At 44.4% G+C, this 121,896-nt stretch overlaps 3 protein-coding genes and 2 non-coding genes across 10 annotated transcripts in view; 2 read left to right on the forward strand and 3 right to left on the reverse strand.

The window, feature by feature from the left end:
• syt3 (synaptotagmin III) overlaps positions 1 to 16,940 on the reverse strand; it is a 38,718-nt gene extending 21,778 nt beyond the window's left edge. Inside the window, exons 1-4 of the mRNA XM_086184664.1 lie at positions 16,629 to 16,940; positions 9,727 to 10,008; positions 7,419 to 7,818; positions 558 to 953 (exon numbers count right to left, since the gene is read on the reverse strand). Coding sequence (XP_086040790.1) covers positions 558 to 953; positions 7,419 to 7,566 — 544 coding nt within the window. The 5' untranslated portion in view covers positions 7,567 to 7,818; positions 9,727 to 10,008; positions 16,629 to 16,940. The remainder of the gene's footprint in view (positions 1 to 557; positions 954 to 7,418; positions 7,819 to 9,726; positions 10,009 to 16,628) is intronic.
• A 21,764-nt stretch (positions 16,941 to 38,704) lies between these two features.
• Positions 38,705 to 56,458, reverse strand: LOC147244738 (protein kinase C and casein kinase substrate in neurons protein 3). 6 transcript variants are annotated; one of them, XM_086185150.1, is made up of 12 exons: positions 56,420 to 56,458; positions 56,250 to 56,328; positions 54,901 to 55,024; positions 51,274 to 51,341; positions 42,584 to 42,740; positions 41,769 to 42,004; positions 41,312 to 41,467; positions 40,994 to 41,169; positions 40,530 to 40,650; positions 40,295 to 40,365; positions 40,124 to 40,203; positions 38,705 to 40,053 (listed from the first exon to the last, which is right to left on the reverse strand). In XM_086185150.1, the coding sequence occupies exons 4-12, from the start codon at positions 51,331 to 51,333 to the stop codon at positions 39,944 to 39,946; spliced, it is 1,167 nt and encodes a 388-aa protein (XP_086041276.1). In that variant the 5' UTR covers positions 51,334 to 51,341; positions 54,901 to 55,024; positions 56,250 to 56,328; positions 56,420 to 56,458; the 3' UTR covers positions 38,705 to 39,943. The 6 variants fall into 6 exon arrangements, with proteins under 6 accessions (XP_086041276.1, XP_086041275.1, XP_086041278.1 ...); XM_086185149.1 differs by having other exon boundaries at positions 56,250 to 56,425; XM_086185152.1 differs by lacking the exons at positions 54,901 to 55,024; positions 56,250 to 56,328; positions 56,420 to 56,458 and adding an exon at positions 53,653 to 53,873.
• Positions 56,459 to 57,295: 837 nt separating this feature from the next.
• Positions 57,296 to 57,386, forward strand: LOC147244739 (small nucleolar RNA SNORD88). Its single transcript, XR_015110279.1, has one exon. It is a non-coding gene; the product is annotated as a small nucleolar RNA SNORD88 (small nucleolar RNA).
• Positions 57,387 to 57,657: 271 nt separating this feature from the next.
• Positions 57,658 to 57,747, forward strand: LOC147244740 (small nucleolar RNA SNORD88). The gene has a single exon (XR_015110280.1). It is a non-coding gene; the product is annotated as a small nucleolar RNA SNORD88 (small nucleolar RNA).
• Positions 57,748 to 61,042: 3,295 nt separating this feature from the next.
• Positions 61,043 to 118,774, reverse strand: shank1 (SH3 and multiple ankyrin repeat domains 1). Its single transcript, XM_086183867.1, has 26 exons — positions 118,229 to 118,774; positions 105,013 to 105,216; positions 103,810 to 103,881; positions 103,425 to 103,533; positions 100,624 to 100,778; positions 99,793 to 99,960; positions 97,626 to 97,742; positions 97,017 to 97,094; positions 96,398 to 96,464; positions 95,355 to 95,524; positions 94,734 to 94,855; positions 94,272 to 94,420; positions 91,440 to 91,553; positions 90,124 to 90,199; positions 76,191 to 76,273; positions 75,880 to 76,004; positions 75,098 to 75,233; positions 74,919 to 74,999; positions 71,694 to 71,702; positions 70,927 to 70,953; positions 70,788 to 70,844; positions 70,472 to 70,587; positions 69,020 to 69,143; positions 64,771 to 68,305; positions 63,388 to 64,278; positions 61,043 to 62,975 (listed from the first exon to the last, which is right to left on the reverse strand). The coding sequence occupies exons 1-26, from the start codon at positions 118,724 to 118,726 to the stop codon at positions 62,888 to 62,890; spliced, it is 7,371 nt and encodes a 2,456-aa protein (XP_086039993.1). The 5' UTR covers positions 118,727 to 118,774; the 3' UTR covers positions 61,043 to 62,887.
• Positions 118,775 to 121,896: the final 3,122 nt, after the last annotated feature.

Below are 121,896 nucleotides of genomic sequence, written 5' to 3' on the forward strand. Positions count from 1 at the left end.
TAGGGTTGCAGTGGTAGGGAACCTTCTACAAATGTTCAAAGGGGAATTTAAATCTTTTATTTTGGCAACAGAGTTCAAAAATTTAATATGGGCATTAATGGGAATTTTTGGGAATTAACAAGAATATATAGGATTTAATGGGTATATATGGGAATTTGTGGCAATTAACAGGAATAAACTGGACGTATGGGGGTAAGTTGCACTTTTCAACCCTGCACTGGGCATTTGTCCATCACATGCGCAAATAATTAGCATCTTGCACATTATAGCAGAGCTTTTGAGGCCATATTACCACATTGGACCCCAAGGACTAAAAGCTTTGTCTGAGCTAATTACATTTATGAAGCTAACTGGCAAATACTAAATCTTTATATAGTTTCTGATCGATTTCCTATGTTAGGATTTGTGTTTGATGTAGCACGCTTGAATTATGATTCCTGTTACTTTTCATATACTTCTGTTAATTCCCATGTTAAGTTTCCCATTTGGAATATTCCTGGAATTTTGCAAAACGTCTCTCGAAGTGTCCAACATCCGTGAGATCAAACTGAACTCACCAGCATTGTTGGGGTAAGAGTCCATGTCCAGGTAGGAGTGCTCCTGGGTCTCATGTGGCCCCCCAATCACGCCACCGACCTCCCCCCTCTCCAGCCCCACCAGGTCAGAGAAATGGGGGTGATGCTGGCCCGGCTGGCCGAGGGTGGGGTAGAGCGAGGATGAGGAGTGGCCCTCCTTCCTCTGTAACAGTGGGGGTAAGAATGAGGAGCCCCCGGCGCCTCCGAGGCTTCCCACACCAGCGCTTCCTGGCAGCAACCCTGATGTCAGGCTCAAGCCTCCGCCCTCCTTGTCCCGCCATGGCAGCCAGCAGAGCTTCCAGGAGACGAAGAGGGAGACCGAGAGGAGGACGATGCCGCAGAATGTCACGATGACTGACAGCAGACTGACAGAGATCTCTACCAAGTAGGAACAAAGAGGAGAGGAAGAGCAGAGGATTTAGCAAACAGAAGCCATCAAGACATCTCCACAGGAGGATGCACCTTTTCTCATTTTAAAGCGGTTTAAAGAACATGTTTTGAGACGAGTAACACCTTCACACATTTTTGGATGCCCTCAGACTGACCTGATAGGACGCAAACGCTAGCAGCACTCAACAAACCATATTTATACTGAGTTCTCTAGTCTACCTGAAGAACACTGCTGGTCTAAGCTTGCTATTGGGGGACGTCTTCAGTTAGCATTCGCCGCCTTTTCTGCTTTTCCCAATTCTTAAGCCCCCCCCCCCCCCCCCCCCCCACCATGTGCAACAGCAGCAAGCTCAAAGCTAGCAAGCTAGTAGCAACCGACACTATGAAAACAGATGATGAGGCAGGGCTGTTGGGCTCTGTCAGCGTAACAAGTTTCCAAAGTAGACCATGGTTTACCCCCAACATTATTTTGCGAGGGCACCGTCCTGGGTTTTGCACCGCCCACAACCATTATGGTAGTATTACAAGCATACACACAAGCCTGAGCTGATTCTTCTTCTGTCGCAGAATCATGCAGGGTGATGCTAAAAGTGCTCCGCCAGACGTTTCTTCTGTCTCTGGAGGAAATGTCTGATTACACCACGATAAGTGTCAGATGCCCTCTAGTGGTTGGAGTAAATATGACAGATGACAGTGTCAGGGTGCAAAGGTCAACAAAGCACATTGGAACAGAAACGATTTCAGCTCTGATTTTTGCACTCGCTCCAGATCAGATCTGCCTCAAATATTGGCAATCATGTGCAGTACGAACTGTAGAAGGCTCGCCGACCTCCTAAATATCACTCAGCAACGAGCGTCAGAGAGCCAATGAGGGAGCAAGACATGGTGGGAGGGGCAACTAGAGCATCTGTTGTTTCTTTGTGTTCTTTTGCGTTGCACTGGAAGACACCGGCTGTAAAATGTGGTCCAACATCCTAATCCATGCTCTCTTCTTTTTTGGTGGCTCGCTGCAAATCAGCACAAAAGCAACTTGGATCGCTGGTTTCTGTGGGACATCTATTTTTAGAACAAAAGATCCTGTCTCACGCATGGTTTCACGTCATCTCCAGTATCACTCCTCGGGTGTGTTTTTGTGACAAAACATCACTTTGAGACCGGAGAGACTCATCTGGGACTCCTCCTGCTGCATGATCTCATAATGTATGACCCTCTGTCGCCACTCAGTCTGTAAACCGCAGTGACTTGACGATTCCCAGCTGAGGAGAGCAAGTTGTGAGTGTGAATGAGACCTTGAACTCAGCATTTACGCAGCACAAAATGCAAATTCGCCCAACAGGCTTACGTGCGAGAAAACAACCGACTGTACATGATGGTTTGGGTTAGAATCTCCATCCAGTGGCATCACCAGCATCAGCGCAGTATTTACAATGACACATCACGGGGCAGAAGAGGAAACCCACTGTGGGCGTAAATTATGAAACATCCTCTGAAAATCACATCACACATTCTAAGCTTAAAATGGGGGCAAACGTTAGCTTACTGGATATTCTTAGGGGAAGAAAAGAGGCGAGAGGGAGGGATGGAGGGAAGGCAAACAATTAAACGGAAAAAAAAACACCCACAGTGATCTCTCCATGCAATGTCATCACGCATTTCCTCTCGGTTATAAACCTTTTAATCTGTGACGGCTCAAGGATTGCATATAGGGAGCTGGCAGGGGGTGGCTGTAATGGGTGAGGATTTGGTTGATGGGGAGGGTGGAGTACAATTTATCTGACTGGAAACTGCAGGGTGAATAGAGAAGTGCCGTTTCAAACTGGTTGACGGTTCCGGCAAGAGTTAATCTGAGAATCTCTCCAGGAGTCCTGAGCTTGTGCTCAGAAGAGCATGTCAGAGCTTGTGACATTCATGATGAATTCATAAATTAGTTAAGACCCTATTAAAATACCATGCATATTTATATATAAATAGACTAAATATACAATGAATATTTATAATTATTCCGAACCATTTGAAGTCTTTCTATTAATAGCCTATTTTGGTCTTATGGCTGTCTTACAAAAGGACCAATCAGTGAAACCCTTTACATAAAAATTCATACTCTATAAGTAGTCTAAGGAGACTTGATATGATATAGAAGGTAGACTTCAGTTCATGGAGAGCACAAATCCACCTTCCTCGCCATTGAAAGTGCCGTCCAGGCCAGAAGGTCACCGGTGCCATTGCCCCCCCCCCCCCCCCCCCCTCGCAGTGAATATCCATGTATACACAGGTTTTTTTAAACCCAGGTAAATCCACTAAAGCCGACTGATTAAAGCCCTTGTCATATGTGAGTCTGAGATCCGAGGAGCTGGAAGCAGGCAGAAAATTATTATGTTCACACGATTTTTGTCTCTTCATCAATGCCGATCAGAGCCAGATGAATATCGCCGTCTCCTGCATGGATATTTTACCCGGCGGTGAATACTGCAAAAGCAGCAGCCAGATGTTAGCGGTTGTTAGCGGCTTTGTTTGGCCAGAGGGAGATGGGTTCAATCCTGTCTTATCCAGGAGAAAAATGTCTCCCAGCTTTTTATACAGACCCACAAAAAAGGCCTGAACCAATTCTGCTAATAAATTCAGAGTGGCTTCATGGGCATGACAAAGATATAAAGAATGTTAAATCACACAAAAGGGGATTTGATTTTATCTGTAACAGGGTGAAATCGAGACAACAGCAGCCAATCCTCCAGCCTTCGGGTACATCATCTTCTGGAATTTGGTTTGCCACTTGTCGCCACCTGTTTTTCCCTCGCTCTCTCTCTCTCTCTCTCTCTCTCCTTCTCTATATCCTCTGTATAATCCCCTCAACCACGACTCATTCGCTGCTGTTACTCCTTCTCCCATGCTGCCTGCCTCGGCGTGATTTGACTTTATTCCTCTCCTCAACAGCAGCCTCTTTGTTCGTCACCCCTACCTTCTCTCCTTGCTTCTCCCTGCCTGTCTTGCCTCTCCTTCTCTCGCGGTGGTGAATTATTCATCAGTCTGTGTATGTCATTAATCAGCACTTGTTCAAAAGATATGATTGGGGGGCCTTGGAGGTGGGGGGATGGGCGAGGCGACATCGATCTGACGCGGCGGTGAACAAATCAGAGCAAGGGATGGAAAGAGAGGGGGGATTCACATAAAGTGGCAAGTATGACGATGGAGATCAGCCAATAAATGAGGGCAAGGGAAGGTAGGATGAGGTGGAGAACATCAGGAAAAAGAGGGACAATGCTGATAGGAGGGTGGAGAGGGAGGAACAGAAGAAAGTGTTGAAAACAGATTGGCTCACACGATGAAACAGACATATACGCTGACTACGTCTATTCCTCCTTTTCATTTCCAGGAGGAAGAGGAGAGCAGGGGGGGAGGTTGATAAAGTCGATGCCACTACCACGCCATGTGTGAAAGAGTGGAAACCAAAGAGGCAATGATAGAGAGAGAAAGAGCGACGGAAAGAGAAAGATGGAAGAACACAAGGTGACAATGATTTAGAGCAATACCTAAAGAGAGGAGGGGTTTTAAGGATGAGAAAGGTTAATGTATTGATCTGGAGGGGGAAAAAACAAAGCCAGGCGGCGGAGGAGTAGGTTGTGTGCGGTTGGCAGATCAGGGCGCGCTGATAACGCTGTGATCAAATGTGCGCGGCGACTGTCGGGGGCCAAACCGCTCGCCTCCATTTGTGTCTCTTTAGGGTAGTCGCTGTACCTTCCTGATCCTGCCAAAGATCCAACGCTAATCCACAAAGCAAAAACAGCAAGTCAGTGGGTGGGTAGGTGGGTGGGTAAGAGGCATCTGAAGTGCACCACGAAGAGGGACCAAGACTCTCTGTCAATCAGCGACTGATGCAAACCCACTGGGAGTCGTACATTGCTCCACATCAAACACATCTCTGCTGCTTACACAAGCCATTCGCTGACAGCTTTCGGCGGTTGTGGTCCTAAGAGGACTCTGAGACTTCCGTCAGCGAACACCAAAAAATCACAGCTGGTAAGCGAAAGGAAGGGGGGGGGGGGCGGGGGGCTATGCCTAAAACCATGGTGTGACATTTCTTCACAGAGCCGTCCAAATCTCCCAAGGCAACACGCAGCCAATCCAGGCTAATCTACACTGAGCCACAGATATCCATGCTAATCTGCATAACAGCACATTGCACTTGCAAATGTTTCAATGGGAGCCCACATACAATACACTGCACACAATACTCGCTGCAGCACGATGCACCTACTCAGTTTGGTAACAAAATGAATATCTTTGAATCCGGCGCTGTGATAACAATCACAGAATTCCTGCGAGACTCTTTTGGGGCTCGTAAAAGAAATGGGATGGACTTGTAGCGTAGCCGTTTCAATCTAGCAGATGAATATTTCATGGTTTGTTGTTCTGAGTGTACACTACCTTTGCCCGTCTTCTTTAAACATGAGCACTCTTTTTAACATTTTCCTTCTCGTATCTTAAAGTCCAACATCTGTCACGTTGCTGTTCAGGTCTCCGTCAGGAGCCAGCGCCGGACTGAAGAGTCTACATTTACATACCGACCACTCTGAGAGCTCTACAAAGCGTTCACCCATTCACACACGGTTGGCAGCGGCTGCCGTGAAAGGTGCCAACTTGCTATAACATCCTCTCAAATTCATGCACTGATGGTGAAGGCATCAGGAGTGGTCGGGGGTTTGCTGTCTTTCTCAAGGATACTTCAACACAACCAGCACATGGTTTATGTCACAGAACCATCCAAGAAGAAACGATTTGGAAAAGGGTCAACGCTTTAAAAAACACTTGTCAGGGAATACAGCAGCATCTACGCCAACATCTTGAGAAGAAGCCTCCGTGCAAACAGTCCTGCTGTTGTCAAACCTCTTCCACGCTGACAGGAGTTCCACCCGAGAGCGCTGACTGGCCGTACAAGCACAAAACCTAAAGCTTGTCGAGATGGATTCTCATGATCTCGCAAATCCAGCTGACCGGTAAACTTCTGAAGATCGAAGGACGGCTGACTAGACAACCCAAACGCATCCCCAGGATCAAAGTCTGCCCAGTTTTTTATTTGCCACCGCGAAAAGCCTTATTTTGACCATGATGAAATGATAAAGACCTTAAATTATAGCCATATTAACCCAATTATTTTTGAGAGGTTGATACATTATTCAAACAAGCCAAATCCTCTTCAGTAAGACCTTCCTCTGCAGGCTTGAGAGTTTCCTCCTACACAGGGAGCAGCAGCTGTTTTCATGACACTGAGCATTTATCGTGCAGGAGATTCTTCCTCTAGAAAGCTCATCGGAGAACGTTTACAGGAGAACTTATTACAGCCGTCCACGTTTTCTACTCTGTGTGAAGGAGATAACAAGCCAACTTTCAAGCCATGGGGGGGGGGCTTTTTGATGTTACAAGGGTGCATTTGGGGGAGGTACCCACATGGGAGGAGACTTTCTAGGGACCTTGCATAATAGTCTCCAAGGGTGAAAAATGTTTCAAGCCCTTCACGGAACATTGGTCACACTCCGGAAACAACTTCTTCTAGGGTAGAACGTGCTGCACTTCAAAAGTTCTTAATATATAATCAGAACATTTGCAATGTCCCCTGTGAGACTTTAGTGGATCGTTCCATTTTGGTAATTTAAGTGTCACATTGCAACATTAAGGATATAAAAAAGCTATCATATTGGTGTCATATGAGAACGTTTGCTGTAAAAGAACTCCGTATTGTGACCATTTGGGAACATTCTGTCAAGGTACAATTTCTGGATCGGGTTTGCTTTAAAGTGATACTTCTCACAAAAAATATAATTTGCCCTTTAATAACACACACTTAGGTGTGTTGAACTCAGGTGGATATTATTTTCCCCTCACATTACTTCTTGGTGACTTAAGAAATTCAGAAAACCTCAGCTGCATGAAGCAAACGGAAACCGACAAATAAAACTGCGCAAACACGTATTGATTTGAGCAAAGTCACACTAAAAAGGAAGTGTTCCAGTTTCATTTGTCTCAAGCTAAAGCGCCTGTGGATTATTCATCAAACATCTGGTTTTACAAGAATTTTTAAGGAGAGTCCAGAGGGGTGACAATGAGGTCGTGCGTCTGCGGTGTTGTTTGTTCGTAGCCTCACGTTAGCCTAATGTTAGCTTTTTGGTGTTGTGAGGGTTACCTCCCTGAACACGATGTGTCAGTCTCATCGAATAATTTTCTGCAATCATTTAAAATCCAAAGAAAAATCCTTTTGTCTTTTGTTCAAGGGGACCCACGGTGATGCTAACTCAGCCTGCAAAAATGTCTCATCCCTGCAGCCCACTTTTAGGTAAAGCGTCAATCTGAGACTTCTTGACAGAGAAGAGAAGTGTTGTTTCTCCTCTCACGTGAGGGTAAAGTCAATGTTGGCATATGAATAGAAGCTGATTATTAGCAAGCTCCGGGTCAGCGGGTTACCTGTCTCCAGCGACCTGTTGCCTCTCAGCAGGTAGCTGAACTCCTGGCAGCGTTCACTCTGGCTGTAACCTCTCGGTGATTTGAAGCACAGCTCCTCCACCAACACCAGCGCCTTTTTACACAGGTCTTCATCCCAGTCCCCCGACATCCTCCAATCTGCATCGCACTCTCACCAGCAGTCAGCCAATGACAGCGCTGCCCTCGCCGCCCTCAACTGTCGGACGGCGCACGGGTGAGTAGAATTTTAGCCCGGCCACCTTTTAAAAGATGTGGACTGAGAGAGGAGGCAGAGGAAGCTGAGGGGCGAGGGGTACAAGGGGCTCTGCTGGGTGTCCTGGGCTGGATGACCAGGCAGACGTGCCCGTGTTTGAGTGAGCGACACCCACCCCTCTCAATTTCCCTGAAAGAAAGAAACTGTAAAAGGTAAGTACAAGGACATAAAAGTGTACAAATCAACTTCTTGGCAGATTGGTCACCTTACCCATTAAGTACAAGCACTGATGCCAAAACCATCAGTGTGTCCTTGATAGATCATTGGCTTCAGTGATACAAGATATTTCTTTAGTATACATTATGAAGAGTTACACTTTGCCAGCAGCATCATAAAAAAAGTCAGGACGTCTGATCATGTTGCAGCCAAATGCAAAGATTCCCGGTGTGCAAGTTATGAAAAATATAGATTTTCCTTCTTATCTAGCCGCTAGCCACACACACACTTCTACCGCAAACCACAGACCACACTGTTGTTAATGTTTACATTTTGGTTAGGTAGAAAATACCTCCAGATAAACAGCTCTTATCAGCAGGGTCTGTGGATGAGGCTGATTTAACTCCTCGGTGGGCACAGTGGCTTACCAGAGCCAGGGGTTGATTCTCAGCGAGTTTGTCACCACCAGTGACTTTTTCAGATTTCACTCCATGTTATTCGAGTTAACATAGCCTGGGCTGTAAAATAAATACTTCTAAAAATAGAGTGGCGTAGGAATGAGTCCCGATACCTGGATGTAGATTAGCATTTTTCCTTGATCTGGAGATCAGTGGGATTATTTAATGGGTTCTCTGTTAAATGGCCAAAATACTGGGACGTTCCAACAAGCCCCAGATATTTGAATGTTTTTTGGTTTTTTTTTTTTGTCTACGGTGAAAAAGAAATCAATACAGTACAGCACTCGATTGTGTGCCCTAAAAATGGTGGCAAAAAAAGGAGCTAAACAAGAAGACGAGAAGAACTTATCTTCTGCAATAATTCAAAACCCAGTTTAAACAAAAAAAATCCATTGGCATTTGGTCGAGGTAACCATAGCGACCATAAAGTCTGGGTTGGCCTACAAGTTGTGTCACCTATCTGTCGCTCTATGATGCAGAATAACGAGGGAAACAGGGACACAAAAACAAACTGTTCATTACACAACCACATTATTTTATTTTTGGTTCCATAAGGAAACAGATGTCGTAGATGCTGAGTGAATCACCCTCACTGTGATTGGGTAGAAAAGACTACAAGCGCTAGCCGGCACAGATGACAACAAAACGCATCTGCGTCTGTGTTTATTAATGTTATTTATTCATATCAGGTCGGTGCGTATCTGCATTTTGGTGTCATTTACTGGGGATGTGTTGTTTTTTTTCCTTTTCTCCTTAATGCACACAACAAAACCGAAAAGCATCATCAAAAATCCCAACTGCTGGGGCGCTGACCTGCTGCGGCTCTCGCGGGAAATGTGCTTTTAGTGTTTCAAGGCCACACTGAAAATATTGAGATAATATGCGTTTGTAAAATTAATAGAGACAGTGCGCCTTCATTTTTTCCTTCCTTTTTTGTTACTTAAATGCCAATGTTATTACAATCAAAATGTCAATGTTCATTCAACAAATGTCAGACCTAATTGCATGGAAGCGTATGTTCAATTATCTCAGTGTCTAAAACTGACCGACGCGTCAATCATCTTGAAACTGTTTTAAAGCAAAACACTCTTCTCTGCAATTTCGGAGTAATTTAGATAATTAGGAGCTCTTTTGTGCTGAGTCCCCTGAACACAGATGTACTGAAGGACCCATAAACACTTGGAGAGATAAGGCTCCCCTACTTGTTTGTGAAGCTGAATTTTTAAAAACATGCAACAAAATTCACTCGTGCGAAAAGTAAATATCCTGCCAAGATCAGATGACCAAAAAAAAAAAAAAAAAGTCTCTTGGCTGGAGGAAACAGCAGCCATAACTACTTTAACTTCATATTTTTATACCATACTCAATGCAGATTAAAGCATTTCATAGGCTTTAATAATGTAATAAAGTTGTGGTGTTTTACCTTTAGTGGACTTGATTTTCCAGGTTCTGGGCCATGTTGAATTTGACGAGCCAGAGTGAACATGTAGAACAGTCTTTGTGAGCACAGTTGGCTGAGGAAAGCAGAGTTTTGCCTTAAGTGCATGTGTAACATTTAGTTTTTCCTAGTTTTCCTAAAGGGAACCTGCAGACAAGCGGCTGAAGCACTTAGTCCTCTATCTCCGGCAGGAATCTGAGGCGGGCATCGGTGTCTGTGGTCTCTCCAACACATCAGCACTGAGTTGAGTGACTCCCAAACATCAACCTGGAACAAAAAAAACAAAAACCAAAAAAAAAGCATAAAAAGTCAATCAATAAGTTGCATGAAGACAAATGCAAGAACAAGGACACACAAGTATGCAGGACTTCAAAGTCTTGTAAAACAATGTCAGGGTATTTTTAGATGTATTAAGTCTGGCTTCCTTTTGTGTGTGAGCTCCTTGTCCTTTCAACCAAAAGTAGCTCCTTTATTTTTGAGCTCATTCTGTCTAAATAAAAGCAGGTTGATGCCCAAACTCCAGTTTCTCACAATCTCAAGAGACTCTAACTGGGGAGAATTTATGCAAAGATGTATCTATTAATACGCAGCTGTTGCAAAACGCTACCGAGCATGTCCTGCCAAAAAAATACTGTTCTGCCTGTGTGGCTGGACAATAAGTCACTGGCAAAACAATGCTCATGGCAAGAGGTCAGGCCAGCTGTCCTTGTGAAACACGGGACCTATTTTACTCGCAAGGTGACTTGTCAGAGAGAAAGGACTATTGATCATTTGATGTATGTTCTTCTGTGAGATGTCAGCGTCAGTCTTTGTGCACTGAGTAGCAAAAACCCTGGCAGAAGTCTCCTTGTGTGTCCATCTGTCTCACAGCCATCAATCAGTCACTGCATTAGGCAAAGACATACCTCACTTCAAACAAGATCCCAAACAAGGAAATGCCTCCTTAGAGGTTTGACTGTCTCATCTTGAAGACACTTTTGCCCACTCTCATTCGACCTTTGTCTCTTTTGAAAAAGCTGATTGCCACATTAGGACAGTCCGTCCCCCTCGTAGAACCTCAGATAGTGCCCAGTCTATTTATCTGTTCATCTCAGTGCAGACGAAAGCAGAAATGAATCCAAAATTAGCAAATCAAAAAGGCATCCAGACCCAACATCTCCCCCCAGCCACTCCTCTGACCCCCCCCCCCATCCCTCTCCTCCATGCTCCCCCATTAAGATAGTAAATCTGTCTGAGTGACTTTAAAACCCAGGATATCTCAATCTGAGGAATGGCTGTCTGGCACGAAACTGGCCGCTGCAAATGCCAGCGAGAGCATCAGGAGTGAGGGAGAGGCGAAGAAGAAATGGAGGAGACAGACGGACAGAGAGAGAGAAAGAGCGATTGTGTAGCGAGACACAGAGGAGGAAGGAGAGGGAGGGATAAGAGAGATGCTGACATTGACTTGGACCCAAGACAGCTAAAGAGGAAAAGAAAGGGGGGAAAAAAATGCAGAGAAAACACAGGGAGCTGTCGGCGAGGGTGACACAGCAACAACGGTAATGAAAGGTTGGTGAATGCAATTTACAACGAGCAAAATATTTACAGACACTGGTAATTCACAGCTGAACATGCCTTCAGAAACATGTCGACGAGTCATTCGGAGAACGCCATGCCCAGAAATGCACATTCCTAGTGTACAGAGCAACAGTAAACCTCCCACAGACACTCCATTGACTGCTTTGCTGCCTGGGATCAATACGCTCAGGGAACCAATACGCCACAACACAGACCAGTCGAGCAGTAAGGTCACTGTCCGGCTGGACAGAGGAAGCAGGACGGCATGCAAGGTCACAGTCTAATCACACAACAGAGGAAGGACAATCAGAGTACGTCGCTCCTGTCCAATCACATGACAGCGACTACTCACATGCGCTCACATATCTCCGTCGAGATCCGTGAAATATTTCCAGAGATACCAACGACGGCGTCCAAAATTCCATACGTTGGGGCAAACAGAGCTAAGGCGAGGATGTTGTACGGTCGCATTCATGCTCATTACTCAAAGTACACAATGACGCAATGTTTTTTCCACAGGAACATAAATTCAGATATACATAAGATTGACAAAAATATCAGTCAATACAACTAAGAGCTGGGGGGGGGGGGGGGTTCAACTGCGGTTAAAGGCTGTATGCTGATGCTAACTGCTGAGAAGCCCCTTTGAAAACCTGGCTTCGGGGCTGTGTCCATCAAAGCAACTTAAAAAAATCAACAACCTTTTTTTTTGGTTGCGGACAGTAGAAAAATATTCAGATTCAGGTTAAACACGCTGCTTGTACCTGTTACTTTATACTTAGTCTGGTCCTTTCAAAGTTCCCCTCACTATGTAACGCAGCAAACATATGCTAAGCTATCCAGCTCTAGCAGCCTACACGATGAAAATGTATTGATAAAGATGTGGATCATAGAAAAAGCCAGCTCTGCTTGGTTCTTCTTTGTGAATAACTGCAAGGCTGTACAGCAAATATGCATATATACCAGATAAAAGTGACGTTATTGTGCAAGGGAACCACTGCTCAATCTTGGGTTCAACGATAATGACGACTGTTCTACAGAAACACAAATGAGTCGGACTGCTTTTTCCACTTTTGCAGAATAATGGACTGAGCGAGACAGTGACGTTAGCACACTTCTGTTTAGGCGGTTTAGCTTCCAGAATCTGTAGTTACTCCTGTGTATCAAATAGATAAAGTTCAGGAAGTTGTCACAGAGTCGTCCGTCATTAGCAGCAGCGGTCAATCTTCCAGTCATAGCACTATCAACTGCACCTTCTCCATTGCACTACTGTACATAACTGTAATTATACCATCATAACTGTAATCATACAAAAGTATCGTAGTCATAGCCTGTATCTATAGTATTTATTCCATAACTTTATCCTTGCACTTTCCACTGTATTTACCTGTATCTACAGTATTATTCCATAACTTCATCCTGCACCTTCTGCTGCATTTACCTGTATCGATAGTACTTATTACTTAACTTCATTCTTGCACCTTTACTGTGTTTATACTGTACATAATTGTATTATTACTGCTAATGCACTTCTGGTTAGATGCTAACTGCATTTCGTTGACTGTACTATGACATGTGCAACGACAATAAAGTTGAATCTAATCTAATGAACAAACCTTTGGTATTGTTGGACGGTTTTGAGGTTTTGTTGTGTCAAATCACTGGACCCAATCAGGAAAGTAATTCAGTGTCAAATTATTTTCAGTGTGAATGTTATAAACAACTCTTGTTCAACTAATGCGGACCCATTTTATTAATCCTAGGCTGTTCTTGATTAAAGTCTATTTGGTGACTTTTGAAAGAGCTAACGTACAAAGCCAAACCATTCACTGTGCTAAGCTAACGGTCAGCTGGTCTCTGAGGGTCTCAGCTCCATGCAGCACAGAGGAGGGAAGGGGATCCGTCTTCCTCTCCTTAATCTAGACCTCTGCCTGTCTTTGTAGCAATGAAGTTTTTCCTCACAAATTCAGTTTATAATCAGATGCATTAGCATCTTCTGTGATCGGACACTGTCCTCTTCGAGATCCCTTCCAATTACCTCTGCTAAGGCAGTTCTGTTGGTGCTGGTTGTCTGAAAAACTACCCGGACAAATATCATGGAAGAGCCCATTACATTCATTTAAACGGTATTTCAAAAACTTTTTTTTTTTTTAACCACATGGTTTTACCTGAATTATTCAAACTGTCTTTGTATTCATTGTCTTAATTTTATCTAAAATTTTAAATCATAAGGGAACACGCCAACTTTTTAAGGGAAATATGCTTATTGTCCAACTTCCTCGAGGTCAGACAAGACGATTAAAGAGGGGGAACTAGAGGAAGTCCCATCACGGAAGAAGCTAATCAAACTGATTAGAAGATGCGTTTTTGAGAGACAGAAAAAAAAGTTAGTTGCAACAAAGACAGCGAGTAAAAGAGAAGAGCCCATCAGCAGAGACGGCTTCAAGGCTGCAATTTCAATCCTGCTCAGGTCTCCTTGAGCAAGGCAATAAACCCCTCCATCAATAGCAGCTAAATGTCTCATATTTAATAGCTCTGTCTGGCAGCCTTGACATCCTTGATCTAGCTGGTAGGCGATAAAGCAGATGAGGCGTTTATGTTTGTATCCCCTTATAATGAAGGGATCATTCTTGTATTTGTGCAAGGCGGACAGATTTGGATCCTCGGACCCTCGGGTGAGGCTGGAAGAAGGAAAAAAAATCCAACAAATCCAGAACAAACAAGAGCAGGAAAGCACCGCTACAACGTGAGGGAATAAAGCAACACGACACAGCAGACATGACTGCCATTTCTTATTGCTTCAGCATACATCAATAAAGATTTATCTAATATTGAAGATGCTCCCTCACTCTCTCTTTTTTTTTTTTTTTTTTTTTTTGCCAGTATGGGATTTCTTATATTTTGGCTCAGCTCCTCACTAAGAGGAATTCTAGTGGTTTTCCCCTTCGCTCAGGAAGTCCAATGAAAACAGCTACAAACAAACAGAAATCCCAGAGAAGGGGAATTTGATAAAAACCCAAGGGGCAGGTTTTTCAGGGATTATCTTAGAGAGCATGACTGAAATCTGGATGTGGGATCTGTCTCTGAGGGATGAATCACACACCTCGGCTGGGTTTAGGAATTACGGCGATACGGTGTTGGAAACACTGGCTGTCTGATGAATAATAAGGAGGAGGCATGCTTACTGCAAACCTGTGATTTATTGCAACTCCGTGTCATCATTTGGCATTACATTTTCCAGTCATATACTGTAGTTGTCGGCGTGCTGAATAAATAATGTAGAATGTGAGCCTGCGATATTTTTTTATTTTCCCGTTAAGTAGATCTGGGTCAATATTATTAGATGTTGCAGTAGAAACAGTAGTAACACCTTCAGGTTTCCTCAATCTTTTTTGTTTCTGAATTGCATTCTCTTCACCTCCTCGAAGTTTAACCTTAATAGAAATGTTTATTGCATAAATGTCCAACAATTTTTGATGGGCAGAAAATGAGCACCTTAATAATTCAGCATTAACTGAGAAAAGTCAGACCCCTTTGAGAACATAATTCATGTGTAGACAAAGGAGACTAATCCATTTGATATACTTAATAGGATGTTTCATTCACTGAACCAGCTTTCAGGCCTTTCTATCTGCCGCCGTGCTCCTTCTTTTGTTTTCATCCGTACCTGGAAGTCATCTTTAATGGAATGTCTCATCATTAACCCAAAATGCTTTTGCTGTTAATACAAATGGAGGTGAATTTCACGGTGATTCGACTAAAAACATGTCACCTCCAGTGGGCTGACAGGCGTGTGACTTGGCCCTGTGACCTGCTCCCCTCCGCTGCACACTTTTGATGCTGTCTGCTCTGCTGTACCTCTGCTGGGTCGTATCATGTTGTGCACCGCCTCAAATCGATGTACTTGTGTATCCTTAGATCATCCACCATTGTCAGGACTATCCCGGATTCATAGAGGTCGTGAACCCTCTCCACCGGCGCCGGCATAACCTCTTTTTTTTTGTTTTGCATCACTTCCTTTCAAGGCCAAAAGGATGTCTGTCTGAGACACTGCTATCATTGTGCCTCTCTGCTCATTTGGCCGTGACGGATTGATGCACAAGGGTAAACAGGGCTACTACATCTTTTGGGTTACTCCAGAGGAGCGGTACTGTGTCTCAGCGGGACAGAGGAGGCGCCGTATGAGACCAAGATTGAGCATGGGGATATTAATGTCTATTGACTAGAGGTAATAGCTTTTGCTGAGCCTCAGCCTCGAGGTTGTTCCAATTTAGCCTGTCCCATAATAGCTCCCGGACATCCTTTCAGCAAATAAATAACATAAGGTGGGAAATAGAAGGCCTTGATATCTACTTACCACCATATATCTTTATATAAACATGTAATCAAGGCACCCCTTCACATCCATGCAGACACCGACTCCTTTTATCTCTACCTATTTTTGTCCCACGTTCACACATATGCAAGGTTTCCGTTCACAGCTCTGCACCACTCTTGGTTCCAGCCGTGTGAATTATCTATAACGTGGACCAGGAAATAGAGGAGCAAGCGGCCCGGCCAGGAACCCTGGGATAGTGGTGCTGCTCTTCCTGTCTCTTGTAGAGCCAGTGGAGCTGCAGACCTATTTACAGACAGGGAGTGTTGTCTCACACACACACACACACACACACACACAGCAGCCCCTCACTTCATTTTTCACCTACCGCTATGTGGTGAGTCAGTGTGTCTCAGTGGTTGGGGTGCTTCTCTGCCATTTGCATAAATATGGTTCTCTGTGGTGGAGAGGCAGAGTGCCTTTGATGGTAAGGGAGGGGGGGTAGGGTGTGGGTGGAGGGGGGAATTACGCACGTCTTACGCACGTCAACCTGTCTTCTGTCTTTGGCGTGCTTGTGCGCGTAACCCCCCCCCCCCCCCCCCCCATGTCTGTTCGCCTAATTATAATAGCTTTTATGTGAGAAAGAGAGGGGAAGAAAAAAGTTGAACCATCATGATCAGGGAGGATAGCTGCAACTGATACACTTGTAATAACAGCCCGCATAAGCTAGTAGCGCCTGCATGCGTCCACACTACAGGAGCTGGTAACACAGAACGGCTGGTTGCAATATGGAAGGGTGATGCACAAATAATCTGCATTAAAAATTTATAGAAAACAGACACATGCTGTCAGATTCGGGGCATCTTCAGCAGAGCTCAGTGCGGGATGCAGGATCAAAGGATTCGAGCAGCCGAACATCGTGGATAACACAGATGCTCCCCCCCCCCCCCCCCCCACCACCACCACCACCACAACCACACCACCCCCTCTTACAGGAGTAAGAATCGCCTCCTACCTTGCAGGAACCGCCGTCTCCCTCTCCGTCCAGTTTCCTATTTAGCTTCTCGGATGTTTAAGTCAGATGCGACGCTTGTAAAGGGGCATTCCGCCCTCTTTCGCTCGGTCCATCCCCCTCCTCTCTCTCTCGCTCTCTCTCTCTCTCTAAAAACCGAGAATGGAACCCCGCAACCGAGACCAAGATATATGATACCTTCCCTCTTTTCCCTCCCGGTCCCTGTGTTCTTCACTTAAATTTTTCTCCCCTCCTTGTGCATTTCCATCCTCTCTCTTTCACTATCCCCTCCCTCTTTCTCACTCACTCTCTCTCTCTCGGTTGCTCGCTCTCCTTTTTCCCTCCCTGTGCTCTGAATACTAATACTCTGTCTCTCCTCTCACTGCCTCTACAGTCCGGCCAGTGCTAAAGACATACTGATGTATGTGAGGTAGATGGATAGGCTGTGTGTGTGTGTGTGTGTGTGTGTGTGTGTGTGTGTGTGTGTGTGTGTGTGTGTGTTAGTCCACTTTCAGGGACACAAAAGTGTGTCCCTAATTAAAACACTGATTTTTGGGTCAGTGATTAAGGTTAATTTCCACAATTTAAAAAAAAAGTCTATAAACAAACGTGTGTGTGTGTGTGTGTGTGTGTGTGTGTGTGTGTGTGTGTGTGTGTGTGTGTGTGTGTGTGAAGCGTCGATAAGCTGGGGGGAGGGGGGGTGCCTGGTGATGAGGAGGGTAATGACCACTCTCTGCCCAGAGGGTACATGAATGGTTTAGAGGAGCCCAGGATCTTATTTGTTCTTATTAGAGCTGTGATTAGATAATAATACTCCTGCAGATGCCCCCAGAGATAAGGTGGCGTGGGTGGGGGGGCATGTGAAATGCTGCTTTTTTCTAATGGTGGCAACAACTGGAGGAGGTGGGGATGGGGGAGTGTGAGTAGGAGGTGTTGCTTAGACGTCAGGCAGTGGAGATGGAAAGGAGGGCCGATGTTCGGATGCGAGCCAAGAAAAAGGACACGGCTCCTGGCTTGTTTGTGTGCAGGTGATAATGTGTGTGTGTGTGTGTGTGTGTGTGTGTGTGTGTGTGTGTGTGTGTGTGTGTGTGTGTGTGTGTGTAAACCACGGCTAGCAGCAGAGGTATACAGGGGCCATGATCTAGTTAGAATGAGACACAGTCTTATTGGAGTTATGATTTGATTATGATATTCCTGCAGGCCTCGCATGAGTAGAGAGGAGGCACATAAAAATGTTCCTCTGTTTTATGGTAACATCAGTGGCGGGATAATGAGGACCCTCCATGCTTGCACAGGAATAGATTTAGACATTGCATGAAAGTGGTTGCACTTAAAATGGTGTCCCTCAGGGTACCCTTTGTGTTCCTTGACTTATTTCTAGAGGCGAGCCACACAGCAATTTTAGGAAAACTGTAATGCAATTATCATTTGATTTGTAGATCAGCCAGTGAGAAAAAGATAGCCCTCCCCAGAAAAAAAACAACCATGAATATCGTCAATGCGAGCACAGACAACAGCTTATATTGATGTTTAAATGGCACATGAGATGTAGTGGCGCTCGTATTTATGACCACTGGAGATAAACAAATCAGTCGACATCAATATATGGCGAAGAGGGGGGGACCGTGTGGTGGATGAGTCATATAAACACCAGACTTTATTACAGGAGATTGCTGTTTTGTTTTTTTGTTTTTTTTTCATTGCAAGATTTTAAAAAGTATGAACCCAATCCCCCACCCAAGGGACTTGCATATCCCAAACCAGACCGTAACCATAGTGTTTACACACCAATGTGATGAATATTCATTTGTAATGGCAGCGCAAGGATGCAGCATCAGTCTGCTGACAAAATTTGGCTGAGCAGTTTTTTTGTTTTTTTGTTTTTTTTTACAAGAGCACATGCAGGTCCCAGTGCATGCCACACCCGCCCCTGGGACCGTCAGAGAAGGCCGAGAGGGCAGGCAAGGTCATTAGAGCACTTCTCAACAAAAACAAAGTAATAGTGGACCGACTGCACACTACGGGGTCGCTTACAGCAACTACACGAGCCTAAACTGATAAAGTTAAAGTTACGGACTGTTAAGTTTGAGGGTCTACATCAGGGGTTTTAACAAAGAGCCACCTCAGAAAAACCTGACTGTCTAAGTCACCCTGTTATGAGCAAAATTCAAACTGCAGTAGTGTAACCTGCTCAAGGAAGCTCAGCTTTATTCTCTTTATTTTGTCGACCATTGTCAGCCATCGTGTGCAAAGGAGTAGCGCTCGACATTTACTGCATAACAAGATGTCAGACACAGACCTGATTATCAAGAACCGACAAATGATCTCAAAAGAAGAGATCTGATGGACTAAACTGCTCAGCCCATGCCTAAACTAAATATGACAGTGTCGGAACAGGTTTCTGCTTGAGACCTTTAGGTACAGTTATTTGGATGCTTGTATCATTTCAATATGTTGAAAGTGTAAAAAGGTAGTCTAAGAAACAAATCTAAATCTAATGATGTCATTTCCCCTTGGCAGAGGTATTTACGGATGCATAGAACCTTGTACAGCATCAACCCCTTTACATCAACCTTTACACTTTGGCATTTGTCTTTTTCTGTCCTTTATTATTCATTTCATTTAAACCCCTCTCTTCCCATCTTAATTTTTTTTTCCATAATCAGATTATTTTCCACTTGAGCACTGACATTTCATTGTGAATCTGCTTGGAGAAAGCGGGAGGTGACCATGGTCATGTTGGCTTCTCTAGCATTCATCGTCCTCCGCTTATCCAGTTGGTCCGGGTCACGGGGGCAGCAGCCTCAGCAAGGAAGCCCCGACTGTCCTCACCCAAGCCACTTCCACCAGCTCTTCCAGGGGAATCCCGAGGTGCTCCCAGGCCAGCCAAGAGATATAATCCCTCCAGCGTGTTCTGGGTCGGCCCAATGCCTCCTCCCAGTCTGACTTGCCTGGAACACCTCCCGAGGGAGGCGTCCAGGGCGCATCCTCACCAGATGCCTGAACCACCTCAACTGACTCCTCTCGACATGGAGGAGCAGCGGCTCTACTCTGAGTCCCTCCTGAATGACTGAGCCTCTCACCCTGTCTCTAAGGGAGAGCCCAGCCACCCTGCGGAGGAAACTCATTTTGGCCGCTTGTATTGCGATCTTGTTCTTTCGGTCATTACCCAAAGCTCATGACCACAGGTGAGGGTTGGACCGTAGATTGACCGGTAAATCGAGAGCCTGGCCTTTTGGCTTAGCTCCTTCTTCACCACAACCAGTCGGTTTAGTGCCCACATCGCTGCAGACGCCGCCCCAATCCACCTGTCAATCTCCCGCTCCATCCTACCCTCACTTGTGAACAAGATCCCAAGATACTTAAACTCCTCCCCCCCGACCTGGAGTCAGCAGGCCACCCTTTTCCGGCTGAGGACTTGGAGGTGCTGACACTCATCCCAGCCGCTTCACATTCAGCTGCGAACTGTCCCAGGAAGAGCTGGAGGTCGTGGCCTGATGAAGCTAAGAGGACCACATCATCCGCAAAAAGCAGAGACCACATCCTCCTGCCACCAAACTCCATCCAGCTCTGCCGAGAAATTCTGTCCACAAAAGTTATGAACAGAACCGATGGCAAAGGGCAGCCTTGGTTGAGTCCAACCCTCACTGGGAACAAGTCCGACTTACTGCCGGCAATGTAAACCAGACTCTCACGCCTCCAGTAGAGAGACTGAATGGCCCTTTGTAAGGGGCCATCCACCCCATACTTGCGGAGTACCCCAACAGGGTGCTCCTGGGAACAAGGTCATAAGTGGACTGGTTAGGCAAACTCCCATGCCCCCTCCAGCACCCTAGCGAGGGTGAAGAGCTGATCCACGGTTCCACGGCTGGGACAAAAACCACATTGTTCCTCCTCGATCTGAGGTTCGACTATTGCCCTGACCCTCCTCTCCAGTACCCTGGTGTAGACCTCTCTGGGGAGGCTGAGGTGTGTGATCCCCTAATAGTTGGAACACACCCTCTGGTCCCCTTTCTCAAAGATGGGGACCACCACCCAAAAGCCACCGTCCACGCAATGTTGCTTCCCTGGCATATTTGCCAGAATTACTAGGGCAAGTTTGAGGTTATGTGTCGTATAGGAAAAATGCTTGTGACAAGTAGGAGGATATAGCCTTTTGTGCAGTGGCGAGGAAACTTAATTGGAATGTCAGCAGGATACTCAGCGATGTCCAGCTCTCTCACAAATCACATCTATCAACAAAATCTCATTGAATCTATCAGACAAAATAATTAGGGGGTGGTCTGTTGTCTAATGGGGATGTAATCCATTGGGCTAATGAGTTGAAAACGTGTGATCGCCTGCATCAGGTTTCCTGTCTGCTGGCGGCTGAGACACAGCCAACTTCGGTGGTTATATAAGGAAAGTCGTTCCTCTGCCCCTCAAGATGTTCGTTGCATATGGGCTTGCTGCCATAAGAAATTAACATGATGAACAGTGTGTACTTTTGAATCGTCTTCTCAGCGTGATGTATAGCTGAGTCTTCAAGGTCGTCATTGCTGTCTCCGGGCATGCTTTTTCCCATTCTCACACTCTCTGTCTCTGCAGATATTTGTCCTTCAGACTACAGATGTCGTATTATTGCACTGCAGAGAAATTAGGACATTTATGGTTAAAAACTGAATGCCTTAATCGCTTTAAGCCGAGGAAGTCCTCCTGCTGTGAGTTCTGTTGTCAGGATGGAGGCAGGCACCTTCATATTTAAAGACAGCACACTGATGAATTAATCATCCTCCCAGTCTGTGCTAAAACAACACCTAATGCACAGCTCAGAGAACATCTTGGCCTTATTATAACTTTTAGTATGGCAACTGTGCATGCAAAAATCATTCAGGATTTTTTGTTTTTTTTAAAGAAATACAACACTAAGTGAATCCAAATATTGTGCATTTTATCCTGCTAATGGAAAGCAAAGATAAAGATTTCTAGATTGGTCCAGAAGCCACATTTAAAAGTGGTCACACTAATGGAGCTCTCAGGTCTAATGTTCCTGCTGAGCATTCAGCCATCACTCCAAAGATTTTATCACACTAGAAAAAAAAGAAATTAAAAAAATCTTGGTCAATCTTTATATCGAGCAATCTACCAGATGGATAAAACATCTCAGAGGTACTTTTACTTAATGATTGATTACACTGACCACTTAATAATATCCCTGCCCCATTACTTTTAATAAAATTATAACTTATGACATATTTCCCTCACAAGTTAATCAGGAAATTATATTAAAGAAAACACATCCCACCTCTTACACCTCATGATGAAATGTTCGTCTTCCAACAGTCGTTCAACACACGTTTCTTGACACCTTCTACCCTTTCCTCGCAAATGTAAACACTGAATTCAACTTTGAAACCACATTCACAAATATCCAGACTCCTTTCATCAACCAGACATGCTGTCAGATTTTTACACGTATCAGAAAAAAAAAAATGAGAACACCCTGTTAAAGGTGCGTAGCTCCACAAAAAGAAGCTCATGGTTTACATAAATAAAAGTTCACATTTTTAAAAAATAAATGTGAAATATTTCAGAATTAAGTGGTTTGAACTCTGACTCTACAAAATTAAGTCCTGAAAAAACACATTGGGAACGTAATTTGGAGACTGGCTTCCGCGCTCACGGTTTTGAGACGTGGGTGGAAGGTTTCAAATGTGTCTCGCCTCAGTGTTGAGGCGTGGTGTCTAAGCTATGACAGCTAAGCTAGACTTATGTTTAACGCTTGCTTCCTGTGCTTAGCGTTTTATGATAAGAGTGCTTAGACTTCTACAGAAAGGGTCAATGAAATCTGCAAATTGTGTCTTCCAAAGGTGAGAATTGTTTATGATTTTTTTTCCCCAAACAATCTATTCATAAACTGGGTTTAAGGCATATTTGGCTCAGAAAATGAGCTTTAATGTTTTAGCAATTCAGAAATCCAGCAAACATGTTGTACATCCCATCTATTCAACAGATTTACACCTCATGATGTAATGTTATCTTCCCTGTCATCATTCTGGAAACAGTAATAGTAATCGAAGGATGCAGGATGGAAAAATAGCTGTGTTTGGAACCCTGCAGCGAGCGATGATTGACTGATAAATGAGAGTAAACAGTGACCTCTGTTAACTGTCACAGCAGAGCACAGAGAAAGGCTGAGACGCCCAACAGAAGAGGACAGGGACCCATAGAGAGGAGACGGAACAACGGAGAGGAGAAGAGAGGAGAGTTAAACAAACAGGATTAAGAGAGGAAAGTAAAAGCTTGGCCAGCGGCAGCAGTCCCTGTCAGACCACAGACGTCGTTTCCTTTACGACATGCGCTGGCATGACATTATCTGGCTTATGTGGGGCAAATTATCCACTCCTGCAAGTGCACACGTAACTCACTGAGACAATTGCTATCACACATGCATGATATACAACAGCTGAAGTACATACATACATTTGAAGACGCAGGGAAGGAAAGTGATGCCGCGGGGGGAAGAGCCTGCAGAAAGACAGGAGCAGGAGAGTGAGTAAGACTAAGGTCATGTAGTTGGGCAAAATGTGTCGCAGTCCAAGTTTTAATGTAATGTGTTTATGAATACACATTAGAGCAGCTGCGCCTTGGGATGTAGAGCAGGTCAGCCAGATTTTTTTTTTATTTATTTTTTTTTATTACAGCCCTCAGTCTTCAAACGACCTGCAGGCAAGACTTAATCAAGACTCCCTGATCTCTGGAACCAGTTTTAAACTGCAATTAACAGTTAAAGCTACAGTCCATCATATTTTCATACAAATGAACATTCCTGACATTCAAGCTGTCGCCAAATAAATCCACTCAATGCTCAGGAAGCTCATTGCAGCCGAGTAAATCTCTGCATTTCACAAACCAGGTGGCAACATCCCTGCCCTGCCGGGAGCAGGCATATTTCACAGCAGAGCTGGCTACTTTCAGTTAGCGTTTCGCTAACTTGATTGTGGATGAATGATTTAACTGTGGTCCTCTTGTCTTACTTCTCAACTGCGTGGGACTAAATTCCCATGAAGAAAGAAGTTATTTCGTGGGAGTTGCATGACGTGACCTGGAGCAATTTATCCACCGTTATTGTGCCTGGAACAATAACAACCGAGTGGACGACAGCCAGGATGACTACCTCCAGCTAGCTTTTCCCAACTTGAACGTGGATAAAGAACTCAATCACCGACCTCTTACAACTCAACAAACGTTATCACAACAAATGGATCATATCTTGACAGTGATGCGAGTCGTTTTGCAGAGATTGTGTGACATTCTTTACAATCATCCACATTTTTATAGCTGAAGCATTAACGTTGGAGTAGCCGCGAGGGGAACATTAATCACTATACGTTAAAGAATTGACTCTTCAGGCCTTTTTGTCTGTTTGTGTTATCTGCAACAAGTCCTCCCATCCATACGGCTACAGAAATGTTTCGACCCCCTGAAATAGCACGATTAGATTTAAACCCAAAACACAAAAGGGTCACGTTCAAGTCCCCCTTATGCAAGGCACTGAAACTCTAACCACTTCTAAGTTCTTTGGCCATCGTTATTTGAACACGAATGAATGAGTGGATGTGTGGGAAAGTGCTTTGAATGGTCACAAATTGTGACTTTATTAATGTAACGAAAAGAAAAATAGCACTGAAAGAATCATTCAGGGCCGGTGGTTCCTACAGGCTTTCTTCGAATAATTAATCACATTGACACACCAGAAGCACGCTCAAAGAGCACAGACTTCCGCCAAGGTTCAGGCAATATTTCCTGAAATATTGATAAAAATGTCTGGAGATGTTTTTATTTTTATGAATATTAATATATCTGGACCCAATGTTTGATTGACATTTTTTTTAGCACACTATGTTATAAATGATGCCGACTCACCGCTCAAATATTCCATGAAGAAACAAAACAGACACAAATAGAAGTCAGAAGACAGAAGTGTTAGTCAAGTGTTCTGCAGACACCAACAGAAGGGAATCGACAGCGATGCTCCACCTGCAGTGAGAGCCGATGCTAACTGCTTAGTCCAGTTTTAAGGATTCAGCAAACTCTTGAACTCCAGCTCGTGTCTTACAAATTATGCGTGTAATTAACTCAATTTTAACGTTACGAGAGACACAAGACTGCTGAGAGGTTAGTGCCTGTGTTCTAAAGGAGTCCATTTTATTTCTGAACCCATGCAGTGTTAAATGTGGGTGGGTTTTTTTTTTTGTCTGCAGGCGCACTCGTGATTCCTTGCATTAATTTGGGAAGAAAAAAAAAAAAACTCCCCCGGGAACATATTTGAGTGGACCCCTCGTGGGTTTGGACTGAGTCCTGAATGTCTACAATGCTAATTGCTTTACCATCATTGTCATGGGTTTAATGACCAATCCAAATCGACTTAAAGACGACCAATTACCACGGCTGGTTTGAGAGATTTCCATTCTCCTCTGCTGAATTACTTGGGTCCTGCGTCCCTCTTGGCAAGGCAAGACAGAAGAGACGGACACAGACATCATTTTTTAAGGTGTCTCTGTCCGTCTTCTCTGTCTTGTCTGGCCAAAGGCGACAGACTTTCGAAGTTTAACTGTCTCAGCACGACCAATAAAATAAATTCCTGCGGCAAACCAAGAGAAAGGGTGCTGTCCAACAAAGATTTAAAAGCAAATTAGTTAACAACCTTTTTTTTGCTAATGGCCAAGCATCACTCGACCCTAAAGGTCAAGAAACACAAGCCGTCAGATGACCGTCCAGGCTGTAAAGCAGCAGCCAAATGAGATACGTGGTTGTGTTTGTGTCACAGAAGCTATGGCAGTGCCTTCATACAGTAAACAACACAATTAATTACCATAGCAACCATGGCCCAGGCAGACCCCAGAGATCTGTGTGTCACGCAGCAGGGTCTCCCCAGTGAGTCTTTATCAAGGTAAACCATGAGTGTCCTGTGAGCCAGTGACACAATGTGGGTAGACTGTTGTCATGGAAACTGTTCTACGTCGATAATAAGGAGATTGTTTATTCTCGGCAAGCCGCCAGTATTATTAGATGTTAAAACAGGGTTATGTGTTGGTTCTGAAAAATGTTATTTTTGACACAGACTCATTTGGATGGCTCACTATGATATTTGGCTGGTTATAAGTTGTATAGTCGTCCAAGAACCAGAGAAGTTTGTCCTGGTTCAAAGTTGGCATCCGGGCGGGTTGGCGCCAGCCGCAGGAGTCACGCAACAGACGGCGTTTCTGAACCTGACCCAAGTGTTTTACCTTCTTAATCCAGATCTTAACTGCAAAGACACATCGTTGAACATTATTCTGAATTTCATAGCAGGAAAATGCTGTCAATGAATAATGAAAAAGTTTTCTACACTACAAAACAACACTGACTACTGCCCAGAGGCTCCATGGAACAGCCACACACACACACGCACACACACACACACACACGCACACACACACACATGCACACTCATCAACAAAGGTTCAAGGACCCTCTCATCACTGTTTGCAGCTTCTAATGAAAGAACCAGGGGCTTAAGGTTCACCTTGACTTCTACTTTGGACTTGTATGTCTTCTAGAACTGTAAGAACCACGGTCATCCTGTTTTTGACAACACAAACTCACCTCCTCACACTGCTGCACGGCGTCAGGCGGATGGATACCAGTGTGAGCACCTGGTTCCTCAACCCCTCAGTCTTTATGAATCCCACTCCGACACCCCAGCCTGGAGAAAAGTCATGAGCCAGCTGAATACTTGAGCGCAGTTTGGCTGTGGGAGTCGGCTGCACCCTCCCTCCATCGACTCCTCGTCCTTCAGAAGCTTCACGTGGAGGGTTCGCCTTATTAAGAGCCGTCCCGAAGTAATTAGAGGGACTGAAACAGCCGGAAGTCCAACGAGACTAAACAGTTCGTGCCAGCCCTGCATGTTCAGAAGGAAAACTAATTAATAAAATAATTCATCAAATGTGTCAAAGGTTCAAAACTTTCCTGAATATGGACACAGATAAACAGATATGATGGCCATAACTAACACTTCTGAAAGCATGTTGGATCAAATATTTGTATTTATTTATTTATCTATTTATTTTTAGTCTAGTTATGAGTTACTGTTTCAAAGGGACCACTGAAACCATTATACCGAAATTGCCTCGGAGCCCAGTGCGATTCCCAAAGGCTCCAACTGAAACATTTCATGAATGGACAAAGTCTGAAATGTTACTCAGTGGCAGACAAAATGTTGCCGTTCTGTTAGAAAAGAGGTGATGGCATTTGATAATAAACAAAGAAGAAGTTTAAGCCCGATAAAACAATATTTCTCTCTACAGTCGATTCCCTGAACTTCGGCTTAATCTGAATATATAAATTAGTCATTGGACAAATTTAAAGTTTAAAACTGGAAAACTTTGCATTAATTTCCGTCACGTCGTTCACTCTGACTCACTCACTCTGTATCGGCATCTCGTGTCTGATGTAATTAAGCATCTTCTGTGTGTGTTTGCACTTTCTTTCTGAAAGTCTTTTCTGATCACTCTCAACCTCATCATGATCACTTGTTACCATGACAACCCTCTCTCATAGGACCAATCACCCACCTCGTTCTTTCTTTTTCTCTTCCGCCAGCTTTCTCTCTCTCTCTCTCTCTCTCTCTCTTTCTTCTGTTGCTCTTCATTTTCTTTGTCGTGACTCCTCATCACCCATTTTACTTCTACACATCAGAGTGTTCCACTTTTTCTTCATTTCTTCCTATCGTCCATATTTTCCTCTTACTGAGTACGTTCAGTGGAGGAAGGCGAAGTTGTTACTTCTCCCCGGAGCATCCAAGCATGGACGAACCACTGAGCTGACTGGGCAGGGGCCCGGGGGCCTCTGACCTCAGAGGGCCTCTGAAGCATCTGCCTCTTTTCTTTAAAAAAAAAAAACAACAACAAAAAAACCAAAACTAAGATTCTAGATAACTTCTAACCTTTCTGTGAATGGAATGAAACAACAAATCATTTTGGGGGGGCGTTTTTGGCCCAAAAAATCTACATACAGAGTCCCCAAACACTGACGGGACAGTTTGGTCAACAACGACAGCGAAACCCAGCCTCACCCGAAAGGCAGCAGCCTTCTCTCCACCCCCTCAACCCCCTGGGTTGAGCTTCTGAGAGATGAACCCGGCGCCATCAATCAACGCGAATCGGTTTAGTGTTCAGTTTGTGCAGATTTTCGTGCCCCAGGCTCTCGGGTACACATTCATCCAGCGTTCACGAAGACAGAAGACAGAGAACGTGACTGAGACTGTGGGGAAGGCAGAGAGGGGCGTTACTGAACAGGCCAAAGAAACTGGTACACTGCTTTTAATGACCCTGAGTACAAACATCCCCCTGGACGCGATGGTGACCTGACTTGGGGTCAAAGGTGAAGGTGATTGGCACATTTTACAGATTTATCTTTTTAAAGTAAAGCAGAATGTAACTTGTTTGGAAGGAGCTGCGGATTTTTTTTTTTTTTTTCCTTCGGTGTGAGACTTCTAATTTCCATGTTTGGGTTACGCGTCATGCAACACCTGGCCTGAAGTTGAGAATGTTTTTTTTAACGTAGCTGTCATTGAAGAACAAGAAAAGTAATTTGAAAATGACTTAAAGAGAGGATAACTTCAATATTACAGCTCCTGTAAATTGCAGCTCGGCCCTTTTTTCCATGTCGGTGCTTTGGTAGAAGAACTCACTGTGTGTTTTGTCTGCGCTCCTACTTTTTTCATCATGGCCACTTGAAATGCTCTTTGAGAAGAAAAAAAAAAAAAAAGAAGAAAAAAAAAAGTGAGCAGAGCGCCCTGGAGGGGTTTTCCAACCCCTCTGCCCTTCGCCTGGAGCAGTTTGGACAGGCCCCATGTGGAGGCTGTGTTAAGGTCAGGAACCAAAATGTCTTCGGGTGAAACCCAGAGGCAGGAACTCGTGGGTGAGGTTTAAGAGGATTCTCGCACAGGCGGCTGCGTCTGAGTGCACGGAGCTGTGACCACGCCACACTTGCAATATTTTGGGATGGGGTATGAATATCATGTTTTGGGACACATGTGATTGCAGGCTTTCTGCATGACATCGTTATCCCGTCGTGAAGAGATGGTGGACCAGCAGGACAACACGAGCAGCCTTGTGCTCGTGACAAAAAAGTGCTCTGACAGGACTCGTGACTTCCTATTTCTTTGCAGAGAAAAACCAACATGTGAATTTTATTCCCTGCGACATTCTCTCTACTGTGAGTCAGGGAGGACTAAATGAGGTGAAGTGACCTGAAAAAGAGACGAGAAGGTGTCGTGATAGCACGTGAAATGACTTGCGAAATTGGTGTGTTATTCACTTTTGGTGACACCAGGCTCTTCCTGGCTTGGCTTGGAGTGTTCTTGGGCGGCGTGATCTGTTTTTACGCTGTTATTATTTTTTTTTATTTTTTATTTTTTGGCCCACCGTGGTTCTGTGCAATGGGTATTGCATTGTTGAATTTCATGTGTCCAAGTTGGCCGTTTACAACAGGAACATTTGGTGAGGAAGCAAGGAGTTCCTGTGCTCCTAAAACTTTTGGAGCAGACAACCAGACTGGAGCATAAATCAGCAGGACGAAGTCGTTTGATATGAACTATCAGGACACATTCTGGGACACGTGACTTCCCCAACACTGATATGTAGTTAGCATGTGCTCACTAGCGCCACTTAGCAGATGCAGGAAGTCATCTTTGCAACACCGGCAATTTCAAATTGTAAGTTCCTTTGCAATTCCGACCCGAGCGCTGAAGGGCTGGGGCCAAAAGGTCATCTGGGTGGAGGTGTGAGCTCCCTGACTGCTTTCTGCTTTTATTCTTTGTATCACCATGTTTGACTCTTTTTTTTTTTCAACTAAATTCTTATATGTTAGTGTCCATCCTTTTGATTTATTTTTGTCTTTCAAACTTCTAAATTGTATTACAGAAGTTACTTCATTTATTTGATTGATTGGTTGCGTTGACCTTCTGGAACTCAGCACGCTCTCTGCATGCCTCTCCCTCTCCCTCTCAGTCTGGACGACGTATATTTCTGTCTCATTTCTGAATATTTGGAGGTTGCAAACATCGATACGTTGGGTGGGAGAAGAGGGTCTGACTCATCACATAGGCTACAAAGTAGATTTCGCCGCTATTTTGAGCTATGCACCTCTTTTTTCTCCCTCCTCCATCTGTCTCACTCATGTGTTTACTGATCTGTGATTCCTCATGTTACATCTCCAGCACTGGTAATGCCTCATCCCATCCTGTCTCATGGGATTGCGGCAGCCAGAGCCAGCAGACTAATCCCATCCTTTAGATGTAATGTAAATAATTTTCATGGCCCATCACATGGATTGTGTGTGGGCACGAGTGGATGTGTGTGTGTGTGTGTGTGTGTACGTTAGCGAGTAATGTACATTCCAGCTGAACACTCTTTCTAGTGTTTCTCCAACATCCTCCCCTTCTACGCGTTTTCTTTGGTCTACGCGTTATATTTCATGTCACTCCAACTAAACTGCTCCGCTGTTGAGATGTCCACTTTAAAGCTCGATGCACTCCTTGTGTATGGACTTGGCCGCTGTGCCAGCAAAGCACTCTGCCTTGAGAGAGGAATTAAACCCATGAGGTTTTTCTAAGATAGATTAAACAGGGGGTGGGGGGGGTGGGGGGCTGAGGAGGCTGGGCTCCAGGGAGGGGCACTACCCAAATATAGAGAGCCTGCCAAATGCCAACAGGGAGTGGGCAAGTTGGATGGCCTTTCTGATGTGTCTGTGCATGCGGGTGGGTGTTTGCATGCATTATTGGGATTTGTAGGATGTGTGTAGAACAGTAAAAATGGCCGCAACTCTGTGTGTGTGTGTTTTATAGGGGTGCAGATGAGAGTGGCAGAGGATGATTCAGGGGCCTTCACTTGTGCTGAAAGCAAGGAGAAAAAAAAAGAGGAATGACTGTGTGAGTTTCAAGGTTGTTTTAAGCTGAACACGTGAGAACGTGAGACTGTGTGTTGACTTGCAGTGGACTTACTCATCCGTGCCTTTCAGATGTCTTCCAGTTTGGAGTGAGTGAAGCAACAAACTGATAAATGAAGCGATAAACATAGGTAAGTGATTCGCAGAGAGAGCAGGGGAAGCAGGGACCGGGATGACTTGGAATGGGAATTGCAAACACGCAGCACAGGGGAGAGTAAGAGTTGGAGGAAGGTTTTTGTTACGTCTCAGATGTTTGGTTACTCAAGCTAATGAGCAGCAATTAGACAACAGCCAATTAACTCTGGCCATCAGACTGAGACCGGGGGAAATGGAAAGAGGAGGAGCGAGGAAGAGAGAGAAAGAGAGAGAGAGAGAGAGTTGGGGAAGAGGAGGGGGTGGATGGGTAAATGACCTGGGAATCACAAGTGCTGCTCTCTGACGGAGATGTTCATGTGTGCATTTGCATGCAAATGAGTTTTGTGTGTGTGTGTGTGTGTGTGTGTGTGTGTGTGTGTGTGTGTGTGTGTGTGCGTGTGTGTGTTCCAGCAGGGGGAGCTGTGTAGGCACATGTCAGTGTAGATGCTCTACATGACCATCTGGCTCTGGCTGTCAGACTGGATGCTGAACTTCAAGTTAACTCTTTCCCTGCCGGCGTCTCTGTCGTACCATTATAGGAACTGGTGTCAAACTATTTCACTTCCCTTTCTCCCAGTTGACTCCCAGTTCTGTGGTAATTTCATTCATTATAACCAGTTTACTGATCACCTGTGTGTCACGTGACCTCGAGATGTCAAATCAGAATCAGATATGAGTCCTCACTGGAATATTCAAATTTACTACCTCTAAAATTATAGATGAGATTTTTGATAAGTTTTTATTGTTTTTCAACATTTTCTTTTGTAAGTCCTCCCCTGCCTTCTCTGACTCGTTTACATGGTGAGTTTTGACCCGGTTCTGACCCAGGGACCATTATCCTGCACTATTTCAACTTTTATCACATCAGGTATGTTTGCATGAATCTGACTATTCACAGACACTAAATAATTCCCTCAGCGGAAATTTCTTAAGAAAATAGTTCGTCTCACAGTAGGACTCTCCTGGGACCCCCAGGACCTGAAGAAGTTGAGAAAAGTGAGCTTCAGCTGCGTCCTGTATTTTGCTGAGGACCCCCTGGAAGCCCCCTGCAGGTCCCTGGACCCCAGTGTTAGATTGATAAAAGATGCCAGGCTGGTTTCACTTGACATTCATAGGTAAACATGTGGGTGCCCGGCATCATTCGTCCTGAGTGGCTAACTGAGCTGTTCAGCAGCTTGATGGAGGCGCTGGGCGGCTCCCCGTCTTCTCGGTGCGCGCAGCAGATTGTTCTGCTTCAGGCTGTGGAAGGAAGAAAGTAAATGGTTAATTTCTCATTCTGACTGCTGATGCAGAGTTCCAGCTGAACCCCTTAGAGAGTCTCCCTCACGCTCGTACACACACGCACACACACACGCACACACACACACACACACCTACAAATACATGCTGGAGTGTGGTGCTAGCCACTCTTCTGAGTAGCCTGCTGCCCTCTCTTTAATTAGGCTAATTGGAATGCGAGAATAACCATTTTCCTGATTGCTCACTATTTGGGGCGGTTTGAAATGAAAAAGCATGCTTACACACACACACACACACACACACACACACACACCCAGAGGCTAAAGTCGGTGGTCCTTCCTCTCTCCTTGCATGAACCTGTGTTGTGGAGTGAGGTTGGCCCCTGTAAGCTGAGGGTCTTCTTGTCTCTGTAGGACTCAGCAAACCATTTCTGCAGCAAACAAAAGTTTCTAATACTTAAACGCACTGTTCAGCAGGATAATGGGTGACATTAATGCACATTACAATGTCCTCAACAGCGGCTCCTCAGTCCATTTTAGCCACTTGTGAGCAACTTTACTGACATGTTCTAATTGTCGTAGAGCAGAATGTACCTTCAGCTTGTGTGCAGTACAGACCCGTATTTCAGGGATACAACAAAAACCCACAAAAATGCCTGTTGCCTCTGAAACAAGTCTTCAACTTCCCTCCAGGTTTAAGGACTTCTGCCTGCACCCCTTTATGGAGTCCCGCCTGGCCCTGGCTGGGGTTTACTTGGCTGAAGTCTGCCTGCTTGCTGGCTCTCCTGGTCACAGGCTCGCCTTCACCCCCTCAGCCGATGGTCGTAGCGCAGTTTAAACAAGGGAGTCTAGTGGGATTTTTCCAGACATCCTTGAGACAAATTGGAGATGGTTTGTGCTCTTGGTGTGTCTAAAGCTTGGATGTTTTGTTTTGTTTTTTCCCTTGTGCTCCTGGCCACTCTGTAAAGCCCTGAGCTGGCCCTCTCTCGCCCCTCAGCTGTGACAGGAGGCTCCCCAGGGTGGCCTGTGTTTATGGAGAGGCTTGAGAAGGAGGCAAAAAGAGAGATGCCAAAGTACATCTGGAACAAGGAGCTGGGGATTATGTGTGTGTGTGTGTGTGTGTGTGTGTGTGTGTGTGTGTGTGTGTGTGTGTGTGTGTGTGTGTGTGAGACAGCCTGAGAAAATGCTCATATGTTGTGTGTCTAAATGACAAGGAGGTGAGTCATTCCCCCAGCTCAGTCACACACACACAGACAAACACACACACACACACACACACACACACACACACACACACACACACACACACACACACCCAAGCATGCACACACACTCCCAACCGGACTACATGGGGGCAGATCAGAGGCTCATCATTAGCTTGGCCGAAGCAGCTGCAGCAGGACCAGTCGCCGCGTGATGTTACTTCAAACATTCATCATATGTGCACATTCTACACACGCAGAGAGATTTGCCTTCGAGGAGCTGCACGACTTCCTCATTAACTTCTGGAAATATAATGACTCATTGAACCAAGTTCTGTGGCTCTGTTAATTATGGCCCTGCTTCACCAGCGCTCTCCATGGCAACCTAAAGTTCTGCCTGTCACCGCAAGAGAGAGATGAGAGAATGAAGACATTTTCCCATCTCTGCTGCCACCCCCAGCGTGCAGACGGGGTGGGGTGGGGGGCTGCCGAGCTGCTGATCTTCTAGCGCCCTCTGCTGGGTGACTTCAAGCTGGCTACCCTCTCCACTCGACAAGAAAGCCATTAAGAGTTCACCCGCCGATGACTTAGCAGCATCAGTAGTCATTTGTTGGTGAACAATTACAAAGTGTTAATAAGCCTACACGGAGGGCGGGAGACTACATGTTGACCTCACCGCTGATGGAACATTTGTGTTTGAGAGCTTAGTGCTATCAAATTGAATATTATGTGGCTATTAGTGTGCAAATGAGCAGTTTACAAGTGTAATTGTACTGACGAACAAGTATCTGTTGATGTGTTTGTACTACACCCACAGTTTGACACCAGCCGGCTGATGAATGTGGATGACTGGAATTCAAAATGATCTACGCTGTGGGTGAAAGTCAGAATGAATGCGAGTGAAGAACGTTAAAAGAAGTTTGGGGTTTGGAGCAAATTCTTCTTCTTCTTCTTCTTCTTTTATTCCACTCGAACGCTCTCATCGCTCCCTTGTAAGATGACTAAAAACACCTTTTCATCTCCCGCTGAGGCTGAGAACTCACGACAAGATAATTTGGATGATTTGGAGTCTCATACATCACTCCTCACTATCGAGGGTGTCTTCTCACATCAGATTATCTGATAATCAGATGATCTGCCCAGTGATCCTGTAAAGTGAGGTTTAATTTTCCTGACTCGCCCAAAACTGAGTCGTGGATATCAAACACGTTTGATATCCACGACTCCTGCAGCGTGACATTAGCAGCGCGTAGAGCTGCGCAGGAAGGAGCCCTGGTTCCTGGAAATTAATCAGTACCGTTGAATGTTGGGTTTCTTTGTCATGAAGCCACAGAGTTCTGTGCCTCACATAAACTTAAGACATTGTAAAGTCCTGCTGCATGGCCTAAAACAAGCACAGCGCTCGTTCTGAAGTGTCTGTACCTCTTAAGAACAGCGGTTCCTGGCAGGTTGCTAAGCAAGACTACAAAAATGTCAAAAAAAGAAGCTAGTTTTAGTGATGGACTTATTTTGACAGTATGACATTCGTGTGTCGTGTACTTGTGCTTTGAAAATCCTGAAAGGACTCATTTGCTGATATCCCTCTGAACAAAAATGTATAAATTTCGACGGGGAATTTTGGCTGAAATCCTCTGTTTTGGCTCTCTTCCACCTCAGCTTCCAAATTTTTTGTTTTTAGATCCGCAGCTGTGTTTAGATTTTGTGAAGGCGGGATGTTCTAGTTCACGGTTACTGGGTAGCGCCCGACGCATATGAGCAGGATTGTTTACAAATGTCTCAGATGTTCTGGGTCAGCTGACTCAACCTCCTCTCACGGCGAACCTCGTACGTCTGTGGCGGGCGTCCAGTAAAGTGGTCCAGCGTCAGCCGTCTCTGAGTCTCCAGTGCGTCTCTTGTGTCCGACCACTTCCTTCATCTCACAAAATTCCTCCACAAACTCCATAATCTTGTCACAGAGATTATTATCAGCAATGATCTAAAATTCCCATGTTAAAAAAAAATCCCACAATTCCTTAGCCATCGGTCTAGGGAATCCATAGCGATGCTAACTTCCAGGTTTCTTTCCCCACCTTTTTCTTCTTTTTCTGTTCAAAACATTTCCAAAAAAAAAAAAAAAGGGAGCAGCTTGTTCACTGCGACTGCCGGTCCCTCAGCGCGCCACTCACAGAAAGTCAAACACGGAGGCTGAACGCCAAGTGTGTGGTCCTGTGTCAATTTTGAGATTAAACAATGGAACACGTTTAAATCTGCCCTTACGCCGGCCGCCTGCCGTGTTTTTAAAACCAGAAAACCTTCTGTACAACAGGCGTAGCGTGATGAAGGAAGCCATCGATCACTATGCACATCGGACCCCGGCGCCATCAATTGCAAGCGCCTGTGATTGGTCCACGCGGCTGGCAGCTGGAACAGACACTTTATTTGTTTTCCCGTCGTGTGTTTGTTTGCATTAACTTTACAATAATGAGAGTTTGGCTGAAGGACGGCTCCTTCCTGAAAGTCCAAGGCCCCCCCCCCCTCCCCCAAACAAAGAAATAGCCTTTGAACATGAGAGTGATCTCTCAGATTTTATGGTAATAACCTTTTTCTTTAAGGGGTTTGGTGGACTGGAGCCAAGACGTAATACAGTCCGCACTGTATCAGAGTTGGCAGAACACTTCGCTGCAGAGAACAAGCTCTCAGGTCATGGACTCGCTTTGTCGACCCCCATAAATGGACTCTTTCGCTTGCTGGAAACGAGATGAGGGATGACTCGTGACAAAGTGACTTCTCCCCCACTTGTCACTTGACGACTGCCTGTGGCCTATGTGCTCTCGAGAAAGTGCGTTTTTAGGTGTCAAGAGGGGTTTACTCATTGGTAAACCTCTTCTTGATGGATTGTCCTGGGTAGAATGGCCTGTGTGCCGGAGCTATCAGTCACCGCTGTGCGCTACAGTGAAGCACCAGGGACAAAGGACACACAGACTCTTTGTTTCATTGAGCAGACGAACCGAGCGGGTGTGCATGACAACTTAGCACTCGACTTAATTTGTTCTCACTTTGATGCAGCTTGCTTTTTGCTTTTTGAAATCTTACACTCAGATGTAGCTTACAACTTGTTACTTTGCAAGTTACCGATTTGATTTACATACAAATCAACATCCATGAACACTGGAGCCAAAACAGGTTGACACACAATGCTGGTGACGCCGATCACCAGCGGATCAATCTCTCCCTCTCTCTTTATTTCACGGTTAACTGCGCTTCGAAATGTTCTGCGCGGTAGATCCATCCGGCCCAGTAACGGCTGGAGTGCCAGCGGTTCTAAGTGATCAACAAAGGGAAACAGTTATTCCACTCTGGGTCAGTCCAAGACTGAGTGAGCACCGTCCATGTCAAGGTCAGAAGTGCTTGCTCTTGTCAAAATACAGAGCTTCCCTATTACGACGAACCAGATCCTTCACACGGAGTGTCACTGGAGGACGTTCCTCACTAAAAGGTCTGGGACACCCTTGCCGTTCCACCCAAGAAAACAGGAAGAAGACGTGTTTGGCCAGATTATCTTTTTGGCAAAAACATGTCTTGGCGCTTGGCTCTTGGTTTGCTGAGGGCTCCAGTCTTCCCGATCGCCGTCGCAACAACAGTGAGAGGCACGACAACGGAACTTGAATTCCATGAAGTTTGCGCCCTCTCTCAAGTGTCTCTGTGCCAAGCGGCAGCGGCGTAGACGGGGTCGGCTCCGATGAACACTCGCTGATGCAGGATGGTGGACCCTTGGCGACTGACTAGCCAGCTGGCCTGTTTCCTGTCGCTAACAGCTGCTCTCTGATTGGTGGACAGGGCTGAGTGTCACCCCTGCACCTGCAGGACATTCAAACTTCAAGGAAGAAAATGCAGTGTGTGCCTCGAAAGGTCTTTGGACTGCGGCAACAAAACGATGCTCCGCAGTCGATGGGAGCTTTCACAGGTGACCTTTGGGACACACGCTTGACGAGGGCATTTACAGCCTGATGAATAGGGGGAACACAAAAGCACATTAAGATAATTGTTGTTTCAAGGGTGAAGGGACCTGCTGCAGACGGAGGAGAGGTCATCTCATCAGCTGCACTCACTGCCCTGATCTGAAGTCAGTACATGGCAGCAACAACATCTGTACAAAAGGCAGTAGGATGTAAAACATAACCAGAAAGTTTATCTTTGTTGAAATATTCTCCATAACATCGACTCTCGGAATAACAATCAGAGCCCGTCAGTTTCTAAAACAAGCGCTTTTGGAGGACAGATGCTGACAAATGTCCCATGACGTCAATTTCACACTTGCTGGTTAGCGCTCTTGCACAAGATTGAACTGTTTCCAGTCATTTTGGTTTTTATCAAACTTTCAGACTCCCAAAATAGGCCCAAGGTTTACAAAAAAAATAAATAAAAATCTAATTTATCTTCTAGAGAAATGAGGGGAAGCAACACGACGGAGCTGATTGTTAGGCGACATCTGCAGTGAGGAAATAAACCTCAGAATCGGAAAAAAAAAAAAAAGGTTTCTGGAGTGGAAGCTTCTAGGAAAAAAAAAAAAAAAAGCACCTTGGAATTCAGAGGAGGAATCACTGTCAAAAAGGGAACAGATAATAGTTTTGTACCATTCTAGCTTTTCCTAATTGGATTGCGCTGAAGGGACTTAAGGCCCCGAGTCAGGTTGGTATTCGTAAAAACACATCTTTGTGGTGGAAAATGGGCTTCAAAAAGATCATTACCTCAACTGGCATCACCTGCCCCCCCCCCCCCTTCTGTCTTTATTTGTAAATTCAAAGAAAGGCGGGTGAGGGGGAGATGTGGGCGGAGCTCAGCTGTCAACCATACAGTAGATGTATCACACGGATTTAGGTGGTGATGTCCCCTTGACCGCGAACGCTCTTCCATTCCCTGAACCTGCCTCGCGCTTCGCCAACTTCTTAAGCTTAAAGGATTCAACTCAGAACGTAGAACAACTCCCCAACCCTGCAGGGAATCGTTGCTCAGCGGTTCCCCATCTTTCGAGTTCTTTCCCCGTCGAGTCAGAGGTGAAGTCGTGTCAGCTGAGATAGTCCTCGTGATTACGGACGCGTTCGTGTCTGCATGAAAACTCATCAGGTGAGGAAATTCCTTCCAGAGTGACATCACCATCTCCAGCATGGAAACAGAAATTCCTCCGGCCCGCCAGCGTTTGCTGTCAGAGTGTGAGGATTGGAACAACACACCAGGATTCATCGCCGCACTCCTCGCTCGCAAACGCGAGGCCTTTTCTTTGGCTGACGGCCATACGTTGATGTCGGGCCACGCGTGACTCCATAAAGAGCAACGTTTGACCTGAACGCATCGCTCTTGACACAAGCACAAGCCGCACAAGTGACTGTGAGTGTTTACGTGTGCCTTTGACAGCCCTGCACATGAAATAACAGCCACGGGCCGGACTCTGGGAGGATGATGGCACGATGACTCACAAGCTACCACGCTCACACACACAAACGCTCTCAAACACACACATTCTTTCATCCTTTTCACTTCAAACTCAGTTGTTGTTGTTGTTTTGTTTGTTTTAAACAGTTTTATTCTCAAAAGGTAGGCATTTTGCATAAATGTATAGTTTTTTTTGGAGCAAATACGTAGCTTTTACATAAAAAGAGTGTTTACACAGATACTAAAGGTATAAAGCGAAAGGCAAGAGCAAGGCAAACCAAGGAGCTCCGGGAAGACGTTACTTTGGTGGGCATCGTACGCACAAATAGCAACAGAGGTTTCATATTGGAGATAGAAAAGCTACTTGTTCCCCGCTAAGTGTCTTAAAGGAACATTCTGATGTTCTACATGTTTGGCATCAAACCAAGAATCTCACAGAGCGACATTAGTTTCGTCTCTTATTTAGCCGGCTGATGTGAAAGCTCACGTCAAGTGAAGCCAAAAGATTGCGATTGCCCTCTGGTGGCTGGTTGAAGTATCGTCTGTAATATAAATCTATATATAAATCCCATTGAGGCATCAAATCCACGTTTTTCAATATTTTTCTCTGTCCTGTTAGGTGGTTCTTATCACACAGATATATTGTTTTAGTTATCGGATGCCAAAGAAAGGAGGTGTCACATCAGCTGGAAGGGAAGACCTGGATTATACCAGACGAGGCGCTTGAGAGTTTGTAAACAGATCATTTTTTGGGACAATTTTGCTATTATTAGCCATCAGGCTCCGTTAGCTTCAAGCTACATTTACATAGCTGGCTCTTCCTGCATTCTGGAGACACAAAGAAGGGACGCAGGAGGAAAATGCTTCATTCTGTCTCGATCCAACACTGGAATAGTACGAAAACAGTGTCAATCAGCATCGCTTTCTTCATATCTTTTGAACATTTTAAGAGCCATGCGTTGAGATGAAGGAAAAAAAAAAAGAAAAAAAAAAAAGAAGCAGTCCTGTGTAGCGATTTTAGCACCAAATGGTTAATTATAGTGTACCTCTACAGTCCAGCATCTTCTCACTTTCACATTAAAGCTTTGCTGATCGTATGGCTTCAATCCAAGTACAAGAGTACTAGCATTCTGTATATATTAAAACATTTGTCCTTCAGGAGATTAAACAATGTGGGAAGTTTAGAAAATTCTGTGTGCTAAAATATCCCCCTTGGTGTGATGGCGCTCACAGATCTTTGGCTAACAGCTACGAGGTGCTGCTGCTCCGACAGCATCGGTTTGATGTTTCTGACACTTTTAACCTCCACAGTGACATTAATTATGTGACTTTAATTAGATCTTTCTTTTTATACACGCGGGAGCTACACAACCTCGACATAGTTGGCTGGGTAAAGCCCCTCCCAACCTCTGTCCTTCATCCCCCGACACCAACCCTGGTCGTCCTCATCCTCGATCTTCAAGAACTCCTCACCTGTGAAAGAAACCTTTATTACTCGCGACTGAAACCGTTAAATGATTAAAAACAACAGATCGATGTTTACCTGCTTTAAAGGAGAGTTCGTCCGTCTCCTGACCAACATAATCATACAGAGCTCTTACTCTCACCCCTCCGATCATCATGCTGACGGGAAAAACGTTACAGAACAAGAAAAAGATTATTGACAAATCGGAGACTTGAGCATGATCGTCTCCTGAGAGCTAAATCCACTCACCTCTTCTCTATTGTTCCAGTCTTTTCAACTTCTTTCTTCCCTTTTTTGGTTTTCTTTTCAGGCATCCATTCCTAAAAAAAAAAAAAAAAAGGCAACATAATCGATCTATCACGACGTGTTGAACTGCTGACTGTAATTAGAGAAGCGGGGGAATGCGGAATTCCAAAAATACATCACCCCCGCGGATTCATCTGTAATCTCACATCAATCTGATTTACAGAAATGGGTGAAACACCTGGAAGTGAGGCCAGTCGGTGGGCATGCCCGGCCCGTAGGTGTTCTTCCACCAGCGAAGGTCCTCCTGCTCGTCAATGGCCATCAGTGTGTTGTGGAGCTCGTTGTACACGGCCCTCACACTGTGGGGAGGTAAGAGAAGCAATGGAAACAAGAGTGATGCAGCTTCCACCGACGGTGACACAAACCCACCGTTACTCATCAAGGAGAGTTTTGCCACCGACGATGAAATGTTGTGTGAGATGAGTTCCTGGTTTGATATCAGCGACAGAAACAAAGCGGTGGATCGGCCGTTGTCAGCGCTAAATTTAGTCCACTCGTTGGTTTTAGCGCCTCATAATTAGCAAGACTGAGGTGACGGCCTGAACACCCCCTCCAACCCTCAGCAAGCAGACAGAGACAGCAGTTGGGGCTTGAAGGGGGGCTTCTGTCCCCCCCCCCCCCCCTTTCCCCGCATTGGTTTACCTCTCGTTGTTGGTGATGTCCAGGTGTGTGTGCATGGACAGGAAGGCCTGCTTAAGGAAGACGATCCTCTTGCGCTCCTCATCCTGTGCCTGGTCAAAGATGGACTCCATCTCCTCCATGTAGCGAGGAGCGTAGCGGTTCACCTCCTCGAGGACCTTCTCATAGCGGGCACGAACCTGCGAACATCAGTAGAAATACAATCCCACTTTTACGAGCTGCTCAGGGACTCCTTGGATTTCCATTCACACCTACTCTGGGTTTACAGCACGCCGAGATGGCGAACAACTCGACCCTGATGAGCTGAGATGTGCTGCTTACCTTGTCGGCCTCCTGCTGAGCCAGCTCCCTCTCCTCCTGGATCTTCTTCTGTTTGTCGATGGCAACGTCCGGGTTTCCTTGAGCGTGAGCCTCTCGCTCCTTGGCTGCCTGTTCCTTACGACTCACCTTGTGGTACGCCCGTCTGGCTTTATCCAGCTGTGGACAAGACAGACATTCACCAGGCCTGGAGAAATGTCTCTTATATAACTTCTATAAAGAGAACTGTTGAGTTTCATATAATTTTACTTTTGGCCGTGTTTGGATGGGCCTGTTAGCGTGTGGATACGTTGGTCGCCAAGATGACATTGAGTCCGTATGCGCAAATGCAAATTGATTTCCAAATGAACGGATATTTCCTGGGTCTTTTCCAGCAAAATCGGAATTTCAGACCATGATCATCATCATCATCTGGTTTTAAAACAGAAACACGGGGGAATGTTTGCATTAGATGACTCGCCTTCTTCAGGCGTTTGGCCCAGGGCTTCTGAGCTCGTGCGAAGCCCGTATCAGTGTCCTGGGACTCCTTGAAGCCTCCGAATAACTTCTTGTGGAAGGTGTCCTTCTGCCAGGTCCTGACCCGGTCTCCATCCTCCGACACCAGGGAGCGACAGATGGAGGCGTGTAAGGAGGCCAGCCGGTCAGTGGAGGACAGGAAACACTGCCAAGCCTTCAGAAGAGATCCGTACAGGGGACCTGAGGGGGGACGAGAAGGACGAGGACCCATCACACATCCGTGAACTTTTCAGGGAGAAACTATGGCATTTTTTTATATATCTTTTACAGTACTCATTTATTCTAAGATACTCCATACCTGGGGTTGTGAAATTTTTCATGGTTTTATGTCAAGCTGACGCTCAGGAAGCTGAGATGGTTTTGCTCACCAGACATTTTTGTTGATGCTTTTTGCAAGAGCACAAGAAATCTGATCCGGGGTCAGACAAAAAAAATCTCAAAAAATAAGAACTATAACTTGCAGATTTAAAAGTTTTGCCTGTTATTGACAACAAACTAAGAAACAATTAGTGAAGTTGACTTTATTTAAAAAAAAAAAAACATGGCAGAGAGTCATGAGTAAATTAGCCAGGAAATTGGAGAGAGGAAATGTCTATGAATAATGATCCGAAGTATATATATAAGATGACGCTGTGCGGGATTTCATTTGATTTAAATGCTCTGCAAGCATTTAAATCAAATGACATTTTGCTGAGAACCCCTGGGGGGTCCCCGGACCTGACTTTGAGAACCCCTGTACTATAGTACTACTCCACTCACTGGAATCCACCACTGGCTTCCACTTGTTGCTCCATTCACTGAGCTGCTGGGCGTACTGCCGCTCCACGCGAGCTCGCTCTTGGAAACACGCCACGATGTCATTACAAGCCTGGAAGGCGTCTTCGGTCCGCTTCACAGTGCGCTGATAGTTCCCAGGCTGCCGGAACACAGAGAGGAAGATCAACTTCACATAAGAGAAACGGTGAGGAGGAGGAGGAGGAGGAGGAGGAGGAGGAGGGGGGGGGGGGGGGGGGGCTCAGTAGCTGATACCAAAGACCGCACTGTTGCCTTGAATGGTCTTTTAATTAGTTTTGCTTTGGTTTATCCGTTTCTGTTCAGGTTCATTGTCTAATTTAGTTAACGCCGACCATAAAGCGAATTAGATTCAGCAGCTGAACTGAAGCCTGAAATGGTCCCACCCAGCACGAGATGGTAACCAGTGCTGCCTCCTTCACATCTACTGGTACCATTAGCGTGTCCTTGTCCTATGTGTACCACCACTCATCAATGCTGCCACTTGTTGTGATACTATCATTACGAAGCCTCGTGTTGCTAATAACATTACTGCTCCTTCTTCCAGTGAGTAAACTTGCTAATGACCTCACAACAATCTTTGCTTAGAACTGAGTGAACGGAGGCCACCCAGAGACCCTGCTCTCACCCTCCTGATATTAGTGCAATACTAAAGATGGAAACAAGCACGGACTTTGATATTTTCCTCCACTTATCTTTGGAAAAGTACAAACTTGTTAATCAGGAGGTAGCCCCTCCCTAAACTTCTTGGAAACCATAAAAGGTTTATTGAAACGTTCAACATAAATTGGTCCAACAAAGCTACCTTACACTGTGGCACAGCAAATAATGGAGGAGTTACCATGCAAACAAAAACATTCAGTTCCTGCCTAAATAGAATCCAGATTCGGTTCTGTGAATGGTGTGGAGCGCAGCTTGGTGCTCTCAAACCAAACGCCACAAGACTCCAAACTGGAGCGGAACCTTGAGACGAGACTCGCAGCTCTTGTTGGACTCCTAATATGCTTCAGATAGATGAGGAATTTCTCTTCCTCTGGGCTCTGGCCGGGTAAAGGTTGAGAACTCCTGCCCTGAAGGATCTCGCTCCATGTTTTATGTATCTCACTCTAAACTGGACTCTAAATATTGAGGAAGATGGGGAAAACGGTCCCTGCAGAATTCACTCAAGTCGTAACTTTACTTTGGTATCCAGTAGTCGCCCCCTACTGGAAATTACAGAGAATGCAGATCAGGGCACAGGCCTTGTCCATCAATTATGCAGTCTATGGTTGTTGGATACACTTTTTTTTTTTTTAATGTAAATGAATGTTACGGGTTGATGTGTGTTCAGGTCAGTTTTACAGGCCACCATCTGTCCTGTGGTCCGTCTCAACTGGCTTCATCTTGCACTCACATAAAGTCTCAGCGCTGCAGCCGTCTGGGGTCAAGGCCACGTGCCGCCGATGACTCTTAACTGGCATTAAGTTTCCTGCGGTAAACTTTAGAGGCGTGGGGTGTGGTCAGTGGACACGAGGACAAGGACTGGACATAAAAATCCAGATGGATCAGGAGGACAAGGGGGCAGCAGAGACCTTACGGCCCCGAGTGTAACAGAGTATCAGAAGTGTGTTGTTTGTGGATGTGGAATTTGGAAATCTCTCTGATTTTCCTGGCAGCCTCCCTCAGGTCCTACTCAGCAGTTACGTCTCCTCTCGTTTCGCACTCTGTCTCTACCCGGCCTGCTGCTCGTCGTCGCTGACACTTTCAGACAGCTGGTAGTGTTGACTCCTCTCTCTCCCGGCGTTATCATCCGAGAGTAAAGACGAGTGGAACATGATCCGGTCGCTGATCAGCCGGACAGCGCACTCACGTAAATCCGCAAACACAAGGAAATGAAATCTGAGTACGTGTGGGAAGGTGTGGTTTCTGATGCAACAAAGAAGAATTTAAAATCAAAGACCTTTATGCGTGCCGAGACTGAAACGTGTCATCTTTCACGTCAATGAAAACCGGATCTAAAATGATCGTTATCTTAATTTGTTGGATTTTACATCGCAATTTGCGTTTGTCAGTTTTATAAACCCTCTCTCTGATCGAAGTTTGAAAAAAATAAAAATACCGCATGTGTGAAAATACCAGCAACAAAAATAAAGAACTAAAAATATCGCTCAGGAAAAGACCAGGGGAGCATGTTGCCTCGCCGGGGCTTACGAGGAAAGCTAACTGGGACGGAGCCGTCATAGTCCCACTTGCACGTTTATTGCCGTGGCATTTTAATTCTTTAATAAGAAACAATACAACTATAATTCGATAACTGGGTTCTGCTCTCTGCTTGTTTTCCATGCAGAATGAATATAATAGAGACAACATGTATCCTGCTCGGCCTCGGTGTTACTTTAATATTTCATTGCTCAGGGTGACGCTGGGTTAAATCTAAACTGAACAATATTAAAACCAGCAAATGATGATGTCATCAGCCGGTGGACTGCTGCTCAACGTACGACTGGTTGATGCTGTGTTCTTGGACTGATGACAACAGTTGAGCCAGCAGTTTGTTTGTTTTTCCCCTCTCCCCTCTGAGCAGATCTTTGCTTACTACAGGGACGTATTTTGGTCTGATTATCCCACCGAGAACGTAAATCTATATTCAGTATTTAATGACAAACGAAGCGGCATTTACATCCCGATTAGACTTTGTTGAAGACTAATTAATTCTCACATCGAGCCGAATCACAACAAAAGCTTTCAGCACATCTAGAGCAACACTCATGAATTGATTCAGTCTGGAGGGACTCAACAACACCCAGTGAGCAAGCCGATCGGACACAGACAAAAACTGACTTTTAACAGGAAGAGACATGGAGCAGGGCCAGGCGGCCATCTGCCTCGACCAGTCAGGGTGAAGGAGTGCAGGAAAGAGCCAGAGACAGAGAAATGAGACAGAGGTAGAGAGAGAGAGAGAGAGAGAGAGAGAGACACTGATGGACAGATAGAAGCAGATAAACTGAGAGAGAGAGAGAGAGAGAGAGAGAGGATGAAGACACTTAGAAATAAAACAACAAAGAACAGCAATAGCAGCTATAATGATATAAAATAGCCAATAACGAATAAAAGAACAATAAAATCTACCAATAACAACATCTCCTAACTACCACATACTGGAGCAGCGTACAGGTCTCAGTGCTGATACAGAACTAGTTCTGATCCTAGTACAAATGAAATATTAAAATGGCTAATATTCATACAGTAATGATGCTGTATAGTACAAATAATGCTAATACTAATAGTAGCAGCAACAGCAGTACTGCAGCAGCAGTAGTAGTTGTGACTGTCCTCTAGTAAGGTGGTGGTGGTGGGGGGGGGGGGGGGGGCGGCACTGGAAAGGTCAGGTCTGTTTCTGTCGCAGCCCAAGCAGCAAATATAATATAAGCAGCATGGCTACCAACAGTGTACTGATCCTGAGTATTTCTGATGCTGGTACTGATATGAGCAGTACTATGTAGTATTCAGTAGACAGTTCTGCAAGCAACTCATGAGTCTCAGTAGCTGAGGCTGATCGAGAGCGTGTAGCTTGTCCTCACAACACTGGCGGCCTCTTTTGTGGGATCAATAACTTCATTGACACCGTGACACAGATCAACCGGACCCTGATTCATGGAGCCTGCTTTGTTTTCCAGGACAGAGCTTCCCCGCTGAGCTAAAGAGACGGCACCGGAACACACGAGACTCTTGAGGCCTCACCAGCTGAAGCCAGACTTGACACTGCCGTGTTTACCTCTCGTCTCGTTGTGCGGCCTTTCATTTTTGTCCCCCGTTACCTTCATATTACATGAAGGAAAGAAACTTTCCAGGGCCGGCTGGGGCCGCAAGGAAATTGGCAAACAAAAACAATGTGAATCTAAGTGTCAATGGGTCGCTACAAATGTAGCGAGGTTTAAATACTCAGAACATCGTCAGAAGATGCTCTACAATCAGTCTTTGTACCACAATCAAAGATTTAAAGGAAGTACTTCCCATCAGTGCCCCCACGTCTCTCCCCATAATTTCTCTCAGTCCTCTTTACTTTCTGCCTCTCTGCCTCTGTTGTGGTTTGCACTACCTCTCCTCACTTGTCTGAAAATTAAACAGAAACAGCTGAGGAATCCAGTTTGAGGCCAACGGAAACACTGCAGAGACCTAGTTGGCCAATCTCAGAGGCAGATGCAAATCCAGCGACTGGAGGATCCATCCAAGCAAGGAAATGCAATATCAGAGAAAATGGCCATGGCCCCCCAGCTTAAAAAAATCTAATTTCAGGTATACATCTAATCTCATCCAGACTACAGAGCATGTCGGTGCACACGGAACGTTCCGTGCATCACGAGCGTTTCTCTCTGGATTTGGAGGAGAGTTAGAACGAAACAACGGTCGGCTTCCTTTTACTTTCCAGACTTGTCAACTTTAAGCTCGACGTTCATTTGGCGGATGGATTTATCCGAAGTGACTTTCCACTGTTTCCAGTCTGAGAGTTTTGCTAAACTAGCTGGCTACTTCTGACATATGCCGTGACACAGGCACAAATAGTTGTAGTAAAAGTACTGTAGTAATACGTGTGTGTGTTTGTGTGTGTGTGTGTGTGTGTGTGGGGGGGGGGGGGGGCGGCGGCAGAGACACACATCCAAACTGTTACAGAACAGTGGGAATCTTCTTCAAACACACACTTGTGTTTATAAAAGTCCTGCAGACCAAAGTTCTCTAAATACGTTCTATTTCTTAAAAATTGTGAGAAAATGTTCCCCTATGGCTCTTTTCAGACGTTATCCGGTAATTCTCTTTTTCTAAGAAGAAAAAGTTCCCCATCTACATACCCTGTGTTCCCACAATGCCCCAGGGGCAGCAGAGGGTTGCAACATTCCCACACTTCTTTAAAGGGTAAGGGGACATCATTTTGGCAGACGTTCCTGCAACATTCAGGATGTTCTGGGAATACTTTAGGGAGTGTATGACTTCCTTCTACACAGTCACAATTGAAAATACCAGACAAGAACAGTTGTGAACTATACTGTTACCTAGAAGTTAAAGTATTTATACTCTTTTAGGTACACTTCTATTTTTGAGTGTCTCTTCACTGTGTTCCCAGAGGGTTTTGCAGAACCCATGATGATACCACAGGAACCTTTTATAGAGCCAATCAGTCATGGTCACTTTTGGGTTCTTGAACAACTTTCAAGTGACAAAGATCAAGAGGTCCCATAAACGTTCCTCATACAATATTCCATTCATATTCTGTAAATAATCCATAATCCAAGACATCCTCAGAGCGTTCTGGCAATGTGGCGTTTCTAGCTATCGCCATTCGAAGCCATTTAAAAAAAAAGAAAAGGAAAAAAAAGGTCACCACTCTAAACAAATTCACGATTGACTGGACGCACTTGAAAACAGAAGTGTTACTAATATAAAGAGAGTCATCAATCCAGATTCCAGGCTAACGTTTACAGGCTGTTGCAGACCTAAAAACACAAAGATCTTTTGTTTGCACTCGCTGAAACAGCCAGCAGGATAAACTCAGACAAGCGACTCCACATTGTCAGTGGTCACATGGCGTCTAATGTAATTGTTACTGAGTAATGGTAGCAGTAAGTGTAATATGGGATACAGGACCGGGTCCAAAGTGTCACAGCAGTATCTACTCGCATGAATGGCCTACTTGTATGCTTGTACTTGTGAGCAAATACGAAACAGAAGAGCTCCAGTTCACAATGAAAAAAAAAAAAAAAAAACAGACGACACTCGAGCGAGGTGGCGGGATGACACAGACGGGAACTGGCCTGGAAACAAGTCCAACACAACAGGACGCTGCCAAAATTACAAGAGGGGGAAAGATGAAAGTGGGGCAGCCCATTAAGGCCGACGGGAGACAAAGCCAATATTAAAGCAGTAGCACACTCAGTCAGTGTTTACAGCTTTAAACATGGAGTGCAGAGAAGAATCCAGAACTGCGGAGGAGTTCGCCATAAAATCCACAAGCCAGGATTTACATGAGCTGCATGGTAAAATGTTTAAATCAATCAAATCAGTCCAGGTCAGAACAGTGGCGCTTTCGTGGGCGGTATCTGCGCCGCATGTTGTCACTACACCACACCTCACTTGTTACTGTCATGTGATGTTATTCGAGAAATAAATATGACGCGAAGAGCAGAAACACCTGAAATTAGCCGAGGAGTGCGGCGTCACTCATCGCTCTTTGTGGTCAGCGAGTCAGAAGCAAACTAGAAACACCGTGCCGCGGCTGTTTGTGTGTCTGTCAAACTGGTCTTGACCTTTGACCACCAAAAAAACTTCTCATGTCATCCATCAGTCCCAGTGGGACGTTTGAGCGACGTTTCAAGAAGCTCCTCCAGGCGTTTGTGAAATATCACATTAACGGGAATAAGGCGGACCATTAATTTTTCATTCATTGCGGCCATGTTGGCAGCTGTAATTAATAACATTGATTAAGGCCCTGTTCCATTTAGGTGGACCAGGTTCCTGCTGGCTCCCTGTAATTGCTGTGACACACTAAATAGGAGAGAGCCGTCATTAATCCTGCCAGTGACACCTGTACCCTGCTGTGACGTGTGAAACTAGCTGCTTGCTCTCTGGTGTCCCCTGTCTCACCTCCAGATTGTCCCAAACTCTGCTGCCAGGACTTTAACTCAGCCGAGGAAATCATATTTCACCGATCCCGTCTTCTCTTCGGTGGCTACCTGACACTTCCAGGGTAGATTTTAAGATGTTATTGATTCGGTACAAAGCCTTGAGAGGTCTGGCTCCCAGCTATCCATCACATCTGTTACTGCCTCTGTCCCTTCCTTCGCCTTGCGAACATCAAATGGGTGCTGCCGGCACGCTCCAACTCACGCAGGGCATTTCCTAATCATGATAGTACAAGTGCTTTACAATAAAACAGGACACATTTGCAACCTAATAAAGTGATTAAAAACAAGCAAAATATAAGGACAAATAAAACTGCGTGAATCAGAACAAGATCGGCGAAAGGCATTTTGAAACATGAGATTTTCTGACAGAGTTGGCAGCCCTGATATCCTCTTAGTCCAGCAGCCCCAAACACAAAGGCTCTGGTTCCTCTATGCGCTAATCTGGACCTCATAATACAGGCCATGTGTTCAAGTTCTTTACATTTTTGAGAGGCAGTGTGCCAGGGGGTGTTTCTGCTCGGCGTCTTGACCACAGAGCAAAATGCGAGTTTAACCTCGGTCCTTTTCGTTACGACTGGAGAGCAGTTAACAGTATTTCACCAGTAAAACTCTGCAGCCTGTGTCTGGCTCTGACGCTCATTGACAACCAGCCAATATGTGTCTTTGACTGCAACAGTACAATTGAGACTTTGGAGGTTTTGTCTCTCGCCTCCGTTTGTCCTTTAGCAGGATGACACCAAAACCACTGCACCGACGTTAGTAAAACTCGGGCCTTGCAAGAGGCCGTTACATCCTGGGGCAGATCTGAATCACAGGGTGGACACAACAGTTATTTCTTCTTTTGTCAACATTGCAAAATAGGCCCTTTAACTGACAAAATATTAAAGAGGCCGGAGAGAAGCGAAGGTGTCGCCCTACTTTTGGACAGAATGTAGGCAGGCTCACACAGTGAAATACTCTGAGCAGAAACAACGCCAGGACCTTAAGGAGAGAGACGAAGAATGAATTGTACGGCCTACATTGTACCTGTCCCTCACACACAAACAACTTAGATCGCTGCATTCAGAAGAGTCTCATGTCTCTCACGGTATGAAAATGAGGTGATAGCGGTTACAGTCTTTGAGGAATGAGCCAGAACTTAACAATATTTTTGTGCTTAAAAATCCTGAAATAAGGTCCGTGGGTGACACAAGCATTGAACGCGTCCTACAGCATAAAATCCCTCTGGAGAATTCTGAAGTGTTTATGTTTGGATGCTCACAAACTGCAACCAGAGGTTGTCCGGGACTTTAAACGTCATCATGACAAACCGAGGAGGGCGGAGTCAGTTGTAGTGACATCACGCGTCCTCGTGTAGCTCGTTCATTGTTTAACGTTAGTTTTTACTCCTAAAGGTCGTATGTACGCTTCAGAAACCACGATGGCGGTTTTCATTCGTGCAGATTATCTTGCTGAACCGAAGGTGTGGTAGCATAAACTTGTGTTTGATGCAGCGCAAACGTTCTGCACAGTCCAAAAATCCGGGGTAAAAAAATCCCGTCGCCTCTTGGTTGGCGGAAACCACGAGGATGCAAAAATACGTCAGCCACATTACGAGGAAATCCAGAGTCTCTGTTCATAGCTAAAAGCCAAACCTTAACATTGAACCTCCCCCAGTACAAGACACAAAAGTAACATGTCCGAGAGGCAGAGGAACCCATGACCTCTCAACTGAACAGTTTCACAAAAACCTCCTGAGCACATTTAACCCCAAACAAGGGCACAATGGTCACTATTCAGGTTTTTAAATGAAAGCACAGCCTTGTGTGCACTGATAGGCCGCCTGAACGACTAAACTCTCCCATCTGTTTTGACTGGAAGGCCAGTGAGACTTGACAGACCAAGGAGAAAGCTATCTGGTGTATCTGCCTGTCCCAGCAGCAGATAACGAGGCAAACAGACACACACACACGCCCGCGCGCACACGTACAAACACACTCACACACACACACAAGCGCTTACCATCCAGAAGCTGCGATTGTTAGCATCTTCAGAGCTGTTTTCTGACGGCTGCGTCGACATCCTGTTCTCTGAGAGGGGAAAGAAAATGAGATTAGCGAGGAGTGCAGAGTCACTCTGCCTTTTTATCGTGCACTCCTGTCTTTAATCAGCTCTCACATGCATGTCACCGAGGAAGAGGCACCCTGAGAGAAATGATCCCAGTCAAAGATCGCTTGTAATTACAGATTTGATTGTCATTGATTGTGTCTGGGTCCCACATCGTTAGGACCAAGCCTGCAGGAGTCAGCTACAACACGAAATCCTTGGAAATGAAGGTCTAGCTTGTGTCAGTCGCAAAAATGAGGGTCTGCAGAGCCGTTAGGGAGCTGGATCAGTTGAGTGTGATGTGGGTCAGAACCAGGACAAGTGAGGAAAATCAAAGACAACATCAGACAGGATCCTCTCGGCTTTGAAACGGGGGCCATCCTGAAATAAATGGGGGGTAAAGGTCAACATGCCCTCACTTTCACCTACGCTGGTGGCCTTTTTCTCTTCTCTTAGTACTGATGAGGTCCTGTCTTCAGTGGTGTTTGTCCCCCTGTGAGGTTACACCCGGTGCAGGGGTGTCGTATGACTCAGGGAGGAACCCAGTGCATCTGAGGACAGATTAGTCGTAGCGCCTCCTGGTGGCAACAGGAAATGACATGGGTGTGTTAACACTTCCATGTACTCCCCCTAGTGGGTCATCCGGATCCAGGTTTCAAATTTGGTCGGAACACTGCGAACAGCGTTACCGTGGCGAAGCAGCCATGTCTGATACTTCGACACTGAACAGGAAACTGTAGTCACTGGAGTCCACAACGTCAAACGTAGACGTCTAAGAGCTGGATTTAAGTCACAGCTCCACCTAGTGGCTGCTGGATGGACATCAGGTGAGTTGCATCAGCATAAATAAAGCTGAAAGCAGGCGTGTCTTCTAGCGCCACCTATTGGACACAGGAAGTGATATTTGCACCGGAGTGCAGCTCCTCTTACTAAATATGATCAGGTTTCACCCCCACCCCCCCTCTCTGACGTTTGCTTTGGGTCCGGCTCACCCTGGCGGAGGTGTTCCCTCTCCTACCTTCAGCTTATTTGTAACACGTGCACTCACACCAGCAGCAGGCACAGAATAAGACTCAGCATCAAGTGAGCCACAGACAGCATTTGAGATCTTTAAATGTCGCTTTATGGTTTCCGCTTTCCAAAAAAGAAACTTTTCCAGTTTAAATATTTTAGTAAGCAGTTTTGCCTTCTGGTGTATCAAACCCTGGATGCGCCCGCAGCTCAACTCCACCCAGACTGAGTCTCATGCCTCTTCTCCCTCCGTGCAGTCATCGCTCCTCATGGCTCTTTGAGGTGCACAATTAGATTCAATGATTTTCCCTGAAATTCTGCCGTTCACGGGGCATCACATGCTCCAGTGAGAGCATCGCCTCGCCCTGTCTGAACCCTCCTCAGTCTGCTTGGCTGAGGTGACGATTACACAACTGGAGATGTGCAGGGAGACACAAAACTAATGAATCGCCTTCCTTTTACCGCGTGACCTCCACTTCCTGTCCCCTCACTGGCTGGCTGTCCCCGGGGGTATGTCTGAGCCGTCAGAGGGGTGGGGGTGGGGGGCTCGCTGCCCCTGAAGTATCAAATAAAACCTGCATTCCTGCAGCTTTTTTACTAGGTAGCCTCCATTAGACAGACTTTTGCTGCATTTAGTGGCGCAAGAAATCATTTGTGGCGGTGAAACGTAAGGATTAACAGCATCCGTCACAGCGTTTTCTGAGGATCTTTTGAGACCAAAGGTGGCAAAGGTTGGAGAAAGTGCGTGGCACGGGCAACGTTGGTGCCCTCAGAACGATGACGTGAACGAAATCGTCATTTGACGGACAAAAGTGTCCACACAGATTTCAATCTGAAACCAAAACGGAGCAAAAAAGGAGGAGGCAAATGTTTAGCTTGGCAAGGAAGCTCAAGGGGGGGACTTACAACAAAGTAAGCCGGCGAGGTTGCTAGGCAGAGGAAACCCTGCAAGAGTTAATCCGCTTGCATGCCTTTCAAATATGATTTCATACTCTTCATGCACATTGTGATTCTCTGCTAGAAAGAAAGTTGCACATTTGATGACACCAGAGGCCTTCAAAAATCACCAATAATCAACTTTGAGTGGGTTCAGATGGATCCTAACTCTGAATGACTCGGAAAAGCTTGACTCTAGCTTCCACTTGATCGCTCATATATGGCTGAGGTATATCTGTGTATTTCTAACTCTGTGTTTTTGGTGAACATTCAGAGAATGTGTACTTACATTTGCATGCTGATGAATTGTACTATAAGTAGGCTGTGCAACTTACCACCTACACGCACCGAATATCCAGTTTCACCATGAGTCTCCCACAGGATTAATAAAGTCCTGGCAGCTCGGATAGGAAATTTACTCCTCAAATCCTTCAGTGATCCAGTAACTTGACGAAACTCTTTAAAACTAGAAAACTTCACTCAAGTAACTCAAACTTAAACTTGGTTTTAAGAGCCCATCTGGAGCTTTGAAGCGAGCAACTCTTTCAACCCTGTATCCTGCAACCGCACATTCACTCCTCCCCCTGTCCCCGTTTCATCTGTCAGACATAACTCAACACACACACACACACACACACACACACACACACACACACACACACACACACACACACAGGCATTGCATAGAGGAAATATATAGTAACAAATGAACTCAGAGCAGAAATAGGATCTCAATCACGCCAGCATCATGATCATCTCCCTGAAATGCAACCATAAAGCCAAGTCAACCGCGCCACGTCCAGCTTCTTACTTTGATAAAGGTGGAGGCCCTCTCAGCAGCAGCTTCTTCTTCTTTTTCTTCTTCTTCCTCTCCTTCTTTGATTGTCAATCCAAACTTTGTACCGACTTTCTTTGCACTGCCCCTCTCCAACTTTGATTTTCCACTCGTTCGGAGCAGGGCCGCTCCTGCTCTTCCCCTTTCTTTGGCCCACTGTTTGTATCAGATGAGTTGGCTTCTTTTTTTCCCTCCCACCCTCCCTCTTTCTTTCTTTCTCTCTCTCGCTCTACCTCCCCCCCTCTCTAAAACAGCTGCAGAAAACTTATCTTCTTGTTCTTAAGTCCTTCACCTCTTTGTCTGACTTATTTCTTCTTGACTCGCTTCACCTCCCTAAGAGGAGTGTTAATGAAGTGTGATACATTGCGTGTGAGTGTGTGTTTGTGTGTGTGCGTCTAGGTGAGGCGCCTGATGGATGACTCACTAACTGTATATCTGTGTGCGTGTGTGTGTGTGTGCGTGCGTGTGTGTCTGTTAACAAAGTTTTACTGTTTTGTAAAGAAGCAGCATGACCAGATTTGGGAAAATCCATCCCTCTCTCACCCCCCCTCAAGATTCCCTCAGGATTGTTAGGTCAGCCTGCCTCCACAGCTGGAGGACACATCCGGTGTGTGTGTGTGTGTGTGTGTGAGAGAGAGAGAGAGAGAAGAGAGAGAGAGAGAGAGAGAGAGAGAGAGAGAGAAGGTGTTTGTGTTGTAGGCACTTTGAAGTGGGAGAAGAATCATCCACATTCACATACGCAGGTCTCCGTGACATATTACCTCACGCTATGCTGAACTGGTGGAGCCTGGCCATGCCGGAACATGTGTGGAGAACTAGACAGCTGTTGTGCGTTGCAACAACAGCCAGCGGCAACCTGCTCTCGGGAAGCCCTGATCCTGTAATCTGGAGAGCAGACAGACAACATGACATCACCATCCTGTAATTAGAATGACGAAGAGACAACAAATGTCAACAAGTGGAATACGGTGCACTATATACTGTATACATCTAGTGATTCTACCTTTACAACCCTCTCCTACTTCTCATCAGTTTGCGTATGAACCGAATAGAAAGACTCCTGGAATGTTTACGCGGCCGGAGCAGACGGGTGTTTACTTTGTTAAATGCACTCATGGAAGTGCCATCTTTACATTTTCCTAAAGAAATATACCATCACTTACATCACAAAGGGACTTTCTTGTGTTTGTCTTTGTTTGGGGAAAACGGAGAAGACAAATGTAAAAGCGCTCTGTACAAACTGAAACGATCTGGTGAATTAAAGCGATGAACATACTTACACTGATGTTATTAAATATTAATAACACCCCCCCCCCAAAGTTTAATGTGAAATAAATTAGTTAAATGTTCAAAGTATTTGTGGAGCTTAGGCCAAGTTCACAAAACATATTGATTTCTAAAAATAGATAAATAAATAATCATGTTTTTACTTCCAGATATGACGCGCAGTATGACGCTCGGAAACGTAAAGGACTTAAAGGTCAGTTCTTTAGAAGTGACAGTGACATCTAATGGCCAAACTAGGGGACTGCACTTGTACAGGAGGATTAAGCTCGAAGTAAGTAGGGGGAAATAAGTCTTTTTATTAAAATCAACATTTCTGGAGGGAAAAAGATCAAAAACTGGGAGCAGATTTTGTGTAGGGGGCCATCCAGAATGATCTGGTGTTCCTCCACCTAAAACTAAACAAAATAGTTTGAACGACCTTCACCTGCAGCCTCTACGGCAAAAACATGGTGGTGCACACTGATGCTTCAGTATGAATGGTGTAACATAAATAATATACCATCATAAAAAAATCAAAAAATACCCCAGTATATTTACTTCAGACTTTTACAGTTGTGTGTAATTTGAAAGTTTTATTTTCTAAGTAATTACCAAAAGTGCCAATAAAATCAACAGATGTAGTTACAAAAATTGACCACAGGGTGGCAGCATATATTGATGACGATTAAAAAGGAAACATAAAATAAGGCAATTTGTAAATGTATGTGAGTCATGCTAGATGTGTAAACAAAATGAAATAAATTTCTATTTCAGACAGTACTGTTGTGGCCTCCAGTGACAATAACCTAGCTAAGCTACAACGCTAGCTATTTGATTTACTCACCGGTGAATTCGGTTGCTTCTACTTGAGTTGAAAAATCCGTTACACTTTCGTGAGACTTTCCTACAGCTGATTTGAAATCCTGAGAAATGAATAAATATTATTTTAGTCACTAAGACGCACAGGCGGGAACGTTCAAGTCCGGTGTGCTTCCGGACGGTCCGTGGTCCTACCGGTGTATTGCCATCGCACTCCAGGCCAGCAGGTGGCGGTATCGGCGCTGCTGGGAGGAACCGGAAGTATAAATAGTTGAGGCGGCGCAGCAGACCCAGCCTTGGCTGCGTCTCCCAGTTGTGTGGCGTATCTCTCTGAACGGTAAGATAATTTGTCGAAAAATAACATTGTCTTGTGGATATGTTCACGACAGCAGCTATTACACTTGACTATACTGGAGTTACGAGTGAATACAGACAGTTAACTTTAGTTCTTTCCACTTTTTTGTGCCACAAAATGGCTGTGTAAATTGCCGGAATTCAACTTGGTACCATGAGCTGACTGAGCTTAGGTTTCTTAAATGTCAGATCTAACAACACTTCTTAAGCCACTCGTGTTCCATCTGTGAAAACACAATTATTTACAGCCACGTCTGCCGCCGGGCTCGTCACGGCTGCACGTGGCTCATGTAAACGTAACGGTTTCATTTATAATTTAATGTCGTCTGTTGCAGAGCCAAGCAGCATTTAAGCGATTCCCGTGATTATTACTTTTAAATGAATGGTAATTACCCGGCATCTTGTAATTCTTATGTTATAACCGAAGTAACCGTGAGGCCCCAGTACACGTGGTTAGCCTCACGGAAGCTAACAGCTAATACTGTTGCTCCGCGACATAAATACGTTCATCTGTGCCCCATGGAGGTAATAAACAGAATCAGCACATGAGGTCATTTACCTGTTGTAAGTAAACATGCTGAGTCATAATAATGCCCCATGTGAGCATTTAGATGGAGGAATGCTTAACTCCTCCTGCTAGAGGGTGACGGCCACATTAACAAGGGCTCAATGGAGCTGCAATCGGTGGACACTGTTTGCTGTAAATGAGAGTCGAGGAGCCTCCCCTGATGACCTGCACTGGGCTCTGAGTATGTATGGAGACATCGTGCAGCTTTGGCCCTGACAAGCCAGAGTTCCTGAGGAGAAAATAATGAGTGCAACTGATCCAAAGAAGCTTGGTGATCAGAACATTGACATCATCTTTGTTTTCTGTTGTCAGGTCTTAAGAGAAGGGAACTCTCCTTGGCTGGACTCTCACCAGGTTGGTTTTAAGACTCCATGTTGCTCAGGGACATTCAGAATGGTGTCCCAATCAAAGTGCAACATTTAAATGTGCTAGTAGAGCTGGAAGTGGTACAGTAAATATTGCATGTGGTTAGATTGAACATCCCTACCACGGTGTAAATATCAGTCACGCAGATCTCTTGTGATGTTTTGCACTGGGCTCAGAACACGCGTGTTGACACAAGTGCAGCTCTGCCCCTGACAAGGCCGAGTCTGAAGAGACGGACACTAGAACGCGAGAACATTAGGATTCGTAGTTTCTCACTTCTGACTGCTTGCTTTGTTCCTTGTTTCCAGGCGCTGGACCCCCCCGAATACACAAACACACTTTTAAGAGTGATGCTCCTTTTTGTTTAACAATAAATTGTTTCTGAATTAAAATCAATCTGGTTCTCATTATTTCATCCCGCAAACCAACATTTTAAAGGGCCTGGGTCATGGGACTCCAAAGAAATGCCTGAGATGAACCCGGGTTTTGTGCTGATCTTGTTTACAACGATCCACATACAAACGTAGTAGTAATACCTGTGTTATAACGCTTGTGCAGTGTTATACAGTTTGTCTTGTGTGTACTTGCTGTCATGGGGAGCTGCTAAAACTGGTTTTCGCAGTTAATGTTGGCAGCAAAGGACTCCACCTTCAACCGAGAGATCATAACTGGACTAAAAATGGAGAAAACCTGCAGGGATTTTTCAGGCTTGGAAAAAAGTTCAGAGATTTGCTCCACACGCCTGACGCAAGAATGTTTGCAGTCCACGTACAAATAAATGTTCTTCAGGGAATTGACGGGCAAGAACACGCCTACAAGTCTTGAGGTCAGGGTGGGCAACGATCTCATCACCACATTCACGTCTTCAGCCTGTATTCTCAACCTCAACAGTGCTTCAAACAGCACGATAGTCGGGGTTCAGAGTTACGAAACCCTGGGGGGGGAGGGTCACGGAATTTGAGAACAGTAGGAAATTTCTTTGGGAGCCGGTTGACTTTGGGATGTCATTGAAATTTTCTTAATACCTGGATACTGCCATCAACAGAGGAACCTCTTGGCTGAGTTGGATCAATGATTGTATGAAGTCGTACAACACGTCATTGATCGGCTCTGTACATTTACCATTTTACATGGATGTCTGCATTTCCCATGTGTACATCGATGTTTCCAAGCGTGTGGCCAGGAACATTTACCCCAAGTGTGGAACGGTCACGAGAACTTACTGGTAAGAACGGGAGGTAGTTGGCACCGGTGACCGTGGCAGGAGGGAAACAAAAGGTGGTTAAACCACCCTGCGGCTCCACTGCGTCGACCTGAAGCACCAGAAAGGAATTACGCTGGTTCCATTTAAGAAATCCCAACCCATAAATTACAACTTTATTTCAGTATCTTTATTATAATTCTAACAATTTATCTCTTAAAACATTTGAAATTCATATGTTTATATGAATGCGTGTATATGCATACCACATATACATACATATATATTCTGTAAGTTACCTTTCATTAGTTCATATTCTCATTTTTTAAAAGATCTCTTAAAGGAAAAGAAATGCTTTCTATACAGTCAAGCCGATTCCCTCCGATAATCTGACAGCGACGGTGAGCCGCTGTCGCTCTTGATCACAAATACAACTGCAAAGAAAGAATTAATACCCCCCCCCCCTCCCAAAAAAAGTTCCTTTACTTAATTAAATGTGTTAATTGGTCCTACTTATACTCGCAGGCTTTTTAAAAACCTGATAGAAACAAGTGGATTTAGAGTTTGGACACGAGGTCAAACATCCACTTTAGGGTGAAAGGTGAGAAGTCACAGTTGCAAATGGAAATCGGGTCATTGCATAAAATGCTGGTTATAAACGGCGAGCTGCGAGCATTCTGGCGCATCTGTACAAATATGAAGCTGCAAATGTTGAGCACGAACCGGTCATGGAAGGTGCAGATGTAGAGAACGGGTGGAACTGTATAGAAAGCAGGCGAGTTAAATAAATACATTGTACCTTTTTATGTTAAACGTTATTTGGAAGACAGAGATTCTTTAGAACTTTTGAGACGTTGTTCTTTTTACATCTTAAACCATAATTAGAATGGCCATTATTTTCATCGTCCTTATTGCTATTTCCCTTGCATCCAAATATAATCTCTCCTCCACCAGCAAAGGACAATTTACAGAAACAACCCCCCCCCCCCACACACACACACACACACACACACACACGTCCACTCACTCACACACACAAACACCCCAATTAATGAACTTCTCTCAGTCGCATTTATAGCTAATGTGCATGTTATGATCTATGAAAACTAATTCATCTTTCTTGCAAAAATAGAGTGAGGATTGCAGGGGCGCGAGGCCAGCGACGGCCTCCTCGGCGTCCTGATGCGAAATGCACGTTTGATGTGTTCGAGGACTCAAAAAAGCAGCAGGAGAGGTGAAATGTTGTCCAAGGTAGAGAAGTCATGAGAGAGCCCTTATACTTGATCTCAGCAACAGCGAGAAAAACAGGACTGAGGTTTCAATGGAGATGTGCCATGAAAGCTGATGGGGAAATAGAGAGGGTTTTACGGCACGTCGGGACACAAAGAAGCGGTCATTTCTATATGTGATCAATCAAAAGGGGGGTGGTTCTTATCTAGAATATAAAAAAATATCTAGTTAACATAAAGTTAAATATCATTTTCCAATAATGGGAGTCCCCAGAGTTGACAGTTGCTACACTTTTAGCATCTGCATATAATTAAGTGGCAGCTATTATCGCAACTTTTAAGTGAGTGAAATTGATTGAGATTAAAAGCGTCACAGTCAACAACAAGAAGAAGAAGAAAAGGAGAGGATTTAAAATGTGCTTCACATTAAGTTGCAATGCTTCTCTTCACATGGAAGCAAGGGTACAGTGCACTAAATAATATGCATTGTTCAATTCAAAAAATACCTACGTACATTTATAAATATCCATCACGATTATCTTCACCACACAGTCAGAAAAAGCACCACCGCAGCCACCGAGAGCTCTCCGTAATAACAGTAAGGACGATGATAGTAATGATAAATTGTAACAATAAATCTCTTCATATCAATATCAGTATTCCCATTAAAATTTAAAAATTGTAAGAACAATCATAGTATTAAAACTTGATATAAGCGTTTCTCTCTGATCCCCCGTGTTCAGGTTTCCCTCCTGGGTTTGTCGAGAGAGAGAGGTGGGCCCCTCCTGGAAGGAGCAGGGGGGATTGGGTGGGAAAGAGCAATAATTGGCAGTTTTTCCTCTTCCCCTCCCCTTCTCCTTTCCGGTCTCCCTCAGACAGAAAGTCTGAATAGGTGAAAAGTTGCTTCGACAGTGGATAAAATCCTCCGGGAGATTTCTCTTCACGTATCCCTGTTGAGAGCACAGTCTGTATCCTTTTATATATCTTGGATCCAAACATTTAACTATATATAAGGTGTCCCATAAACTTGTGTGAGTGTCTAAATGTTGGTGTATGCATGCAGGCATGTATAGTCGAGTGCCTGTGTGTGCATATCAGTGTCTTTCTTTTTTTTTTTTTTTATGTTGTTGGTCTGGGCACTTATTTTTGCTACAAATGTTTGTGATACAGTGACCAGTCTGTATATATGTCATTATAAGATGATAAAGAGAGAAAGATCCTGATCTCAGGACCTGCAGGGAGGACGGAGCCCTACCAGCCGTGAGGTAAGAACAAGACATAACCAATCACACCGCGAGCCTCCCGAACCAAGGACACAAGTTCCGCACCCTTGTCGACTCTAAAGGACGTGGAAGCGGCCATGATAACGCTGCCCTGCACACAGCCTCACTCCTGCACACATTGATCCATTCCACCCTCAGAAATTGACCCTGAAATCTTTTAAATTCAAATCCACTGACACGGGGAGGGGGGTGTCACTGAATGCACTAAATAGCCAGTGAACGGCCAACAAGATGGCTGCACAATGAAAGCCCATCTTCATCAGTTTGCCGAAGACATAACTGAGAGACAGTGCAAGAAGAGGGCGAAGCAAGGGTGGCATCACCCACTGGTTCCGGGACTTTCTTCAAAGATCTGCCTTTAGGTCGTCGCCATAATGACCTTCCGCAAAATTATTTAGTCGAGGGGGTGGAGCTAAAGTGGAGTGAGGGGAGGCTCTGACTGAAGCTAGCAGCTAGTGACTAGTGTCATTCAAAACACCCCTTACCTAATTATGCATAACTTTAAGCCTTAAAGAAACATGACAACTTTTTTTTTTTAAAAATATGCTTATTGTCCGTCTTCCCCAGAACCAGACGAGAAGACAGATCCTTTTCTCTCCTCTGTGCTGTATTAGGACGCTAAGACCCACAGAGACCAGCTGACCATTAGCTTAGCACAATGAATGGTAGTGGATCAGCATGTTAGCATACCTCAAGCTTTCCCTCCTTATGTTTAGAAAGCTGTAGTTCCTCCTCCTTGCATTGCGGTTCAAATAGATCAGGTTCAGGACCTCATCCTCTCTTACAAAGCAGCCACGAGCAGTAGCAGCAGTTGCTCTTCTCGTCGTCAACAAATGTTTACATCGGTTTTGAGGTGCTGTTACAAATCACTGTCAAGGCAGAAAAGTATTTATCTGATTTACGAATTAAAATACCTTGTGAAATGAAACACCTTTCAGATTACACCATCACGAATGTCATACACAACCCTAATTCTATTAATGCAGGCAAAGGCTGTTATCAAGAGAAGAGTATTTGATGACTTCTGAAAAGGCTATGCTACACAGGCCATCCACCACCATTCATTGTGCTTAGCTAAGCAGCAGTCAGCTGCTCGTTGAGGGTGTCAGCTCCCTAATGCAGCACAGGGCAGAGAAGGGAAACAATTTAGTCTGGCTCACGTCTGTGAGAGCAAGCCTCAAGTGGCCACCAGAGGAACTGCAGTTTACTCTTCTCAGCCCTGGAGGTCACCCTTTGACAAAACCTTTAAACCGTTTTCAATTTTTTTCCTCTCAAGTATTTATTTGGTCATGATGTCACCTAATCTCTGGCAGCAGCCGTGGTGTCTTCATGTGCATTTTGGTTGAGAGGATGTGACTTGTTTGTGGATTTGTGTGACCATGCATGCATGTGGGGAGTATACTTGTGTAAATCAGCTTGCCACAACTGGGGAGCACCAGCTGGTGTCTTTATGGATCATCAGCCCTTTTTCCATCTCTGTGTTTCCATCTCCCTTTGGGACTCAACTCTTTCTTTCTCTCGCTCTTAGTGTGAAATCTGTTCCCCCCTCATTTGTTGTGTGAATCCACCATGGGTAGCAGCAGTTGTGGCTTCCTCCCTCATTGACTCCAATCCTCCATCTTTGTCTCTCTCCCTTTTTTTCCTGCCTCTGTGTTTGCAACCTCAACTTCGACTCCCGTCGTCCATCCTCCTCTCAGCCTGTCCATCCCGAGGCGAGAGAACAGAAATAGGGAAAGGGCTGCTGGAGAGCCTGAGGATTGAAAACAAACAAACAAAAAAAACATTTGATGTTTGGTGATTTGTGTTTACTAATGATAATAAATTAGTTACTTTTCTCTAGTAGCAGTTTTCCAGTAGCAAAAAACTCACTGTGAGAAGGAAAACATGGTCACAGTAGAACAGTAGTAGAACCATCAGAAGAACTATTTCCTTTTTTGTACACATTGCAATGGCCAGGTTTCTGGTACAAACACTGTACACTGGTGTCCCTTAGGGTATGTCACTTCTGAGGTACCCTGAGGGACACCAGTGTACAATGATTGTGCTAGACACCTGGCCATTTTTAAAACTGTGTCAAACTGCCTTGGAACAAAAACACCGACAAATGGACCAAAATTAAACCCACAAATGAAACAAACACAGATGCAAAGCTGCAGTCATACCTGTCCATTACGGTCCTCAAGGCCCTTTCTATATTCATGCGGTGGCCAACACGAGTTACGCCCAAATCCAGATAGTCATCCTTGGTAAGTGAGGGAAGGTGAGTGCCATCAATCTCGTTGTCCAGGAAACGCTCTCTGTGCTCACCCAAATTCAGGTAACCTAGCCAGTCTGCAACATCATACTTGGTCCAGTAGGGCAGCGGCTTGGAGGCAAAGGGTTTAGTCGGAGAAGGGGGCGGTAGATGGGGGTAACTCAAACAAGGAGGTGGAGGGAGAGGATGCAGGGGCGGAGAAGATGTTCCAGACAGAAAGTGAGTTGGAGAAAGGGATCGAGAAACAACTAAGGTGGAGTTAGGAGGAGGAGGGGCACCAGAAGGTGCAAACAGTGGTGGAGAGGGTGAGAAGTAGGGATCTCCAAGAGGGTTCCCAGGTGATGGTGGAGTGATTGAACCTCTGAGGTCATAGATGGCGCTGTATAGAGGTGTAGTGGGGAGAAGCGGAAGTGACGATGGGCGTGGTGGGCCCAGCTTGGGCCGCTCTGATGGGGAGATGAGAGGGCTGGGGGCTCGCCTACGCTGAAGAATGTGAGATTCTGCTTTGCGGGACTCACGACTTGGGATGAACTGGAATTCCAGGGCTTTGGTCCGATAGACAGGTCTGTGTTTGGGGGAGGTGGGGTAAGGGGAATAAGATGTTGGGGACAGTGGGGAATGTGACCGTGGAGGCTGAGTAGCAGCTGGAGGCTGCGGAGATGGGGACCGTCCCCAGTTAGGGTACTGGGAGGCAGGAGTCGGGGAAGGTGACAGCGATGGCTGTGATAACGAGATTGGCGATGGCGACTGCGAGCGAGCTGATGGGGGGCTCAGAGCTGAAGCTGAGTCTTCTGAGAATCTGTAAAAAGAGAAAGTGAAGTTGTAATAGAAGAAAAACAAGATCGAACACTGAAAATTATGAGATGAAGACCATGCACACACCAACATGAGGGGAAATGTTAGTCCAACTATTTCTAAAAGGGGAGCTTTCGGAATGCTGCAAGTTGTACATGGTTTCCACCCCTTGCTTACAATTTTCAGTCTGTCTTGTGAGAAAATTAAAGCATGTGGATGTGGCTCTATTACCTGTGTCTTCTTTTGAGAGAAACACGTGGAAAAAGCCAGAGAAATAAAAGAAGTTTACACAGTATTGATACAACACAATACATGAGACATAACCAGACAAAACAACCTTTTCACAGAGGGATTGAACATCAAATATGAGGGGTAAAAAACACAATAATACATGTGAAACATGGATAAAATTGCAATGCAATGCATCCATGATAACAAAAATGTACTTCATGTTGTGAAAAATGAGAGACATTAAGTGAAAGTAACTGATGTGTACCTGTGTCGGCTCAGAGGTCTCTGGCTGCTCCAGCTGTCCTTGGTCCTTTGCTGCAGTTTGCTGCTCAACTCATTTATGATGCTGGGCTTCATACTGGATGCAGGAGGGTAAATCTTCTTCCCCTCTAAAAGTGTCCCGAACTGGCCTCCTGCGTCACCACTAATGTGTCCCTCGCCCCAAAGAGGCTTCATCTCAGGAGTACGTGGGCGATCAAAATACGGCGATGAGGGACGTCCCAAATTCTGCATGTCCCTCACCCCGTACCCATCATGGCCACTTTCATCATCTGCAACACCTTCCTCAACCTCCTCCTCTTCCTGCTCATCCCTTCGTCTATGGGAGTGGAAGGATGCAGGAGCGGTGCTGGTCTGTCGGTGTAGGTCACCAGTGCGACCTCCCTCTCTGAACCTGCTGGTTTTTGGGTAGGTGGAGGCTGCTGCTGTGGCATTCTGCATCTCAAACGTTTGCCCGTCTAAGTAACTCATATAAGACTCCAGAAAATCCCCACCCCTTTCTGATTCACCTGTTCCACCTCCCCCTACTATTCGTCCTCCAACCCCACCTCCTCCCCTTTCCCCTCGGTCCAGCCTGTCTCCCCGGACATTGGCCAGGATACTGTCCAGGTGGTGGTCGCTGCTGCTTCGGCTATCCAGTTCTTCAATTCCAGAGTCCACCACCGTCTCCTGGGACTCTCCTTTCTTGGCAGTAGGAGGAAGACGGTGGTGCTCCCCTATCCTGCGACTGCTCGTGATGGCGGTGGAGGAGGTTGTATATGCAGTATGTGTTCGCTCATGGTAGAGCTGAGTGGAGGTGCTTGTTGTGGTGGCAGCAGCGGTGGTTGTAGCAGCACAGCTAGTGGTCATGGCGTGGGAGGCAGTGCCCCGAAGTGGAGCAGAGGTGGCAGCAGAGGAGGAGGGTGCTAGGGGGCCGCGGTACGCTGGGGGAGGGGCAACAGTATGCGGAGGAGGAGTGGGTGAGGAGCGCCCCGGAGTGTGAGTGCTATTGTAAAGGTGGTGTGGGTGCGACACTGACAAGGGTCTGTGGTAGGAGCCAGGAGGAGGTGGTGGTGAAACTGATGGGGGAGGTGGAGGTCCAGCTATGGAGGTGGGCTGCAAGGTTGAGGGTGAAGGGGGAGGAGGTGGGTTTGGTGATGTCTGGGAGGGGGAGGGAGCGGACTGAGTCAAGTTTGCTACCTCACTGTCATAAGATGTGAGGCTAGAGGCAGTTGAGTCCCCCGCCTGCGGTGAAGCCAAGGGTGTATGAGCAGGAAATCCGCTCATTTGGGTAGGTGGAGGAGGTGGAGGTGGTGGGGGGGGAGGAGGAGGTGGAGGAGGTGGGACCTGCTGTTGGCGAGAGGTCAGGCTGTTGGGATGCATCCCATGTTGTGAGTACACTGACATTCCTCCGATTCCTCTGTCAAAGCTGTTAGCAAATTCTAATGGAGGTGGGAGGGGGTCTGCGTAGACAAACTCATCATCTGCATCAACTGAGGGGGCAGGGGGAGGAAGAACCATCAGGCTACTCCCTGTATTTCCAGTAGTGTTCACTGTCTGTTGTGTACTGGTAGGTGGAGCAGATGAAGGGGTGAGGGACAAGATATAGTCATCGGCTTGACTTTCCATCCTCAGAAACGAAGGCCTCCGAGGTTGCTGGGATTGGGAGACCTGCTGAGCTGAGCTATCAAGCGCTGCAGCGTTAGCAGCAGCCTGCTCTGCCCTCCTCATGTAACCCTCTCGCTCTTTGTCCCGCTCTCTTTCCCTGGACTGCTCCCTCTCTCGTTCCCTTGACCTTTCCCGTTCCCTCTCCTTGTAGGTTTGTTGATATGGCTGAGACTGGTAGTGGTGCGTCAGGACTGTTTTGTCCTCTGAGAAGCGAACTCTAAGTCCCTCACGAGAGCCTCCTCCTTCCCGCTCCCTCTCACCTCCACCGCCTTCCTCACCCCACACACTCCCAACTCCTCTGAGGATTCTTGGGGAGGGTGGGCGGCCAACAGTAGGTGTGGTAGCAGCCAGAGAAGAGGAGGTGACCAGGTAGGAGCTGGAGGACTGGGCAGAAGACGACACTGGCTGAGAGGTGACAGTAGATGAAGGAAACACCACACTAGACATCTGGCGGCTGAAGTGGTGCTCTGTTCCCCTCCTTAACCTGCTGTCATCCCTCAGAGCACGCTCTCTGGCCGCCAGGGCAAGGCCTAGTGGCGATGTGGGGTCAAGTGCCTTTCCTGTTAGAGGGTGAATGAAGGTGGTGGTGGGGGCCGGCTGCCTGCCTGCTGCTGTATACAGGTCAGTAGGCACAGACTTGGGCTGATAGTCCAAGGCAGGTGAGGAGTACTCAGGTAAGCCGAAGGCTGGAGGCATGCTGCGGGTGTGATGGATAAAGGTGTCCCCAGAGAACATGCCCTCATCAATAGACTTTGACGGGCGCAGCCTTGTTGATGAGCTGTCAGCCTGTGTGCTAAGCTGTTGCTGTGACACCTGAGTCCTTGATATCCCCCCTAATCCATCACTCACCCCCGCAAGACCCATGTCCTCCTCAGCAGACATGAACAAAGAGGCACTCTTTCTGCGGGCTTCATGAAAGCGTTCCCTGTCTCTGCGAGCTGCGCCAACAATGGCAGCCCCAAACTGGCTGGTAAAGTCCAGACTGTCCTGGGCTCGCATAGAAGGCAAGGATGGAGGCGGAGGCGCTGGGATGGAAGGTGGGGCAGGCGGTTGTGGAGCAGGAGAGGAGGGGGGAGGACCATGGGGTGTCTTCGCTTCGTCTGCCTCTCCAGATGGTGCATCAGCCTCCACGCTGCTGCCTTGGCTGCTGCGTCCACTGCTGCTGGTTGAAGGGGCTTTGACGATAATGGTGGGGATAGGAATAGAGCTTTTCTCTACTGAGCCTTTGCCCCCCAGCGTACCCTGGCCCATGCGCAGGTCCTCTACCTTTGATTGTTTCACCAGAGGACCTTTACCTCTCCGAGCCCCTCCCTTGGGACCGCCAGCTCCAGCTGCACTACGGTCTGCTCGCTGGGGTTGACTCTGGGTAGTCTGTTGTTGCTGTGGCATTACAGTTGCAATGCTGGATGGGGGGACAGCAGTGCTGTAGCCTCTCCTAAGACCTGCTGCTTTGGCCCCTCCACCAGCCCCAATGCCAGCTCCAACAGGCTCCCCAGTATAGGCAACCTTCCGCGAAGCAGTCCTGTTTTGAGCAGAATGGGCAGTGGCGTGAGAATATGAGGTTGCGTGGTCCACTGCTCCACCACTGGAGCTGATGCTGGGACCACCTGCCCTCTCCCTACTCCCATGGGTGAAGTGTACTGACTGGGAGTAGGGCTGGTAGTGCGCAGAGGTGGATGTGGACTGGGACATCGAGACAGAGGGCTGCTGAGACGACTTAGCTCGCCAACCGAGTGGGGGAGCAGAGGAGAATGGAGGGTCTGGTGGGGCTGTGGTGGGTGGAGGGGGGATGTCATCTGGGCCAGGCACTGATAGACTGCGGGCAAACTTCATGGTTGGAGGATGCAGGAACTGCTTCTCCTCCTCAGGCACGCCTGCAGCACAGCAGTTACAAGTAAAGAAGAAACAAATTGGGATGAATTTACAGATGGAACATAGAGAGAGAGAGAGGAAGTAATAAGAGAGCAGAGGAAATGGACGTAAAGGAGTATTGAGGGTTATCTATGAGGGTTCTGTCTAAATCTGCTTGCCCATCTACCAGCCAGTGAGTCTGTCCTCATTCCTTATGTGTGTTGGCATGTAAGTTGGTTAGTGTAATATCATATATATATATATATATATATATATATATATATATATATATATATATATATATATATATATATATATATATATATATATATATATATATATATATATACTGTATATTACACAAACAATATCAACTGGACAGAATCCAACAACCGCATTTGTTTGGGCCACCAGAGATCACAATTGAAGGGAAATTTGTAGAGCTTTATGAAGCAACATGCCAGAAAATAAGTAATTCACATAAACAAAGAGATAAGTGTATATAACAAATATCAGTAGGGTGATTATAAGACAAACCAGCTTTAATTCTTAGCACAGGTAGAGTAAGTTACACAGGGGACTATACAGCACACAATCAGCTTTAGGACATTATCTGGCCACAGACAAGACATTTTTGGCTGCAGACAAACAAATCAGCACATTGTAGACTTCTACTGGTCGAGAGGACAGACAGACAGGCGGACGGAGGGGCAGACGCAAAAAACAGACAGCCTCACCGATGGATTTCTGCCGCAGCATACCATGCGGTGGGCCGTGACCTGAGGTGTACTGGCCACGGTCGTAGTTGAGGCCAAACCCAGATGACACCATCCCCATCCCAGACTGATCCCCGTAGTTTGGCTGTAATGACACCGAGGGATGAGCTTGTGAAACAGTGAGTTACAATACGGGGGAAGTCATGAGGATCAGTCCTGTATGAGAGTCCACAAAAAATGATCACCTGATGCATTCTCAGGCAATTAAATAAAAAGGATGAAACATTTTGAACAAGCTTATTCACTGTGCATGTAAGTTTTATTTAACCTTTCAGTGGCTAACTTTATATGGACACCAACAGTCACATCCATCCATACATCTGTTTTCTACTGCTTATCCTGTTAAAGGTAGGGGGGGGGGGGGGCTATCCCAGCTGCCTTCGGGTGAGAGGCGGGTGTCCATCGCAGGGCCTACAGAGTCTGGATTAACCTTGTCCCCTCTTGATGTCTTTGGACTGTGGGAGGAAGCCGGAGTACCGGAGAGAACCCGCTAAGGCACAGGGAAAACATGGAGACTCACACAGAAAGACCCGGTACTCCAGCTGGGGCTCAAATCCAGAGCCTTCTTGCTGCGTGGCCACAGTGCTGACCACTGCACCACCGTGCCTCCCCAGTCCCACGATCGACCTTTTTCAAAATGTGACAAATGACTGAAGACACCCACCTTCATTCTACATCAGAGTCTCTGCCAGAATTTGAACTGAGACCATTTCTTTCATGTTTCAACCGTGGTACATTTAGAGTGTTTTCTTGCTAATAATGCTAAACACTGCAGTTTGTAAAACTCACTAGAAATTGGACTGTCCATGGTAAAGCAGTTTGACTGCTGTACATGTTGCGAAAACGCTGTGAAAACTCTGGTAAACCTAATCATAGTCAGATTAAGGTATAAACGTGCCTACAATGCACTTCAATAACGTGCCTAAAATCAAAATACTCCTCATCTTAATCTGATGATTGGCTCCTCCGGCTATGACCTCATTCAGGTCAAGGTTGTTAGAAGCTGCAGTTTTAATTGCATTGTCTTTGTCATTGGTGTATTGCCATCAGGGTAAACGAAGGCTCCGTTTTTAAGTGAAACATGAGAGGCCACTGGAGCCATTAGAATTGTAGTTAGCTCCACAGAGATCTGACTAATCTTTTGGGTTTGTCTTTTACGAGCTGATGTTGGCTGGCAAGGGTATCCTTTGGATTTGAGTTAGGGGATGTAACGCTGTATTCCTTTCCCAAAATTACTGTTAAATCCAAATCCAAAACTCAGACAGTTGCTGTGAGTTTTACCTGATATTTTCGCACTGAAACTCCGACTAATACTCAGCAAACATCTTTCTCAACCAGACAGTAGACTCAGTCAACAGCGATATCTCAAGGCACGTACTGTAAATATACTGTAGGATATTTTATAACACACACCTCATTGCCATAGAAACTTCGCCCCCTGTCTCGTTTTGGCCCCTGTCCCCTCGCCCCTGGCGCCTCATTGGTGCTGATTGTCTGCTGAGCTGCTGCAAGAATTTCATCTAATTTATCTGAGAGAAAACAGGGAGAGAAAGAGACAGACGGGGAGGAGGAAGGGAGGGAGGGGGAGAAAGGGACATACAGCAATGAAACAGAAAAATGGACAGCAACAAAATGAAGGAAACAACATGTGGATAGGGACACACTTGATGAGGGTGGATGAGAGAAAGAGGTTCATGAAACATCCACTGATGAACATGATCTGCCTTACTCAAAGCCATCTGATAGACTGTCCTCTTCTTCTCTGCAACTTGGGAGGACTCGAATTCTGGGGAGAAAAAAAAAAATTACATTGTCATCTTGGACACACATGAATAAAATGCTGTGAGCAAGAGTGCACCAGAGCATACCTGATTTTTTTTTCCAAGGGGTAGCAGCTGGAAGGAGGACAAAAAGGAGACTTAAGTTTTGGCAGCAGTGATAGTGTTGTTACCGTGAATACTAATCATACTCCCTGGAGTTTGACAAACTAAGTCATCCCGCTAGTTTTCCATCTCTAAGCCTACTTCACATCTAAACTTAAAGTAATTCTCCTAAAAAGTGTATTTTGCCTTTCAAGAACTCACAAATAGGTGTCTTGAGGTCCTTCTGCAAAGAAAAGTTGTTTGTTTTTTTTTCTCCCTTTGCTGAATTACTTCATAGTGACTCCAGAATGCAGAAAGAGCCAGCCATGCGTATATCTAGTTGGAAAGTTTTAATGTATAATAAGTGTCCAGAACCTTTGTGGAACAAATCTCAAATCCAAACATCTTCAGTAATTCATGTTTTCTTTAAATGGCCGATTGCTAAGTAACTCACAAACACTTTGATTTGAGCTGAAAACATGGAACATTTTTGACACTTTTGCTGTGTTTAGCCATCAGTTGCCATTAGCTTTAAGGTAAATTTACGTATCTGGCCTTTTCTGCATTCTGGAGTAACGAAGAGGTGATGTATGAGGGGGAAAACATCTTCGTGAGCTAGACACAAGACAGATATTCTTTTGAGCGCTTGAAAGGCTGACTAAACTTGCGTGAAGTATCACTTTCGGACAACTGAGGCATGCTAACGTGTGAAACAGTCCACGATGCACTTGGAAAGACATGCATAAACGAACAAGTCTGACGCCGACTCCCACCTCGCTCCACTGTAAAACGGTTAGGGTCCCGGCAGCGGTGACATGAGGACAAAAGAGTCAAAGACAAGACAGAGTTAGTGGTTAACACAGTGAACACCAGTAAAGAAGGAACACTGAAAAGGAATTAAAGGTGACCCTTTGCATCCACTGGTGTGAGGGAGTTTGTGGGTGCAGACTGAAAAGGGATAAAGTGGTTTGCCATCCTCAAGTTGTTATATTTGGAGTTTATTGAGTGTAATTAAATTTTAATGTGTAGTTGTCTATCCAAGCATGACAGTTTGAACTTGTGTTTATTGTATTTAATCCATCACTGACCAATACAACGCACACATCCTTTCAAAAATAAGACATCCAAGCACCTGCGTCCGAATAAATTAAAATAACACCTGAATGTTGGAGAAACAACAATTTGTTGACTTGAGCGCGCCGCAGGATACTTTCAATTTTAATGTCCTCGTTATCTTGCAGTATGACTTCTAGGTGAACTAGGACACTGCACCAATCACAGAGGTGAGAGAGTTTAATAGGCGTCACAGCTAAATGAATTCCAATATATTAGAATAAGCATATGGCAGGGCCGGGCATGGCTTCATCACACATTGTGTCCCTCTCTCCTTGATCCAGAAGGACAGCATGAGGAAGTCATAAAGTATCTGACTGCAAATTAAGCTGCCTCCTCTCAAAACCTTGGGATCTTCAATACTCCTCATATCGAATCCAACGGATGTTAATCATTGAGTTCTGCTGAATTTTCAAACCAACACTTCACTGCTATGTAGGATTGTGATGACAGATAACTAGAACAGGGGCTCTCAAATTGGGGTCAGAAGGGAATGCCGGGGTATTAAGAAGCCTTTCACGATCATTTAGATCAAATAAACATGACACACCATCACTGATCTTCTGATACACAATTTTAACAACTAGACACAAAGTTTTCTTGCTCTTTAAAAACCTTTTGTTCCCGATTTTCTGCCAATATTAAACTAAGAGCTCTCTTTTGCTTACTCCTTCTGTCTTCATGCTAATTTTCAGGTGTTTTCTTAAATAAATTTCAAGTAACATCTGGACAGTTTTCATTTAACTAAACTATTTCTTTTTTAAGGTAACCTAACTGATGATGGACAATATTTTTTTTGTTCCTAATTTTCTAATGTTTTGCTATCATTTGTTAAATTCAAACAGCTTATTGCTAATTTTCAACTAACTGATGCACACAGTATGTCCATCCAAATTTTCTGAATGGTTTACTCAGCTCGTGCTATGTGTCAGCTTCTTAAGGCGGATCAGTAACGTCAGATCACTCATTTCAAATTTTAAAATTCTTAATGAAACAATTTTCTTGTTTAAAATATTTTGATGGTGATTTTGCTAATTCCTACAAGCTTCTTGCTTGTTTTCAGGTGTTTTTGTGACAAGAATCGAGGCAAAATCTTGACTGTTTTCAGGTGACTGCACTGAAGTTGGACCTTTCATTCCTAAGTTTTTGCTCGCATCTTTTGCAACTTCAGTGATGATGGATCAGATTTTTCATTAAATGCTCATGAAATATTTCAAGGCACAAGCCTCCCCACTGAGCAAAATCACTTTAAATGGGGGTCCATGATTTATTGAGGGTCACCTTCAGGAACCAGAATATGAAACAAATTGGGAACTTCTGCTCTTCAAACTAGCCATGCTTTCCTGTTCCAAAGAGGATGGAGCTTTTTCCTGTATTTGAGCTAGAAGAAGAGAAACAAACTCTAAATGCAAATGGTTTTCAAATTAACATGGTCGATTGACACTGACTGCTGTACCTTTGTGGAGTAATACTGCATGTACAGAGGTAACACATACAGTATCACAGCATAAATACAGTGGTACAGATAAAATAAAGAATATTGTCACTGGATTCTGAGTGGCAGTAAGGACATGGGTTGGGGTCAAGGAGACTACCTGTGTTGCAGACTGGGTGCTCATGCTTTTTGCTGGTCAGGTGAGGCCACACCACAGAGAGGGCAGGTGAGGAGATGGGAGAGGGATGGAGCAAAGGGCTGATTTCTAAACTCCAGATATTTAGCCAGATCCTGACTTACAGCAGCAGGGGAGGAGCAAATGTCAGTCATTGTTTAGAAGAGAAAGACCAGATTTGAGACCAGCTGACAAAGCCCTGCAGATTCCTCTCCAGCAGCTCCACATGTCATCATCTTTCATACATCATCAACTGCTCACTGGGCATGCTCAGAGCCAGACAGCAGCGACAGCAAATACCATACATGTGTGGAAGACACAACCCAATCACCAACAAAATACTGGCCAACTTTCTGATCTGCAAACGGGGGCGTTGACCCTCATCATGCACTCCTCCTCCCACTATTTTGCCTCAAATAGAGACGGCATAGCCACATATAATGTTGTTACTATAGCAACAGACCTGGAAGAAGTTGTTGTTTTTTTTCTTCTTGGAAATTACTCATCTCAACAATTTTATCCTGGGTGTGATTTCTTCAGAAGAAAGAAAGACAGTCTCCACAAAAGATGTTAACAAAAGAAGGCCATATTTTGCAACTTGCTATCTGATACACTGCGAGCAGACAACTTGCAATAATGTTAGTGCCACCCGGAAACTCAAGTGACGCCCATTCCTCTGGTAAATCAGCGAGTGTGCTTGTGTGGTAGCCTGCTCTCCAGGTGCTGGGGTTTGAAGCTGTGGGCGGGTCCAGGGAACAGTGGGGTGGGGTGGGGGGGGGGGGGGGGGTGCAGGGAGGTAAGAGGTAAAAAAAAGGCGGGCAGTGAGAGAGGGGGTCACAAGGTGGATGGCGACACTTGTTCTGGGTGGGGTTACCTGTAGTGGGGGTGCTGGAAGTGACAGTGTGGAACCTCTGAAAGAACAGTGAAATGCATTGAGACCGTCATCCTCGGCGGTAGCCAATCTTCTTCTTCCTCTCGTGTCTATCACGGAGTAACTTAACCTCCTACCTCTGCGATTTCTTGATGCCTAAATATAGCCCTAGCTCCACTCCCCTTCACACTTTCAGCATTTTAGCAACCCCCAACACACTGGTTTCACACTGTTTCAATCATTCCGCATCACCTCAATCTATTTCTACCCTGTAACTCTTGTCTCGTCCTCTTGAGCTTTAAGGCTTCACTTCTTTGTCTACATCTGCCTAGCAGTTTGAGTCTTCATTCTTTGTAATCCCCCTCTTTGCAACCCCTAAAACTTTATCTAAGCCCTTTTCTTACCCATCTCCTCCAGCTCAGAAGTCATGGATTTGGATCGTAGGGCGATAGCCGGAGTGCTCAGCCTCTTGCTCTGTTGGGGGACTGCAGGGGGAGAAACACAAACAGGCACTCCAGCTATTAAAGAGCAAGCCACAACAGTTACTACAAACATTTACTGACTGGATGCAGCAACTGCTTACTTTTCTTTCTGGAACCCTCCTCCATGTCAGGGTTGCGGGTTACCATGACAACTTTGACCATGAGGCTGTTGCCACCTTGTCGGATCATGTTGACAACCTGCCGGTGACCAACCTTCACCACGTTCTGACCATTGACCTGAGACAGAGAGGAGTTTCACAAGAACTTTTTACTTGGAAGGAGTGGATGAATATTATTGGTGTCACCTGCTGCTTTGTGGACATTTAAGGATTTTGTTTTATTTTTTTTAAACACGAGTGTAGAGCTCGCTGTTTGAGGGGCCATGGGTAGGTGACATCAGGAACCTCACTGAAGAATCTCTGATGCTGGTCTCAGGGTTCTCACTTTAATCGCATGGCTCTGGTCTTCCTCTCCGACTGTGATCCCTGACTGGTTTCATACACAACCACATGACTCGCCCTTTTTTCCCCTCAGAGGGCCCGTTGTTAAAGGGGAAGTGCCATAGGGGTTACGTGACGCCACAAAACACATACATTTTGCCATTCACCCTTTCATCTTTGACCGCTTTGAGCCTACAGTCAGACGGCGTGATTGTGCCAGTAAAGTTGGGTATTTGTTCATTTGTAAAACCTTTGCTGTCTAATCTGCTTGAAGTTTCATGTGTATTCAGAAAATCAATAAAATAGAAAATAATAAAGTCAATCCCCAAAGGGGAAACTGAGCCCCACCACATAGATAAAACAAACTACAGTTGGAGATTAGTAATAAGAACCCTAGGGATGATGTCACCCCATAATCTAGCGGGAATAATGTACTGCAGTACCTCTATCAGGAAATCCCCCATCCTGAGACCAGCTCTCCACGCCACTCCTCCCTCGTCCACTGACTCCAGATACTGCAGGGCAGGGAAGGCTGGGGTGGGAGTAAACTCCTCAATAGGAGTCTGAGCTGAAGACACCATATCATGTAAAAAAAACAAAACAACAATCACCCATTCAAGCTGTTAGCTTCTTTAAGTATTTTTATATGTTCTACAATTTACAAATTATTTGAAATGGTCTGCTCCCAAGCCGGAGGCAGCACGAGGATCCAAAAAAGTGTCAATTCAAAGCAAAATGTTCATGTTGTCCTTACCTTTGGCCCCTCTCAGCACAAAACCGAAACCCTCGCTGTCTTTTTTCTGCAAGAGGACTGTCTTCTCTTTGATTATATAGTCACTGGCAGAGAGGAGACACAGGACAGAGAGACACAGGGTTAAACAAGACATAAAACACAAATGAAAGACAGAATGCAAGCGAGGACATTCACCATTCAGCCTCCATACGGAGAGATGATGGCAGGGAAGTCACATCATTTACATTGTCAGAGTGAATTTCCTTCCAAAATTACACCACTCATCCCAGCTACTGCCTCCTACTTCCTACGTCCCAACAACCAACAGCTGGCACCAAAGTGGGCTGCGTTGAAAAAGCCCCTCCTAGTGTCTTCTTACTGAACTTTGATGGCGAACATCGTTGGCAGATGTGAAGGAGAATTCCGAATGATTTAGGAGCAGGCTAACAAACCTAATACTGTATGTGTGGGTATTTGGTTTCCAGCATCTTGAATAATAATAATTTAAAAAAAAAAAAAAAAAACATCTTCAGGCAATATCAACTTTGATCCTTTAACAAAAGCAGCACAGCCTCAACAATGCACCTGCAGTTGGAAGATGTTGAAAGTTTAAACATACCGTATAAGCACATTAACAAGTTATGGCGTACGATGGAAAATACTCCATAATGCTGTCAGTCCCCTTCATCCACAGTTGTAGTACGCTTGTTTGATGACAGGTCAAATGAAACTATTAAAATACCTGCTGCCTGTTGTTGTGTCAGTGTCACTTTTTGCTTCACACTACCAGCAGAGGGGTGTTTCCAGACAAAATTTGCCACTGGAAACTGGACCGTACGGCACATAACAAAAGCAGTGTTGCAACACAGCTACTCTGGGATTGTTTCTACATATACGATGACACCTCAGGATATTTGTGTGACTGAATTGAACAAAGTAACCCTAAAAAGGCAAAGAGCCAGGATGATCTATTTGCTGTCGTTTTCCCATCCCAGATGAAACAAGAACACTGCCTCTGTAACGCACACGTACTGGCAATAAAGTCAAATGGTGATGAGAAAATCTGCTTCTAATGTCAGCTGTTTTTAATAAAATATCCAATACTGTTGCCGGTGTATGGATAACATCTCGTAAGCTGTAGTACTGCAGTGTGGATATATTGTCCCACTCGTAGAGACAAAGCGTTTGAATATGACACCGTCGCTTGACTACAGGCTCCTTCAGCAGACGGATCTGAGGGCAGCACTGTGGAGCTCAAACATCCGAGTGTAGTCACAACAAGCAAAGTGATTTAAGGGGACTTTTAAAACAATGCAGCTTCAATTCAGCTGATTTTTGACAACCGACACTGCGATTAATGTTCAGAGCTCCTTATTAGTCAAACCAGCTCCCACCACCGTGACACATCGCGTACATTACACCGTGACTGAAAACAGTCTTCACTTGGCTGGGTGCTGTTGACAGTGAGCCCAGAGCTGGTTTCTACCAGAACCTCAGGAAAGAGGAGATGCTATATACAGTATGATGGTGCTGCTTGTTGCCTCAGCAACAGCTAGAACTGGACGCAGGGAAACTTGCTCCGCGACGGAGCCAAGCCGTGTAATGGTACACTATTGGTCACTGACAGCAGGAAACAGGCACTGCATGCTCACAGGTGGAGCCTCCAAACTATCGCCGGCTCTCTGATCCATCCCATGATGCAGACGCGAAATACGCAACTGCAAAAGAGAAATAAGTTCACTCATTTTTACAAAACCTAGATAACATATCAAGATTTACTTGTTCATGTAGGTTAAACGCCTGGAGTTAAAAAAAAAAAAAAGTGTCGCGCCTATGTGTGGAGAGTGAACTCTAACATGGCTTCCAGGCGATCACAATTTTTTCACTTTTTCATGGTCAGAAACGACAGATACCTGATGTCAGGGCTGCTGCGTGTCTCGCTCATGACAAAAGGATTCCCAATGTATTTTTGACAAAGTGCTATGACAGATGATTTAAAGGTTCGAGGGTGCTTTTTAATACCGTGTCCATGGCCCTGCATGATTTAGCATTTATTAATGATTATTCAAGTCAAACCAAAAGCCACATTTATACGTTTATACAACCCAACATCCCAAATCAGTTTGCAACAAGAGCTTCCCAATCTGCCCTAAGACACTCGATTCTCGAGAGGAAGATGTAACCAAAAAAAAACCCTTTGAACAGGTGGAAGAAGAAAAAAAAAGAGGAGGGATCCTTCTCCCAGGATGGAGCGATACAGATGCCGCAAATACAGAGACGTTCAATAAAGTCACAGTGTGGAACATCTCATCATAGCCGATACCTGTAAATGATTTATATCAAGAAATGTGTACAATAATGGACATACCACCGGATTGGTCAGTGGTCGGTATCAAGAGAAGGAAGTTTTGATTTCTTGGACTTAACTTTAATGAAGTATATCATACAGCGCCGTCACACTTGGATGGTGATGGCAAGAATTAGCACGCATGCCAGAGTCGTTCTTTAAGTGAATTAGTGACTAATCACCTTCATGCATGAATCACTCATCAATGATAACCTACTTTCCACATGAACCATGAGGATGAAGGTGCAGAAAAATACAAACAAGCTCAGCAAGAAGAGCATATTGCCATTTAGTGCATGCATATATTTCTGCATGTGTCTCCACCTGGCTCCCCCCGAATAATTAGCTTTGGTTGTCCTTCAATGATGAGAGGCCAGACAGGTCAGGCACTTGTCAGATGTGTAGCCGGTTTAAATCAATCAGATTCTGTTAGCGGTGCATGACTCTGTTCATTCAGTGAGTCAGAGTGTATATATATATATATATATATATATTTATATTTATACACACACACACACACACACACACACACGTACATACATATATAACATGTCAGCTGTAACATACTGTAACCACATGCTGATAATCTCATCATGCACCAAAATAGTCCCTGCCCTCTCCATCTGCTCACCCCTCTGTATTATTTATTTTCAATTTTTCCGACCTGTTGGCCCCGCCCACTCTACATATTTCTACGGACATCTCACGTGCTCTAAACTGCGCTCGTTTTATCTAAACCGTTGTCCCCGATCCATCATCTTCTTCTCCATGGAGCGAACAACTTTCTCCGCAGGCTGTTCACGCATCTCTGTTTGTGACAAAGCTTTGTTCTCAATCTCATCTTTGTTCTGTCCGTCTCTGCTGCCCAGCCCACATCTCAAGGTGAATAACTCAATCAAAGCGCACGCTAATATCAGCACGACGTCATCTTGGTAGATATTGGTCATTTATGTATAAATACCGGCCGAGTTTTGCTGAGGTCTCTTCTTTGCTCATCATCTGCGTAGGTGATGAGGAAACCATACAGTAAAGATAAGACTCCAAATGTGCTGGAAATAAAGTTCAAATTCTCTGTGTTTACAAGGGTTTTTCACTACTCACAGAATGTTAAAAATCACATGAACTTGTGCTTACAGGAATGATATCAACATTGGGAAGTTCGAGCCATCGACCAAATCTGTTGGAAAAATATCAACACAGAGGACATCGACGAAAAAAAACCCCAGCACCTCGCATCACTAAACTAAGCACGAGCAGCACACAGCAACACAGAGAAAATGAGGGACATGTTTAATTGAAACACTGAGTGCTGGTAGTTTCGCAACAAACACAAATATTTTCCTTGAGATAGTGAGAGATGGGAGGTCGGAATGGTTAAGAACAGGCACTTGTCAGATTCCACTGCGGGGAACAGAAGCAAACAAGACACTCCACGGAAGTTCAATCGGCGCAAATGACAAACTTTACCGTCAACAATGTAATATTTTTTGCGCTTTTTAACTCCACTGATTTTGTGTGGTGAGCAGTAGTGGATTTTCAACTGGATAACAATAAAAAAAAGACCACAAACACCTCAAAGAGCGCTCCTCATGAACCTCAGAACTATAACTGTGGGTAAATGGGGAAAGACAAACAAACGCTGTCGTACCAAACTCAGGAGGGGCTTTAGAAAGGACCCAGAAACACAGTGAGGCAGAGGCTGGTCCCCCCCACACCCAAAGAGGAGCTGAGTGGTTTAGTATGCAGCCCAGTGCAGCCGAGAATGAGCCGGCAAAACAAAACAGGAAACTAAACCGTCCATTCACATCTGAAGGACAAGAGACTTTGAGGACGGCAACATGCACGTGGATGAAGAAGACAGGTGGTTTAAAAGAATAGTGAAGGAAGACATCTATGTCACAGAGGGAAAACAATCAATCAGTGGGGGGAGGCGGGGCGGGGGGGGGGGGGTCCTACACCACCACCGATCAGCCAGTTACATCAGTGTGTCCTTTTTGTCCTTTCTCTGATGATTGTCACATAAAGCCAGGAGGACGGACACAACGTGTGACCTCAGAGACTCGAAGAGCCCTGTGGAGGTTAAATTCAGGTTGTTCTTGACTCGTCAACTCCATTTGTTTGTGTAATCTTTTATGGACCAGAGTCTCACAGTAGGGACGTGAGCAGCGCAGGTTGTGACAGGTCAAAATGTTTACTGACGTGTCAGTCAGCTAAAGCAACACGCACACATAATTCTATATATACACACACGTATACATACACATGTACATATACATATATACTCCTACATATGTATATACATATATATATATACACATACATACATATATACACATATACATATATACAAACTTATACATAGATACATATATACACGTACATATTGACACATACACACATATACATACATATACATACACACATGTATACATACACATATATACATACACGTACAAATATATATATATAAATTCACATACGCATATATATACACATATACATTCATATACATATACATATCACTCAAAACCCAAAAATCTATGGTAAGTCAGAGCTTATCAATCTATCTATTGATCCTGATATAATGAGGCGGTGTGCAAGCAAAGATGCTGGGAGAGGAACGAAAAATGAGCAGGGAGAGCAGGGCATTCCACTTAATAGTGTGTGTGCGTGTGTGTGGGGGGGAACCTATCGTATCGTTTGGGGAAAAAAAAGGGGGGGGGGGGGGAGCATTCTAAAGAACCCGGAGCATAAACAAGACATGTAAGTGCTGTTGGCTTAGCTTCTCGTAACAGGTTAGCTATAGTATCATTGAATTCCACCAGATTTTTTTCAGAATTTTCTGAATAAGACTCTTTAAGGCAGCTCTGATGAAACTGTTGTAATAATGATAATAATAATAATAATAATAATAATAATAATAATAATAATAAACAGCACTGCTCTGCTTTAGTGATTTTGTGGGCAGCTGATCCACGATTTTTAATTACTTTTCCAGCTGTCATGAGAATGTGTTCTAAGTTTGTCAGTGTAATGGCCAATGCTAAAATCCCTAATTCAGACCAAACAAATGTGGCGTGAGGAAAACCTCCCATCTTACAGGAAGAAACCTCGGCAGAAAAGGTGGCCATCTGCCTTGACCACTTTAGAATGAAGAGTGGTTGAGCAGAGCCGGAACATAAGGGATGATGACTACAGTTCCCTCAGTTTTTTCTAGCCTTATGTTTGAGGGTCTACATGAATAAATGCATGCCAAATAACACAATTACATCCATGACTGAGAAATGGTCTTCAGTTCTATTATTTATTTTCAAACAAAAGCATAAGAGCTTGCCAGCCAGTCACATTAACTCATCAAAGTCATGTAACCATTTTAAGACTGATCCCAAAGCAGCAGAAAACGCAAGCTTTGCCAGTTGAAAACTTTGAGGACGACTGCACAGAAGCACTCGCAGCCAACGATCAGCGAGAACAAAGTGACACTTGCAAAACAAAGTCACTCATCGTGTGAACGAATAATTATAGCAACTGCTCCATGGAATCTCTTTGTGATCAAGAGTTTGTCACTGAATGTGTCAGATCATATCTTTCATGTTTATGTTGTGGCGCTCATCCTGCTTCCACCCCGGCTGTCTGTGTGTGTTTGTGCGCATCCACTCAGGCTTGTATACATAGCGATAATCCCTTGAATCCCAACCAAACAGCGCTACAATGAACACAGTCTTCACTGCTGTCTTCAAGGATTTCATCAACTTTAAGTGACGTTTATTGTGTCCCAGTTCAGGCAGGATCATCTGAATATATCACAACAGGCTAACGAGGCCTGACCCACAAAAATCCTCCGAGTGCTGCTGAGATGGGCAGCCTACTTTAGCTCACCAGTGCAACCTTGCTACCCCTCAGTGGCTGGTCAGCCATTTAAAAGTGCATTCGGATGACTATTTTAGTCCGGAGACTTCTCGTTCATCCATTGACTCTCAACTCTCAACACTCATTGGATAAATTCAGTAGGTGTTTGTGATTAGAAAGTCATTAGTCAGCAATAAATGGTTGACCTGAGTGAAGTAAAACCTGCAGTGCTTCAAAGGGCACTAAAAGAGCAACCAATTTTGTTATTTATGGTGTCAACAATGTGAGAAATAACTTAACAAAGTCCCATTTGTATGGGCAGCTGGATGTTACTCTTGTCACCGGCACGATCCTGGAGAAAACTGTGTGTGCCAACATTGCCGAAGAGGAAATATTTGCAGCGGTTCTGGCAAAATAAAAATGAGGGAAGAGAGACATCTGTGGCTATTAGGTGTGTGATGTCATCCCTCTGTCAATGACTCCTAAAACCCAGGGGTACCTTCTGGAAATAGGTATGAATGAAGGGATTTCTGAGAAATTCACACTCATGAATTTCGCAGCATTTGTGTGTCTTAAGCCATTCGCTACAAAACTAGACTGAAAACGCTAAAATCGGAGGAAGCGCGAGGGTAGTGATGGTCATTGAAGTCATATGTGCATGGCGTCATTTGATGATTCATACTTTCATTAAGGTGGTGTTGTTTTTTTTTTTAATTATCATTATGAACAAAATGTGTCATTCTTATAATGAACTTGTGTTGGACCAAGAGCTGATTTTCTGCCAAAATTCCCCTGGCATTTGGTCGAGGGAACCATGGAGATGCTAACTTCTGGGCTGAGCCACAGAAATACGACATACCTGCTGCATTCTATCAGGAGAGGGGGGAAAAGTCCACCCCTCCAAGGTTAATGAGAATCTGCTGAAAGACAGACAGACAGACAGACGCTGATAAGGTTTCATTTCAAAACGCAGACTTCAGCGACAACTATGGCTCAAATCATCACGGCAACACAGACCTTTGTAAATGCCGCTGCACCCTCATGTGAGTTTGCAAACCGCACAACTCAGAACATGATTACGCAACCACCGTAGTTGGCATTATCGCATGACTCTTTGTCGAGTTTAAAAAACAAACTAACAAAACAATCAGCACAGACAATCTCAGATGACTTTGGCATGGACTGAAAGGAATTGCCTTTTAATCCTTCAACACATTCATACTATTTGCTGAGTGTATCTGTGCCCACTTTTTGGGAATCCTAAAACTTACTTGCAAGTTTGCCATGTAGTATTCACATCAACTTCATGGTAATAAAGACAGAAAATGCTACTTTTGTTCTGCGATGTTACCACATCTCATTTAAGGATGGAGAGCTGGTTCATCAGCACTCAGGTCTTAGAGAGACTGTCACATCCTTCAGTGGATCCAGCCACTGAACTGGGACACAGTTGTAGTGTTGCTCCCTCAATATTGGATCCAAGCACACTCCAGCGCAGCACTCGGTATGCTTCGTACTGCATAAGTAAGAGGCCATGGCATTAACCTGTTTGTGGGATTCGTTAGAGGTGTCAGGTGCGAGCTGGAACTTGTCATTCCTGCGGCTTCATCTTTAAAACTCCTTCACCATAAACTGCTTCCATTCTCACGAGAAAATGTGCAACCAACCAGCCGACAGAAGAGGACAAACATCCCTGGAATGCCTCTGTGTTTTTAATGGACAACAGCAACCATGCACTCACACACAAACATTGGCACGTATGTGCACAATCAATCTGCACATCAGTGAGAGCAGCGAGCATCACTCGTGCCTGTGCAGTGCTGCTAGAGGACGTTTGTTCAGAGATTCAAAGCAGAGAGAAAGAAAATGACACGCATTCATTCAGCAAAACACAGAACAGCTGCACTGCTCATACACCGGGCTGTGTAGCAGCAGCTCTTGTCCGTCTTCACACACACTCAGAAGCACTGAGTCAAACACATCCGTCTGCAAGCATGCGTTGCAACATCTGTCAGTCTATCTAATCGATCCTGCCCTGCCTTTATGATGTCCACATACATGCGACTGGAGGGAGCGAGGGGGGAGAGAGAGAGGGGAGGGGAGGGGAGGGAAGGGGGGTATAAAAAGCCATGGCAGGTACCTGTAAATGAACCAGACGCTCCTATTCACGGGGCCGAGCGATGGCCAGGAAGAAGAGAGAGAGAGGGAGAGGGAGAGATCCTCCTCGCCGCATGCCCCCATCGCCATTTCCTCCCCTCCCTCTCCTCCTCCTCCTTCTCCTGCTCCTTCTCCTTCTCGTCTTCCAGCAAGACAGCAGCGAGCGTGAGCCGCGAGAGAGGAGGAGGAGGACAGGAGGAAGAGGAGGAGAGAGAAATGGAAGAAGGGAAAGGGAGAGGGCCGAGCTCTCCCAGCCCCTTCATACTTAAGACACAGAGAGAGAACGAATGGGAGAGAGAGAGAGGAAGAGAGAGATGGTTCGCTGTGACTGCGACACAGAGAGAGAGAAAGAAAGGGAGAGAGGAGAGGAGCAGAGGGAGGGAGGGTGGGGGGGAAAGGTGGCTTAAAAAAGGGAGGGAGAGAGAAATGAGATAATCTAGAGGGAGTGAGAGGTGCTGGGGTGATTGGGTTTGTTCATGAATGCATGCAAACACACACATACAGTCTAAAAAAATGCATGCATTCATGCAATCAACACACACACGCATGCAAACGCACGCACGCGCACACACACACACACACACACACTCTTTTATCCTCCTCTTCATCCTCACTTGTCCACTTCTCCAGTCCTGCATGTACAGTGTGTTCACTCTTATCTTTCACTGTCATCAGTTTCCATTCATAAAAACTGATGCAAAAGTCCCCCCCTGGAATGATCCACTCAAATAGGTTTAATTGACTGACAGGTAGCATCGTTATCATGTGACTTTATGCTAAAAGAAAGGGTGTCTGTGATAGGACACAGAAAAGCTCTTGTTTGTGTCTTTTCCTGCACAGATGCCTGCCCTGCTGTCCTCTTACTGTTATTAACCCCATGTGCCTTTAAATCACACACTACTAACCTCACCCACCCCCCGTTTTTCTTTCTTTCCAGGCTCCAACATGCACACACAATCCATTCCTCAGATTTGCTGTAAACAAAGCATGAATGAGAACAAGGAGGAGGAGAGGAGGAGAGGAGGAGACGCATCAACGCAGACAGGAAGAGGAGAGAGGACAGAGAAACAGCTGGTGGTGGAAAGAGGAAGAGGAGGAGTAGAAAGAGAGAGAGGTGGAGAGAGGTTCTCTTGAATAGGCACTCACATCATCTCTTAGTCAGAGCCTCCTTCCACGTATGTTGAATCTGTCCTCCGTCGACTCGCCCGCCCTCCCTCCCTCCCTCTCTCTCCCTCCCTCCCTCCCTCTCTCTCTCCTCTTCTCTCTCACCCGCTCGCCTCCCTTCTGCATTCGAAGACGGTCACAGCTCTTGTGCTCTCTCTTCTCACATCTCAGCCTTTTTGTTTCTGTGCCTGCATGCCAGGCTATACCGCTGTGTTTGTGTGTACAGTATGTGTGTTTGAATGGATGTGTGGAGAGAGAGAGAGAGATGGAGAGAGAGAGAGAGAGAGAGAGAGAGAGATACAAAGAGGAGGGGGGACATGAATGAAAATGAGAGGGGGGCAAACAAATGTTGACAGAGGGTCCACATGATTGTGTTTATGTTGATTTGCATGTCTGCACCTGGTATTTGTTGCCTATTGGAGAGCTTCTCTGGTACAAACACTAACCTTATCAGGACCTCTCTTCCCTATGGGGACCAAAGTCTGGTCCTAATGCGGCACAATGTAATTTCTGAGTTCCTGGCTACAGCTAGTGGAGTGAGGGCGTGATTTGAGGTTAGGTTCAAGTTAGTTGAGATGGTTAATGTGAGGGTGAGGGGCTCAGGAAGGCATATGAAGAAATGAATGAATGAACGAATGGTGGACCCCCCCCCCCCCCCCCCCCCGTGAGGAAAAGTATGCTGCATAAGTGTTTCAGTCATACGTCAAATTTCGAAGCCTGAGAACAACAACAAAAAAAAGTCCCATCAAACCTTTGCCTTCACCAAGGAGTTGATGTTTTCACCTGCATTCATTAGTTTGTTAGTCTGGTGGACAGACAGTTAGTCTGACTGTTTGTTGGCGGTGTAGCCTGGGCTGAGGAGAAACCCAGAATATTTACAGATCCGGACAGTTTGGGTTTTTTTTTTCCCTTAAAAGATCAATTTCTAGTGGCATTTATTAACTGTTACATGGAGACTGACCTTGTCTCTGTGTGTCCTCCTGTTATAACCAACAAGGAGGTTATGTTCTCATTCACATCCGTTGAAGTTTCACAAAAACTACCAGAACGATCGTCACAAAACTCGGTAGGAGGGTGCAACCTGGGCCAAAGACAATCCACTTAACAAAGCCCTTATTATATATATATATATATATATATATATATATATATATATATATATATATATATATATATATATATATATTTATTTTATTTATTTTTTGTTTACCTTGACCCTCATGGAGGTATATGCTCTCTGAGTGTTCTTCTAGTGTTACATATGAACAAGCCAAAGGCAGGGTATCTGTTTTACAGGATACAATAAACCACCACAGCAGCGTTTCACAGGGGATTCTGTCGCTCTGCTCAAAACCCTGTGCCTGCTTGTCCTTATTTGACCCGCTGTTGGCCCAAAACTGGTCTCATGTGGGCAAGCAGTCGAGCTGCAGCAGATTGTGTGCACTCTCAGTGCATCTGTGGCAGTGGCACAGTAAACTGATGAACTATTAGCTAATATCTTCATCTATTATCACTAGATCTCAGCTGAACTCGTGGCAGTGATATAGCAGCAGAGTCTACAGTGGGCTGCGAAGATGTGTGTGTGTTTTCATTGATCACAAATTAATTTTAGCAAGCACACAAATAATTGGTGCGATTTGCTTTTCAGTGACCTACTGCCTCAGATGCTCTCGTATTGTTAGAAACAATTATAAGGGTAAAAACACTCGAGAAAGATATCAGATTTTGGCTGTTTTATATCAAGGAAGCTTGTAATTTATTGAATTGCGTTGTTTGTATCCTGGGTTGTGGGAGGTAATTTTGTTCTTCACATAAGAAAGAGAATAAGGAATGACTGCTCTGATCAAATGGCTCTTTTAGCCTAAAAGTACATCGTATTAGTCCTTTAGATGAATGATATCAGTCCTGCTCTGGTCCTCACAGCCAGGATGAAGAGGCTGACAACTTTCACCCCCCCACTTTTTTTTGGCTCCCTGATGTCTTTGCCGAAAAATAATGCATGTCTCCTTTCACCCATCTGGAGGCACAGAAGCCTTCCCTCCTTCACTCAAGCTCTCCTCTCCATCCCTCTTCTCCCTTTGGAGTGCCCTTCACTGTCTGACCTCCAGATGGAGACACCACGGGGGACACATGGTGATAGAAAGAAAATTAAAAAGTACAGGGGGGTTAGTGATACAGTGATGAATAGAAAGCAAAGGAGGGATGCAGGCGATGTGGCCAAATATAGAGGGAGAGAGGGAGGGATGGGTGAGATATTGGGCTGTGAAAGTAGGCCCATGTGAGGGCGGCTCTGAGTCAGCCATGCCTGGACCAAGAAACCGTGTTGGGCTTCAGCTATGTCGTCGTACTTTAATAAACCATGATGTGTGTTTAGCGTGCGTGCACTGACGTGTGTGTGTGCGTGTGTGTGTGTGTTTTTATATGATTGAGAGTTGCTTGCACACCATGTCACTGTTGATGAAAAGCATTTCAATAATATATGACACTGTATGAGAGACAGAGGGAGGAAAAAAGACATGAAAAGAAAACAAAAGGCAGACGGGAGAGAGAAAGTTGAACGATAAATTACGATGACGAGATAGGGAATGAGAAAAGAGGGATGGAAAGCGAGGGATAGCGAGAGGCGGGAGACTGGGGTTGATGTAAATAATACATGTGATTGATAATGGCTTTATTTCTATGTAAATAATTCTCTGTTTGCTTGATCCAAGTCCTGGACACTGAAATGAGTTTGCCTCAAAGCGAAGTTGAGCTCGCTATGATGCTGATGCGAGGCATTAAAGGGAATGACATTATATTAGGCTGAGTTAATGAGGAAAAAGTCACACGCCCAAAGTCAACACAGGAGAGTTTCCTCTTTTCATCTGGCAACAAATCGCTTCCAGAGACGAAGGGTTTAGGTTTCTTTTTAAAAAGTTGTATGAAGAGAGTATCCATTGATAGTCCTCTTATATACATAAAAACTAGAGACCAACATATTATTGCCGGATAAATGAACACTGATAACATTCAAGCCCTTGAGCTCACACAACGCTGACACGTGTACATGTGTAAGGCCTGGTTACTTCCAGTTAGCCCTTTGCTAACTGGAATGTGGATGAATCATTTTATCACACAGCTCCTTGATCTTTCCAAACGTTACTCCTCCAAATGGATCAAACTGAGACGGTGACATGATTCATTTCATGGGGGTTTTGCAGAACTCAACACAACTTCTCCACTGTTTTTATAGTCTGAACCACAATGACAGACAAGCCTACGGTGCAGTGGACAATGTCACGTTCCGCGCTTTCAAACGAAACAATAAAAAGTTACGAACAAAGACGAATTATTTCGAAGGTAAACAGCATCAACATGGACTTTCAATTTGGTCATAAAAAGCAGGAATGATCATCGGGTGATTTTGCAGCATCAGTCGGAAGTCTTGCATCCAAAGTTGTTCTATAATCCTGATACGACCCAAGTCTGCCAAAAGGACCACACACACACACGCGCGCGTACACACACACACACACACACACGCATACACACACACACACACACACACCCTACTGCTTGAATATCTCTAAACACATCAAATCAAAGGAATCAAAGAAGCACTTGTGAATCACCGCATGATTCACCTTGTCTGTGTACAGTGTCACCGCACAAACAAATCTACTCCCAGCATGTGCTGCGTGTCTAAACGCTGCCACAGCCGGGTCATTATGAAAAGGTTGTCACTTTGAATGTGACTACACGCCGGGAGGATGGATGAGAAACATCATGCATCTTAGTAAGTACTTAACCTCAGAAGAGCTACTTACTGACTGACTGAGAAACAGTGGTAGTAAGTAAAACGTAAAAATTCACTTTTATTAACCTTTACGGTTGCGAACCACGCCGGTGTGACTTAAATGAATGTTGACTCTTGTTAAGTTTCAAGGAATCTGTTAGATTGGTCCGGTGTCCATCCAAATGTATTGCAAAATTTAACTTTTTTTTTTTCTAGAATCCTTAAAAGGAAGCAAATTTCCGCACGTTCACTACTTTACTTCTCTCATTAGGAGCTGGTACATGGAGACAAGCAGGAGGAGACACAAATTCTCCAGCTAGATCCCATCATACCAAGAGTGAGTCTGCAACAAGTGCTGCTCCCCAACTGCTGGTACCCTGAAGACTGAAGCTTCTCACTCACACACCAGTGCCTCAACGTCTTCTATTTGCCTCTCAGGATTTGTGTGTTGAAATATCCAAGACCCCCAAAAACAGAGAGAAACAGCCGATTCATCATGTTTGCTTCACCAGAACTTTTCTTGCAAAACATTCCCCGCGTTAAGTGTAGAAACACCTCAAGCGAGCTTAAAAACATTTTCACAAAATTCTTCTTTTTTTTTTTTAACTTCCATCACTCTTCTCCTGTTCGCTGTGCATCAGAGGCGGCAGGGCAGCTCTTACCTGGGCGCGTCAAAGCTGTCGTAGGATCCCACCGTGTAATGGCGGAACAGCCTCTTGGCTCGTTCTCCGCGGCTCTCTGAGACACAAAATCACATCAGCATCAGTGTTGTTGCACCCGCAGTGACAGCCAGAAGTGAGGCTCGTCGTCTACCGTACAAAATCAAGCAAAACCCCAAATGCATGACTTATGTCCAAAGTAGGTGTTTGATGTCATTATGTTGAATTATATTTTGTATTTCATCTCCCTGTGTTCAGTTATTTGAGATGTTTTGATGTTGAATTGGCTTTTTAATGCTGATATTTTTGTTTTAGCTTAATTCATAAAAAAATAAAAAAGATGCTTGGCAGTGGAAGCAGAAAACAAAGCATCCTGACTTTTCTGCCAGGTTAAGAGAATTCTCTGAAATACTTCCTTTTTGAGCCTGTGAATCATGATGATGCGGTCACCCATGTAATAATTATAGTTGTAATTTCAGAGGAAATATGTGGAAGAGACCACGACCTCTTAACACTGCATTGCCTGTGGATGGCTGGCTACGTAGAGTTATTTAATGCAATTTAAAAGTACATGGTACTTGTTTCTGTTTCCTGGAGGTCACACGAATTCCTGGGACAACAACGCCATGTGAGGGGCTTCTCGTAAGGTTTTGAGTACATTAGAAAGACCACATCAGGGGGCAGCTGCGGGTGGTGGTTGGTGCAAACGAACACCAGACTTTATACAAGTGCTTGAGTACAGTTTGATCCCTATTTATACTCCTACATTTTTTTTTCTGAACGGTTAGCGAGGATTTATGTCCCCCTGAATCCAACTGGAAACAGGTAATTTACAGCACAACATTAAGCTAACTGACATTTCTAACCTTAACCAGTTATTTTACCTTTTTTTTTTTTTTTGAATGACCTTATAATGTCCCTCTGTCACAGCTCAGTGTGAGAGCTGCAGAGCACGGAGGATGCGTGTGCGTGCGTATGTGTGTGAGTGATATGACCCATTACAGTTAGAAAGCATGAGGATTCAGGAGGCTTTGGTTCACCACCGTCGTCGTCATAATAGTTGTGATGTGGATTCCACCAGCTTCCTGAGTCAGAACCACATTTAAAGCGACAGACTCATAATTATCGCTTGGAGTGGAAGTCCCTTACGTGTGAAACTCTCTTCTAAGATGAGCAGGTTCCTCCAACTAAAGAGATGCTGGGTGGTTATCAAGATCAGCCTGATGTGTGTGTGTGTGTGTGTGTGTGTGTGTGTGTGTGTGTGTGTGTGTGTGTGTGTGTGAGTGAGTGAGTGAGTGAGTGAGTGAGTGAGTGATCACCTGATCGGTTGTCTTGGCTCCGAAGCATCACCTCCTCCACACAGTCGGAGGGGAACCAGCCGGTGCGACCCCTGACCGTCCCTTCCCAGTACCCACCCTCGCCGACACTCAACACTAGAAGGGGTGGGGGTGAAGGGGTGGGAGTATAGAGGGGGGGGGGGGGGGGCAGGAAAGAACAGCATGTCAGGATCAGACCACCTGAGGAGAGCTTACACACACACACCAATGAGAAATGAACACACGCAAGAAGACAACAACGTAATCCGGACAGAAAGGAAATAATGAGGACACACACACAGACATGCAAACCTCCTACATACTCACCAAGACATACATACCTGGCGACACCTTAGACTCACTCACAAACACACACATATTCATACCTGCAGACATTGAATACAAACATATACAGAGACCTTACACTCATGTTAGGACAGGACGGTTTCACATACTTATCTGAGGACACGTGGACCTGACCTGGATCTGTCTCGGGGACCGATACGGCCCCCCTTTACACCTGCTGACGTCAACAGGCAGCTCTCACCCTCATTCTCATCTACTGATATATAATTTCTGGTATATTCTGCAACTACTGGCCATTTTGTCTGGATCAATCCATAAATATCATCTCATGGTATTATTTATATGTTTTCAAAATATCTGTTGTCCGTAAAAACACACCTCTGTAGTGTCTCAGATAGCCGTTTTTAAATAAAATCTGTTTATTCTTTATCATTCAGAAATGATAAATTCCACCACACGTCAAAAATTTAACTGCATTAATATATAATCGTATTATTTCCATTTAAAATGTAAGTTGTAATGGAAATGGCGCTTTGTCATGTAAACGATACACACCAGCGTTGGACAATTTTCACTTTTATAATATATATTATATATGAATGAACTTCAACGACATTTATAATTATCAAAGTGGCTACTATCACGTTATATCTCTTCTGTCACAGTAAATAAAGAGATGCCGTAGAAGTGACATTTTGTCATTTATTTTTAAATGTATTCATATGTTAATGCCAGTTTTAGAGCTAGGATTAAATATACCAAAAAAATATGTGATATCAAATTTGTATATTCAATACAGAGGTGAGCTGTTTGTGTCACATGACTGCTGTCATGGTTACCGAGTCTTCAGCTCTCCCCCCAGTTAAGATTTATACAGGGTGGTAGAAATGATAGCGACCCCAAGGGACAGGAATCCTCATCGTAAGGAGGATTCAAAATATTCCAACACCACATTACACATTTAATTAAAGTACACATTTATATGCAATTTAATCTATGGTTTAAAAAGATATTGTGCTGAGTTCAAGTCTAAGCAGGGTTGAAGGTTTATAATCTGGCCCAAGCATAAAGAAATACAAAGAAAATGTACATAAAAGGCCATAAAAAATGTTGGTACCAGCATCAGCTGAGAAACATCTAAGAGTGGTCTAAACGAGTCGAACGCAGGCCGCAACAAGATGTCCGTCCTCTGTTGTGCTGCGTGGGCAAACAAGTGACACGTTAACCTTGACACCTGGATTAGCCAGTGGTGCAACGGAGCTGCACAGCGTTGAGGTCCCAGCTGGGTGTTTGCCAGCGTAATGTTAGCTGTTGTTAGACTAAATGTTATCGAGATGGAGCACTCAGCTTTGTGTCCGTATTAATTTACCAGTTAGCTAAATGGTATTATGAAAGCTGCTAATTGAAACTGTTAAATCCCAGTGGTCAGCAGCTTAGACGCTATAGAACTATATCAACATCCCAGACAGAGGGAGACAATTGTGAATTGTTTGCATCTTTTAGAGCTCTATGCACAAAGGGTTTTCCCCTTGCATGTCATTACAGGCACAAATATGCATGAAATGAACCCATATGATAAATTACTTTATCAACCCGTGTTTTGCATGCTCCAGTTTGAAGATCCAGTGAAAAACCTTGGAATAAACTACCTAGAAATACAGCAGTTTAGCCACCTACACTCGAACATGTCGATTCATCTTCACATACAATCCTGCAGGAATCTTTATTAAAATCATGAGTAATACTGCGTGACTCCAGTGAAGACTTTAAATGCATTTTCTCATCGGGAATTTATCAAATAGTTGAAGTCGTGCTGCCCTGACACCTTTTTGAATGAAGTACATCGATCAACAAGAGTTTGAGTCTTCTGGAGACAGAAAAGATCTGCAGCTGCCTGTCTTGCATGTTCTGTATTTTGATCATATTACAGAACTTCTTTGCCCTGTTCAGCCCTGTTAACTAGATTGTTTTTTTTGTTGATACTATGATGATCTTTTTTTCTACATGTAGTTTATGATCAACCACTTCAGGGTGCTCTGTTCTCATTTTTGTCGCATTAATTCCAACTTTTCACGTTATATTTCATGTATTTGCCATATTAAAATCTTCCATTGACACCCACTTTGAATAAATATGGTTAATATTTTAAATACGGTGCTAGAAGCTAAGTTCATGTAAGTGATGTAATGCAAGTGGCACTGATTCAACAGAATGGCAGCTTTTTGATTTGCACGTTACTGAATGTGCCTGCGTGTGTGTGTGCGTGTGTGTGTGTGTGTGTGTGTGTGTGTGTGTGTGTGTGTGTGTGTGTACCTATCTAAGCCGCCTGAGTAAATGTGATGTAAATGTGCTTCATCACCACTCTGGAGAGCTGAACCTCAGTTCATACTTGTTTGTTTACCAGGTGTAAACAACTTCCCAACCAGACAGGTTGAATTCCCACGGAAGGTAAAGTACAGAATACACTCCACCTCACACACACATACATATATGCCGAGTACATTAAGCACACAGTGCTTTTATACTCACCTTTGACCCTGTCTCCCTTACTGAAGCTGATTTCTCTCTCTCCCTGGGCGGAGTGAGCTCGAGTGGCGACAAAAACTCGTCCCGGGACGGCGCTGTAGAGGCGTCTGCGCTGGCCTGCAGTTTGCCCAGCGTTGCTGGCAGGAGCAGGCCTGGTGGGAGGCAGCAGAGATTCAAGATGCAGCTGACAACTCAGAACAGCTGCTAAATTCTCCTAATCAGCTGTAATATGACTTACTATGAATGACATTTTGATTTGTCGAGGGTTTGTTTTGTTTCAGCAAATCTACACAGACGTCTTACTGATGTATTTCTCACTTGAAACTTAGCCAATGCACCAGAAAACACCTTAACAAATTTTTGAGGCAGGCGAAGGGGACCTTTGACCTCTGTCCGTATGAACTTGCAAAATTTTGCACTTCAGAGTTAAAAAAGATAAAAAGGTTCCCAGGCGCTGCTACTCACGCTTGTCTCCTACTCTGCCGGCTACGGTCCTCCTTGTCTCCAATCCGCCCTCGGGACGGAGAGCGTGTCCTCGCCCCTCTGGGACTGCTGGAGCTCCGCAGTGTCCCTGTATGTTTATAACCCTGGCGAGACAGAGAGGAAGAAGGTGAGAAGAAGTGACCAAGTAAATACTTCTTTTGAAAGAACATAAAGGCCTGTCTGAACATAGATAAATAAAACTGAAGAGAAGTAGTAAATATATAATATATATAATAATTGTCCATGTCATGTAAGAATTCTTCTCCATTTTTATTTATGTGAATTTCATTAACTGACTGTCCAGAAGCCACACTGGACAGTGTGACAGAAAAACCCTTCAAACCTTAACATTCCCAGTTCACTGGAGTAAAACCCCAACAGATTTAAGGTAAATCGATAGGTTGAGTAACAGTGCCAATAGCTGGTACTACTTCGGAATCCCATGGTCATGTGACGTGGAAGCTACTGGTAAAAGAAGAGACTGAATATTTCGTATTTGAAAAAAACGCAACAGAAAACACAGATATACATTTAAAGCCATAAACTGAATAACTCATCAACAATCCAACATCCTCTCAGGCGAGTGCTGAGGGAAACACAGACCTGCACAGAGACGATGTTGGTGGTGGGCGCGTTGGGCACAGCCATCCAGTCGGGCAGGTTCATGGTGCTGTCACTGTTGGCCCGCAGGAAGGGGTGAGGGTGGGGTATCGCCAGGGTTCGGGTGCTCTCCCGCCTCTGGGGGGCGTACTTTGGAGACTCCACAAACGGAACTGGGAGGTGTAAAAAAAAAAAAGAGAAGTGTTTGCAAGTGCAGTTATTATTTTCTCATTTTAGGTTTTTTTTTTCCCTTTGTGAATGCTTTAACAAACGCTAATATCTTTATTCCCAAAGCAAGGTAAAAAAACATAAAAATCCTTTTATTCAAGATTTATAGCTGTAGTTCTCCTTTGGAACACACCCCCAGTGACCCACCACAATTCTACCAGATTCACTTGCAGGCCACAAGAAACAGAGGCTTGGCTAGTAAAAAAAGAAAGGCCTAGCTAAAACTACAGACTACAGCTAATATCTTGCGACAGGGTGCTTACTCTTTTTCCAAATAAAAATTCCAGACTTAATCCAGACTTTTTCAAAACTTCTATATTTTTCCCCCAAGACCTTAACTTTACACTATATTTTAACAATATTTTATACTTGTGTGCTTACTTTTTTGGTTGAGATTGCACCTGTTGTGTTTTGTATAAAAGTTGAAGCTAAAAACGTAGCGACACAAGTTTTGATTTGATGTCATTCCAGAACCCAGCAGCAGGCGAAAAACCTATCGTGTTTTTACATGCTTTCTTCGTGTCGTTCTAATTTCACAAGTTTATATGCTTGTGAGCAGACTCTTAAATTCGACAACAAGGGAAAAGTTTTCCATCCTTTACTAAGACTTCCATACAAAATTCCAGACTTTTCAAGGTCTGGAAAACAGCTTTTCAAAATTCCACACGTTTTAAGACTTCCAGACCGGTGCAAGCACCCTGTATGAGCTGCACCGAGGAGACGATGACTTCCTTGACACTTGGTGGAGGGATGAGCAATGAAAGAACCCGTCTGTTTTATTAAACATTATACAATCAGTTATAGCATCAGCTACTTACCCACATCTGTATCCCGGTGGTTTTTAATAATTTCTCCCAGCTCAAAATGGCCGGACATGACAGCCACCTGATGAAAGCACAGACATGCTTCTTGTAACCAGTGTCATCCTTGTATTTTCTGTACTGGTTTATCATATGAGACAATCAACATTTTTCTGGCTTGCTGTTAGCTTTTAGTGTTTAGTTTAAATCAGAAGACTCAGTTTATAGTTGCTACAGTGGCACATAAATCTGGATATGTTACCATAATCAGAATTCTACAGCAAAAACTGCCATAAAATAGCCTCATATACATATTAAGTTGCTATTTTCATCATTGCACAAATGCTTTCAACCTTTATTTCCAATCACACAGGTCAGCGCACAATACAGCAAGTGCTCGGTCTTGTTGACTTCTGCCTTATTTTTGCTCACAAACAAACATAATACAGATGGTCTCAGTTGGCTTTTTCTGAGTTAATGTATCCAGATTCAGGGGTCACACACAATCCCCAGACCTCTGTGTGCATCGCAGCACAATAATGGCTGAAAGTGAAGAAACACTTTCTGCTACATTAAGTTATTAAGACGTTCAAACATACAAACACCCGAGATGCGTAATTATCCATCCAGCCATTACCTGAAAGGGTGTCTGCCCGCTGTTGTTCTTTGTATCTTTGTTTGCTCCACGGTAGAGCAGAATTCGTGCACAGCTTTCCTGCAACAAACAGCTAGGATTAATGTATATTTTATGCGAGATAGTTATTGCATAATTGCACCTCAGGTAGCTACACGGCCACAGACAGTATGAGACAATCTTCTTAGGTGTTGTTTGGTTGTGGTGCTGAATAGTTGGAATAAGTAGGTTGACTATCGGTTGAACATTGAGTGGAGATTTAAGTTTTTTCCCCACCATGAAAACCCGGTTTTGCATTTCATAAGCTGACATAAAATAGCCACCAATTCATCTTCTACACTGAAAGGCAGGGTAAACCCCAGACAGATCGCAAGTCTGTCGCAGGACATAAAATATCTTCTGGTCAAATTCAAATTTGTAGGTGGATTCAAAAGTTCTTCATTTAATTTAATCTTTGTCACAAAGAAAATGCATTTCTGCATTGGCTTGACGTGATGATGCTGTTTTCATGTCAGGATGCTGGACATGAATCTCATCCTACTGCTGTGCATCTCTAGAGTGGACATCTCGACTCACTCGGGAGAATAAATCCATGCGCGCTCGCGAGCCTACCTTGTTGTATAAAGCACAGATGTGCAAGGCAGTGTTTCCAGAGGCATTCTGGGAGGAAGAATCTGCCCCATAGAAGAGGAGGTGCTCCAGATGCTGCGAGTTACCATTCTGACAGGCCTGATGAGGAGAGACGGGGGGGGGGGGGGAAAGAGAGGACAAATAAGAGTGAAAGAAGGAGGATTTATTCAATTGTTTGTTGAAGAAGGCAGAGACGTTAACACTCAATAGGGTGCGGTGAGAAGACACACTATCCAATAATAACATAGAGCAAGATAACACGTTACATTGGTCATCAAAACAATAAAAAAGAAACCAACAACATAACTTTAGCTGGTTTCACACGTGTTTTCATGCTATAATCTTAATTGCTGTTCGCTAAGATCCTTTAAAGTGATTTATCAGACCAACCTCTGACATCGATCAGGTCAACAACTGAACACCTCATCTTTGTCATTCACAGAAAACATTGGGTACCGATACAAGAACACAGTATTTCTAAATGATTACAGCAAACTTCTCAGCTCTGAGCTGACAAAACAAGGGTACCACAGACTTGCCCCCATCCCCACTGTCAACACCATCCCCAGAGGTGGTTGAAGCAAACAAGCCTTGCATGCACACTACTGGGCCTCTCCAACCAAATTAATTAATAGCTGCTATAGTACTAGTTTATCTAACAATTTAGGCATTTTTTAAAAAATAAGTTATGAATCGTTACTTATTTCTGGACATCATCTTTGGGAAACCCTGATGTAAACGCCACCACAGCAACTTAGGGCGTCACAATCTGTTAACCCATTTTAAAGTATTAAAGTATGGTTTGATTTGAATGCTTCAGTACACAAGCACGCACACACACACACACACACACACACACACACACACACACACACACATATAAACAGTGTAAGATGGACAAGAGGTGATTATGAAGTGTGTGACGATCCAGTGAAGCGATACCTGAGTTTTCTCTCCTGATCTTTGATCGCTGCGTCACTGCTGGAGGCCACAGTAGCAAGAAGGATGGAGGGTGACAGGATGTCCGAGATAAATATGAGATGTTGGGTATGAATGGTTTTTGAAAGATGCTACACAGACGTGGCCAATGGGACACAACGTACAGTGATACATTACAAAATGCTTTCATGCACTTTTCACAATAATGCAAAAGAAAAAAAACAAAAAAAACAACAACAACAGCAGAACCAAACACCAGGGGCAGAACTTTTTTTGGAGTCAGTGTCAGAACCCCAAAATAAACACAAAGTAGGTCACAAAGATTTTGCTCCAAGCATCTTCTGCCAAAGAGAGTGGCCTTAGTGTGGAAGTAACTGTGCACACGACAAATGAGAAATAATAGTGGAGAAGATAAACCTTTGATTAGGAAAACGTTCTTATTTGCATATATTCTTACTGAATTCTACTTATGTAACTTTTCTTATTTTTATGGCCAATTTGCTCAGGGAAAAAAAAAACTGTTTAATTCTATGGCGCAATACAATGGCATGTGTAATAAGATGCAATGTACAATGTGGTTTTGAGGTGTGCAGTATGATGTCAGAAGGGTTATTTTTTTCCTTGTTTAATTAGCACCTAAGTTAACACACAATATATCCACATATATCTGTGGAGTGACATTTGTGAAAGGCAGCGATACTGAGGAAAAAATTTCCCTGAGGGGAGAAATAACTGTATTGTATCGTGTAGTATCGTGTAGTATCATATCGAATCATCTGGTGGCAATTTAATTAAAAAACGTGATCGATAGTTTGCGAAATGTTCAGACTGTCCATGACACTCATATGTTGTTGCTTCTGTCATTCAAATTAGCCAAATAAAGTGAATGTTTTCCAAAGTTAAAATCATCTTTTTTGTTCCATTCCTGCAGCTCATCAAGGAAACATCCACGGAAACCAGTGCTGGTATGTCATTACTTTTACTTTTACTTCAATTACTGTCAATCTCATTGCATTCTCCTTTTCTTTTCCAGCTACGTTCTGATAAAAGCTATCATCTCCACTGTCATATTTCTCATTCTCCTGGTATGATGCACTGGGCCGCTGCTTTATGACACACATACAGCAGTTTCCCGTTGAGATCTGACTTTCCATTCTCTCTCTAAAAACAAAAAACACATTAATAGAGTCATGCACATGCACGCGTATACCTGATGTGTCTCATCCCAGCCGTTCTCATCCCTGATGCCCAGTTTGGCATGGTGGTAAAGCAGTGTTTCACAGCAGGAGGTGTCGCCTCCTGTCAGCACAGTGTGGTAGAGCGGCGTCAACCCTCGCCGGTCCTTGTAGTCCGGAGAGGCACCCAGAGAGAGCAGGACCTGCAGGAAGACCCAGCCGAAAAAAGGTCAAACTTCCCATACGGACTGTTCATCAGGGAGCGGGGTCATTTAAGACATTCATGATCCCTAAGAATCCGAAATATTCAAGAAGTAAACTGCAAGAAGTACAGACACAAAGTGCATTCCAGTGTAGGTTACAGAAAGTCAAATAATGTTCTTGGACTTTAAAATCGAAGGAAACACGGGAGGTCATGCGACACCTCAGACTGGAGAGATTTATGTGTTTAATCGCTGTAAATCTTTCTGCAGCCGTTTCTTTGTGGACAATATAACACATACACTTTTGTCCCACTGAATGAGTTTCCCCTCTAAATAGGAACTTAAAACCTGGACTAATGCCTAAAATGTAAATGTGTAGCGTGTCTTTAAAAGCAGGCGATGTTAATTTTAATGCATCTTTTTCTCTCCGGTAGAAACGAATAATAGCTTTTTTGTTCATGTGCAGTTTGTGAGTGGGTGGGTGTGGATTACTGATGTCTGTTTATTCTGTCTTCAGCTTGTCTGCTTATATGGTAACACAAATGAGGATAATACTGTACAATTTGAAGGGCAAATATCCATCTTGCTGATTTATCCCCTAGTGCAGGTTTACCTCCTTTTAGAGCAGGACAAAAAAAAAAGAAAAAAAAGAAAGCCAATTACCAGCAGAGCTATATGGCGGTGGCCTCGAACAGCCTTGTGTAGCGATGTGAGTCCATCTTTGGCACGGAAGTCAATATGAGCCCCTCCCTCCACCAGGACCCGGATGGCCTCACCTCCACCCGGCTCACACTGCACTGCCAGGGACAGCGGAGTCTCTGGAGGACACACACGGACGTAAACACACACACAGAGATTCAGATTGCAACAGCCATTCTTCTACATCAGAGGTATAAATTCTGATTTAAATTATCAGGTTTCTTGAAAGGGAGGCCGCCCAAATGCTTGCTAGTGTGTTTGTTTGTTTGTTTGTTTGTTTGTTTGTTTGCTTGTTCTTATGCCTCCCTGCCAGCAACAGGTGAGGGTCACAGGCATTACTCGATTTGTTCAACAGGAATGGCTCCAGGGATGTTCCTTAAATTTGGCACGCGTGTTCACTGGTACTCACTCGAACTGAAAAGGTTTTGCTGATCAAAGGTCAAGGTCATTGTGGCAGGCACACCTGACAGCAGTATTTCTAGTTGTGTTTGTTTCAACAATAAACATGTTGCATCCTCTCACCAGTAACTGCTCATCAGAAAAGCACAGACTGTCTGACACAGAATTGTAACAGATCAACTGAGCGACAGAGAAAATAAAATTATTTCAAAATAAAGGTACAGGACTAGGACTCTTAACCTCACTTAACCCGCTTGAACTTCTGTCGCAAGGAAGTTCGATGGCACCCACAGGAACAAAAGCGTTTCATCAGTTTCACTAAGAACTGAGCGCTGGCTGCCATGGTGACGAGCGATCTCTTTGGCAAAGAGGAAAGCAACTGTATGCTTTTATCACTAAACTGCTTCTGTATCTCAGGTAAAAATGATACGTGGGAATGTTTTCACTGCACTTCCTCTGGAGCTGCCCGTGAATATCCATCCAGACAACTGACAGGAGCCATACTGGGTGTGGCAGAGTGGTCTCATGTTCTATTAGAAGCACTTTATGAGAGCCTGGAAACCATCTAGGAGACAGACAGAAGTAGAATATGTCAACAATCCTGTGGGGATAACTCACGCGTCCCACAGGGTAATGTCTCATTTATGTCCTGTGCTGCAATCATAGACTTTCTGACCTCAGAGGAAAGAAAGAAGAAGAAACCATTTGATGCCCTGACGAGAAAGTCACTGACGCTGTAGGTCATGTGTTCAGTCGTACTTGATTGTCTGCAGGATCACATGATATTAGTCTGCTCTTTCACGAAAAAATCCAAATTCTATCAGGTTTCACCTCCCTCTCACTGTGCAGAGGAGTCACACTCTGCAACATGCACAGGGGTGTGAGGGTCTGCTAATTGCTTCTTGCACCTTTAATTAAGCCCCAAGCACAAGGTTCAAACTTCAGGGCAGCACAGCAGCATGCTGGTGAGGGGATTTATTAGGGCTCTCTAATGCCCCCTGGTGCTCTGAAGTGGAAGTGTATTTCACACCCGTGCTGACAGGATGTGTTTAGTGTTTTGACACTTGCTCCCACAGCGGCTGGAGTGATGCAGAGCAGCACAGACAAACTGTAAATGAGCCGTCTGCTGCATCCCCTAAACACTAACAGGATCTGAGAAAAGTCTGAGGAGCTGCAAAGCTGAAGACAGGAACGTGGAGAGAAAGTCAACACAGGAGACACTCCGGTCACGCTGCTGCAGGATCAGCCAACTGTATTTAAACACACGTGTGTATGTTTAATGACATTACACTGTGAGGAGTTATCATTGGAGACTGTGTCACTGACAGACAGCCAGAAGAACAACTCTGTAAATGGACAAAAAGAACATGTGGGAGTAGACACAGACATTCTGTATGTGCAGGATGGATGAATCAGAAGAACTGAGGCAAAACCAAAATACATGTTTCCTAACCTCCGAGCTGTTTCCATCTTACTCCAGAAAAGTCTTTGACTCGCACCATGCCTGATTTGCCGATGTTGATCTGCTATACATTTAGGAGCAATTCTCTCATCTTCTTGATGAGGAAGCAAATGGATTTGTGTCATTCTAATTCCTCTAAGAATCATCAAATATTTATTCCATGCACCTCATTAACTTACTGTAATTTGCAGATGTCACTTTTTCATCCTCAAACTTTACAGCTGAATGAATCGCGCTGGTCCAAATCTTCCTGCGCTCCTTCGCAGTGTCCCCTGACAGAATTTAAGGTTTAACTTCCATATTTAAAAGACCTTGCTAGTTTAAGTTTTAATGTTTGAGCTGAGATGGATGGTTTCGTTTTTAGTTTTTTTTGCAGTTCAGGCAAGACACTACAGACAAAACACTTTTTTTTCTTCACTTTTCAAGTCTTTGTTTCAGACTAGTGGACAGAAATACACACTTTGGTGTTTATTTTAGTTCATAATTCAGCTCTAAATGTGTATTCTGGACATTCGGACACTGAAGACTTCAGACAACACAATGATGACTGACATGATGCCATTTGACGTTGATATTTTTTTGGTTTCTCATGTGACTCGTAAGGTGGGTTTTGCAAACGTGAGATTTCAGTTTCTTAACAAGTCAACTTAAAACCAATAAATTATTGTCAGCCAATGTTAGTGTTCATTGCGTAACGGAGATTCACCACAACATTGAGTTCTGGTCACCTGACTTTACAAAAACATCAAACCTCTGAAGATGCTGGTGGCCAGCTGGTGAGTTTCACGGTAATATCTATTCGCTTAAATGTCAGTGTCTCACATTGGTCAACCCTTTGATGACATTAACTTGTACAGCCCTCTGATTGGACCGGGGGTCAGTGCTAACAGCTCCTCTGGCTTACCGCCGGTGTCAGGGTCCTGGTAGTTAGGATCGAGGCCCTTGTCTAAGAACTTGGTCATCTTGTCCACAGCGCTGGTTTGGATATAATCCATAAATTTCTTGAGGCTTGCCTGCATGTGGAGAGAAGAGTGAACTCCTTCTGCCATGGAAATACTGTCTGTACAAAGCACAGCAAATACAGATCAGTATATATGGAGGCGCACGCACAATGCATGGCACACACACACACACACACACACACACAAACACACACACGCACACGCGCTCCTGCAGAGATATACACTATAAACCCAGTATTGATTTTAATGCACTCACAAGCAGGTTTTTATGACTGTAACAGTGCACGTCCATTAGAAACCTACCATCAGGACAAATGGCTTCCATACCTTAGTGTGCAGTTTGGCCAGTTGCTTCTCATCCAGATTGGTCTGTTTGTACACTCTGGTCTTGTATCGGAACTAAACCAGAGGGGAGACAAGAGAAAGGAAAGAGGGACAGTCAAAAGGAAGGAAGAATTAATCCAACACAGAGGGCCTTTGTCCTCAATTCTCTTAGCTTTTGGCCTAGATCCACAAAATGGGGCCTTCAGATTTATTGTGCAGAGAAGCTTTATCTGGTTTGCTATTTAAACCTCCTCCTCTACTTCAGAGAAGACAAGAAATGTGAAAGAAATATTCCGGATTTATAGGCATTTAACGAGTGTTTAAAGACTTCACCGGGTCATAATATACCATGTACAGACTGGATAAGAGATTAACGGGCAGAGAGCTAACTGGACCACTGCTGTGACTCTCCTCTACAGAAAACATCAAAATGAGACCAGCTTCAACAGCACAGAGGACAGGTACAGCAGAGGGAAACCATACAAATGAATTTGCCTTAAATTTGAACTCGAATTCTCAAGGCAAACATTAAAGTCTTACCAAGAATATTTCGTCTAATTTCTAAAAAAAACTAAAAACAACCCACAAACAAGTAACATTACCCTCAATAAGATCTCTCAATAGATAGAATAGATAGATTTTTAAACATAATTTAATCTCATTTCAATTCATCTTATCAAGTCAATTTTACTTGTTATAGATTATCTTAGTTTAACAATGTAGTTTTTGTTGTTGTTTTGCTTGTAATAAATACAATACATTTTGCTTGTAAGAGTGTCAGAATATTCTACCTAATTTAATTTCTCTCATCATAACCACGAGAACTTAATCAACTTTGACTGTTGCGCTAGCAGATTAATCAAATTATTTTACTTTTCCTGTTGATTTTTCTGCTTGTAAAAAATGAAAAAAAAAACAAATGAATACACTTTGCCTGTGCATCAAGTAAAACAGGCACAGCAACAAGCGCCCTCATCATATCGAGAAGCAATTTTTTATGTGAGCCTGTCTTGTCCAATGATATTTATTTATCCATTTATTTACTTGCATCAGAACTTAGACAGCATTGCTCACAGCAGGTAAAGTAAATACCTGACAGACGTTTGTGACATCTCCTCTCTGTAGGCTGACAGTAACATTTCAGCAGCGTGAAATCAGTGACCCCTTGAGGACATTCAGGCTACAATAGTTTACTGGGAGTAGTACCTCCAAATACGGCACCCCTTTCTCAAAGGATTGTGGGTACTCTCGGAGCAACCTCTCCTCCTCCAGGAACTTGGCATCGTGGCCGTCAGTAGCTGGCTGGAACAGACCGTAGTTCAGGACGTCTCGCAAGGACTCGGTCAGGGAGCAAAGCACCTGCTGCTTGGCCTTCCACACGGTGGCATCCGGGTTGAACCGCAAACATTTCTGCAAGAGGGACACAATGAAGTGCACCTCAGCATCAGCTCATGAAGGTGATCTTATGTGGTGGTGTGAAGGTTAGAGGGGCAGACTTGTGACTGGCTGGATAAATCTAGGTGGGGAAAGCTGACAAGCAGTGCCCTCATTACAACCGCTGAGGCGGTACCAACTGCTCCAGTGGAGCTGCACAGAGGCTCCACTGACTGTGGTTGTTCTGGGCAGCTTCCAGGTGTAACTGAATGAGTGTGATCAGGGCACTCTTGCAAAAGAGAGTATCACTCTCAGTCAGAGTCCCCTGAGTAAATGTAGGCTAAAAAAAAGAAAAAAAGATAGTTAATAGAGTTCTCTTTAAAAACCCTCCAAACAGAATTATTCTGGAGTCAGACGATCGAACAGTACCTGGTGCGAGGGTGAAATATTTGGGTTGCTTTGAACTTTCTGTTGCAGAGAGAATCACAGTAGTTCATCTTTAAAAGCTGGAGGCAACAAAGGGAAATGAGCCAGGTAGCTCCGTGTCATAGAGGAAGAAGCTACTGACCTAATCACGCACACACACATGCACGCACGCACACATGCACCTTTTTTTCCATCATGTGGCGTGTGCATACAGGAAAGTACATCACCATCCTGCCACCAGGATTTTGGACGTACAACAAACCATCTGCTTATGAAAAACTACAGTACGTAACAATCGCATGTTTAAGTACAGCTAAAACTTATCAACGTATACAAATGTTGTATTGGGCACGAGTGGCTGGTGATGAATCAGCTCCAGGAACGCCTCAGAAAACAGCCGCCTAACAGACATCCACTGAGGCTGACTACAAATTCTCTGACACTGTAATGGCAGGATGAGTCAAAATATTGTGTCTCATTATTCACATTTTAATTGAAAACAATCACGGACACTTGAAAAGTCAGGGTACGAGAGAGCTCTGCGTTTAGCAGTACGCTTCCGAAGAATGTTCTCTCAAAGGTAATTTGCTACCTAAAAAAATACAATACTGGGATTCAAGAAGGTAGAAATGCACCTTTTGACTCAAAAAAGGTTACAAAGTGCAGTGAAGGGAACACAATTATCTTTCAAAAGGGTTCCCAAAGATTTGCACCCTTTCAGGTACACACTGGTACCTCTATTTGTGAGAGTGTGTTGAAATGATAACAGTGTGATTCTTGCAAGGATTTGTGCCCAATGATATTTTCTTAAGTCTACAAAATATCATTTACCAGCATAAAACACCCCTAAAGCGCTTGTTATAATGGTATTTTGGCTCATGTTTTGCCTTTAGTAAATATTCTTTTAATTACATGATTTTTCATTTTATCTTTTTTTTTTTTATATTATCAAAATGTATTTCTCCATTTCAAAAAAATATAACCAATGAGATTTTGAAGACATTTTATCATAAAGGTAAGTGCGATGTTTCATGAGAAATTAAAGAAAATGGATTTATTTAGAAAAACAAAACAAAACATAGCCCCATTTCATTACATCACTGATAAACAAAATGAACCCAGGCCGAGACTCCAGCACCTCCACCAGCTTAGGCCTGGTTTTCGCATCCTCCTGATTTGATAAAAGCCAAACAGACGTAACCTTGTGCTGTACGTCGCTTTGGACAAAAGCTTCTGCTAAATGAAATTGTAGAATTGTAGAATTGTAGGACCTCCACAATGGAGCTAAAAGCATTTTGTTGTCCTCTATTAAGGTTGAACTTCCCCTGACACTAGAAGTTGCAGCTTGATTGTCCTTGTGTAACACACATCCATCATTTACGCTCATGCACTCTGTGTGAATTGGGACGGAGCGTGAGGCTGCGATAGTGGAACCAGCAGGGGGCGACAGCGTCAGAGTAAAGTGGGTGATTCCCAGTGGCCTCAGTTAGCAGACAGAATATGAATGGCGGTGCAGCATCTCCAGCGGAGTCCAGAACGGCCAAATGTATAACGGCTGAGAGGCTCAGTCAGCAAACTGGAGCGTAACTCACTACACAGATGGTTTACAGAAGGATTTGGGGTCTCTCTCTCTTTCTCTCTCTCCTTCTGACCTTGAGGCACCAGCGTGATGGTTGGCCCATGCAAAAAAAAAACAAAAAAAAACAGCCAGCTGCAAGAATTCCTGCCTCTTTGCTGCATTACTGCATCTTGTAGCCCAGAACAGTCGCTCAACCCATTGTCACTCGTCTTAATCTCTTTACATGCACGCAAACGCACACTAAGAGTGTGCGTCCTACAAAGAACGAGAAAAAAACCCAGGACGGGTCGGGGGTGGGGGTTGTGCAGGGGAGAAACATAACATTTTCCTCCCTCTATTTTATTCAGAGTCTCCGTTCTCGAACAGCCAACCCGGTCACCATGGCAACCGGTTCATTAGCGGAGCAAGCTGCTTGTTGCCATAGAGACATCCCTGTGTTCCCTTGGAGATGGGGTACTGGAAGGGTGTGTGTATGTATGTGTGTGTGTGTATGTGAGAGAGAGCGAGAGAGAGCGAGTGCATGTGTGTTTTTGTGTGTGTGTGTGTGTGTGTGTGTTACAGCAGCGTGGCAAAAGAGAGCAGAGTAATAGGGAGGGTGAGTGTTGAAGAAGAAGAAGATGAAGCGCTGTGTCTGTTTATATTAGATTAGGCTTCACCCGTGCGCGCACGCATGCATGCATGCACGCACGCACGCACGCACGCACAAGCCTTCACTTTGCTAACAGTCCTGTTAAAGGGTGCAGGCAGACAGAGAAGTAAAGCAGGAGGGACTGATGGTTAATTCTCATGCAGGAGTTCACCTCATTATGATAATCAGCGTAAAATAATGGAGATTCTTCCGATGCTTCTGATTTCTTGGAGCGCTCAGCCAGGCGGCCATGTTTCCTTATTGATCCGTAAACCTCCAGGAATTTGAGTGATCTTCCAACTTCGAACTGGCCAGCCAATTAGGGCTCGTCACAGACACCTCATTGGATTTGCAACGCGGCACACACTTCCTAATGATTGCAGCAGCTCTGTATTGTTAGCGATGCCAGCTGACTGTCTCACTGCCCAGTCACTCTATCACACTGCTTTATTTAAATGGCAGGTATTATTGTCTCAGACAGCCTTGTAATTTATGAATCTTCAATGGTACACTTACAGTGGTGTTTGCAGGGCCCTCCAGTGGGCAGACAGCTGGGTTTGTACAGCAAATCCTTCAGGATAAAAATCCTGCGTTATTAGTTTGAGGAAGATCTGATGAGAATATAAAAATAGACGCGCCAAAAAGAGTTCAGTTGCCAGCAATGATACGTCCTGTATTTTCACCTAAGGAGCTGAAACGAGTGCTTTAGCTAAGATAAACCAGGATCAACACCCTCTCCCCCACCTGGTTAATTCCCGTTTGCTAGTTTAATGCCGGACTCATGCTGTTGGACTAATTTTAACTTTCAGACTGGGAAAATTCACATGAACGGCCCCTTCATGTAAAAAAAAAACAAAAAACAAAAAAACGGCCAAGTCTGAAATAATTTTGTTGCTGGAGTTACCAATATGATGTCATGTATCCAGAAAAAAACGGTCATCGTTATTCACATTTTTATTGAAAAACGTATTGGAAGGACAAACACGGTCCTAAAGTCGGCGAAACTCTATTGTGACATCTATAAAAGGCAGATATATTGCTAATTGCTGCAGCTGGCAGGCCTGTGTTGTCCTCTCAGACAGCTGCTGCAGCGCTGATACTGCCAGCCGTTGATAACCACAATCAATAATAGAATGATTCTTGCATTTAATTATGAATTGCGGTCCTAATGTGGAGAGTTGTAACCAGAGAAGAGTTTTTATTTACTGTCGCTCAGAAAGACAGGGGGAGAAAGATGGGGGGGGGGGGAGAGAGAGAGAGAGAGAGAGAGAGAGAGAGAGAGAGAGGGAGAGAGAGAGAGAGAGTGTACTGGGAGCTGTTAATGGAGTGTGTGGATCTCTTTCTTTTTTTTTTTTGCTTTTTATTCTGTTCCTGAACAGGCTGGATGGGCTCACTATTACTCTCCTGAGTCCTTCACCTGCTGTTTATATACATATAGTTTATCTTCTTTTAATGTTGCTACTTCAGAGTCAGTGCGACGATCTGCAGGTCATTTTCACAGCGTATTCACCACTGTGTGGAGAAGTGATTTTCAGAAGCCCACAAGTGTGTTTCATTACTTAATATTCCTGAAGCTGCGACCCAAGAGCACCAAAATTCATTTTAGGAAAACACTTGAGATTTGGAGACTCCGGCTGTCGCAGCTTGTACTTAACTTGAAAGTATCTCAGGAATTTCAGTCTCACATTAAACACTTAATGCAGCTTTCAGCTCCTTGTTCTCTTGTGGTTTTTTATTGTTATATGGAACAAAAATTTCTGTCTTGCCTCTTTAAGCCGTGATCACACTTTCCCACTCACAAACGCCCACTAATTCTGTCCTTGCTGCTCTTTATCTAACTCTGCCTATCTCCATCTCATTCTCCGTCCTTCTCTCTGTCTCTCCGCCTCTCTGTGACAGCTCTGTCACTTATCTATGCTGAAATAAGAGTCGCTGCTCTCCCTCTCTCTCTTTTTCTCTCGCTCCATCTCTGTCCCTCTGGCCTTTTTTCTGCAGGCCAAGTGCAGGGGGACTAGAAACCTTTAATGAGATCTGTGGGGAAATGCCTCCCCACCCACCCACCCGAAACACTCACACTGCTGCCATGTCACCATTTAAGCCAACTTCTTTCTCCTCCTCATATCTCGGTTTCTGTATCTGGCTCAGCCACTCCAGCCAGCAGTTCATAAGAAGAGCAAATCAATTTCTTTTAAGCATTCCTTTCACCCTCCTTGGCTTCATTCTCTCTTCATTGTCTTTATCATCTTTAACTGCTCCTCCCATACTTTCCTCTTCATTATCTCAACCCCTCTGCCCCCCGAGTATTAACATAAACGGTTGACAATGTCTTGCAGTACTTCACGTCGTAGAAATGTGTGTGTGTGTGTGTGTGTAAGTGTTTGTGAGGTCAAATGCAGCCTGAGGGCCACTGGCGAGTTTATAAAGAATTCAGCTTGAGCGAAACAGCGGAGAGAAACTCGTCTCACGCTGTTTAATGCTCTCAGCAGGCAAAGTTGATTGCGTGTGTGTGAATCTGACAATCTAACCAAGCAGCGAACAAAAGTGCCTCGACCTCCCGCTGCGACGCGATCACATCAGCAACGGCTGACACACAGATACAACTGCCGTGCACACGAGTGAGTTAATGTACCGGAGCCATCTTCATCAGCCACCAGGAAGAGGAAGATGAGAGCAGAGCATCGAGGTCCAGGAACAACCATCGGTGCTAGAGAAATTATGCAGATACTTCAATCAGATAAAAGCAGTGGTTGAAATATACTAAAATATTTAGATTTTTCTGCCATTTCAGGGAGAAAAATTGTATTTCCTACTCTATGCGCCGTGTCTAAGTGCTATTTACACACCATTATCACTCATTGAGGCGGAGCTGCTTCAAGCTGACTTTAGCTGCATCTATCCAACACGAGCACCACCATTGAGGTACCAAGTAAATATATTCAACATTCCAGTGTCTCCAAGATGGTTATTTGCAGGACAAACAACATGCAGACATCTAAGTTGAGCCTCTTTAGAGCTGCTGATTCCACATCACACCGTTTGAAGTTACTCCAGCAGCAGAGTCACAGAAAATCCGGCCGACTCACTGGCTATTTGTTACTTCGAGCTACATTTTTTTTAAACCAAATATAGCTTCATTTATGAAAACGTCTTTTGAACTGCAAATCATCACACCAGTGCTTACTGGCTCCTCTGGGGGGGATGTCTGGATAAGTTTTCTTCAATGCAGTTTCAGCATGTCAAAACTGACCCTTAAGGTCCAGAGACAAAAGCGAGAACTGCAGCTGTGTGTTTTAATAACGTCTCAAAATCCTATTCTGCATTTCAATGAGAAAAAAAAAAAAAAGTACAGTGGAAGAACTCCCAAACAAATAAAAAAGGAGGGGATGAGAAAGATTTATCCTCTCAATATGTTCACAGGCACTTAAAGTCATGAAGAGGAACAGCTTGGGCTGGCTCAAGTGTTTCAATGATGCTCAAGGTTGAAACTAGAAGTCTGCCTCTGGACGAGCGCCACGCTCCAAATGAATCAAGGCTGTCTGTCTAAATGAGGAGGCTGAATGCGCCCACAAATCCAAAGGTTTTCTGTCTCTTTCTCCTGACAATATGTCCCGATTCAGAAACATCCATCACATATCTTTATTTACTTTAAAGGTCCTAAAAATATATAAATATATATAAAAATATATATGTCAGGGTCAACTTGTCTTGGAATCATGACAAGAAATCGCGGTTTGAAATCAATTCAATCAACAGTCCAGGAAGATCAGTGACCAGCTTATCGGCTCCACGCAAGACTGGCACTGTTTCACAAATTGCCAAAACCAGTATGCTAGGCTGACTTATCCAGTCCCGCATTTATCAGAGTTCAGTGTGGGGTTAAGTACCAGTGTTAGCGGACGACCAGGTGCCAATGTGGAACTGAACCAGTGGCCCTCATGTTGGTTGGACATCTCCACAGAAACCAAATGCTGGTGGGAAGCTGCATGAGAGTCTGCAGACAGCGTGAGCAACTCAGCGGAGCTAAGATTTCCAGCTACTGATTTGCAACTTCCTTCCCAGGCATTAATGCCGGCGTCATGAGCAGCAGCCCGACTGGAACCACAACATCAGCCAGCGTGTCATAGTCAATTGACATCAATAAAGTTCTAATCAAAGAGCATCAAACACCTTTCAGAAGTGCAAAACACTGATTACAAATGGTGGATTAAAAAAAATGATACTGGCCTGATCCGTGTCTGATCCGTCCTAGACACTGAACCCCTAATTGCTCCTGATGAGCAGGTTGCCATCCAGCACGGCTTCCACCATCAGCGTATGAATGAGTGTGTGTCAACAAGGCGACGCTGTAAATGTCTCCGACTAAATTTTTAAGGAGAAAGGCTGAATAAATGAACTCCTTTACTAGTGTTTATGACACGAGGGGGGACTTTCATCACTCCAAATCCTCCTCCATCGATTCATAACATTTGCATTTGCCTGCTACAGTTACTCCCTCGTCTCATTACAACACAATTAACGAGCAATTAGAGCGTATGGAGGGTGAATTAGCTGACATGTGGAACAGACCTAATGTACTGGGAGGGTAAAGGGATATTACCCAACACCAGTGAGGAGAGAGGGAGAGGCAGAGATGTACCAGAGGAGGAAAAGGTGGGGGAGAGCCGAGAGATTTTATTCTGAAAGTAAAGGGTGTAAGTGAGAAAGACAGAGGGAGTGTCAGACTAAATGTCAGAGTGGTGGTGAGTTGTTCTAACTCCTTTGACCTTGGGGAGCAAGACAAGTACGTCTCAGCAGGAAGCCTACAAGCGGGTTTTACTTCTTTCATGTCAATGTTGAACTGGATGTCTGAGCAAGATGATTCGCACATGAGATATTCACGTTGCTTAAAAGAAGAAGAAGAAGGAAAACACACATAAATACCGTTTAGTTGGTGACTATGATGGTGCTAAAAGTACACACACATTCATCAACAAATACTTGTTTACTGTAGACTTTTCAGGGACTGTTCGTGTAGTTCTGGCAGACGAAGACAACGTAAAAGGCAATAAGAGAAACAGATGAGAATTTAGAAGGCAGGTAACTCAACTACCTCCTTCGAGATTCTGAACATCTGACGGACGTCTTCTCCCCCTTCTTTCTTGATACATTCATCAAGTTGCGCCCAACATTTAAGCGGCTTCTTAAACAGCAGAAGATTTCCCAGGTATCTACACTTTGCCCATAACTTTTACTCCCTACACTTTCACACAAAATATCTGTACTTTGTCCTCACTACGTTTTCAAAATGGGCAACTTAGCTGGACATAAAAATGCCATAATAAAAGAAAAAGATGTATTTGATCATGCAGATGACATTCTCATCCGCCAGCATCAATACCTGAAAAATCTACCACTCTAAGTACAGGAACAAAGTATTTGTACTTCATTACGTCTTATCTATGTCTACACTTCAGATTCCACGAAAAGAGAAATTGTGGAAATATATTTGTTCCACAATGATCGGATGGGAAACATTTTAAGTATGAAAACTGAAATTGACCAATATATAGACAATAACAGGGTTAGCAAATTACAGTCACCTCTCCATTCTGATCAATACATAACCATATTCCATTCATTCACAGCTCATCCTTACTGCTAACAAAAATCAAAAAAGGTCAGGGAGAGCATAAAATCCTCTCTACACTCTCAGGGAAAAGTCCATTTGTCCTTGTCCTGATAAAACTTCAAGATTATTAACTTTCAGAACATCTTTATTTTATATTATTTACTGATCTGAAGCAGCCGTGCCAGCTCAGAGGGGCCCTCAAAGTGTCAAACAGTCTGTTTAAAGCAACTGAAACTGAAAATGTCAAGTTGACAAAGTTTTAAAGGAACAGTGAAGCACTAAGCCTTTGTTACTTTATTTAAGTCGTTGTTGTTTTTTTTTCTCCAGGTATCTGGATTTTTACCAGATAATGTATTTTTCTGGACACTTTTTAACTTTCACTCCTTGGAAAATAACACATTTGACTTGTTACATTGTGAAAACAGACTTGTTTGAATAATGCAGCAGAGCAGAATTTTCTATTATTTTTATATTGTGCATCGTTGCATGTTTCAACCCGAAATACACGGGCCAGTAATCATCCACATCTGACAGCCGTTTAAATGTTTGTCATATTTCTGTTACTGACATCGAAACCCGATTTGCACATTATAGCAAAAAAAAAAAATAAATAAATTCAGTATACTGTTTATTACTTCATTTGAAGTTAAGAATTGTTTGATAGTCTGTACTATATTTATTCTACATTTTAACTGTAGCGGTAACTGTGCTAGTATTTTATATGAAAAAAATGAGAGCTCTTCCTCACCTCTGCACTGAGGGGCTGGTGGACTGAATGTAGATTTTACTGCCTCTTGTAACTGCTGTTTGGTTTTTGTTTTTTGTTTTTTTCCACCGCTGCAAACAGACTTTATTAGTTTTTCTTTTATAACGAATTATATTTACAGTTTTGGAAGTGGGAAAATGAGGTCAACTTTAAAGAGAACATAAAATGCTGCTTTAAGGCAGGAAATGTCAGTATCAGTCGGCACTGGTTTTTAAAAGCCCTCTGCTCTGGACCCTTGTATCAGTACTGCTGATTTCTACTTCTATGTACTCATTTCACCTTTATTTATTTCTGTCGTCTTCACTTCATCCATCTTGGTTTCTCTCTAGCCAACTGTCCTCTTCCATCTGTGGTTATGTCTTTCTAAGCTTTGTCTTTATCTATTCACTTTGATCTACTTCCATCTGTCCTTCTCCATTTACCTTCATCTTCTTCATTGCACCTTTATCCTGCTTCCACTTCCATCCACCCTGTTCTATTTCTTTCTGCTTCCATTTCCAAACACTCTTCTCTGTGTGTTGATTCTCCTTCTTTCCATCTTTAAGAGACTATTGAGCTATTTCTGAGGGTTTTTTGCCCCTCAAGTGAGCATCCTCCCATTCATCCATCTTTTTACAATTAAACTTTGATGCCGATTTTGTTAGAATAAATAGGCAGCTGTGAATTATTTATGCCTGGATTTAAAAACACTGAGTCACACACACTGGTGCATCAACACACATTCGTGCACACACTGCTGAAAACACCCCTGCACAGATCAATAATAAATCACACAGCAGCAAGAGGGAGGAAGAAGCGTTGAGTGAGGCATTTATAGTGCACTGGGATGGTAAACATAAGATATGAGCCTGTATATGCACAGGCATGCACAACTGCATTTGTTTAATTTGCAGATTCATTATGACGCCTGCTTTTTAGCCAGCAGTGAACTCATTACTGACCCAATCACTGAGAGGGTCGTCTGAAGAACCACCATCCCAGAAAATGACCCGCATTGAGGTTAAACGTATGATATCTACTTCTCTGCAGTAAAACATTTGTCGTATGTACACCTTTCTGTCTTAGGGAAACATCAATCATCTGCAAATTTAATCCAGATGGCAATTTATGTTTTCATATAATATGTATTCCCTTTTCAGCATGCGAAAGTGTTGTGTTTCTCTGCTACATTTTTATGACATCCTTTTTAGATTGTGGTCATTTTAAATAATACATTTTAACCAGATGGAGAATTTTTGTTAAATGGAGTCACTCTGTGTCTGCCATAACAAGATAAATAAAAAACAATTTTTAATTTTAAATGGTTTTACTCTGCAGTTTCCCCAGTTTCAATTATAAGGTCTATTTGTTTCAGAGAAGAGGAGATCTGTGCAGATTATTCGACTTCCAGGAAAAAAAAATCCTGAAAGTCTAATTCTTGAATTATGAGAGAAAAACGTGAGCAAAGCAACTCAGGCCCCACGGTTTCCATAGAAGAGCATCAGAGCTGCAAATTCTCTTCCTATTTACTGATTTATTATTCTTGAGGTCAATTTGATTGCAGCAACTTTACCTCTAATGACTATAATTTAACATTTTACCAAGGATTATTTTTGACATTTATATGATAAAATAACCTGTTAAATAAAACAATAAAAAAAAGTGTTAGTCATTGTTTGGAGATGTCATGCTATGTTAATGGGGTGGCACGGTGGTGCAGTGGTCAGCACTGTCCCCTCACAGCCAGAAGGTTCCAGGTTCGAGCTCCGGCTAGAACACGGGGTCTTTCTGGGTGAGTCTACATGTTCTCCCTGTTCCTGCGTGGGTTCTCTCTGGTACTCCGGCTTCCTCCCACAGTCCAAACACATCAAGAGGGGACGAGGTTAATCCAGACTCTAAATTGACCGTAGGTGTGACTGTGAGAGCCAATGGTTGTCTGTCTCTACGTGCTGGCCCTGCCATGGACTGGTGACCCATTCAGGGTGAACCCCGCCTCTCGCCCGAAGGCAGCAGGGATAGGCTCCACCCCGTGACCCTTAACAGGATAAGCGGTAGAAAATGGATGGATGGATGTTATGTTAATGGCATCACATTGATCCAAAACAAACCTGTAGGGCTGAACATGAACCTGCTTTATTGAGCATTTTCACCAGTTTAAAAAACTGAGTCCATCTGTTTTGAGAGGAGAAGAGAACTATGAGCTCCGGGCTAAAACCTCCTGACAACATAAAACTGAGGGAATGGAATTTCTGAACCCTCACCAAGTGTTTTGTACCCAAACCAAACTAGACCTTAACCAAAAAGTTCCCACATTCGTCAACAGTGATTTGGACGGCATTAATATGTCAATATGTTTCCTGTTCTTTGTAATTCAATTATCAGTACAATTATACAACTCATCTCATGATTCACTCGTCACAAAAACACGGGGGGGGGGGGGGATTAAAAGCAGCCTGGCTGTGTGGCTTCTGAGTGGGAGAACGGCGTACTGTACATGGAGGCTTCTCCAACCTGTGAAGCCAATTTAGACACACTTGTGATGCAGGCTTTCCCACTGATGGGATATGAGACCGCATCTAGCAAATGCAGAGCAACGGTGGATCGCTCTATCATGATTCTAGACAGCGCTCTTAAAACCAGTCACACCTAAAAGGGCTTTTCACGGTGTGCTTTATTGCACAATTTAGAAGCTCTTTGGTGACATTAAGCTGGAGGCTGTGCTTCCCCTCCTGCTACCCTCTCACTTCCTTTAAACTTGCCTCTCTTTGACTCTCCAAATCCTCTCCTGCTTGTAGTGTTTTTAAAATCCCGTTCTGGCTCATATATTACCATTGTGATTGCTCTTGTATGCAATTTCGCTCTTTGGAGCGGGGTCACCTTGAAAGTCTCTCCCTCCCTCACAGATCAGTCACTTTGCTGACAAGCATTTGTGCTTCTTCCTGCCAGTGATGCAGCCCAGAAAGAATCTCATCAACATAATGTGCCCATTTCTCAGAGACTTGCAGTGTTTATTGAGTGCTACATATTGCAGCTTTTGACTGAAGGGATCAGAGTATACAGGAGTCAGTGAGGCCTGAAAGTCCTACAGGAATCCTGAGTGTCTGCATGTCTCTCTTGTCGTGACGTCGGGCAGTGAAAGTGATGAATTTTTTATCAGATTTTAGATGGACTTTCGAATGAACAGTCTACAAGGATTGAATATCACCCGTGACCTGATGGCTCAGGAAAAAGTCTCAATGCGGCCACGAAATATTCCATATTTTACCAACAGGGTTATATAACGCCATAACACACTGTGGACGTGCAGAATGTATTCCACCAGAGGCGTGGCGCGTAGTTTTTAAACCAGCCATACTTGAGTTGTTTGTTTGTTTTACTTCAAATAATAGCAGGTGAGCTAATACATTTTGAATAACAGGAACGTTTACTGAAAGAAATATATTGCAGAAATCAGCCACAGGAGGAGATGGTGCAGAATTGCGTGGGAGCAAATGTGGTGCGCGAAGCTGACCGGTCGCAGCTGTTGCGGTCTGTGTCCCATCGACATACAGCAACATTCCAAAATGGTGCATGCGTCAGTTTGAAAATGAGGTACAAACGGACCTTAAGATAATCAGTACAACAGGTGGACAAGAGAAAACGCCGACAAAGTTTTGAGAGCAGATGGAAGCAGGACTTTAAGTGACTTAAACAGATGTCCTGTTAGAGAAAGGACACCTTCAGGCAACGCCACGTCACAATTGGTTAAAGTAGACAACATTTCGGGTGCACAGAAATGGCCACTGAAAATGTTGACTTGATATGTATCTGTGTTGAGCGGAGAAACAGAATATCAACATGTAATTCTGGTGACTAGCATATAAATGTACCGTTCTGTGCAATGGAAGAGGAGTGGGGCTTTAAATACAGCACCAACTAATGAATTTAGGACGGATGTCATAAGATCTGGAGAGCAGCAAGAACATGCGTGAAAACCAAGAGCCTTCAGGTCTCTGGCGTCAAGATCTTTGTGTCTGGAAATCGAAATACTGATGCCATCATGTTTGCAGTGACAACACTGACCGTTTGCTTTATGTCCGGGATGCCAATGCGAAACACCATCATGGCAATGTGGGCGTCCTCAGATGGCACCGAGCTGGCACTACGCTCCTTCAGCCTCCTCTGTTGCTGCTGCTGCATCTGATTGGCTGGCTGTTGGTGTGTGGGATTGGACGAATAGGGGTTTGCGGTGTGTCCAGGGTTACCTGTCCTCATCTGTCTGTCCCCGGCGTGTCGTCCAGCCAGTTTACCTGACTGCCTGTGTCCCTCACCCCTGCCCCCCTGTGACAGGCCTCCTCTCCTGACCTCCTCCACCATCTCCTCCTCATCGTCTTCCTCCTCCCCCTCTAGCTCTCCATTCTCCTCCTCCCCGTCCTCATCGCGGTCGTCTTCTTCCATTTCCTCCTCCTCCTCTTCCTCCTCCTCTTCCTCGTCCTCTGCCCCTGGATACAGATGTCGACTGTTTCCCAGCATCCTTTGTTGCTCCTCGTCGCTGGACAGGGGGCTGAATGGCATCGTCATGGGGACAGAGCGGGCAACACCAGCAGCAACACCATCATTCCCAGAGAGACACTGCTATGAGGAAGAAAAGAGAGACGTCAGTAAACACCACTGAAGAAGAAGACAACACACTCTCGCCTCGATGTGAACAGACCGCTTCAGTTACAGACAACATATCCAACCCTCGCCACATGATGACACCTCATTTATAAATGAACCCACTTCTGCTGCTCATCTTCAGCTTCCAGACACTTGCCAGACGTTCGCACTCTCTCACCCTGCCAGACTCACGGCTGTCCCACAATAGGATGATACTACGTTGGTACTTCTAGTATAGAAGTACAGCAACAGGTGCTAACCTTCTGTGACGACATTCCGAGAGGAAAAATATGTTATATTACCTTCATGCTAGAGCAAACCAAAGACTGTGCAGCTACTGCTTCACATTCTAAGCATTTAACGGGTGAGGTGACCTTTATAATATAGCAGTCACAGGGAATGGCATGTCAGTCAGCTTAACACTGGCTGCTGTTGTTCATAGAGACGACTGTCTTTTTCAGCATTTTTCGACAGCGGATCAGTTTGAAATATTGGGAGCAGAAGTGGAACAAGAAGGAGCAGCCACAGCAAGCTGTTAGACGAAGAGCTGCAGGCGACAGGCTCCAACTTCTAACTGACTCCTTCGCTGTGTGATGCTGAGCCGCAGACTCGCTCCAGATGCAGCAGAAAATCAGTTTCTGGCTCACAGAATGATGGAAGAATGGCGATGGGGCCTGGCTTCTTTATCAACCTCCTCTTGCTGTTCTGTTGTCAGCAGTAACAAGCTCTTCATTCAATTTGAGTCACTTCTTGCCAGAGGATAATTCCTAGCATGTTTTTGGTGACCCTGGGTCCGTTAACTTGGTCAAACCTTAATCCAGGATGAACATTTTTATGTTTGTCACACTGAAGTCCGTCCCCTTTTATAACTTCTTCTTCAGCTCAAAGTGTCAACTCTGGACATTGAAGGATCATATAGAAGAACTAGAAAAACCCAAAGAGCTCATACTTCCTCCGAGGTGACATTTCAGCCCCTGGAACTTAAATTCTTGGGTCCTTATTGAAGCTACGGGCAGTAATAAGCATAAGTACGTCAAAGAGTAAAGAGTAAAAAAACAAAAAACAAAAAGCATGTCATTTCCTGCTGCCACCAGGTGGCACTACGACTAATTTGCCTCAAAACTGATCCCCGAATCTTTGCATAATCTTGCTAACAAACAAGCAGATGAGCGCCAGAGACAACATGACCTCCTTGGTGGCATTAATGAGCATAATTCTTGATATACAACATTACAAATACACAGTGAAGGAAATTAAGTGCCAGCCTAATTGTTTTGGGGGTTTTTTTGGCAGCCCAAAGAGAATATTTTTGCTAATTTACACAGTAATATTGATAATGAATGAAAAACTAAAATGTTCCAAGTGTTTTGCCTTGTGGCTAAATGCCAATTTCCTCAAATAAATATCTACTAGTATTAATAAAAGGTTTTATGGTTATGTTCAGGTGCTGGCTGCCCGAACTGAAGGGGGGGCCACAAACCCTGGTATCTGTTCTCTTTATGAAGGTCTTACTGGATGTTGCTTTATTCATTTATTTACTGCTCATTTTCTTCTAAATCATTTGAAATATATCTCTTGAATTATGTCAGAATAGCATTTTATTATTATCATCATTAATTCAGTATCTCTAAGTTGCATGTAAACGCCAATCTCATCGCCGTGGTCGACCAGTAGACTCCAGAGAAAATAGGCCCTCAGGATGGACAAGAGCTCTTCAGTTATATACTCCACCGCTCTCGCCATCATCGCTGAGAGAGCCAAGAAGCCATTCAGAGCATCAGCGGTGCGGCGCTGCATTCAAGTACAAGCCGAGCAAGATAACAGATCGGTCCCTGGTGGCTGTGTGCTGGCCCTACGCTCCTCCAAGATTTTCAGCACCACCTCATTGTGGACAGCTCCACACAGCACCAAGCAGCACAGCACAGAGACGGAGGGAGAGGGAGGGAGAAACAATGCTGGCATAGCAAGAGCTGACCACAGTGAAAGTCTATCATCTTGAAACATTCACGAACTTGTAGTTTACTTGCTGCATTATAGGGCCGAACATTTGGAGAAAAGAAAAATATGTAATTGCAATTATATTATTTTAACTGGCATTGCAATCGAGATGTCCATCCATCCATCTATTTTCTATACAGCTTATCAGTTAAGGGTCACGGGGATCGAACCAGCGACCCTTCGGTTGCTCGACGTCCACTCTACCTCCGAGCTGTGCCGCCCCCCATAATCGAGATGTGATTGACATTTTAAATGTTGTTTTTTTGTGTTTGTTTTTAGCATTATTCATATTTTAATTGCGGAAAAAAATATTTAAATAATAATAGTGTGATTTTTGCAGGCATTTGCACCAAATTTGTTTTCTTGAGTCTTCAGAATACCATTTGCACACGAGCACATCTCTGCATCGTCACAATCGTTTTAGAGACATATTTTTTTCCCTTTGCGCCTCCTGCAGTTGGGATATTTCAGTAGACGACACTACAACCTAAACAGTTCATGCAGTTAAGATCAATTGATCAGCATTACTGCATTAGAACCTTAACATAAGTTTTTGCCTCCATAAATGTTTGACAGTCACCCGATTCCAAATTTGCAAACAAGGATCTGAACCCTGTCAGGACAGCGTGTCACAATCTTGATTCTAAATGTGATATTGTTGGAAATGGTTCTCATTATTGCGACCGTCTAAATCAAAGGGAGGCAGGCTATTTTTCTTTTAATTTTCTCTACAATTCTCTTTTTGTTTTTCCTCTCTGCACCCCCACCTACTCGGTCGTGTCTGTCTGGCAAGCCCCCGAGTTGGAAAAACACAACAACAAAACACATCTTTTTAAATAACAATTAAAAAATGCAAATGACAGTTATCAGGGCAACTGATCATCAGGCAATGGTATATCTTCAGATGTTTTTTTCTCCCCAAATAAAGATTAAAAAAAAAAAGTCAACTGAATCCCGATCTGACAAGACTTTTCATCTTCACACTCATCTGTAAAAACATCTGTATCCTGCTGTTTGTTTTCATTTGGAATAGATATCGCCAACAGAATAATGAGGTAACTTTAAATTGTAAATTAACATGTGTGCGAGTGTGA

This window comes from Aulostomus chinensis, chromosome 18 (genome assembly GCF_037954235.1).
Source record: "Aulostomus chinensis isolate RoL2024-O1b breed Wild chromosome 18, RoL_Achi_v1.0, whole genome shotgun sequence".
NCBI classification, from domain to species: Eukaryota; Metazoa; Chordata; class Actinopteri; order Syngnathiformes; family Aulostomidae; genus Aulostomus; species Aulostomus chinensis.

Excerpts from the sequence above, each read along its gene's own strand:
- LOC147244738 (XM_086185150.1), bottom strand. The coding sequence starts at position 51,333 with ATGTCGACGCAGCCGTCAGAAAACAGCTCTGAAGATGCTAACAATCGC. Across the intron at positions 41,468-41,768 it reads GGGCCAAACGCCTGAAGAAG|CTGGATAAAGCCAGACGGGC; the intron begins GCGAGTCATCTA and ends TCTTGTCCACAG. Across the intron at positions 40,054-40,123 it reads CGAACTCTCCTTTAAAGCAG|GTGAGGAGTTCTTGAAGATC; the intron begins GTAAACATCGAT and ends TTTCTTTCACAG.
- shank1 (XM_086183867.1), bottom strand. The coding sequence starts at position 118,726 with ATGACGATGCCATTCAGCCCCCTGTCCAGCGACGAGGAGCAACAAAGG. Across the intron at positions 94,856-95,354 it reads CCAACATCGTCTCTGTGCAG|GGTTATAAACATACAGGGAC; the intron begins GTCTGTGTTTCC and ends CTGTCTCGCCAG. Across the intron at positions 70,588-70,787 it reads AGTCTATCAGATGGCTTTGA|ATAAATTAGATGAAATTCTT; the intron begins GTAAGGCAGATC and ends GTTTTCTCTCAG.